The sequence below is a fragment of the Vulpes lagopus genome, chromosome 16 (assembly GCF_018345385.1).
Source record: "Vulpes lagopus strain Blue_001 chromosome 16, ASM1834538v1, whole genome shotgun sequence".
Lineage (NCBI taxonomy): Eukaryota > Metazoa > Chordata > Mammalia > Carnivora > Canidae > Vulpes > Vulpes lagopus.
In genome coordinates, this window is record NC_054839.1 from 33,002,165 (window position 1) to 33,146,343 (window position 144,179).

Below are 144,179 nucleotides of genomic sequence, written 5' to 3' on the forward strand. Positions count from 1 at the left end.
TGGATGGGTATAAGATTGTTAAGTTATTTTTTTCTTAATAGTGATTCCACACTTCCTAGCTTTTAGAGTGGCATACTTTTTATTTTGAAATTGATTTCTCTCTCTAATATTATAGATTTCTCTTAATTCATTAATTTTACAGATTTTGCCACAATATTCTGTATTTTATCATAAATCAGATTTTTTTTTAATAAATCAGACCAAGACCTATTGACTTGGTCTATTTTCATTGCAGTTTTTTTTTTTAAATAATTTTGTTCTTTACCTAGCCTCTATTTGTTTATTTCTTTCTGGAACTCTAGTTGCCATATTTCAGGATTCTTAGATATTTTCCACAAATCTTTTAAGTTTTCTAAGATTTCATCACTCTACATTTTGAAATATTTCTTCCACTTTTTCTTTTTGGCTCTGTATCTGGGCTCAAATGTGAGTGTACTTCATCTACTAAATTGTTTAGTAGAGAAATTATGTTTCTTTTTTCGCGCCACAGAAAATCCTTAGTGTTATTTGTTAAGTCGTTGTCTTTCTCCTTGAGGTAGGCAGAATCTAAGACAGCCCCCAAGATTCTCTCCTGGTGTACACACCTAGTGTAACTATCTTGTCTTGGAGTGTAGGAAGGATCAGTGAACGTGATGGAATTAGGTTAGTGTATATCAGAAGGGTGATAAGATAGTGACTCCCAGGAATATGTTACATTATTTTCCTTTTGGCCTTGAAGAAGTAAGCTACCATGTTAAAAGAAGGCGAGGCAGCTCTAGGAGCCAAGAGTGATTCCCAGACAATAGCCACCAAGAAAATGAGAACCTTAGTCATACAACTACAAATGACTGAATTCTGTAGACAACCCAGGTGAGCTTGGTAAAGGACCAAAGGGCTGGATGACTAGGTGCAGAAGTAGGCAGGGTTCCTGTGTCCACAAAGGTACCCAGAGGATACCTACCATTTCCCAAGGTTCTCTCACCTCTTCCCAGCCTCTGGTGGAGAGAACTAATTTCCCAGTTGTGTGACTTCTTGAATTCATGGGGTCCAGGGAGTTTAGTCATATCCAAAAGATTGGTGCCAGCTCTCAGAAAGTCTAAAGAACTGTGAAGGCCAACATCTTTCTTAGAAATAAGGCAGCCAGCTTATCACCCTACAGCTTTTTGATTCTAGGGTCCAGCCTCCTAATAGCTCATGAAGGAGAAAGCTCCATACCAACTCTCTCCCACAGAGCCCAAGATCTTGCATCCATTTTTTCTTTGTCCCAATAACTTTGTCTTAGGAAAGATTAACTTTTGGAGTGGTAGAGCAGCAAGCTTTTATTCCCAGAATTCTCTTACAGAAGTCTCTTCTCTGTGGTCCAAAATGGGGAACTTAACTTTTTGGATGAAACACTGCTATTAGTAAAAGAATGAGACACAGACATAAGATATGTATATTTATATATTTATATTATCCATCAGTTACATGTACTATTGTAATATAGGCAAAACATTAGTGAGGTAGATAGAACGCTTAAGATTGTGGACTCTGGGTTCAGATTGCCTAAATTCTTTAGGCAAGAGTATCTTGCCTAAAGATACTCTTTAGTATCTTTAATTCTATTAAAAGAATTACTGAGTATATGTAATCTACTGAGTATATGACCTTGGTAAATTACATTATATTTCAGTGCCTTGTTTTACATATTGATTCAACGGAGATAATAATAGGGTCTACTTTACAGTAGTTTATTGTGGGGATTAAATGAGTTAACATATGCATAGTACTTAGAACCAAAACTAGCAAATGTATAGGCTCAATAAATATTATAATTATAGAATATACACTAAAGATACTGCAAAAGGTTGAATTAAGTATCAGTCATTAGTTGATTATTAATGTATAAAAACATTGTACTCAAAGACTTCAAATATTAAATTTTAATATTTGAATATGTTAGGATTATCACTACTGTTTCTCTTCATAACATAGCTGATGAAGACCTAGGAGTTGTAATAGAAAAAGTGTCCAGTTTTCCATTTTCTTGGCGTTTGCTTGTGCATGAATTATTAGTGTTGTTTCAGTGCTTGGTGTTTGCAGATGTCTTCATAGCCACTTGTCTGTTTTGTGAAGGTTCATTTGGATCAAAACCTAAATAATCTTATCTGTGCATACAGCAAACTGGGGACAAGAAAACTGCAGTGACGTGCAGACCTCCGAAAGAAGAGCTACCCCTGAGGTACTACTAGCAAACCTTTCATGTTGTAGGGCTGTTGTTATTCCCTCGTAGACCTGGGGTGAGTACCGTGGTCATTTGGCATTACTAACTGTTAGCAAAGTTTTGTTTTTTGGTCATAGATAAAAGTTTATGTAATTTCATGCTCTAATATTTCCTTCTTACTATCCCATAGGGTGTATGCACCTTACTTTTGAAATCACTGGTCTAAAGAACTTCTAAAATAATATTTGATAATCAAATATTTTATTAAGCATCTGTTTGTGCTAGAAGATATACTTATGTGATAAGTAATATATCACAGCATAAACACAGAAACTGAAAACTTATTAAAGGAGTTATCTTTGTTCAGATAAAGTGCAAAGCAATTTAAAATAGTTTTCCTTCAGGCACCTCAGTGGTTGAGCATCTCCCTTTTGCTCAGGTCATGATCCTAAGGTCCTGGGATTGAATCCCGCATCAGGCTTCCCTTGGGGAGCCTGCTTCTCCCTCTGCCTATGTGTCTGCCTCTTTCTCTGTGTCTCTCATGAATACATAAATAAAATCTTAAAAAGTAGTTTTCTTTTGATGAGTATTTTAACAATGTATTTTGCCCTTTTGAGTTATTACAGAGTTATTACAGGTAATTGTACTTAATAAAGTACAATTTATTGAGTATTTATATGCAAACTACATACTAGATGCTTTGAATGCTACCTCATTTAATTCTATTGGAAATATAAGTAGCTGTTTTGATAGTTGTTTCTCCCCTGCTCTGTGTTAATGATAAGAGCACTGATGAACAGAAATGTGCTGAAGCTCACTGATCTAGTAAGTGGCAGAGATGAGATTCAAAGCCACACCTTTCTGGTCTCACATTCTTTCCTCTTAAGTAAGCTAACATTATATCAGTTGGTTTCTATAGTTTTTTTTTTTTTTTAAGATTTGATTTATCTATTCATGAGAGACAGAGAGAGAGAAAGAGAAAGAGAGAGACAGAGACAGAGACAGAGACAGGCAGAGGGAGAAGTAGGCTCCATGCAGGGAGCCCAACATGGGACTCAATCCCGGGTCTCCAGGATCATGCCCTGGGCTGAAGACAGCACTAAACCGCTGAGTCACCGGGGCTGCCTGGTTTCTATAGTTTTAATAGCAAGTGGAAAAAGCTAGACCTAGGTAATAATTATCTTTCTACTCCTATAACTTTGTACAGTGATTGCCCCATAATAAGAATTTGTAAAATGAAACCAGAAGGTAAAAGAGAGGAAAGCAAGTGATTAAACATTAATATGGTTTTGGGTAGAAAACTAGCAGGAATCTTGGCAAGGCATAAAAAATAGTGATACAGATAATCAGGTTGTGGAGGCTGAGAAAAATTAAGGCCATTCCACCTCAAGTTTAGCATTAGCACAAGTATAGCCATCTTAGGCCCCTGTGAGTAAGAGCTGAACTTTACAGGAAAAACTGTACAATGTCCTTGGCAGGGAATCCCATATCAGAAAGACAACAGAGCCCACGCCCGTGGTAGAAAGTGCCATATTAGAATGAGAACAGAGCTCAGTGCCCTTGAAAGCCCCATATCAGAATGTTCTGTAAACAGAACTTGAGAAATTCCTCCACCCCTTCTGAAAATCCCCTAGACCAGCCCATAAAAAACCCAGCTGTAACCCACATCGGGGTCCAAGTCCCTGCTCCGCTGTGTCGGGTATACTTGGACCCAAGCTCGAGCTTGCTAATAAACTCTCATGCACTTGCATCGGTGTCGGCTCCTTGGTGGTTTCTCGGATTCGCAATCTTGGGCACAACAAGGTAATAGTATTATTGGCAATGACTAGCCTCCAATTGAAATGCCTAAGATTGCTGACTTTGTCATTTAAACTTTAACTATTTTTTCCTTCATGATAATTTAGTTTTTCAGTCCTTCACCAAACCTTCTTGAGTCATTTATGTGAGTAGTACGTAGAGGTTATTACAGTACTCTTTTGATTTGTAAACGCTTAGTGTTTGAAAGAGCTTCACCATTATTTTTCTTAAAGAAAATATTACTAATTATATAATCTAGACAGCCTCAAGAACTAGCTAATACCAGGAATAGAGACAAAAACAAACATTTCCACTTTAGAAGTGGAGGATGGTAACAGAAGGGACTATAAATATTCTTCACTCGACAAAAATTTATTAAGCCACTACTGTAAGGCACTTTACTAAGCATAAAAGTTATAGTAGAGCCCCTGCTTTCAGGTAGCACATAATCTCCAAGGAACACAGCTATTAGATTAGAAATTGCAAGTGATAGGAAAGTGCTTGTTTATCAAGAGGGCCACGAAAAAATTTAAAATATGGGGTAGAAGAGTATTCCAGGTGATCAATAAAAGCATGCACAACGATGAAAAAGAATAAGGAATGAACTAGAAGCCCAAAGAAGGCAAATATAAGCATCAGCGGGGAGAAGGCAAAAGATGATGCAGGAGTGATAAGGGAGGCTATTTAACACCTGATAGGGTCTTTTCAGATATTTGACGTTATCCCAAGGAAAATCGGAGAGCATTGTCAAGTTTGAAGTTGAGGATTGACCTGAGCAGGTTACATTTGTTGGGCAGGAAAGTAGAGAATGAACGACAGGCAGTGGGTTGTAGATGGGGGTTCAACTAGAAAACTTTTGCCTTCTACCAGCCAAGAATAAGATTATCTTGAATTAGTATGAGGAAGGGAAGATAATATGAGGAAGTATGAGGAAGGGAAGATAGCCATAATGGATGGCTTCAGGAGACAGAGATGTTTACATTTTATGGAGCAGGAGAGGAAGAAGTTTGATGGTTTCCAGTTTCTGGTTTGAGAATGCTGGTAGAGGGGCTAACTTAGGGGGAGAAGATGATGAGGTCAGCTTACGATGTTTGACAAGAGCTGCCTCTGGAGCATACAAATGGAGAGATAGTGGATGGTTGGAAATATGGGTGTGAAGCTCAATTTGGAGTTTGTCTACATATAGGTATATTTGAAGGTATAAGGATGGACTGAAGAGAGGATGGATTCAGAAGAGAGTTGTGGAGAGGATGAGGCTTCTGATAAGGTAGAGAACGATGAGCTAGGAAAATTAAGGGACACTAAAATCGGAGTAATCCAAGAAGAGAAGAAGGTTAGTTGTATCAGGTTATTTCTGAGCAGTCACAAAAAATGATGGAGAAGTTTTACTGGGTTTAATAGCATGGAGGTCACTGGTGGTCTTAGCAGAAGTGGAATTATGGGGCCCACAGATGAATGGAATATGGGGAAATGGAAGGAATTAAAGTAAAATTTGACTGTGAGGAGGAGATGGAGATGATTATTACATAATAATGATTATAGGAGGCTTTAAATTATGTTAATTTTTTATGGATTGCAAGAGGCTTAAGCATGTGTAGGTTCTAATAAGAAGAAATTAGTAGAGAGGGAAGGTATTGATACAGTAGCCTTCTCTGAGATCACACAGTTATAGATATAGCTGGGATTCACTGTTCTAGTCTGGGGATTCTGAGTACTTTACTGTTCTAGAGTGAAATTATGAACCTGGATTAAATGGAAAAAACGTCATTTTAGAGCATTAGTCTCTTTCTATATGTTGAATTATGGAAAAGGGAGATGCTATAGCAAGAGTTGATGGTCACTTTTGCAGCTGTAAAGTTATTAATGAAGTTACCAGTATATTTGTGTGTCAGCTTGTCTAAAGGATAATGGAGCATATTGGGTTATTGTTTTGTAAGAAGGGATGGATGGAGCTGGTGATATGCACAAAGCATGTGCATTAGTCTGGCTAAGATTTTGACAGGAGACCTAACTTCAGCTATCTTAGTTACTGTTACTGTCATCAATTTTTGCACAATGTTGGGATTTGAAGTGACAGAGACAGGCCAGGCCTACTTCTGACCATCTCCCTGGTAGCTACTGATATCCTAAGAGGAGGAACAATTGCTAATCTAATGGTCAGAGGTCCAGAATATTCTCTGAATCAGTTTCCTAGTGAATGAAAGTTTCTATATTAAATATAAGTAGCCAACCTCATCTCTACCTCTTTTTCTCCATAAAATTTGATGATTGAGAGGTTAGAGAGCCACACTCAGCAGCTGTTACCAATGTCCCTCTTTTCTGCAGCTAACCCAAAATTATCAGGGTCTTACAGCAGTAATCAATGAAATAGTAATTGAATCCATTTGGCTATGGTTCTTTGTGTGATCATTCTTTGAAATACGATAACGGGACAAAAGGAGGTGTAGATGACTTTTACGGTAGAATTTGGACTTTCCTCAGTTTCTCACAGTAATATTTGTGATTCCTTGTCAAGTCCTAGTAAAAAGAGAGGTGGTAGATTCTATTAATATATTTAATTCTTTTAATAAGTATTACTTTTAATAAGTTATTATTTGTAAGAGATTGCAAAAAGTGGCTCAAATCTCTACCCTTTCATCTATGTCATTTGTTATGTGACCTTGCAGCTCCTCACTTCATGAGGTAAAATCTGTCTTTCCACCCTTAAATCAAGATTTACTAGCCAATAAAAATCAGTGGAAGTAATGGTATTACCACACCCAGGCACCCTGAGGCCTTAAGTACTTTGCTTTCTTAGGACCCCCTGTAATGGCTATGTGAACAAACTCAAACTAGTCTGCCACAGTTTGAGAGACTGATCACCAGAGCTGGGTAAGCCCAGTTGTCCCGGACAGGCCCCAGAAATAGAGCCTAGCCAAGGCAGCAAAACCACTGACCCAGCTTGCAGCTGACCACAAGAAATGACTGTGCCATGATCAGAACAGCTCAAATGAGCACAAACTAAATTGATAATACTCTGGATTAGGGGCTAAATAGTTGTCCCCCCCCCCCCCGCCCGAGCAACAAGCTTTGGTATGGTCTGTTACCCAGTAATAGCTAGCCAATATACCATTCTATTCTATTTCTTTATGTTAATCACGTGTATCATCACCCAAGAGATGTCATTGGTAGGAGCAGGGAGTGGGTATTAAGTGGCTACACTCTCATTAGGCTGTGCTGGGCATTATACAACACAATTTTCTCAGATTTTAGCTCCAGTTTTGTTTGTATCTCAGAGATTCTGATTCAAATAAGCAACTAGACTCACTTGAAATTATATTATTTATCACACCAGTTGTTTGCATAAAATATGTTTCTGGGCATAATACAGATTGCCTTCATTATAAACCACTGGGTGTGACCTACAGGAAATAGCACATTTTTTCATGTCTTGTTTTATACTATAATCAGTACATTTAAATCACAGAGTGAATCCAGAATATCAATCTGTTTAGCATGCCTCCCTGTTTAATTCACTAACAACATAAAATATATGTGCATTTGGCAGTTGAAATGAAAAATAATGAGGCACTTAGAGAAATTAGATTACTACATTATATTATAATAAGAATTTAATGGTACAAGTAACATATACTCCTCATACATTTTGGTATATGAGAAGCTGCACAATTATGAACAGTGTGAATTTTTTCCTTTTGGTTGCCAGAAAGTATTCATATGATTTACAATCAGAAGCAATAATGTTGTTCATTGGAATAAAATCTATTATGACATTATATATGACTTTTATTAATTCTGTTCTATTGGATAATTGGAGACTTCCTATGTTTTTTTTTTTTTTAAATGACAGAGTAGAGACCTTAGCTCATATTACACTTTTAATTTCATGCTTGTCTTCGGCTAAATTTTTTCCATAAATTTCAATTCAACAAAAATAGATGTAACACCAAGTTAAAGCTTAATGAATTGGTTAGAATTCATCCAGCAGTCAAAGAAACTAGGTTTGTTTTTTAACTCTAATATTTCCTCTCAATTGATGTGACACTTAGATGAAGAAAACCATGCCTGAATCAACATATCATTAATGACACTGGCTATATATAACATCTTTAATGCTAAGATGTCAAGGCAAATACAAATAGGTTAGGAGTAGTAAATAATGTTAAAATTGGATCTCCTGAAAATTTCAAGATCTTGTGGCATTCTGTCTTCATTCGTCAGCAAATACATGGCAGAGTGGTAGAATTTCATGGATGAGTGATTTTGGTTTATGGCATATAACACTTTGATCTCTTTTTCCAGAGTGGCAGTGACACATACCTATCTCAACAAATTTGCCAAGCTGTTTGACTTAATCTGTTTGGAAAATTCAAGCTCAGCAAATAGGGAAAGAAAAAAAGACAAGGAGGCAAGTCAGCATCGGAGAGATTGGCATGGCATTTCCTAATTTATCAAGATAATATTAACACCTTCTCTTTCTCCATTAAAAGCAATTCAACAGGAGAGCTATCTTGGTATTTCTGAGTGGAACTATCTACCCAAACACATGGCCACCAAAGACTAATATTTAGCTTTGCTGAAGTCAGATGATTTCATTGTTCTCTTTGGGAGACTTTTTTTTTGTTTAGTTGAGTTTACCACTTTAAATGGTTATTTAATTTAGAATTTTTCTAATATAAAAACACACACATTTCTTCTGGACTCTTTTTTTTTTTTTAAGATTTAGTTTATTTATTCATGAGAGACACAGAGAGAGAGAGAGAGAGAGAGAGAGACAGAGACTAAGAGGAGAAGCAGGTTCCATGCAGGGAACCCGATGTGGGACTCAATCCCAGGTCTCCAGGATCATGCCGTGGGCCAAAGGCAGGCGCCAAACCACTGAGCCACCCAGGGATCCCCTCCTGGACTCTTTCAAAATAATTTTTATTTAAAAAACTAAGAGGAAGTTACTCACAAAAAAGGAGCCAACTACTAATAATGTTCGTCTTATGGAATCATCCTTGCTCTTTCATCTAATAGTGTGTCCTAGGACATCTAAATACAAATAAGAGACTTAGGAATTGGAGTTGAATTGCAGTTATCTGACTCAAGCAGCTTAGTATCAGAGGGAAAAATGTGAGGTTTCAAATTTCTTTTTTTTGAGGTGTAGAGTTAGAACAACACAGAGATGGAAGTGGAGATTAGGGCTATTGCACCAAAGAGATCTAGGATAGGTCAGGCCTTGCAGAGTTTAGTCCTAGAAACTCTTTCAGGTACAAGGCAGAAGTGTGAGACTAGTTGTGCTATTTAGCGGCAAAACACACAGAGAAATTAAAATAAGGTCCTAGACACTTCAATCAAACTGGAGCCTCAGGCTCCCAGGCTAAAGTTACTGAAGAATGATTCAAGGCAATGAGCAATCAGGCAGACCAGGGTGTGCATGGGAGAAGAAACTGTGTCAGAAGCTGCTGAAGCTTTCAGAAATAAAAAAAAAAACTATAGTTCAATGTATGCTGAACATTATTGTTCAGGAAAATCACGGCAATTTGACCACTGGGAGGTCACTTTCTTCTCCAACCAGGAGAAAGCTGCTAATATATTTCCACTAAATGGAGGCCAGACTCAGGTTCAAATACACAAAGCCCCAGAGTTAAATGCCAAAGTACATATTGTAAATATATAACCCATGTAACACCTTTTATTTTTCATGCTACTTCTTAGCATCACAATTTGATCTTCTAATCATCTTGTGTGGTATATAGTCCAAGTCCCACTGAGGGAAATCTACTCATATAGAAAGAGAATCAAAGAGTTTTTGTGACTTGTTTATAGTGCTGCTGCTAGTAAGGCACAGAACTGAAACTAGAATCCAAGGCTTCCAATAGCTGGATTTGTCGTCTTTCCTCTTTTCCAGGGCTTAACAAACTGTTTTGGAGAACAATGACTGTTAAGGATTGAATTATGCCACCCCATCCCCCAAATCCACAAGCTAAAGTGCCCACCCCCAGTACCTCAGAATATGACCTCATTTGGAGAAAGAGTCTTTACAGAGATAATTTAAATGAGGTCATTAGGGTGTCCCCTAATCCAATATGATTGGTGTCCTTATAAGGAGAAGAAATTGACATAGATAAGCAGAGGGAAAATGATGTAAAGACACAGGTAGATGGCCATCTGCAAGTCAAACAGAGATGCCTGAAACACATTATTCCCTCATAGCCCTCAGAAGGAATCAGCCCTATGACACTTTAATCTCAAGACTTCTTTTTTTTAATAATAAATTTATTTTTTATTGGTGTTCAATTTGCCAACATACAGATTAACACCCAGTGCTCATCCCGTCAAGTACCCCCCTCAGTGCCCGTCACCCATTCACCCCCACCCCCCATCCTCCTCCCCTTCCACCAACCCTAGTTCGTTTCCCAGAGTTAGGAGTCTTTATGTTCTGTCTCCCTTCCTGATATTTTCCACACATTTCTTCTCCCTTCCCTTATATGCCCTTTCACTATTATTTATATTCCCCAAATGAATGAGAACATATAATGTTTGTCCTTCTCCGATTGACTCATTTCACTCAGCATAATCCCCTCCAGTTCCATCCACATTGAAGCAAATGGTAGGTATTTGTCGTTTCTAATTGCTGAGTAATATTCCATTGTATACATAAACCACATCTTCTTTATCCATTCATCTTTCGATGGACACCGAGGCTCCTTCCACAGTTTGGCTATTGTGGACATTGCTGCTAGAAACATCGGGGTGCAGGTGTCCCGGCGTTTCATTGCATCTGTATCTTTGGGGTAAATCCCCACCAGTGCAATTGCTGGGTCATAGGGCAGGTCTATTTTTAACTCTTTGAGGAACCTCCACACAGTTTTCCAGAGTGGCTGCACCAGTTCACATTCCCACCAACAGTGTAAGAGGGTTCCCTTTCCTCCGCATCCTCTCCGACATTTGTGGTTTCCTGCCTTGTTAATTTTCCCCATTCTCACTGGTGTGAGGTGGTATCTCATTGTGGTTTTGATTTGTATTTCCCTGATGGCAAGTGATGCAGAGCATTTTCTTATGTGCGTGTTGGCCATGTCTATGTCTTCCTCTGTGAGATTTCTGTTCATGTCTTTTGCCCATTTCATGATTGGATTGTTTGTTTCTTTGGTGTTGAGTTTAATAAGTTCTTTATAGATCTTGGAAACTAGCCCTTTATCTGATATGTCATTTACATATATCTTCTCCCATTCTGTAGGTTGTCTTTCAGTTTTGTTGACCGTATCCTTTGCTTCTTATCTTACAAAAGCTTCTTATCTTGATGAAGTCCCAATAGTTCATTTTGCTTTTGTTTCTCTTGCCTTCATGGATGTATCTTGAAATAAGTTACTGTGGCCGAGATCAAAAAGGGTGTTGCCTGTGTTCTCCTCTAGGATTTTGATGGAATCTTGTCTCACATTTAGATCTTTCATCCATTTTGAGTTTATCTTTGTGTATGGTCCAAGAGAGTGGTCTAGTTTCATTCTTCTGCATGGGGATGTCCAATGTTCCCAGCACCATTTATTGAAGAGGCTGTCTTCCAGTGGATAGTCTTTCCTCCTTTATCGAATATTAGTTGACCATAAAGTTGAGGGTCCACTTCTGGATTCTCTATTCTGTTCCATTGGATCTATGTGTCTGTTTTTTGTTTGTTTGCTTGTTTGTTTGTTTTGTTTTTTTATTATCAGAGAGAGAGAGAGAGAGAGGCAGAGACAAAGGCAGAGGGAGAAGCAGGCTCCATGCACCAGGAGCCCGACGTGGGTCTCCAGGATAGCGCCCTGGGCCAAAGGCAGGCGCTAAACTGCTGCACCACCCAGGGATCCCCTATGTGTCTGTTTTTGTGTCAGTACCACACTGTCTTGATGACCACAGCTTTGTAGTACAACCTGAAATCTGGCATTGTGATGCCCCCAGCTATGGTTTTCTTTTTTAAAATTCCCCTGGCTATTCGGGGTCTTTTCTGATTCCACACAAATCTTAAAATAATTTGTTCCAACTCTCTGAAGAAAGTCCATGGTATTTTGATAGGGATTGCATTAAACGTGTAAATTGCCCTGGGTAACATTGACATTTTCACAATATTAATTCTGCCAATCCATGAGCATGGAATATTTTTCCATCTCTTTGTGTCTTCCTCAATTTCTTTCAGAAGTGTTCTATAGTTTTTAGGGTATAGATCCTTCACCTCTTTGGTTAGGTTTATTCCTAGGTATCTTATGCTTTTGGGTGCAATTGTAAATGGGATTGACTCCTTAATTTCTCTTTCTTCAGTCTTATTGTTAGTGTATAGAAATGCCATTGATTTCTGGGCATTGATTTTCATCCTGCCATGCTGCCAAATTGCTATATGAGTTCTAGCAATCTTGGGGAGGAGGCTTTTGGGTTTTCTATGTAGAGTATCATGTCATTGGCGAAGAGGGAGAGTTTGACTTCTTCTTTGCCAATTTGAATGCCTCTAATGTCTTTTTGTTGTCTGATTGCTGAGCCTAGGACTTCCAGTACTATGTTGAATAGCAGTGGTGAGAGTGGACATCCCTGTCTTGTTCCTGATCTTAGGGGAAAGGCTCCCAGTGCTTCCCCATTGAGAATTATATTTGCTGTGGGCTTTTCATAGATAGCTTTTAAGATGTTGAGGAATGTTCCCTCTATCCCTACACTCTGAAGAGTTTTGATCAGGAATCGATGCTGTATTTTGTCAAATGCTTTCTCTGCATCTAATGAGAGGATCATATGGTTCTTGGTTTTTCTCTTGCTGATATGATGAATCATATTGATTGTTTTATGAGTGTTGAACCAGCCTTGTGTCCCGGGGATAAATCCTACCTGGTCATGGTAATTTTCTTAATGTACTGTTGGATCCTATTGGCTAGTATCTTGTTGAGAATTTTTGCATCCATGTTCATCAGGGATATTGGTCTGTAATTCTCCTTTTTGGTGGGGTCTTTGTCTGATTTTGGAATTAAGGTGATGCTGGCCTCATAGAACGAATTTGGAAGTACTCCATCTCTTTCTCTCTTTCCAAACAGCTTGAGGAGAATAGGTATGGTTTCTTCTTTAAACGTTTGATAGAATTCCCCTGGGAAGCCATCTGGCCCTCGACTTTTGTGTCTTGGGAGGTTTTTGATGACTGCTTCAATTTCCTCCCTGGTTATTGGCCTGTTCAGGTTTTCTATTTCTTCCTGTTCCAGTTTTGGTAGTTTGTGGCTTTCCAGAAATGAGTTCCATTTCTTCTAGATTGCCTAATTATTTGGCATATAGTTGTTCATAATATGTTTTTAAAATCGTTTGTATTTCCTTGGTGTTGGTAGTGATCTCTCCTTTCTCATTCATGATTTTATTTTATTTTTTTATTTTTTATTTTTTTCCTTTGGCCATTCATGATTTTATTAATTTGAGTCTTCTCTCTCTTCTTTATAATAAGGCTGGCTAATGGTTTATCTATCTTATTAATTCTTTCAAAGAACCAACTCCTGGTTCTGTTGATCTGTTCCACAGTTCTTTTGGTCTCGATATCATTGAGTTCTGCTCGAATTTTAATTAACTGTCTTCTTCTGCTGGGGGTAGGGTCTATTTGTTGCTTTTTCTCTAGTTCCTTTATGTGTAAGGTGAGCTTTTGAATTTGAGTTCTTTCCAGTTTTTGAATGGATGCTTGTATTGCGATGTATTTCCCCCTCAGGACTGCTTTTGCTGCATCCCAAAGATTTTGAACGGTTGTATCTTCATTCTCATTAGTTTCCATGAATCTTTTTAATTCTTCCTTAATTTCCTGGTTGACCTTTTCATCTTTTAGCAGGATGGTCCTTAACCTCCACGTGTTTGTGGTCCTTCCAAACTTCTTGTTGTGATTTTGTTCTAATTTCAAGGCATTATGGTCTGAGAATATAGAGGGGACTATCCCGATCTTTTGGTATGGGTTCAGACCCGATTTGTGACCCAGTATGTGGTCTATTATGGAGAAAGTTCCATGTGCACTTGAGAAGAATGTGTATTCAGTTGAGTTTGGATGTAAAGTTCTGTAGATATCTGTGAAATCCATCTGGTCCAGTGTATCATTTAAAGCTCTCATTTCTTTGGAGATGTTGTGCTTAGAAGACCTATAGAGTATAGAAAGAGCTAGATTGAAGTCACCAAGTATAAGTGTATTATTATCTAAGTATGTCTTAACTTTGGTTATTAATTGATATATTTGGCAGCTCCCACATTCGGGGCATATATATTGAGGATTATTAAGTCCTCTTTTTGGATAGATCCTTTAAGTATGATATGGTGTCCCTCTTCATCTCTCACTACAGTCTTCAGGATAAACTTTAGTTTATCTGATATAAGGATGGCTACCCCTGCTTTCTTTTGAGGACCATTTGGATGGTAAATGGTTCTCCAACCATTTTTTCAGGCTGTAGGTGTCCTTCTGTCTAAAATGAGTTTCTTGTAGACAGCAAATAGATGGGTCCTGCTTTTTTATCCAGTCTGATACCCTGCGCCTTTTGATGGGGTCATTAAGCCCATTCACGTTCAGAGTTACTATTGAAAGATAGGAGTTTAGTGTCATCATGATATCTATTCAGTCCTTGTTTTTGTGGATTGTTCCACTGGACTTCTTCTTAAAGGGGAGTTTTAAGAGTTCCCTGTAAAATTTCTTGCAGAGCTGGTTTGAAAGTCACATATTCTTTCAGTTCCTGCCTGTCTTGGAAGCTCTTTATTTCTCCTTCCATTTTGAATGAGAGCCTTGCTGGATAAAGTATTCTTGGTTGCATGTTTTTCTCATTTAGGACCCTGAATATATCCTGCCAGCCCTTTCTGGCCTGCCAGGTCTCTGTGGAGAAGTCTGCTGTTACCCTAATTCTCCTCCCCATAAAAGTCAGGGATTTCTTGTCTCTTGCTGCTTTAAGGATCTTCTCTTTATCTTTGGAATTTGCAAGCTTAACTACTAAATGTCGAGGTGTTGAATGGTTTTTATTGATTTTAGGGGGGATCTCTCTATTTCCTGGATCAGAATGCCTGTTTCCCTTCCCAGACTAGGAAAATTTTCAGCTAGGATTTGTTCAAATACATATTCTGGACCTCTGTCCCTTTCAGTGCCCTCAGGAACCCCAATTAAAAGTAAGTTTTTCTTCCTCAGGCTGTCATTTATCTATCAGGCTGTCCCTTAATCTATCCTCATGGTCTTTTCATTGTTTGTCTCTTTTTTCCTCAGTTTCCTCTTTGCCATCAACTTGTCTTCTATGTCACTCACTCTTTCTTCCACCTCGTTCACCCTCGTTGTTAGGACTTCTAGTTTGGATTGCATCTCATTCAATTGATTTTTAATTTCTGCCTGATTAGATCTAAATTCTGCAGTCATGAAGTCTCTTGAGTCCTTTATGCTTTTTTCTAGAGCCACCAGTAGCTTTATAATCGTGCTTCTGAATTGGCTTTCTGACATTGAATTGTAATCCAGATTTTGTAACTCTGTGAGAGAGAAGGCTGTTTCTGATTCTTTCCTTTGAGGTGAGGTTTTCCTTCTAGTGTTTTGCTCAGTGCAGAGTGGCTAAGAACAAGTTGTATTGGGAAAAGGAGAAAAAGAGAGGAGAGAAAGAAGGAAAGAAAAGAGAAAAAGAGAAAAGAAAAAAGAAGAAAAAGAAAGAAAGGGAAAAAACAGGTGGGGGACGCAAACAGTAATCAAAAAGCAAAACAAAACAAAACACGGGGTGTATCCTCTGATTCTGTATACTTTAAGTCCCTGACTTCCCCTGGAACTTGTTCGTCTAGTTGGTCTTCTGGGGGAGGGGCCTGCTGTGCTGATTTTCAGGTGTTAGCACTTGGGGGAGCTGCTCTGCCCTTGCCTGGTGCAGGGCTCCGTGGGGATTGTTTACCCTGTGAGGCCCCGGGAGGAACAACCGCAGTGGCGGGGCCAGCTCTAGGACCCTGGAGTCAGCTCCTGCAGTAACTCCGGGGCTCTCCGTCTGCAGGGCCTGGAGGCTCTGGGGCGGGGCCGCTGATCTGCTCAGCTGGGGCAGGAGCGTCCTTGCTGTCCTGGGCCCTCCCGGCCTCTGCCTGTCCCGGGGGAGGCCGGATTCTGGGCTGTGTCCCGGCGCCCTGTGCTCCGGGGCCTGCGCTGTTGGATTCGCGCTCCCGCCCCGCAGCCTCCTCTGCGCAGAGCCGCCGCCCGAGCCCCTCCGAGCTGCTCCGGGTCCCGCCGTGCGCGCTGCAGCCCTTAGGGAGCTCGGTGCACTCTCCCCGGGGTGCAGGTGTCTGTTAGTGTCCCAGGGAGCCTGGGGCATTCCCGCCCTCCTGGGTCCTGCTCTGAATCCCTGCGAGGCTTTTCTGCGGGGAAGGTTGGTGCAGCTCCTGCTTCTCCGGGAAGGGGTTCTCCTGTCCTGGGGACACTCGCCCCGGCCTCAGCCTGGCTCCTCGTGGGGCCCCACCCCTTGGAGGCCTTTTCTTTATTTCTACACCCCCCCCCCCATCTTCTACCTTGATAGAAGCGTGAATTCTTCTCACTGTAGCATTCCAGGTGTTCTCTCTTTAAATCTCAGGCCGAATTCGTAGATTTTCAGGATGATATGAAGGTTATCTAGGTAATTTGGTGGGGACAGGTGACCTGGGGACCCTACTCTTCTGCCATCTTGCCCCACCTCCTCTAATCTCAAGACTTCTTGCCTAACGAACTGTGAGAAAATAAATTTCTCTTGTTTAAGCCAGTCAGTCTGTACTACTTTAAGGTAGACCTAGCAAATCAATAAGGCCATAAAGTAAACACACTTGGCTTTATGGACCACACAGTCTTTGTCACAATGACTCACCTCTGCTGTTGTAACACAAATGCAACTGTAAACAGTACATAAATGACTGGGGAAGAATGTGTCCCAGTAAAACTTTATTTACAAAAACAGTTGACATAGGCTGTAGTTTGCCACTGCTGTTCTTGTTGCTCTGATAAATAGGTGCTGAAGGCTTGTGAATGGCCAGAATTAAATGTAGGGTTAAAAACCGTATGCCTGGCCAGGAGGCTACAAAACTGGAGAAAAATTAGCAACAATTGTCTTAAATCATTTCCCATCCCCCTTTCTGAATTACTTTCTATCTTGTTTGAGTGACTGCTAAATTTTACATGCAGGGGCGTTATTGTGGATTAAGGATGGCCACAATTTTTTTTCTGCTCTTCCCATCAGGAGGTGGAATCTCTTTATCCTCCCTTTGAATCAGAACTCACTTTGTGAGATGTCTGAACGTAAAGGAATGCCATAGAGATAACCCTGTATCAGTGCCAGGACTAAGCTTTAAAAAGCCTAGAACTTCTGCTTTCACTATCTTGAAGCTCTGAGATATCCTATAAAGAGATACAGCTACCCTGGTGGAAAGATTATATGGAAACAGATGTTCAGTGGGGCCTATATTCCAGTCATCCAGCCGAATAATCAGACATGAATGTGATACCATCTTGGATATTTTAATACTTAGTTGAGCTTCCACTGAATCTAGCTTTTTGAGCAACCCAGCTAACAAAATGTGGAGACAAGCCATTTCTACCCAGCCTGCCCAAATAGCAGAACTGTGAGCAAATAAGTCATTATGGTTTTTAGGTACGAAACTTGGAATTGTTTATTAGGTAGTGATATCTAACTGATGTGGAGGGCATGCTACCCTCCAGTTGTCCAGGATTTCTACTCTTGGCCCATCACAGACAATGGTCAGATAATGTTCAGTGCTCCTAATGCCTTCTTACACACATCAAGACTTACCTGTCCCATGAATATTTCAGGCATGGTAATAGGTGACAGGGACTGAAAGGAGCATTATGGGTTAAAGACCTGTATGCCTGATGTCTTTCACCTAAGTGTCTTGACAAGTTACAAGGGGTTTTTTGATGGAAGAAGATGTGGTAAGGAGAAATATTTTTATCCTAAAATGTAGGATTAAATTATTCTTACCATTATGTTATTGTGCAGAACCAGAGACACAGAATGATCCTGAGACTATTTAGTCCATTCTCAATCCAGTGAAAGTCTTTGTCTCTCGGACCTTCCTGTAGAGGGCACTATCATATACCATTTCATATAAGATTGCTTTCTTTAAAAAAAAAAAAAAAATCTAAAACATGTTCTAAAGCAAGTTCTGTAGTTGGATCATCACTCATGCTTCTTAAGATGCAGACTTAGATTACGTGCCATTTATCAGGAAGTAAATAAATGGGTTACCTTTCCCCAGATTGGAGAAACTATAGACCTGAATCATTTCCTGCAGCTGATATTTTTGAGTTATCATATCAAAGATGATAGAATGGCAAGTTGGGTAAGGTTATATATCTATATATCTGTATCTCAAATAAGGTTATATATAAGATATATATATCTTATATATATATAAGATATATATATAAGATATAAGATATAAAAAGATATAAGATATATAAGGTTATATATCTATATATCTGTATCTCAAATATTTCTTTTCTCAAATAAAAAATAAAAAGTAGCTTATTTTTATAAGGAAAAAATTGAGATAATAGGATGATCTCTGGGACCCTGACTTTGGCAAACACTGTGGGGCTGTCTAGAGTATCTTTATTCCAAATTGCTGATTCTTTTGCTAGTGCTTTTAATACTACCTGAAATATTTCCAACTAGAGATTTTTTAAAAAATATTTTATTTATATATTCATGAGAGAGACAGAGAGAGGCAGAGACATAGACAGAGGGAGAAGTAGGCTTCTTGCAGGGAGCCCGATGTGGGATCCCTGGACTGGGATCATGCCCTGAGCTAAAGGCAGCTCAACCACTGAGCCACCGAGGTGTCTCCCAATTAGAGATTAACTAGGGTTAGTTATCATTCACTGATTAAAGTATATATAATTCTTAAGGTGTTAATGAACTACAAGTCCTTCATACAAGTTTTGGGCTTGTGGTCAGCAGTGGAAAGAGACACCATATACTCAGGAACAAAATAAAAAGAAAGTGAAGTGAGAAAACTTCTAAGACACAATTTGCCTATTTCAAAACTCTTTTGAGGATCATCCCTGCTGTTTGAGATAAAAAAGATTGAGTTTATCATTCTTCTCCCTTTTACCTCTCTGCACAGTTGGGTCTGAAGCTAGGACATAGAACTTTAGGCACTATTTCTATATATGTTAAGATACCGAACTATATTAATAGGTCGATTTTGTGCAATGTTTCAGCAACATGATCCCTATGTATATAAATATAAGGGGAAAAATTTAGTTTGAACAACCAATTTATAGAATTTGGGAATAAAGCCCATTTTAAAACTAATTCCCTACCTATATTTCAGGGTTTGTTGTTTTTATCTCTAAAGAGAGTGGACCAATCTTAAAAATGGACAACCTTTAGAAAGAGCATCTTGTGTCAGCTCTATAAAAAAGAGTCAATTAATGCTTACTGTATAATTTTAATGGAAATTAAATATAGGAGTTCATAAGATAAACACATCCTGGTGACCCTTTAATCCAAGGAGATAAAAAGATATATGGTCAACTTTCCAGAAAAGTATACATACCTTTAGATTTTTTCAGTCCTTCTCAATTCAGTTGGAAGTTAATGTTTAACTGCATGACTTTTCCTCCTAAAGGTCAAGTTTAAATAACATTAGACCCCTTTTATCCTACTTGCAAAGGTAATTCTTGATTATTAATGTTTAAAATTATTTGGGGAGCATTGTCAAATGTGCTTTGCCATTAGGGTATTGACATCACTTCTTTGTCATCTTCTGACTGAAGCTAGACATCCTTAAAAATTTTCCAACTCCTGATTCCCATCTAATCAAAAGATTAGAACTTTTTTTTTTTTTTGGAATCAGAACTTTTTTTTTTTTAAATATTTTATTTATTTATTCATGAGAGACACAGAGAGAGAGGCAGAGACACAGGCAGAGGAAGAAGCAGGCTCCATGCGGGGAGCCTGATTTGGGACTGGATCCCACGTCTCCAGGATCACACCTCGGACTGAAGGCTGCACTTAAACCGCTGAGCCACCGGGGCTGCCCGGAATCAGAGCTTTTTGAGGGCATGTGCTGTATCTTCTTGTTTTATAGCTGAGCAGGTTAGATAGATGATTGATAATGGAGAAACTGTTTCTACTATTTGCACATTTAAATGATTTGAGAAAACTAAGTGAAAAAGCACGATGTATGAGAATTTTAGCACCTGGGCCACACACAATGTGGCAGGAAGCACAATAGACTTTGTGTTAATACAGACATGAGTTTATTTCCTAGCTCTGCTCAACAGGGCTCAAGATTCCTAAATCCTTTGAGTTGCAGTTTAGAAAATCTGGCCCCAAACCAATTATCTAGTTACAGCTTTACTGAAGAATTTATATTCTTCCAAGTTGTCTGCCTCTAAAATCAGGTTAGGATCTTGAATTGATCATCAGCAGCTTTCTCTAAGATGATATAAAAATTACTGCTTTTTTTCAAATTGTATTTTTATTCTGTAGAACTTAATTTGCCTTCAGATTTAGTATTCATTTGCATATAGTAACTTGATTAAAGTGTATACTACTTCAACACATAAAATATATCTTAGTAAAACTTGATAATGTTTTTAGTATTTTTCTGTTCATGCTTAACAATCTTGACTGCCCAATACATGCATGTAGCCCCTGGGTAGATGGAGGCATCCTACAACATGGGCAGCATTCCATATTTTGGACTTTTTTTTTTTTCCTTTTTTGGCTCTATCAAGCATCAAACCATCAGTATGTAAATGCTCTTTGTGATAGTTTTTGAGTTATTTCATGTCTGTCCTTTGACAGGAAAAATAATGGTTTTAATGTAGATACTCATCATCCTAATAAGTAAGAAAACATGGGAATGCAATGTTTTCCTTTTTTTAAAATATATTATTATTAACATTATTTTGACTTTTCTTATCATCAATCATCTTTGATAACCTGACTTTATTCTTTGGCAATACATCTCCCATTCTCATTGAGAAATCCCTTCTGGGAGGCATTAGTTCAGCTTCTGAGGGGCTTTCTCTTTCCTTGTATGGACAATGGCATTGCATAGCCTGCATGATGCCTGTTGTGGACATTGGCTCTTAATGTGAGTAATAATGATAATGAATTGTCCACTTGAATATAATCATATTTCTAAAAGGTTGCCTTTTCAAATAGATAATGAATAGAAGGCAAAAAGTTCAGCCACAACAGGACTATGGGCATGTGTAATCTCTGAATGAAGACATCTTTTCTTTCATTAACAGTCACAGGTGGTCTGAATTCATGCCTTTCGGGCCAGTGACCCTGACTGTACAGGACACTTTACACACTGTCATTTCATGATTTCTGCCTTTCCCATATGGATTAAGACAACAAAGAAATCATGTGTTTTTTCTTTTTTAAGTGCTGGGGGGAAGCTGGTGGGGGACAAACTCAATGGCCAGTATAGTGCTTTTCCATAGGTTATGACTCCCTGGGTGAGCAGCATCTTGGTGATTTCCCATAGAGATGGCGGTTGGCTGGCCAAATCCCTCTCGCTACTTGAATGGTTTACAAAGAGCCCGTGTATGACATGCTGGTGATCCAGGTCATCTATTTCATATGTCTCCTGTGAGATGGAAAAAAATATGTTAAGTCCTCTAGAGAAGCTTGAAATGACTGATGATATTGTCATGTGGTATCACTTGGGCTTGCATATTAAAAATCATGTTTCTCTCTACTGTCTCTTATTCATCCTAGGAAAGAATTTAAAGTCAAGCAGGGTGGCTTATTAGTTAGAAAGCAGAAATAGGAAATTACAGATTAGCTCTAATTTTCATTCTGGGATACATAAGATAAAACCATGAAAATGGGGGCTTACCACCCAGGCTCTCCTTAGTAGGACTCAATTTGAGTCATTCATAGAGTTGGAAAATGGATGTCTTATATTTTGGGTCTCTACCATGTTTTCAATATTACAATGATACTTAATATATTATGCCTCTGTGACACTCAATTATTATGTTCTATGAGTTAATTTATTATTCAAAAACAGTATCAGTCATTTTTACCTAGTTTATAAGTAAAATGGGTTTATAGGGAAAAGAACAGAGCAACAAATTTGCTTGAAAATTTAAAGTTGGGTTGATGTCAAGCTCTGAATGGGTCTGACTGTGCTCTGAGCACTGGGCATTTCTGAGGATTGATGACCAGCGAGGAGGAGTTGATGGTCCTTGGCTGAAACTCGGGCCATTAACTCCAACCAGTCATTAATTGCCTGGAAATGTCCTGGGCTGAGGTCATTATTGCTATTATAAACTGAATTAATGCCCTGTGCCTTAGCCAATAAGATTATTTGAATTATCTTTATTCTTCATTCAATTTATAATTATAAAAATGTACCACAGACAATCAGACCAGATTATAGATTAATCACATGCAAAATTACATTTTAAATGAATTGTTTTTTTGATTCATATAGCTACCCAAAGCACTACAAGAAGTTGATTTCTCAGTGTTGGCATTCATTGAAGTTGATTTGTTACGCTGAACCCCTGATCCCTTAACCCTACCCTGATTCAAATTCAAGTAAATAAGTAAATTGAATGGGATCTTCAATTCATAATGCATGGATTCAATTTTCCAAAAGCTGTAATATTTGATTTTTTTTTTTTTTTGGCACAGGAATTTAGGATAGACAGGCCTGGGATAGTAGAGAGGGTGGTGTGTCAATAGTGTAAATCCATGTAAAAAGCTATATAACACCTAAAGCATATACCCAGTCACACTTTAAGTTTGTGTAGAACTTGCCATTTTACAGTTTTTCCACATTCATTATTTAATTTTGCTCTTTGAGTAACACTTTTAATTAAGCATGGCAGACATTATCATTCCATTATATATGAGAAGACCGCAGTCTAAAGTTAAGTGTCTAGGGATCCCTGGGTGGCGCAGCGGTTTAGCGCCTGCCTTTGGCCCAGGGCGCGATCCTGGAGATCCGGGATCGAATCCCACGTCGGGCTCCCAGTGCATGGAGCCTGCTTCTCCCTCTGCCTGTGTCTCTGCCTTTCTCTCTCTCTCACTGTATGCCTATCATAAATAAATAAAAATTAAAAGATAAATAAATAAAGTTAAGTGTCTAGCAAGCTATCTTCAACCCAAGATTTCTTCAGTGGTAGTATCAAATGTCGTTTTTTTAGTCTGGAATGTTGTTTTATATTTTCATAGTGTGACTCAGTACTACTAATAATTATTGTAATAATTTAAAATCCCATTTTCTAAGAGTTATCAAACAGTATAGCATTTTGATGCTTTATGATAAGAGATCACTTCTCTTGCTTATTGATTCTTAGGTTCTGCTTGACCATTTTTTTCTTTTGTAAGCCATGCATATTTGTATTTATCTATAATCTAATTGGATACTTTTTGTGTCTATGTTCTGTTTCTGTATTGTATGTATTTAAAGTCTCTTACTCAAAGAAACTTGCTATGCCATAAGTAACTGGAGATGTATTGATATGATACAGTAAGGGAGAATCAATACAAGGAAAACCCTAAAAAGACGTCTTTGTTAACAGAATGCATAGGTTTGTATTGGTTATGGACTGGCCTCAGAAGTTCTTAAGTTATGATTTCAGAAGCAGAGTGAGCCTTTGGAATGATTGATTTCTTAAGGTGGGGCATCATTGCAAAGTAGATGACATTCTGAGCTAAGCAGTATTATGCAAGTCATGACATTGTGTGATTATAAGCATAGAGCTGATAAGTGATTGTTCTCAGTCTTGCATATCTGATGGAGGTGACTGTTCCTATTCTTGGTTTCTTCTGAACCCATTTCCTTTGGCCTGCCTTTAGCCAGGATAGAGAGGCAGGCAGAGAAGACTTTTCTTCTTAATTGAAATTTTAGTTAGCATACATTGCAATATTGGTTTCTGGAGCACAATACAGTAATTCACCACTTACATAGGACACCCAGTGCTCATTATAAGTGCCCTCTTTAATACTCATCACTGATCAAACCGATCCCCCACCCATCTCCCTCCAGAAAAGACTCTCATTCCAGATCTACATTGCTCTCATAGTCTCTGGGTGGTATGTTATCTGAGAAACAACAAACAATTGTTTGAACAACATTTTGTCGCTTACCTCCTTTTATCAAGTGAGGAGGAGTTGCTACATCATGTGATGTGAAGTGGCTATGCAGAAGCATTTAAGACCCTGGAGAGCCCATATTTGGCCATTAACAGAAAATGATGAGAGCAAAATGATGATTATAATCCATAGCAAGAAAACACATTACAGAATCCATCTGAGGCTACTTTGAAGAGCCAGGTGAATATCTTCTTAGATATGGACTACTCTATTTGGCCAGTAGTGTTTATCCAAGTGCAGCTGAAGTATAATAGTGACACAGTTACCACACTGACAAGTAATAGAAAATCTAAAGCTATTACTTTGATCTTTACTATTTAGATTATAAAGTGTAGATTTATCTAATGAGCTTCAATAGCTATGGAAGTATAATTTATAATATCAGCTAAGATTCAATTTCTTACCACCCTTTCCAATCGTATAAACACTTCTGTAGGAACTATTTCTTGAATGGTGTACGTACAAAGGTAATTAGTGTTTCTCATCGGCGATCCTCTAGAGTAGATCATGTGACTTCATTTCCTAAATTCCTAGGCACATACTTCTCAGAGACTTACTTCCCAAGGGATTGGTTGTTTGTGGTAACAAGCAAAGGATTGGTCTTACATGATAAAATAGTATCCTAGAGGGCACAGCCTATATAGTAATGTAGGAATCATTTAATATGACAGATATTTGAGGGGAAAGGCAGATTCCCTGGAGTTGAAGAGTCATTAAGGAGAAAAAGTGAACTAAGCAGAAAAAAAAATGACCTCAATATTTATTCTTAACTCATTGTATTTCTGCACTGTGTTCTTTCAGGCTCAAAGTCCATTTTTCCCCCCTCATGACTGGAAGCTGGGGTGAATAGTGTAGGGATATGTTAGGTATCAGAAGGGGCCAATGGAAGGAAAATGAATTTTGACTAGCATAAAGTTATGACTATAAAAATTTTATCCAGAGAATTCAGCAAGTCTGGAAAGTGAGATATAATCATTCTATTAATAGCCCTAGCATCTTGAACTCATCTTAAAGCAGTTAGGAGTAATTCAAGGAATAGTGAAATATATATTACATCCAATTTCTATTGGTATTTATGGTATAGGATAGGACTTAATATTTCCTTTTCAAAAAGTATTGTATAAGCTTTGGAGAAGGGTTGATAAGGTCAGTCTAACTTTTGGTGGGTTTAGTCCCCCAAATCCTACCAATAGGGAATCTGGTACCTCACAGAGATCTTCAATTTATGTCTACTCTAAGCATATGCTTCCCTGTAAGACAGTGTTCAAATTGTCTATAACTTGGAATTCCAAGGAAAAGGCCATATAAGGAACATTAAATTGGAGTTTCCATTACATAATAAATCTCTTGGCTCAGCAAAAATATTCTCCAAAAATGGAGACACAGTGAAGACATTTAGCTTATAGTTGACTTATTTTAAAAGAAGAAAGAAGAGGAAAATGATTCTGAAAGAAAACTCAGATTTAGGAAAAACTGTAAGACAACAGAAAGAGGAGAAAATGAGAGAATCTAAATGATTACTGGGTCAATAAAACAGTAAGAGAGCTTCATGGCATCCAGAATGGGTGTAGCCTTTCCCTTCAGCAGGGCGTGGAATTCCAGAACTGCCAAGTTTCAGGATTTCTGCTGCATTTCACTGCTGGGCTGCATGACTTCTGAACTATGGAAGAGCTCTCCTTACTTTACATTTTGACTGTCAGCATTTTGGGGTGGTTTTGGGAGTTCTCTTTGCTCTCTAATCCTGTCCTGTGTTTTCTGTGCCTTGGGTGATCTTTTTCATCCTTGTTAACCATTCTTGGCCTTTGGAGGGTGGCTCTGGCTGGCCTACACTCTGTGAAAACAGGAATTACCCCTGAGAGATTTCATACAGCTTTCCTGCCCCTTTCTCACTCTTTCTTAACTGAAAACTTGAAGTAATTTCTCTCAACTCTATTTCCTGCCATGATTTTAGGGTATCACCCCCAATAAAGATGTAGGGGAAAGAGTTGGAGAGTGGTGTAGTCTTCCTTTGTGTCTTGGGATCCTCAAGTTATTAATCCAACAGAGAAATTCACCCATAACCCGAAAAGATTTGTTAAAAGGTAGGCTAGTCCTCATTGCCTTTATCAGTGGCAGATTGTTCCCTGTTATTTCAGAGATGACAGCAGCTGCCAATTGTTTTTCTCTTTTGTGAGCTTGTCATTTTCTGGAGTTTGGTTAATTTTTTTTTTTTTTTGTATTCAGTTTTTTAATGGATTTCAAAAATAACTATACTTATAGGTCACCCAGGTTGTTTTGGTTCCTAATTACTTATTTTTGACCCTAATTTACTGATGGCAAAATAAGCTTTGCTATTGTACTTAAAAATCAGGCCTTCTCTGAATGTGATGGTAGTAGTAAATGAAACAGTGATTGTGTTGTTGGAAGTGATTCTGGAGAAAAAAGACCAAGATTTCACACTAGTTTTATAAAGATGTTTAATTTGAGAGTATTGTCTATCATGTGATAATAGGTAAATTGATCATGTACAACTGCTATTGCATGTGGAGGTACAATTGTTATCAAGGGTAAAATTCTATCAATAATGGGTTTCTATGACATAAGAAAATGATTTGGTTCCAGGTTTTTAAAGCTGTAAATTGGGCACTAGACGTGCTTATTGATATTTTTGGAATTTTTAATGATCTTATTGCATGCATACAATGAAGGAAAGCAACACATGTTTCAATGGCAGAAAAGAAAAGTTAGAAGCTTGGAAGACAGTTTCTATAGATTATTTTAACATGTTTTGTGATTAAACAACACTTATCAAGGAAGTGCTCTTGATACTGTACATCTATAAGAATTTATATCAAACACCTTATGAATTTGATGGAATGTTTTGACTTTTATTTTTCATCATAAGATCCTGCATAGGAAATTCATTTCTTTAATAAAATTATATTTATTAAAATTTAATTTTATAGGACAAGTTGTCAGAACTGGTTACTGAAGGATTAAGTGTGAATTTTGAACATAGTCTCACCTGCTCAATTTTAGATAAAAGTTAAGAAATAATACCTTGAACTTGTTGAAAAAGTCTTAAAAATCTCTTCTGTTCTTATCAACATACTTGTGACTCTCGTTTCTCTACTGTGTTTTCATACTAATATAAGAAGAAACAACTTTAGACATATTAACTCTTGCAGGTAGAATTGCTGTCAATCCAACCTAGATTAGATAAATTAGCAATCAAGAATCAAGCTCAATTGTCACATTAAAAACTTTAAATATTGATTGAAAAGGGTTGCACACATTGAAAGTGTGCATATAGGTGCTTAAGATGGAGAACCAATTTCAATCATAATTTTTACCAGACTTATGATGGCAGGATGACATAAAGGAATTTAATAACATTCCTAAATATTTGTTTCCTGTATGTACAATTTCATTGAACAACTTGTATTATTTTTACAATTTTTTCTGTTATATTTATTAAAATACAATTTTATAGCTACATAAACTAATTATAAAAAATCTGGGCTTGAATTTTGTATGTTTTCTTGTCCATTTTATTTTCATTATTGTAATTTACAAAAGTATTGTTTTTTCAGGATTGAAAATTAAAAACAAAACTGATTCTTTATCACAGATAGTTTGGAAACACAATTCTAAAGCACAATTATAGAATTTTAAAATTTAATATCGTACACCATTTTAGCTTCTATTATTCAACTTGTTCAATTGCTCCCTTGATAGTAAGTAATAAATTTTAATGTCTTGCTGTTTGCAAGCTTTGTTTTTAATAATAGCAATTCAGTAAATGTTTCAAAAGCTGAGGTATTCTGACACTTCACTCACTGAATACTTGGACTCAGATTTTTATATAGTTTGAACAAATCCTGGCATTTCGAGGACTCATTTGCAATACCATTCAATTCAATACCATTTTAAGATAATCAATTAAAAAAATAGTTCTCCAGATTCTCAAATACACTAAAATTCAATGGACAGTTGTTCAAAAAAGAGAGAAAGTATATAGTGCCATTGTGAAATATTTATTTGATATTCAAGATCAGCTTGGTAACAAAAATTGCATAGTTTAATTATTTTTGTATCTCTAAAAATAGAAATTTAGATAACTGTGACTTTTACTTGGCAGAATATAAAAAGTAATATAATTTCGATTTATGTGTATACCATGACCAATTGCAAAGTTTTGCTTCATTTTCTTCATTTAATAAAAATATTTTTATAATAATGCTGTCCTCCATAAAATTTGTGTCTGAAATATCATCAAAACATACATTGTTTTATCTTTAATGTTGAATTTTGTAACAAATTTACAATAGCCTTCAGACCCAAGTTGGGTGTTCAGTTGAAAGAATGAACTTTAAAATGAGCCTTACTTGGATTTTATAAACTGGTTGAGAAAATAACATAAAATAACAAAAAATTAACCTGATTATCTATTTGAGGACTTTGATGATACAAAATAAAGCTGGCTTTTATTTAACTAATTTAAAAGTTTTATTTCAGTTAATAGAACTAACATACTATTTATTTATATATGCGTGCTATTTATTTATATATGCATAAGAAAATTTATAACTAAACCTAAGTTAATTTAGAAGTACAGTTACTTCATCTAGTTGAAAAGTTATGCTTCACAAAGATATATGCAAATATCCCTGTGGGTATATAAGTTAAGTCATTTTCTTTAGGTAGATGCATTAAATGGTCAATATAACTACTAGGTTTTGAGGTAGATAATGATAGTGTTTTAGCAGACTTGTGGCTTCAGGTTTTCGCAATTTTTGCTATTAAGATTGCCCCCATGTTGGATGGTAAATATAGACAAATTATTTACCATCAGTTGTCCCAAAAAATGGAAATTCACTAGTTAATTTTCCCTTAAATATGTACTTTTTAAAAAAGGATTTTATTTATTCACGAGAGAGGAAGAGAGAGAAAGAGTGAGAGAGGCAGAGACACAGGCAGAGGGAGAAGCAGGCTCTGATGGGGGCCTCAATCCCAGGCCTCAATCCTGGGCCTCCAGGATCATGCCCTGGGAGGAAGCCAGACGCTAAATCACTGAGCCACCCTGGCATCCCAAACATGTACATTTTATTTCATTGCTGTTGAAAGGGTTTATTGTTAAAGATTAGTACCAAGCAATAAAATGAATAAATTATTAGATATATATTATGTGATAAGTGAGAAAATCACTTTCATGAGAGCATCAGATTACTCTCTAAATTCTAAAGAAGGATTACTCAGTCTTTGTTTAAAGCATACATTTTTCTCATCCTCTAACCTAAAGCTCCTCATGCTTCTCAAAGACCCCTCAAAGTTGGAGGCCTGGTGGTTTGCTGCATCTTTCAGAAATATGGTATGACTGGCTGGGACAAACTTGTTTGGCAATATACCAGAAGGAGTTAGCAAGTTAGGCACTATTACCAAGCTCCCTTGACATGAAGGGGTTAGTTGTGTTTGGAAAGGGTTCTGGCAATGTGTAAATAACTTGAATTGGATCAACATTTTGCCATGTGAGAACACAGAGCCAGGAAATGGGCCCTTACTAGACACCGATTTGCCAGAACCTTGATCTTGAAGCTCTTAGCCTCTAGACCTGTGAGAACTAAATATTTGTTGTTTAAGCACCCAGTCTATGGTATTTTGTTATAGCAGCAGGAATGTACTAAAACACACTCCTCTTGATAATAATTATAGGCTCTAGACAAAAATCAAAAACAACTGTTACAAATACTACTTGATGCCACTGGAAAGCAAACAAAAGCAGGCAGAAGTTGGAGATTATATGACTTTTGAAGAATGGCAAAACAAGTGGAACAAAATCCCTAACTAAAAAGATACACAGAATTAATTCGAGAAGGAGTATGACCCTAAATACAAAAGATAAAACTATAGATTTTCTAGAAAGAAACTGGAAGAATATACTCACAATCTTGGGTTAGAGAATATTTCTTAGATTGGTCTCTAAGAGGAAAAAACTATAAAATGTAGTTTATCAAAATTTAAAATTTCTGTTCATCAAGATACTGGTAAGGAAACTCAAAGACAAGGCATCAGTTGGGAGAAAACATTTGCAATACATAAAACCCTTGTCTCCAGAATATATAAATAACTTTTATAAATTCAAATAAGATAACTTTACACAGGTATACTTTATTTTGGATCTTATTTTTAAGAGGATTAAATTCACTATTCAGATAACTTGGAGTTTAATTTTTCTTCTTTCTCACTGTGGCCTACAAGGTCACTTGGGTGTACACAATGATGTTTGAATCATTAAATTTCTACCTCAGCCAACAAATGAATCTGTGACAAAGATCTTACCTTGAGAAGCCCCTGTAGAGTGACTGTACTGAATTGTGAATAGTCTCTGCAAATGAGTTCCATCTCCTAAGGGGCAATAGCTTTTATCGTGGATGGCTAGAGCGAGAGTTTCTAAAATTTATCTGTGGATCTAGTTTGTATCAAATGGCATAATAATAGCCTTTACCAGGTAGAATTGCCAGTGGAGTGCTTTTCTGGTCCTTTATGAACACTGAAACATTTACTGACCATATTAGTCGTATTAAATAATTGGAGACAGAGACATTGACATATCAGGGAAGCCTACCTGACTCTAAATGTTTCAGTCAGTTTCTGGTCACTGCTGATATAAAGAATTCATGAAGTTTGAATAAGAGAGTTGAAAATTGGTCTGAAGACCCTGGACACAGCCTGGATATCCATGTACAACTGGGAGGAGAGAATGTGACAGGATATAGGTTGTGTTGACTGTCAGGCAAAGACTTGTTGGAATGGCATAAAAAATCACAGAAAGGGGAAAACATATTCAAAGGATATTAAGACTGGTTTTCCTTCCCTATATTCAAGTTTCAAGATAAAAAAAATAAATAAAACTGAAAGGAAGTTAAGCACTTTGGATAGGAAAAGGGTAATAATTTGGATACAATGAAAAATGACTCTACGAATCATTGATTATAAACACATTTGAGAAACTTCCTCTTGGCTAAAACTGTTTTTTTTTCCCCCAGTGTTAAATACTCCAAATTTTATAAAATTTGAGCCAACTTTTTTTTTTTTTTTGAGCCAACTTTTTTTTAATGTTAAATGTCCTTGGTATTAAAAGTAATTCTGGTATTTTCTAGTGTTATCAAATAAAATATAGGATGCTCAGTTAAATTTTAATTTCAAATATACAACAAATGATTTTTAAAATTTGTCCCATGTTGACACATTTTCATATAAAGTAAAGGGATTCTCATTTTAGAGATAAGCAGACAGGAAAATAATTGTTTGTCTGCCATGGAAGTACTGATTTTAGCTGCCAAATGTCAGCCTTAATTCTTGTTTCAAGCAAACACATTCTCACCATGCAGTCTTTTCTCTATGTCCTATGCAATATTTGGAATATACTTACACAAAAATTATTTGTGGTACATCTGGAATTTGCATGTAACTAATATCCTGTTGCTAAATCTTGCAATGTTATTTACAGTATCAAATCTGTCTAGTATGATTTCTATGAATTTGATCTTTGGTTTAAGGTACTATCTATACTTTTAATTTATGAAGCTGTTTAAATGCTTTAATAAATAAAAATAATATGAGAATAAATATGACCTGATTTCTGAGAACTATTTAAATCACTAAAATTTAATTTATAACTGGATTTGCAACCTTCTTTTTCTACTAAGAATCTGCCTTTCTCCCCTATCCACCGTATGTGTATATTTATACACTCACAGATATGATCATCTTTGGTGGCTTTTCCCACTAAAATCTTCAAGAATTTTATATATGAACATGTACTATTCATTTGAAAATAATGAAGGATTGAATGAATAATTTCTAAGCAGTTTCACCCCATTTGATCTCTCTATTCAGTACTTTAACTGAAGTCTCTAATAGCTTAAAATATTTTAATTTTTTGCATTATCTTTGATGTGTTTTTGTTAATCTCTTTGCTATAACCACATTACTTCTCCTTGCTTAATCATAGATAGGGATTTTAAGTAACTAGCCTCAAATCAACCTCAGTAGGAATAAAGAGAAACCCCATTGTTTCTTGGTTTGAGAGGCTGAAGACAAAGACATTTTGTCTGTTAGGAACTGAGGTAGGAGATTTAAAATATGAAGCAAAAGTTCCAGAGCTATTAAACAAAGAGTCTTCTGAAAAGAAGGCAAGAATATATTTGCTTGGAACAAGAATGAATGGTACTCTCTTGGCATTTAGAATTTGTACTTAAATGGCAGACACACAATTACTTATTTTCCTGTCTGTTCTGCTCATCTCTAAAATGAAAACTCCCTTATTTTACATGATTATCTGTCAGCACTTCTAAAGTCCAACTTTATCTTGATTTTCATTTTATGCTATAGTATTTGGCTGTGCTCCTAGAAATTTGTTTTGGACAAATGAAGTATTTTAACAATAACAAGGAACTTTTAAAATCAAGCATCTTTTATTCTTATTTAAGCCCCCAAATTATTAGTTTGTATTAAGTATTTTTGCCTCCACTCAATTATCTCCATCTTTGGAAACCTAAAGTGAGAAGCCTCTGGAATTGGAAAAGAGAACAATAATATTTCTGGAGTGACTCCTCATTTGTAGGAGGGATCTTGCATATGTGGCTGAATTCCTAGCCATTGGCCCTCTGACATTCTTCAAAGGAGGCTAAGAGCAATAGGACAAGAGACCAATAACCGATCACTGACCCAAATTGGACTGCTTTGAGTGAACATGCATAGAGATCCCTGAAGAACTCTGATTTAATGAGGGATGAGACACATCCACCTCCCCAGTTCTTGGGTAAAGTGTTAGGAAATATTCAACTTTCATTCCTATGAGTCCCCTATACTCTATGGAGGAGCAAATGGAGTTAGATGAGGAATTGCTGAAATCCACATGCAAATTAAGGAACCTCAATTTTGCTTTCCCTCTTTTGTTTGGAGCAGATAAAACCAGAACTTAGCTGTTATTCTTTCAATTGGTGTTATCTTTTAACATTAGATATATAAATAATTCAAATGTAAATGTACTTTTGGATGACTTATATCACAGAGAGCAGATAATTTAGTAATTTTCAATAGCATCTTTAATTTTATAATTATATTCAGTTTAGCTATATTCATAGCTATTGAAAATAAACTTAGAATTCACTCAGCAGTAAGAAAGTTCAGAATTAAATGGTTATGTATTTTTTATCATAATATTTAATTGTATATTAAATATGCATCACCTTTCACAGAAACAAAGGGAACTCTAGGGAATAAACACACCAGTCTGTTTCAGTTCTCTTAAAATGAACAAAATTTGAAATTTGCCTTGCATCTCATAGAATTAGATTGCCTTGGTTTTTGGAGGATTGGCTAGTTTTTTTGGGACTCAAGGTTAGTCTTTTCTTGCATAAAAGTAATCATATGGTGGATCCCTGGGTGGCTCAGTGGTTTAATGCCTGCCTTTGGCCCAGGGCGCAATCCTGGAGTACTGGGATCGAGTCCAAATCGGGCTCCCAGCATGGAGCCTGCTTCTCCCTCCTCCTGTGTCTCTGCCTCTCTCTCTATCATAAATAAATCAATCTTTAAAAAAATAAAATTAATCATCTAGTAAGGTGCAGAAGACATTAGCATACTCTAATTGAAAACAGAAGAATATCTACTGACTATGAACTATTGAATAAATGAATAAGTAACATAAAATTTCTGAAGCCATGCACTTTTCTTTAGGTTACTTTTCTGTGAGGCCTGAAAACCCAATGACCCAACAAGTGGTGTGCAGAAGAACAGTATATTTGGTGATGAATTTATCCTTTGGTTCCAGAAGGGCACTTGGTAGAGGAAAGCTGACTGTGGATGGGATGTTGTGTTTCAGTGGTACTCAATTCATTGGTCCCACCGATAACCTCTACAGATTTGGAGAGAAACAGATTTCCAAATAGGGGGTTAAATGGGTGTATTCGGGTTCTCTAGAGAAACAGTAAGAGTAATATATATATATATATATATATATATATAATACATATATATGATTCATATGTGATTCATACTATATGTGTGTGTGTGTGTGTATATATATATATTCTAAGGTACTGACTCACATGATTATGGAGGCTGAGAAGTCCCACTATCTGCCTTCTGCGAACAGGAGGCCCAAGAAGGTTGCCCATGTGTAGTCTGAAGGCCTGGGAACTGCTGGTATAGGCTCTAGTTTGAGTCTAAAGGCCTGAGAACCTGGAGGAACAAGGGTCGGAGACCTATGTCCCAGCTCAAATGATCAGGCAGAGAGAATCAAATCCATCCTTCCTTTGCCTTTTTGTTCTATTCAAGCCTTCCAGAGATTGAGTGATGCCCATCTATGTTAGCAAGGGGCCATCTGCTTTGCTCAGTGTACTGACTCAAATGCTGATCTCTTCCAGAGACACTCTCACAAGTGTGAGGGGAATGCTGTTTAACTGGCTATCTGGGCATCTAGTGGTACAGCGAAATGGACACACAAAATTAACCATCACAGAGGGTAATTTTATTTCTAGTCAGGCAGGATTCTGAATACATTCATATACATTTTCAGTTACAATTAAGCAATTGTGTTAATTGTTTAAAGTAATTAACTATAAGCAACTAAAGTCATTACCTCACTTAGGTAAGTTTAAGGAGTTGAGTAGTAAATGCATAGAGTGTTACAGTACAAAAGTGTTTGTTGAACTTGCCTATGACCTCAACCAAAACAAATTCCTGACATAGCAGTAGTATGCCTTAAGAAAATAAATTTATTTTCCAGTGAAGTGGTTTATATTTTGTTCTTTATAGTTACTTTGAAACTGTCTGTTGTATAGCTGGCCATCAGGTCAGGCATGGATACATGAATTGTATATAACTCAAAGCTCAGTAGGAACAAAAGTCAAGGTAACTGGCACAGATTCTATTGAGCCTCTTCCCTAATGTTAATGAGTGTCGGGGGTGGGCACGTGGGTTAATGAAAGACACAGATGATTTCATTTCTGTAAGTTTGGGCAGAGAATGCTTTTATACATTTAAATCCAAGCTTGTGATTATAGTAATAATACCTCTCGAAAAGAGAATTAGCTTCATTAAGTGAGATGATTTTTCTCCTTTACTGGTATCTGCAGATAAAAAGAAATAATAACAAACAAACAAACAAAAAACCACCCAACACCTAAAATAAAAGTTGTTAATGATGATGAGGTTAACTTAAAGCTCAGTCTTAAGGCAAAACTTCTACTTTATTTACTGTAAACAACAAATCTGCATTGCTTGCTTGGCATACTTTCCAATAAGCTTTGATACCCTAGTGAGATTTTTATTCTGAATAATTATTTATTACTGTCCTAATAAATGAGTGAATGCTGTTAGAGGCCATATTACAAAACTCCTGAGAGTTGCATTTCCCTGCAATAAAAAGCATACAGTGTAGAACTGTTCAATTATGCTGCTAAAGGAGTTTATATTTTCTTTTACATTAAGCCTAGTAGTAAAGAGAGGGCACCTTCAGGGAATATAAACAAAAATAATGGTTTCTTTCTAAGACGTCAGAATTTTGGTGAGCACTAACTTCTCAATAGTTCATCTCTTAAGGTAAGGACATTTCTTCTTTTAGAGGCATATTTGCCATATTGGCCACATAACTTTCTCCTTTTTGGGCCTCAGGGCCTCCTGCATTTCTCCAGATTAGAAGTGATGAGCTTTAGTTAACCAAGAATCCCAGTGGTACAGGGATTTCATTAAGGACTGTGATCAAAACTCAGCTATTTCATTCTTCACTTACTCTATATTCAATGTCAGATCCTTGCTGAAAATCTTTGTTACTTTTATGATTGGATAGCATTCTCAAAGGAGATGGTCATCCATGGAAAGAATTAAATGTGCATTAGCAAGTCTGACCCTTTAGGGTATGTTTACACTAACACTGTTAGTTCTTGGATAAAATCTGTATGGCTCAGAGCAGGAATTAAGATTTCACATATAGGCCTCAGCCACTGAGGGCATTATAAATCGTTAAAACAGTCTTGGGGGCATGCTCAGGAGCTGCAGGACTCCTCCTAATACTTTTTATGGGTGTGGTTTCAAAGGAGATTTTTAGTAAATAAGCTGTGATTTTGAGTGAGGCAAAGTGCTTCTTCAGGGTGCTAAAAGTAACAACATGGAAGTTCTAGAAGTATGTTTAGGCTCATAGTCATGTACTGTAGATTTGAATTGCTTTCATGATTGAGAAAGTAGTAATCATTTGTTCTTATTTCTAAATAAATATTAAAGAAATAGAACTCATTCATAAAATACTGTTAAAACAAGGAATTTTAAAACCATTTTATTCAGGAAAGTAATTTTCTGTTTCCTGAGAATTGTACCCAAAGTTTTATAGAAATAATTTAGTAGTTCATTTTCTTTCTTTTTTAGAAAAACCATTAAATCATGTTTCCTTTCCATTGGAATCTTTGGGACCCTGTGAAGATCAATTGTATCATCTTCCAGCTCCCAAATATTTCTATCAAGATTATATCAAATTAAAATGTTGAAGAAAAACCAGAGGATGAAATTCAGGCTTAGTAGATGTAGTAGGGGTTTATCAATCAAATTTACAGATATGTATGAAATCTAATACCCATCCTTATAAATCTGCAAGTTTGTTTAGTATTGTTGATAGTATTGTATTCTTCTTCCCTACTTGCTCTGGTATAAGATTCCTCTGTCTCCACCCCCATTTCACAATGTGCTATAAGCACTGCCTTTAGCCAAACCCTGAGGATAAATGAGCAAACTCATGAGTAAATTCACAAAGGTCAATGCATATTCCTTACCTACTGTGCCCTCCTCTCAGACATGTGCATTTGTGAATAGAGGAATAGTTCCTTCATATAAAGTAATGGGCCACAGCACAGGGAAATTACACAAGGTGGTTCAGAACCTTGATGGAATTCCAAAGAATGACTTGTTGTACACATTAAAGCCATAGGGATTTTGTTCACTATTTCAATAATGTCTGTCTTAGTCATATGTAGTACAATGCTTGTTTTTTTAGGGTATTAGTATTGTGATAACAATGTTTAAGTCCACACATGTGACTTATAAAGGGATTCCCAAACTAAAGCAAGGAATTCCTGCCCCAAACTTCCCTATATTTGAAAAGCCAAGTGTAAAGTCCCAGTTTGGGACTGGGAGCCGATCCAGTATCAGCTGTGTGGAAGACTACTGAAGAGAATAGATGAAAATAAAGACTATAGCCCCTCAAAATAAAGCACCAAAGTGATTAAATAGATTAACAGTACCAAGAGTTGCTTTTTGAAAGTACAAACATATAGTAAAAGGGAGCAAGGAGGAACAAAGGTTAATGATTAAAGCTGATAACAGGTGTTGGAAAACTGGGCAAACAGAGAAAAGAAGTCTTTGCATCAGAGAGATACAGTTGAGCAGGTAGCTAGAAATTCATTTGCTCTGGGACCAGATAGTTTACTTTAACATAGAAAATTCCTCCTGGAATAGCAGATAATTTTTTCTGCATTTGCTTTCCTTAGAATGTTTTCATTCCAGCTTTGTAAGGGAGTTATGTGGTCTCTATCCAGCAGACATAAGGATGAATCTGGAACCTATTTATGCTAAAGTAAATATAATTATTTATAATTATATTTGGGCAGAGAAGAAGAAAGGACTCAGTCTTACAGCTCCATTTATTATTTTCCCTTTTAGAGCTTGTTCTTGTGTTCATATTCCACCCTTGTTTCATCCAATTATTAAAGTCAAATCCAGAAGTCACTCCTGAGCACTCTCTTCTTGTATGCATATTCATCATTTACCAAACTTAGTCTATTTGTATCTAAGATATTTCACACATCCTTTTTCTCCATCCAAAGTGTTCTAATTCAATTTTTCATGATCTCATCACTATTTCATATCTTCTTAAGTGATCTGACCAAGAGTCCTAACTCAGGCCTCATCTTGTTTCTATGTGTTTTCTTCCTTATAAAATCAACATTTGATCATTACTATTATCCTACTTGAAGCTATTCACTGGATCCTTATGACTTATAAGGTCCAAATGAAGATATTTGAAGAAATCAAAATTCAGGGAGAAGAACTCTAGAATTAGACCTATGGACTGAGAGTAGACAGCATGAAGATGGGGGTTAGAATCAGTTCTGTGTGAAAATTCCAAAGGAGCTCTCATAGAGCAAGAAAACAAAAGAACAAAGAACAGAACCCTAGAGAAGTTATCACTTAAGGAAAGCCCAAAGAGGAATGGATAAAAAAAAAAAATGAAAAGGAATATTCTTAGATATGGGAAGAGCATTGAACTTTACAAAGTAAGGGAATAAGAATGTTTGGTGGAACAGAGGTAACATCCAGGCTAACCCACTGGATTTAACCTTTAGGAACTCATTAGTGATGAAATCGTGCTACTAGTATAGAATGTGAAAGAGTGAGTCAGGCTAGGGCAGATGATAGGTGTGGTGGTTTGTAGGGAAAGGGGAAAAAGATAACAACATGGAGGCATTGATTTAAAAAATATTGTTTTACAAAGATTGAATTATAAAGGTAGAGAGATTATGGGGATTGGTAAAATGGAGACGATCTAGTAGAATGGCAGGGCTTGAAGATACCTTGTAAAGGAGGGAATGGTTGGTAGGTAAGACCCTGAAGAAGAAAAAGGAGATGGAATAGTTAAAATGAAGGTTGGCTTTAAATAAGAAAATACCTCTAAATACCAGAGATGATGAAGGATCTCTGTCTATAGGGGAACAAGTTTGCCAGGGGGCCTCTAGGATGTAAAAATATGCTGTGTGAGTTAACAGTATATGCCCCGAGCCAACCTGCTATGGCTTTGCCACTTATCTGGGTCACCTGGACAAATTGTTTAACCCCAATAGGCTTCAGTTTCTTCTAATGTACAAGTAATGATAGACCCTACCTCATAGGGCAGTGAGGATTAAAATAGTTAATAAATGTATAACTCTTGGCAATAATACGGTAGATGTTGGCTGTTAGCTATTATTATGTGCAAACTAGGAAAGTTAATATGCTTGGGGATCTTAAAGTGGTCATGTCTGTGCTACTTTAGCTTATTCTGGTAAAAACTCTACCCCTGGTGGCGGGGGTGAACACATGGCCAAAGTTAAGATCAGCAGAGTATTCACACCTTTAGTTTGGAGTGACTGGTTCAAAGCAGGCACATGACCCAAGCTAGGACAAGCAGAAACTTTTCTGAGGATTTGTCTACCTCAGTTAAACTGGTAGAGTTTTCTTTTCTCCCTTTGGCAAGGCTATAAAGATATAATCCCAGAGTTGCTGGCATATATATCCTTATAACCCTAGAGTTGCCGGCAAGACTATAAAGATATAACCCCAGAATTCCTGGGTAGAAAAAGACTATAGCCTATGTTGCAGCAGACAATGACACTAATATTTAAAGACAAGTGGAAATAAGCAGTGAAGAGAAAGAGAAATATCTGGGCAATAGTCGAATTTCTGCATTCAGTTATCTTTGGGGCCAAGTTCTGGCCCTTTCCATGGTAGTGATGTAAGCAAAATTCCCTCTTTTTAAGCTAAGAAGCATGATGGTGTTTGTTTTGTTTTTGTCACTTACTTTAAAATATATAGAAAGTTATGTACCATTTATACTCTGAGACCAAATGGAAAACAGGTGTGTGAATTGTCTGTGTCTCGGTTTGTCAAGCAAATATGAACAGAAAGTTAGTATACACTCTATTTTAGTTATTCATTCTACTAGAAAACTGTTCAATGAATCAGAAGTTCTAGATTCCTCAATGTGGTTTCTTTCTCAGATTCCACCCATATGAACTTTGATTTTTTTTTTCCTCCAACAGTGATCTAGAATATGAGCTATACTGTTTTCTTTCTAATGTCCCCTTTCTTCCCTAAGGAAGATGAGAAAGAGGAAAAGGCAAACTGGAATGTTGGTCTGTTGTATTTTCTGTATCCCTGCCTTCAATGGTGACACTCTCTCTATCCCTAAGCAGGTGATGTCCTGCCTGCGTTGTCAAAATTACAAGATCCTCAGATCCTGATTAACTGCAACTGAAAGAGTTGACTTAATAATTGCATAACAGTAGTCAAAGTTATCTCTTTTATATCAAGTCCAAAAAAAGTTAATTTATGTTATAGTGGTACAGGAAGAGACCAGGAGCAATTGTGTGAAATTTATTGTACTGGAGGTTCGAAGGCCCTAGTTTGGGCCCCATTGTTTACTACTAGTTTGTATTCTCTGTCAAATGGCTTTAATTCTCAGGGCCTCTGTTTTCTTGTGTGTGAAAAGAGAGGCTGGACTTGAGAAGGCCTCATACCCAATGATTGTACAGTGTTAACTGGGGTATATACTGTCTAAATTTGTAACTCCTAAATTTCATTCTCTGTGAAATGGGGAGTTATATTGGCATAAACACACTGCAAAACAGAAAATCTTACAAAATAATTTCCAAACAATCTTCTGGTATTGCTGCTCTAGACTGGAGAAAAGTTAAACCCTCTTTAGTTAAAGTCCTTTTCATGAGGTCTAAGCAAAATTGAGGTTTCTCTGAAACTTATCCATCAAAATGCCTGGTTCAACCACAGAACTATAAAGACATTATTATTATTACTGTCAGTAATAATTGCACTTTGGGAAGAAAAACAGTGGGGTGATGGAGCAGAAGTAAATGCTTTGCCTTATAGACTTGGGCAAGACAAAGAAAGCTAAGTTAAATGGCACCCAGGGCTTAGAATTGTATTCCTCTGTGCAGTGGTGAGACAACTAGGTTGGAACATTCTGCTGTGTTGATATTCTTTGACCAAAGGTTTTCCTGGGCAAACTTAAGGCAAATAACTCAGCCTCTGTTGGGGACAGAGATTATGTGACTGCTGTGGCTCTACCATTAATTCTGCATATGTGAATCCAAGAAGGGATGAACAAATACAGGTCAGAACCCCCCCCCCCCACCACCACCACACACACACACACACACAGCTGAGTCAAGTCAACCATTTTTCACTCTTGAAGCCAAAGATAGGTTTTTGTTTGGTCTGATACATAGACATTAACCTTCACAACTGGAAAGTCAACCAAAATGTTCTTCAACACAATAGATTGGGTGGGAAAAAAGCTTGTTGTTGTTGTTGTTGTTTTAGTTTGTTAGAAATCTTTTGAAGTGATCAGAGGAATCAATGAAATCATAACTTCCCAAGCTCATATACTACTTTGTAGACTATACTTTAACCATAATTCAGGGTTCTCCTAACCCAGCTAGCATTTTATAAATATTTAAACCATGTTTTTCATATCAATTTTAATCCCACAGTCTCTGGCCCTAATAGCAGTTGGGATAATACTTAATAAATTTAACTTTCCTGAAAGATGTTGCTCACTCTTTAGTACAAATATATGTATGTTTAATATTTAGCATCTACTGTTTTTAATCTGTTGTTTAAAAAGCCAGAGCAAAATTTAACTGATTAAACTTAACACAGTACAGTGTTGTGATAGATCTTATTAGGTTATTATTTCTGATGAGTTACATATCTTCACGCTTAGAAAAATAACTTTTCTGCTGATTTTTCTAAATATCACATTATACTCAGCTCCTTACAACCAAATATTAGGTGATAGTCTTTGATCAAGAGACATAAACAGTTAAAGTGGGCATTGACTCTTCAGAAATATTTGTTTGCATTGCTTAAGGGCAAATTGGTATACATCTTTTTAAGCTTTGGTTTGTATCCCATTATAAATCAATGTTTTAAAGAGTGATATTAATTTATCATAATATTAAAGACTCCTTCATTTTGTTGATATCAATTATACTGAAAAAATTTTTTCTAAGATAAATTACACAACCTTGTGAATAATCACTGTGATCTTGTAGAACAGCTTATTAGCTGTAAAAGATTAAGTGACAGTTTAAAAATATTGCTTGGGACCATCTGAACTCATCTCATTAGAAGATAAAAGCAGTATATTTTTAACATTGAAGTTGAAGGTTTTGAAATCAGGTGATTATATCTATGGCTATGTGACCTTTTAAAATAGAAGCAATGTGGGAAATTTGATTTTAAATGGTAGAGAATATTAAGCTATCCAGGGAGAATCTGCTGTAAGGTCAAAGAGCAATAGGACTGAGAAAACTCTAATGATTATAGAATAATTAAGCTTGATTTTTTTTCTACCTGAAGACAGAGAGGGCAAAACCATAAAAATATACATCAGCTATGCCTTTATAACTTTTCTCTTGTGGTTATTCTTGAGAATGAAGAGCCACTCAGCTTAAAAATGAAATTTGATTTTTAAAAATGATATCTTAATTTTACTATTTTTATCTTTATAATACAAATTTAAGACATTTTCTTTTACCAAATTCCAGAGCTTCAACTTTTCCATTAATATATTTATGCTCCTTTGTGATATCATTTTTAGAATTGAAAAATTATCATTTTGAATCTTAACTATTTAATTTTTTATATGGAAAGTGCTTCTTATAACTGGTCAACCTTTAAATTTAGCAAACTAAAAGTTATCTAGTCTGAAAGCTTCAGATTACTCCTGTTTCTCACACTCTTCCCTGACACTCTTAACTTTCCTCTAAGGTTATTGTGTAGACTATACAGTCTATATCATGTTGATTTTTCTCTATTATTTTGGGTGTGCAAGAAAATACTGCATGTCACAGAGTCCCCAGGGGAAATAGCATTGATTAACCTTCACACAAACACCCAGGCTGCACATTGCCGCTGGTTTAAAATTGCTTATTGCTATGTCTTTGCTAAAAACTTAAGATAGACCATCCTTATCTGCATAATAAAGTAAAAGAAAATTTTTCACTTGGCATCAAAATGTTCTCAAAATTGGTCCTATAAACTGTAATGATGTCACCGGTCTTCACATTTTTCCCCCAGCAAGGGCATCTAATCACCACACTCCTTTTAGGTTTGATCTCAACCTAGAACTGGTCTCCATACATACATACATAAATAAAATCAATCAATCAATCAATCCATGATCAATGTAATGGATTTGAGATTAAGTCAGGTTTGTACTTGGCCCTTGCCCTGACCATGTGCTTCACTTCAAGTGGCTGAGTGGTTGCCCAAAAATAATTCCAAATCCCCCTGTCCCTTGACACCTAAGCTTTTCCAATTTTCCTTCTAGCTAGGGGTGGGTATGTGACTTTATTCTGGCCAATAAGATGTGAGGCATATCTCTTGGGAGCGTCTTAGAAATATTTTTCCTCCATGGTTAAAAAACAGAGACTCATGGGAACAAGCCATTGAGCTGTTCTCCATTCTTTCACTGTTAGACCACATATGAGTTTGTGTGCATAGAATTTCTAGAGTTTAACCAACCAATTTGAAACTGTAAGACAAAAAAAAAAAAAACAGGTACAAAATCTAATAAGAGGAGGCTCGCAGAGGTGGGGAGATACTCGGGCCTTCATTTCCAAGCCCTCTTTGGCACTGACTATTTCCAGACTTATTGCAAGTACAAAATAAACACCAACATGTTTTAAGTCATTGTTAGGGAACTCTGTCATTTGTGACAAAATACATTAACTGATATACTGAGACTCACCCACCAGCCCCAGATTTCTATCTTTCTTATTCTTTGCTAGGCATCAAAATTCCTTTAACAGTAGAGTCTTTTTATGTATCTTACATCCCTAAAATTTACTGGTGAACTTCCCTGACCTTTACTCAAAGTTTGCTTGTCTGGATCTCTATCTATTGGTTGTGTAACAGTGATGAAGCATTCATTATTTCACTGGCTCTCCTTGATTCTACTTTGCTCATGGGGTGCTCTCTTCATTCTTTCATACCATGATCTTCTCTTGCTCTCTTCATTTCCATTCAAATTGTCCAAGTTATTCACCCTTAGGAGCTCCCAGATATCTAAGACTGTTTGGCAGTAGTGGATCACAAGAAATGACATAGTCTGGGATGGCTCCACATATATAAATAGTTGAATCCTGGATCCTTTCCATTCAATTCCTTGATCTATGTAAAAAAAAAAAAAAACAAAAAAGTTTCCTTTTCTCTAGTTAAGAATCATGTTTATCTGTTCCCTTCTCTCTAAGGTGAGTAACTTTACCCTCCCTTCCTCCAGCCCTAGATTTGCCTTATCTTTAGGAATGAAAATTACTGTTTTACAAATATGTATGTGAGTTTTTCCACCCTAAACTTATGCAGATGCCTTCTTTGAGTCTTTGTTTCTGCTTTGTTGTAGGCTAAGGGAAAATAAATTAGCCTCAGTATATCAGTTAGAAAGCATTGGATAAGAAATATATAGAAATATAGAGACTGTATAACTATTCCTACACTTGCTTCCCTCTTTGTGACCCCATGACAATTCCTTGTATGTAAGGTGTAGGAATTCCTACATGATAGGGCAACTGGAATAACAAAGTTCTGGAGGCCAGATCAGGCCAGTAAAATCTACATGCAAGGCAGTTTGAATAAACATAGGTAAAAGATCTCATTGTTACAGTTTCCAGGTTATAAAAGGGAAGACATTAAGTGTAAAGGTTAGGAGTCATAAGCAAAGGGGAAGATGATTGGTAAAGCTGACCACCAGGGAGGAAAAGAGCGTTCCTAAACAATGGGTGAATAATAGCTGAGACAAAAGTTAGACTAGGACAGGTGTTATGAGTGGGATTTGTCCCTTAAAAACCAATCATACGCTTTCTACAGTTGTGCTTTCCCATATGTTGCAGCTATATTGGCAACTGAAAGCTTGAATAGGGCTAGTCCAAATTAAGATGTACTGCAGGTATAAAATATACATGTTATTTTAAAGACTTAGCTTAAAAATAGAATGTGAATATCTCAATAATTTTTATATTATATGTCAAAATGATAATATTTTGAACATAGTGAGTTAAGTAAAACATGTTATTAAAGTTAAAAACCAGCAATTACATGGATATGTATTCCAAGCATCCACCAGCTTAGAGCAACTACACAGGCTAATAGTGAGATCTTACTGTAGGGAGCTCTGTTACCTGGTGTGAAAGCTTAGAATGTAAGCTCATTGAAGGCCAGGAACCTGTAAATTTCACATCTCCAGATTCTAGAAGTGCCTGGTAAATGGAAAGGCTAAATAAAGTTTGAAATGATTGACTAAGTAATGAATTAATGACCTTATAATGGCCAAGCAAGTTTCTTCTGTTACCTTGAGTTCGGAGCTCAGTTTTGGCTGTGAATCTTCTCATCAAAATTGTTAATGGCTGGCTAGGATAGGTGGGCGGATGGGTGGGTGGGTAGATAGATGAGTGAGTGAATGGATAGACAGAGAGACATATGCTATGGACTCTTTTCAAAACATTGATAAGATTAGGAAATTCTGGGAGAAAACTGGAAATCAAATAGTATCATATTTCCATATACATACAAAATAAAATGAAATGGTTTTCACCTCTCTCCCCTTCAGTTCTTCTAATTTCGATAAGAATTAGAGAAAAGTTGTGTAGGACTCATTTAATAGTTCTCTATTGGTCTCCTAATTAACCTTCCCTGATGACCCTATAAAAATATGTATTTATTTATCCTGGTATTTTTAGTCCACTTTCCTACATGATTTGCCACCATAATTCATTTCACTCTCTATATTTTTCATACTGTATTTTTGTTTGTGTATTTATTGTCTGTTTTCTTTTATTAAGTCCTGGTAAGGCAAGAATTATTTTGTTCAATGTCTACAGTAGAACCTGGCAGGTGGTAGTAATCCTATATTTGTTGAACAAATGGATCGATGAATGATTAAAAAAAAAAAAGGCATGTTCAGCATCTCTGGGAGCAATTCCAGGAATAATTATAAAAAGGAGTTATTCCTTGCCTATGAACACAATTCTAGGCATGGAATGTGACTGGCAAGGAAAAATAAAATTATGTGAAGAAGAGAATAGATAAACTGTAATACCATTAAGAAGATAAGGATAAGAATCCCAAAGAGTCTAGACATAAACTGAGAGAAGACAAAATTAAAAGCTAGGTAACTGGTTGACCTAGACTGGTTTGTAGTGTGGATGGAATTAAACAAATGTTGCAGTATTTTTTACCAGTGTATGTTTAAGGTCATTTCAGAATCTTGCCTATTTACATCTTATTTTTCTCATTTACTTTACTCTAATAACTTTCTTTGAACTTTTGCCCCAAGAGTTTCAATTTTCTGTACAGTTTATAATTTTTGTGAGAACAATGGAGAAAAGATCTGAAGAAGACCTGCCACATTTAGGCAAGAAGATTAAGATATGCGTTAATTCATAAAGCAGTAATTGCCATTCCCAAAGAAGAGGCAAATCTGAGGCTGTAGGAAAGGGGAGGAGAAAGCTACTTACTCTAGGAAGAAGGAGCAGATACAGGATTCCTAGCAATGGGAAGAAAAAGAATATTTATTAAATTATTATTTCATTGTGTAGATCCAGTGCAGAGTGGAAAAAACTTGAAACAGAGCTGTGAAATTCAAGGAAGTTGAGCCAAATAGTTAAAAGTTTGAGTTTATACTGACAAGAGTGTGTGGCATGATAGTGGTAGAAAAAACTAAAGTGAGGGAATTCCAAAGCTGGGAAGAGAGGGAAGGAGGGAGGGAAGGAGGGAGGGAGAGGGTGGAGAAGAGAAAGGGGAATGGAGGGGGGAGAAGGGGAGATTAAGGGAGCAATGGGGGAGGAAGAGGATGAAGGGAGGATAGGAGCAAGGGAGGGAGAGACAGAATGTTTTCATTATTGTATGGATTTTCCCAGAACTCTTTTATTCCAGGAACTTGGAGGCTTGAACACATATTTATTAGACATCTTTCAGGCTCACATGTTCCTGTGATGTGGCATGAATTGAAACAAGGATGAGACTCAGTCCTGACTTTGAACGGGTCTAGTGAGTCCAGGTGATGGAATTTATTTTAATAAAAAAACAGTTTCATCTCAGAAGTTAAGGTCAGAGGACTCACAATAAAGAAAGAATTCTGGCTCATAGTCTGCTTAATGTCATAATAAAACAAACCAAAAAGCCAATTTTCATAAACATCATTGTTAACCACAGACATAGTTCTTTTTTTTTTTTTAAGATTTTATTTATTTATTCATGAGAGACACAGAGAGAGAGAGAGAGAGAGAGAGAGAGAGAGTCAGACACAGGCAGAGGGGGAAGCAGGCCCCATGCAGGGAGCCTGACGTGGGACTTGATCCCAGGTCTCTGGAATCATGCCCTGAGCTGAAGGCAGATGCCCAACTGTTGAGCCACTCAGGTGTCCCACAGACATAGTTCTTAAAATACACTCTGTTACTCTTTCTGCTTCTGCGAATCTGAATTATAAAACCAGCCATAACTTTGTGACAACTGGGATTGTCATGTACTAACAATAAAAACTATTATTTTTCTAGATAAAGGGAAATAGAAAATAGGCAATACAAAAGATAACCTTTAAGAATATAAAGAGTGTGTGTTAATAGAAAGCACTATTAGGCCAAGGATCCAGGTTCCCAATAAATAGTACCAGAGATATGCATACTAATTGGATTTTTTAAAGGAATGAGATAATGATGAGCAAAACAACTGTCCTGTCTTAAAAATGGACAAAGAAGAGAGAAGCTAAGGCTTACACCTGGAACTGTGTATAATGACATAATATGATTACCAAAACTTCATGTTTCTATTCAAAAGTTAAATTTAACTCTGATAACATTACTAAACTCCTGCAACTGTGTGGCATGCTATGGGAACTATAGACTAAGCCAAATAACCAGTCACAATCCAAGAAATTTCTATTCCTGCCATTTATCAAAAAAGACCAGAATTTGAGACTGTATGGGATCATATATCTATATATAGATATATGGGAACTATAGACTAAGACAAATAACCAGTCACAATCTAAGAAATTTCTATTCCTGTCATTTACTTATCAAAAAAGACCAGAATTTGAGGCAATACATATGATGGAAGAATGCTAGAGTGTAAAGTAAAAACAGAACTTTTGTCATATATAAAAAAATTTAATAAGTAATAACTTGAGGTGACATAATGCTTTTATTTTTAAAATATATCTTAAATAACTTATTTAGTGGAGCATAGAGCAGTGTAGTAGAAATGAGGGCAGGTTTTTGAGTTCCAGCTCTATCACTTAATTGGCCTTGGTAAAATTATTTAACATCTTCTGAACATCCTTTTCTTTGCTTGTAAAGGGAGTATAAAATTGAGCATGGTATTTTAATGAAGATTCAAAAGAATAGTTTATGATAAATGCTTAGTACAGAGCATGGTATTAAGTTTCCAGTACATGTCAGATATCATCCTAGTCATCATCGTCATTATCATCCTCATCATTACTGGGCTATTATAGGGATTATAATAGATAAAAAAATAACATTCTTGGCATCGAATGTACTTCAAAAATGGTAAAAATTCCATCTGCACAATACATGTCTTTATTTGTGATCAATAAAGTCCAATGGATAGATAACCTTATCCCTAATTTGCAAATGAGACAACTAAGAGAAATCTAATGGTTTGCCAAAGCCACAGAGAATAATGACCCTGTGAGAATAACACACTGTCATAGCTCGAATTATGGGTTATTAGAGCCAAATTACCTGGATTCAATCCCTGACTCAACCACTTTGTGACTTTGGAAAGGTTACTTACTTTCTGTGCTTCAGTTTTTATTATCTCCCTAACATTAGATTAATAGTCCTATCTACCTCTTAGCATTATTACATACCTGTAGCCTATGCTTTAGATCATTGTGACAGAGATGTTTATTGTTTATCAAATATCTATGTGCTCCCCCACATTTCACAGACCCTTTGCAGTTAGAGTGTCTGAGTGTTTTTGACCAATGGGTTGTAAGACTATTGTCAAGTCTGGGCCAAAGCATTTAAGAATGATGGGATCCTCTTCACCTTTCTTCCCCCATTGAAGTGATCTAGAAATTGTATGTTGGTATCGTGAGTTTGCAAATCAAAACAGCCTTGGATGACTAAGACACTGCATGGAGTACAGCTTCCTTGGGAAGTCATCTGACCTGCATTAGAATTGCCCTGGACAAGAAATAAGACTTTGTTGTGCCAAGTCACAGAGCTTTCGGTTTACTTTTAAGGACAGCATAACCTAGCCTATCCTTACTATACAATCATGATAATAAGTCCAGACTTAGAGCTAACCTACAGTTTATTGGGATATCAGAATAATCAAAGAAGTACCTCCAAGTGAATTGAAGTCCTAAAGCTATTGAAAAGATTGGGGAAAGTTGTATTTGCTTCCTCTTTTCATCGTATTTGACACTAGTCCCCAATTCTTCCCAGACATGGCCCACTGAAATTGCTGGCTATAGTTATCAAATGCAATTAATAGTACAACATCAGCTATTTTTTAACAATCAACTACCCCAGTCATCCCTTTACCCAGAAAACAAGGATTAAAGACTCTGAGACCTTTTAGCAGTCCAAAGCAGGTGGTTCAGTTTGGGAGCAGGGAGAGGAGATTACTTGCTAATTAGGTATGGTTATTCATTTCCATAAAATGGTCCTTGATTAGTTTCAGAACTCAAGTAATTATGGTGCCTTGTACTCAATAAATGTTCAATGGTGACAGCTATGATGTTGGGGGAGCATGGCCCAAAACCACTTAGGAATCTGGAAATGCAAGAGCTTCTTAGAAAATAAGAATAAAAGCAATTAATTAAAATGTTTATTGGACATCAGAGTATTCATTATGTTATTCATTAAGATTTAAAACTCCATTATACTTTGATTTTAATCTGAGTTTCCCAACCTCACAAGAAATTTCCTGTTTATCAAGGGACCATGTTAAGAAACTAAGAATAGGATCCAAGGAGTCCAAAGGACATTACATTATGATTTGCGGAAAACTCCAAATGCAAATTTCTGACTGCCTTTCTTGAATTATGTCAAAACATTCCTTTGGCAGTCTCCAAAAAGGAACAAACTGAATAATATCCAAAGGTTCTGGAATCTGGCACAAGTGCCAGCAAATGCATAGTTGGCTTTACAAGTGCAGAGCTGCCTTTTTCTGTCAGGGCATAGTTAAGTGTGTGACAACATAAATCCATGCTTCAAGTAAGTAAGAACAGCTCTGTTTTAAGCGGAGAAGTTCAGACTAATTCTCGGATGTCTCCTTTGTTTTGTAATAATGGGTGTCCCTGAGGCTCCAATCATCTACTGACTTATTAACCAAATATGTGAATGACAAGGTTAAAGAAGGAAAAAAGCACCGCGAATTTTAAAAGCGGCTTCAGATAAATTATGAAAATGGGTATACATGCAAGAGCAAACAGCTGTTGTTTTCTAATGAGTGTTCTCCATTCTAAAATTGAGTGAAGAGATCCTTTTCCAAAAATAAAAATCAAAATATAATACTATGTGGGTTAAGAATATTCACTTAGCTACCCCCTAAAACATATCCTTAAATTATAGTTTAGCTTCATTTGATATAATTTCCTAAATCTCTTATGGATGATACAGTTTCATTATGTAAATGGTTTTGTTGAAGTATTTATTTTATAAAGCAGCCAGAGGCTAAAATCCCCACTGAGTTTTATTCTTTAGGTTCCCAAAGAGACTCTCTTTCTGTGAAATGCCAGGGCCTGAAAGACTGTTTTGGCTGTAATTTGTATGAGATGGGGTCTGAATATGGAATAAATAAATATTCAATAAGGGATCCAGAGGGAATTGACAAAGCTCTAGCCATGTATCTATTGATTGACAGAACTCAGTGTTGTCTAAGTGATCATTGAGCTGATTTCCTAAGCAAAGAATTTGTTGTTAGAATAATAAATGGATGTTTTGGAGGGGAATGGCCATAGCCACCATTATTCTGAATACTTTGCAGCCATCTCCACCAAGAACCCGTCACTTATGCCTTCCAGGGACCATGTGGGGGGGGGGACATCACTCAGCCAAGAGATGTAGTAGATTTCTAGTTTCAGCCATTGTCTGCACATAGAGAGGCCAGGGAACATAAAGGCAAGTGGGCATAGTCTGATGTCAACATACTGGTTATTTTATATGTGTATCAGTTTGCTGGTAGATTAGGAGATCTGCAACTATATGTCTGATACAGACCATATTTTAAATGTTAAGTACTATGAATCAGCTGGTAACAGTCACTGACTTATTACTCTTTTATGCACCCTCTGCTAAGCTAGCGCAATGGGTACCTTGGTGATGCCTTTCATTAGTGTCCCATAATAGAATATTTATGATGCTACTGCTGACTCATGGAGATATATTTTACATCTCTGCATAGCAAGTTACAATGCAGGATAGAAATAAGTTTCAGGATGGGGAATTAAAAAAGAGGTTTGGTTACAATTACAATAGTGTAATCTTTACAAAGAAAAAGTTAGTTACCAAACCAGGAAGTTCTTACGTCTGTAGAAAAATGCGAGTAAGGGAGTGGTGTTAGAATGTTTCCTTAATCCAATGCATAAGAGATATAAAGTCTCTGACACCCAGAAACAGGTTAAGTAGGACTTTATAGGGGAGCTAGCTGAGAGTGCTGAAAAAAGAGAATCCTTTAAGCTTGTTCCAGTTACTATTTTTCTTCTAGGAAAATGGCTCTGTACATTTATGATTTCACAGATACCATGTGTCATCTTTTTGTTGTCTACAATATTGTGTCTTATGAAAAACACCACCTAGGATGAATTATTTTTATTTTGAAAAATTTAGATCTTTATTTTAAAATTCTGTTATTTCTGGAATGATTTTCCAAGTTTGATTTGGTTTGTTAGGCCAGTTCTACAGCATCATGCACTATTACATTCCATTTAGTTGAAATGGAATTGTCTGTCTCATTTGTATATAACATCTAAATCCCCACTTATGATGGGTATGTTAGTTTGGCATCTGGCCTTAGTCACACTAACATTGCAAAGTAAAGTAATGCTGAAAGAAAGATATTTGATATCCATGGTTAAAAATCAAATTTCATATATAGGTCTGAGTCATTAGTTGGGATGTTATTTATCTGTTATTCCTGAGGCCCTTGACATTAATCTTTAGAAGCTAGAGAATAACTTCTATATTCTCACATATCAAAACTCCCCATTTATTAAGCTGGGATATCAGGCGGTTGAGATTTGTGAGAGCTTCTGACCAAGTTGGACAATGATTGAATTAAATTTCTTAAAATCCAAGCCTTTGCTAATTCTACTGGAAGACTATGTTGGATCATATATCTCACAACTTTACGGCACTTCTTTTTATTGTTTTGTAGTTGAAGTGAGCTACGTGAGATCATTTGGGAATTTTTGGACACTACTATTAATTACAGTTAATAATTAGAAACATATTCTGTGTTTCTCAGGCCACACCCAAAGTTGAATCATACCACTTTTTCATGAACATTATCTCCTGAGTCTTGTCCCTTCTCTGTGGGAAGACACACTCCCTTTGCTATCTCCACATCTCAGGGGTAAAGGGTAAGGGGTTCTCATGTGGAGTCATGAATACCACTCTCAACTGCTACATGATTTACTTGGTCTTCCTTCTTTCCTTCTCCAGTGCTGCCCATTGTAATTGTTTGTGATAAACCCTTTGGCTCCCCCAAATTCCCTTACCAGTGTTGCCTCCACTGGCCCAAGTTGATGGCTGTTGAAGTCATGCATCTCATATCCTACAGCACAAAGTTTCTCATTGTGCAAAAGCCATGTGAGGTGCACAAATATAAAGGATGGTCATGACCTGGGACCCTTGCAGCTTGAATCACAAACAACAACAACTCCCCATCTCCCTTAAGTTGCACAATGAACAACAACATAGGCTTTGGAGGTTAAGTGACTGGGTTCAAGTCCCAGCTTTTCTTCTTACTTGCTGTGTGACCTGGGGCAAGTTTCTTAACCTATGCTGCAATTTATTTAAAATGTTATAAATAAAAAATACTTATCTCGTAAGGTTGTTGAAAGGATTCAGTGACTTAAAATATATGTGGGACACATACATGGCACATAGTAAAAACTCCAAATATCAGCTTACTTGGCTTTTAAAAGACAAATCAGAGCCACCTTGTGTTCCCAAGGCATCAAGATGGTGTTTATGCAAACAGTTCTTTCAATATTTACTTTTAGTGACCCATCCTCACCCCAACCCCATTTCTGTCAGAAATCTGTGGGGTCTGGACCAAAAGTCCATCTGAGTCAGAAGTATCCTTCTTTCTCGTAGCCTCTGCAGACTGTTAAGTGTGATACTCAATAGGACTTACCTGCCTCTTTTGTATTCATTCTTTCTCAAAAGCTAGCCATTGCCCCACACAAATAGTCTCCTTTTGGAAGATCACCTAACAGACTAAAAGACACAACTGAATTATAAGTGAGCAAGTTTGGGCTTAGGCTAGGAACCTTATTCCGCAGGGACATTTTCAGAAGAATGACTCCTTTTAATTACAGTATGTTTCCAGGGCAGATCTCCCAATTATCATTTACTTTGGGTAAATTAAGGCCTCACTCATTTTGAACCAGAAGTTATGTGTATTCAAGCTGTGAGAAATCACATATTTCAACTAGGCAGGTACAAGAGACTATGAATGTTTTGAAAAAGGCAGTATCTTGTCACTACATTCCCTGGCCCCTCTTCTGGTAGTACTTATTTCATGAAGTGGGTAGGCCATGATAACATCATTCAACCTAGAAGAGCTTATCTCATAAAAATTACATAAACTTTTAGCAAAGTTCCTTGCTATTAGCTAGCCTAATCAGCAATATTGTCCATTCATTAAGAAAAAAATTATTCTCACACTTAAAGCAGCATTTATGAAACCCACTATGTCTATTTTCTTTTGTTAATTGCCTATCTCTATTTTCTTCTGCATGTCTTGTTTTATAAAGTTGCTGATATTTAACTGTTCTCCAGCTGAAGACATGGACAGTGGCCATGCTACAATTCAACCAAATTAGAATAGCTCCTCGATTAGAATACTCAGAAAATCCTAGTTATTTATGTACCCTTCAAATTTATCCTTGCTCACCTACCCTTTTCAGAGTATTCTCTCTTGAGTACAATGTATTAACTGTGGACTTGATATTTTAGGTTCTTGGAGCTTGAGCTTACCTCTTTAGACTTTCACTTGTCTTTGTGTCCCGAGCTTGCATCAGGCTGAACTACTTGCAGTTAATGGTGAGTGTCCTGCATTTTAATGGTGCTGCGCCTTTGTGCACACTGCTCTCTCCCTCTGTGATGCCCTCTGCCTCTCCTTCACCTTGTTTGCTTGATTTACTCCCACTCATCCGTCACATCTCATTTTAGGTATCCGCTTTTAAGACCCAGCCAATCTATGTGTGGGATTGACACAGTGCACGGTTTAGACCCCACCATAGCAAATATGACCCTGGAATATAAACAGTTACTTTCTTCTATTCTATTCTTCTATTCTAATAGTTGCTTTCTTCTATTCTCAAGAAAATAAACTTCTTGAGGACAGAAATGGGGTCTTTTATATTTATATTCCCAGTGGCTAAGCCCAGGTTTAGCACATAGTGGCTGCTCGATAAATATTATGTTTAAAAATGAATGAATGAATGAATAGATCTGCTAGTGATCATATGAACAAAGGAATTAATTTGGGTTCTTCTAATGAACAGATATTATGAAGATTTGAGAGAAAAGAGAAATAAGGTAAAGCATGTCCTATTGTATATCTTATACATGCTGGACTGTATGGGAAGGGACGATAAAGAAAATTTGGGTTATATTGACTATTAGTTTCTTTGGATTGAATTTACCTCTAAGTTTATAGAAGTACTAGTTAAATTAGTAGAGTAATCAATTTTTTCTTATTGTATTTTACTATGAACAAACAGTGACCTGATAGTATAGGTATGTTTATTGTGTACATTTGCAGATGGAGAAATTCAATGTCCTGCATGGTAAGGGTCTTGCCCAAAGTTACAAAGTCATAAGTGGTAGAGTCAAAATTCAAACCCTGGTCTTCTGGATCCAAGCTTCAGGACATGTAGGCTCTTTTATAGAACAACAACATGACATTTAGGTCCAAAAAATTGCTCTACTAAAGGGAAGAGGGAATTTGTAAAATGATGCATTAATACACAGGCCTTATCTAAAGGACATGAGGTCTGAGTTTTTGTGTCCACAGTGTGAGTCTGGGAGCAACCCTTTACTAGCTGTATAACCTCTGGAGTCCATTAGCTTCTCCTAGTGTCATTGCCTCCGCATTAAATTACAATTATTAGTACCTGTACTAAGCAGTGCAACTGTGAGATTTAAAAATAATGTGTGTAAAGTTCCTAGCATGCAGTAAGTACTCCAAAAAATGTTATTAATCTTACTAGAGTTGATGCCTTCAAATGTTGGCTGGATAGCTTTGCACTGCATGAGAATCAGAACATAGAGTTACAAACTCAGCACTGAATATTGTGTAAAATCGTATGAAAAATGTTCATATAAATGAGGAATATCTTTTTTTATTCTGTTGCATTTTTGTCCTCCTTGGACAGAGTACATTTTACATTTTGGAGCTTACTAGTTTGTACAAATAGAAAAAAAAACTTTCAAATATGTGAATGCCTAATGACACAACAAAGGGAATTTCACAAGCAAATTTATTACTGTGCATTTTCAGGTAATGTAAGCAAAGAGGTAATCATTTGTCATTCTTTGAATGTGCGCAAGCAGATGAAAACACATTGTAATTTGTGCAGCTATTGGAAAGATCTTCAACATAAGAAGCGTGAGCCTTGATGTTGGCAACCCCCTACAGTGAATACAATAGCCAGTTATGTTTGAAAAATTGGCAAGTTCAGGGCAGCAGATTCCTGCATACTTGAGGCTGCTTGTTGATTTCCTTTCAACTCAAACCCAAGTCAGGCCAGTTCCTCCATTGCAGAACAACAATGTGGCAACCAGGAATGAATTTTTCCCCACCCTTTATCCCCCAATTCCTCCCTTCAGACAAATCATCCTGCCCAGATTTCAAAGAAATCCCGGAGAGGCATACTTGCTGTTACATCTCCAGGACTCCAGCCAGCACAAATCAAGAAAATGGTTTCCAGGTGCAGACTGCCTCCACCCATCTCCCGCCCCTGCCTGCCACCACCCCCCCCCCCCCAACTTTAAATCTGGTGATTGCTCCAAGCTTTAATCTGGAGATGGACGATAGGGGGAACAGGAGGGTAACCTTAGCATTCAAAAGCCCTCAGAAAATTATTTTTCTTTTTTCATTTTAGTGGAGTCATGTCCATTCTCCAAAACATATCAAACAACCCAGCATGATTAATTCTGTCTCTTTTGATAAGCCTCAGACCCCTAATAACTAGGATACATTATCTGAACTATAGAAGGAGCCCTACAGAGTGAGGCTTTCACAAAGGTAGTTCTAATCTAATGCTATTACTATCTCCCAGTCACTAGCCCCATTTTCACACAAAGCGGTAATTGGTGGAAAAATTGCCTACTTTTCGCAATAGTCCTGGATTTTCTAAATTCAAGTAATAGCAGATAATTATCAATAAACAAAACACTATAGAGAAACATCTTTGGGAAACTTTTCCAGACATAATAATATTCACAGTAGTATAACAACAATTAGGAGTGACAACGTTTAGAACAAGTGCCATTGACCCTGTTCATCTCCTTTATTTATAACTGTAGTAATTTCTCCTATGTCCAAATACCAGGATATTCATCATTCTGAACACTATGTATCTCTGTTCATTTTGATTTTCTGAATTCATATATAGAATATTCTTTTACATTGTCAAAATACAAAAATCTTTAGATTCTATTTTATAACTATAAATCTGTATTTTTTTTCTATAAAGTACAAATATTTTATTTTATTTTTTTAAATTTTTATTTATTTATGATAGGCACACAGTGAGAGAGAGAGAGAGAGAGAGAGGCAAGAGACACAGGCAGAGGGAGAAGCAGGCTCCATGCACCGGGAGCCGGACATGGGATTTGATCCCGGGTCTCCAGGATCGCGCCCTGGGCCAAAGGCAGGCGCTAAACCGCTGCGCCACCCAGGGATCCCAAGTACAAATATTTGAAAGCAAATGGTTTCTCATACTATGCCATCATTATATAAGCATTATTCACTGTGGGTGGCGAACTTTAGGACAGTATATTCCTGTGTCTCTAAACTTGTCCCACACAAAGGATAGATTTCAAATACCAAGGTCAACGAGTTTTTGTTGTTCATCTCATCATGTAGATTATAACTTGTTTTATTTTTAGAATATAATCAATTTGTATAGTTATTTTTCCCTTCCTGAAGTTCCCAGTTTTATTGTTATGCTATTTTTCCTATGCTATTTTGTTCCTATGTTACTCTTCTGATGCTTTTTCTTACTGAGAAAATAGAGTGAGAAAGAGAAAGAAAAAATATATAGAGATAAAATATATACTTTTTAACATACATTAGTAAGATTTCTAGCTTCTCAATCAAATAATTGAGTTTAAATCCATTAAAGTATTTTAAAATCTATTTGTTCTATAAACCTCTGAATTTCTGTTTTTCTTTAACTTTAGTAGCAGAAACTGCTAGTGCTTCCAGTATTTGTGTAATCCTGTTCTCCTTTTCTTTGTGCACAACTATTATATTTCCAGGATCCTTGTAGTTAGAAAAACATCCTTAAAGAAGTAATGTGCCCACTTGGGGGACTGGAGCACAAGTATCTCATATATGCAACCCTCTTTCTTTTATCCACCAACTAAATGGAGAAGATTGGAAGACCTCGGAGAGAAAAAAGCAACAGATGGAAGAATCCTGGGTGCCATGAATGACAGAGTGGAACACATATCCCACACACACTGATTCAAATTGGAATATGATATAAGCAAGGAATAAAGGTGTATGGTATTGAGCCACTGGGATTTGGGAACTTTTTATTAGAGCGTATAACCAACACTGACTAATGCAGAAACTGGTACCTTGGTGTGAGCTGATGCAGAAATGCAAATCCTAAAATATGTGACTTCGTGGTTGGGTGTCAGATTGCACAAAATCAAACTGAAGGCTGGGACCCTATAAAGACCTGTTATACAGTGGGAGTAATTATGGTAAACTATTATTTATGAGCACTTTGAAAGAGACCATATGCCAACTGAGCCTGAAACTTTCAGGCAGTGGTTGGGAAGAGTCAGAGTGAACATCTGTGTTGGCTGCTCCTGGCTAAAGTATTAGAAGAATGAGATGAGTTTAGATAAGAATTGGCTAGTTTGCAAGCAGAAATGAAAGAAAATAGAATCCAGAAATTGGACACCACAAAGGAATGGAAAAGCCAACTGTTTTCTAGAATACAAACTGCAGGATATAAGATTGAAAGAGTCTTTGATCCACTGTTGCTCATTAGGATTCAGGTGTTGCCTTCCCACTCCAGCTTGTTGGCCCCAGGGTAGTCAAGAAATCAAGCGTGAAAATTATGTCTAGGAATAAACTTTGAGTTTATTGCATGGTTACTAGTGTCTGAAAATGACTGATAACAAATAGATCAATAGTTTACATATTTTGAAAGAATTTTATTGCCAATGAAATTGCAAACCCCATAGGAAAGACTATTAACCTCCTAAGACAGAGGTTCTAGAAAAGGGACCATGTTGCCTCCCAGGAAACATTTGGAAATGTCTGAATACATTTTTGGTTGTCATTGCTGGGGGATTGTCACTACTAGTGGGTAGAAGCCGGGACTGCTGCTAAATGTCCTAAAATACACAGGACATCTCCCCAAAATAAAGAATTATGCAGCCCAAAAAAATGTAACTTTATCAGTTGAGAGACCCTGGTTTAAAACAACCATCATATGTCCAAACTTGCTTGTAGAGGAAGTGAGCTGCAAAAGCTGAGGGTCCTGTGAGAGGCACAGACCTGACACCCCCTGCAGAACCCCACAGAGGGCCATGAAGAATAATTGACAAAATAAGACCTGCCAGAGGACAGATGAGGGTCCACTGTGTGATTCTTTTTTTTAAATATTTTATTTATTTATTCATGACAGACACAGAGAGAGAGAGAAAGAGAGAGGCAGAGACACAGGCAGAGGGAGAAGCAGGCTCTGCGCAGGGAGCCTGACGTGGGACTTGATCCCCCGTCTCCAGGATCACACCCTGGGCTGAAGGCGGTGCTAAACCGCTGGGCCACCGGGGCTGCCCCCACTGTGATTCTTAATGTTAGCAACAGCTGCCAGTATGTATAGTCCCCAATTATAGTGAAAATTTGGCAGGCCACAGGCAGTATGTCCACCATGTTTGAGACTCTCCTGTTTCTTTCAGCATACACTTGGTTAGTTTGATTGGTATGGAATTAGCAGTTCAAAATAATTTTTAACATCCTGAACACATTGTTTCACTGTCCTCTGACATTCAGTATTGCTGATTTAAATTCTAAAACCCATCTATGATTCTTGTACTTTTGCAAGTGACCTTATTTTCTCTCTAGATGTTTAAGGTTCTTTTTTTTTGTCCCTAGTATTCTGATGTTTTACAAAGATACCTCTAGGTTGGCTTTTTTTTTTTTTCCCCCCACTGATCCCGCTGGGCACTGGTAAGGTTCTATTTGTAGAGTCCTGATTTGCTTCTGCACAGGAAAATCATCATCTATTTCTCCTTTAATCATGTCTCTGTTCTTTTTTCAAGAAGTCTGATTTTGTGGAGATTAAAACTTGTGACAGTGATTCTCTATATCTCTTAATTTTTCTCTATTTTTTTTCTTTTGTATTTTATTCTGCATTTTTGACAAGCCTAGAGGCACCATAGATTTAAATTCCTTCTGCTGCTACTTTATGTTTAGTGTGAGACCTGAACTTCCAGAAGTTTCTCTCAGTATTCCTTCTCCACTGGCAGCTTTCCAGCGGGCCCCTTTCTGTACTACAAGAGAGAATGTCTCTTGGCATTCTTACTCCCTCCTGAAGCAGCCTTCTGGCACTTGGTGCTGGGGTTTTCTCAGTTCCCTGCTCCTGCCTCACGTTAGGCAAGTCCTAGGAGCCTGATCCTCAGTGATGGGGCTCTGTCAGCATTCCTGCTCCAGCCCAGCAGTGAAAGCCTCTATCTTGTATCTGTGCAGGGTAAGTAGGAGTGGTTTCCTGCCCCTTCCTGGGGTCAGAAGGCTTCTTCTGGTGGTGTCAACATGGGGTAGAATGAGTGGGCAGGTTTCCTGATTGTCCCACAGTGGCAGGTGACCATTGCCTTATCCTTGTGCAAAGGATGAAGTGCAAAAGAGTATTATCTCTAGATTCTCCTGTTCCAACCTCATGTGTAGGCAGGTCCTAAATTCCCACACAAGCAAGATGGTCTCCCTCAGGTCTGGTCAGGCCCCATTGTTCCTTCTAGAACTCAGTGGAGGGCTATGTAAAAGCTTCAGCCAAGAGCATGGACTCTTCCTCTGTCTGGAGCTCTGGGAATTCTGAATTGTCCTATTAGCTTATACACAGCCACAAAGAACTTGTTGACATTTTAACCTTCTTTTTTTTCTTACCTGCTTCTATGATGGCCAATTCCACTAGTCTCTTTGTTCTAGTCAAAGGAAAAGAGTTGTGTGTTCCCTCTCTCCTCCAAGGAGCTTCTTGCTGTTTGGATTTCAGTTTGCATGTTGTCTTGTAATCACAGCTCCCTGAAGGGCTAGAAAAAAAATAGGATTTTTTAAGACTACCAGGCTTGCTCTCATTAGGGTGAGAACCACACTCTTGCTGATTTCTATATCCTAAGCAGGAACAGAAGTCCAATGTTTCTTTGTGATTTGTAAGAACACTGTCATTTCTGATGGCTTTTTTTTTGCAGCCTATTATATTTTAGAGATGTAATATATTCTTGGATTTCACTGAATTCATTAATAAGTACTTGTGAAAAGCACTGATCTGTTAATTATTTCTGGAGTAAATTCATCTTGGTCATTCTCTTTGGTGGTATTTATTTTTCTCAAATGTCTGGGAGTTTTGGTTTTCCATCTGTAATAACAAATGAAAGACTACATTGATTAATTATGTAGCTGGTATGTATGGGTTTCCTGTTCCAATAAACCACTTTTCTGAATGAAAAGGATGAATGGATGGGACGGGCCAACTGCAGGCTTCATTTTAGTTAGATAGGTGAACTCTAACTCTACCCATACTCAGCAAATTATTTGTTTTGAGAATTCTTCGAAGGATTTTTCTGGAGGGAGGGACCTCATGCAACAAGCCCAAGGAAAGAGCCTGATTATACAGCTGTTTCTTAAAACAGTCTTTTAACTATTACCTGACTATTACCCTGACTTCTGCCCCAACCTCTTGCTTTCCATACCTAACAGCTCTAGGAATGGAGCCTCTCTATTATGGGCAGAATTCCTTCCAATTCTTTAGCTATGCCCTGTGTGTGTACCAGGCTGAAATTTTTAGATGCTCTCTACTATTCATCTCTATATTCCACAATCAAACCACTCTGTCACTGAGAAACCTATTAACATTCCAATCGTCAAATATATCCCTGTTTGTATTCTTCATTCACGACCTTTGGAGACTATAGCGGGGTAAGCATGTGGTTAATTTCAAATACTTGAACTGGTAGTTCCTCCATCCATTTTGCTTATCCTTAGGTCCCCTTCATTTCTTTTCATGCTTCTCTTTTTTTCCTTTTTTTTTTTCTTGAACCAAACAAAAATTTATCTGCTTGTCTTATGCAAAGGGACTTTTCTTCCCATTCTGAATTCTTGGCATCAGCTGATAGTAGCCACTTGGACCTAAATGCCTCACCAGTTATTTAGCCAAATATTTTTTCCAAAACATACATTTTTTTCATTCCTGCCAAGTAAACATATGTCATCACCTACTAAGATTAATATGTTCTTCCTCACTTCATTATAATATATAGAATCTAAAAATGCCATTTTCATCTTACATATTCCTCAAAATCTTTCCAAGTCCACATTACTTCTGTGATAATGCCATCAATTTTCCTACATCTAACTCTCTTGTCCATTTCCCAATTCTTGCCACTAAGAATTCTCTAAACATGTTTGCATTGTGAACTAGACTCCTAGAACTTTACACCTGTCATTTCCTCACCCTGGAAAGCTTACCTTTACCCTTAAAAAGTTTTACCCACCTTTGAGAGTCATTTGAAATCTCATTTTTTCCACCAGATTTCCTGGACATCCCAACCTGAAGAGGAACCTTATTCTTTATCTACCTTATGTCCCTTTAGGATGACTAATTCACTTGGTACTACTTTACAGTACTGACTGGGTACATCCTCAAGTGCATATAGTACAGCAAAAATTACCCTGAACTTGCCAGTGCAGGATATGTTCTTTATTCACCCTAATTTCTTCCTAGCTATGTGTCATTCTTGCATCACTTAGCCTCCCTGAGTCTCCATTTCTTCATTTATATAAAGAGAAATATCTATTTATTCCATTGAATGGAAATAATAAAACCTAGTTCAGAGGATAGTGAAGATTAAGTGAAATGATTTGTGCATGATGCCAAACTTTGCACCGGTCTCATTGCAGATGGCTAACTAACCTGTCCCCCCCCCCCATCCCCTTCTTCTCTCCTCCTCCCCTCTCTGTTCCCTTCTCCCTCCCTCCCTCCCTCTCCCCCCCCCCCTTTCTCTCTCCCTCTCTGTCACAAAATCTTGTGGGAGGCAAGGCTAAAATGATGCTGACAAATTGTGAAGAATCTTGTGTGAAATGTGAGGTGCTGATGAGTTGATTTTTATGAAAACATTTTTTAGGAAGATAATTCTAGTGCAGGAGGGAAAATAAATAGGAAGAGGAAAACCCTGGCAGTTGAGAGATCAGTTTGGAGGCTATGCCATATTTATATGGGAAATGCTGAGAGCCTGAATGAGGGGAGAAATGGAATTTGTTGATGAATGTGTTCTGAGAGTGGGTGAAAGGGATTGGGTTAAGAGCACAGGTGCAGAGTTTAGTTTGGAGATGATGAGTTTCTTCCTCAGGTTTAAACCCTTTTGCAGATGACTGAACATGGGGGAGCTGGAAGCTATGGAAGTTCATACTGCTCACATCTGTTTTCTCTGTTGAGAAGATGGAATCAACCTTATAGTGACATATATATTCTTAGAGCGACAAAGATTGAACAGCTCCTTTTGAGGAGTAGGAACGTGCAAGGCAAAGGACAAGTGACAACAACAGTGACTGGAAGCTATATATTTCTGGTAGTTATTATTTGCCTGCTGGCATAAATTTTTTACATTTGTATCTTGGTATATTGAACATGGATTAGCCTCAAACACAGGAACCAGTCTCAGCCCTTGAGTACTACCAGATCATCACTTTTGGCCATGCAGATTGCACCATGCCAAACTCCAGGGATCATCATTCACATAGTCCATGATATAACTAGTTCCCATGAGGTTGTTAATATGACAGCACTGAGTGCAGCTAATGATGAAGTTAAAGAGGATTCCTGTCTCAGGATGATGAGGGGCTCTTCTTCAGCTTTCATTCCCCAAAGAAGAGTGGAGGAAGAACCTCTTTAAACCTGCTAAAGCATTAAGTTCCACTGCAAGAAAACACAGAGATTTCTCCCAGCTCATGGTGAATGATGCATTGACTCCTAGGTATAGACAATGGCTTATTTCTCTTGCTTTCTTTCTAAGAAGCTCACCTTTGATCTTGGAGTGGTAGTGGAGGCATATGTAAGCATTCCCAAATCTTTTTCTTTGGAGAAAAAAAAAAAGGAACATACAACCCTGAAAAATGTGCACTGTTGAAACAAAGTGTATTTTCATCCAGATAACCATCCTTGGACACACTTTTCAGGATCTGCTACATTTCTTGGACCTCTTTCTGTTAATTGCACTGCTCTTGCCAAACCCTAGATTTGGCTTAATCGAACTGCTTCAGGAAATGGCAAAGTATAACAGGAAAAAAACAGTTTTATGCCAGAAAAATTCTGATCTTGCTACTTACTGGTTAAGTGTCTTTCTAAGTCTTGGTTTTCATCTGCAAATGGAGTTAATAATATTTTCTTCACGAGCTCAATGTGAAAAATAAAGGATATTTCCAAAGTCTAATAGTGTCAGATAAAAAAAGTTTTAAAATGTTAGCTGCTTTCCTATCCCCACTTGTGGTTGAGTACTTGTGTTGGTCAAGAAAAACCTTGTATGAAATCAGAATGGCTGGGATCCCTGGGTGGCGCAGTGGTTTGACACCTGCCTTTGGCCCAGGGCATAATCCTGGAGTCCAGGGATTGAGTCCTGTGTCAGGCTCCCTGCATGGAGCCTGCTTCTCCCTCTGCCTGTGTCTCTGCCTTTCTCTCTCTCTGTGTGTGTTTCTTATGAATAAATAAATAAAATCTTAAAAAAAAAAAAGAATGGCAGGCCATCTTGTAAACTTTAAGTGAGATTCATCTAGATAATATTGGCAAGAGATGGATAAAGGTAGGGAGTCACCTTTTTCCACTTTCTCCCATAATCCAAATACAAGTCAGCCCCTGGACTCCTGAATTCCCCAACAACATCCCCAACTACTAGAGCAATTGTTGGCTAATCATCTAGCTGATAGGATTTCTTCTTTTTTTCTGCTTTACAGCTTTTATTTTCAGTATAGCTAAAACTTCTTTTTCCATGTAGTTGTCCTTAAAAATATCATTGATAGTTATTAGAAATTTTATAAAATATGTCCACCTAAATTCCTTTAGGGTCTCTTATACTGACATAGCTGCCAGGAAAAATGATGCAAGAGGTACCCAAAACTAACTTTTGGTAAGGTTTAGTTTTTATACAATAGAATCGCACAAATTTTGAATTTTCTTCTACTTTGGGGATTTGATGCCTGAGGCTATTAAAGAAAAAAGTTCAAATTTGTGGGAAGAATCATTAACATATGTTTGGGCTTTCCTACAGAAAGCTTTGAGGAAAACAGAACTCTAATCTATGCTCAGGTTTAGAATCGTACTTTATGTGTCTTTATATCACTGTTTCATGCAGGAACCTTTATTATTTGGGTTCTTGGTAAACCATGTTCTTCAAAATACCCAGAATAATATCTCCATGAGCAATTCAAGAAAAGGTCTCTAGGACAAAGATACTAAGAAACTATACAACAATGGTCCGTGTAACTTTTACCTCTATTATTGTGATAAATCACTATTTTACATGTCAATATTAATAGTGAGCACTCTAAGTGGTATTATCATAAATAGTAACAATTTACAGGGACTATCACAAAATATTGCACTAACATATCCTCAGAAATCATAATGTCCATTCTCCAAAGGGGAATCCTGTGTTCCAAAGAGATAGAGCATCTGTTCTAGTGAGTAAAGGGCAAGAACAGAGCTACTAGCTCTGTATGCTTTCTATGGTGTCATGCCCCACTTTTAGGTATATAGTAACAAAGTCAAATCAAACTGGAAATAGGATTTAAAGTTCATAAGAGGATTGTGCAGTTTCAAATCTATAATAAATACCAAGATCAATTTCATATGTGAGATTTATTTTTCCCCTGTCCTGTTATCTTATGTCATTTCATTGTGGTATAATCATAACTATAGAAACATAGCAAGTCTTCAAAAAATAGTCATGATCCTATGTTTACAGACAAATCTAAAAATTGGATTTAGCTTAAGCTATCTAAATCACACTAATTCCCTTTCTCAAGTTAATGCCCAAGGCCAACATAATATACAGAGCCTACAAGCTAGTTTTAGTGTTATATCTAAGTTGAATTGTTTATTCAAAGTCAAACAGCAACATATTTAGGAAAAAAAAAATAGCTATGTGGAAGTGAAATTTAATTCAATATAACTGAAATACTTCATGAACAATCTAATAATTTTGTCAAACTTTGAAATTTTCCTTTTTATAAAAAAAATTGTACTCACGTTAAAAAGTCCAGCAAGGCAGCTGTTAATATTTGCTTTTCTTGCCGAGTAAATTGTTGCCTTTTCTTTAGATCAAATAAAGCAAATTGAAAATCAACCAAACCAGAAAGTCACACTTACAAAAGTTTAGACACGCTAAACTATGCCACTTCGCATGTGAGGTTTTCTATAAACGTATGTCCAATGCTTTTCTCTGAAGCTATATATTATGGGTCTGTAAAGGAGCTATTCCCAGAGGTGGGGAACTATGACAATAATCAGAATTTTTCCTGAGCATTTTGCTCATTAATGATTGAAAATCCTCACTGAGCTGATGAAATCCCAAGGTCAGGCTTTGAAAATCAGCCTGGGTGTTGCTTTCCCACAATCAACACATACTTAGCCAGCTGCTCTGTAGAGATTTACCCTGCTTGGCAACACAGCAAATCTGCTTCAGGAACTGGAATTGCCTACAATAAGCAACATCTCTAAAGGGGAAATAGAACATCCTCGAATGTGAAGTATGGCTCCAGAAAAGAAAAGTTAAGCACCAGCCTCTGCTTTAGGTTAAGGCAAAGTAATTTAATTTGAGGCACTGTTTACTGAAAAGCTAGGATGCTGGAATCCAATCTGAATCTTTTGGCTTGCTGTATGAAATCTGTCATTGATAGAGGTGCTGGAATTTTTAATGTGTAACTACTGTACTATCTGAATGTATTATGGAACTGAAACTGTCTCAAGGGGCTATAAGCACCTTAGATTATTTGAATATCACTTTGTGCAAGCCTTGAGGATTCAGGTGTAAGGCTTTGGTTTCAATGGGATATAGTACTGCACTGGAAACAGGATGCTTCTCAGCCAAATCAAGAAAAAATGTGTAGAAGCATGTAGTTATTGCAAGCTAAAGGAGCAACAGACATACTGCTTGAGAGCTTTACATTAGGGAAAGAATTCAAAGTGTGAGCAGGCTCATACATTTTCAAAAGGATGGAGATTGGCACTGGGGTCATTACTTGTGCATACAACATGGGTGTATCTTGTTCATATGGTGAGCATGGCTGCAAAGCATTATAAGTAAGGAGAGGGGGGCATAGCCAAAGGGGCCCTCCTCAGGTTGACAGAAATAACCTCTTCTAAGATTTGTTGCTCAAGAGTTAATTGTAATTAGTAAATTTATGGTGGGAAGAGCTAGGTCTTAGAACACTGGTCTGAGTCCGAGCCATAGAAGACAGTGTCCTGTTTCTAGGAGGTGGCAAGGGAGTGGCATGAGTCATGGTCTGATGATGAAGCCTGGGATTTAATACTGGACTTCAGTTTTCTCTAGGGCACTTGAATTCAGTTAAAATCCAATCCCTATGGTCTTAATAGGTAGTGGGCTTACAGTTGTCTGTGGCACTGTGGGCAACCAGGGGCCCAGAAACTAGCCTAGGTTCATTGGAGACTAACCTGAGGGCAGTAGAATTAACTCAAAACCCTGATAGATCTGACCAGATTCATATGTGGCCAACTCTATGCAGCATGGCCCATAGTGGGCACTCAGTCATGATTTCCCTAAACAAAAGTGAGCCTGGTATTTGGAGATGCTGCAGTGTAGCCAGGCCTATAAAATCAAGGCACCAGCAATACATTTTGCAATGTTACATGACAGTACTTTAAAAGAAGATGGCTGTATTTGTGGTGAGCATAGTATAACATGTGGTAAAGTAACATGGTGATCACCTGAAATTAAAGTAGCATGTGTGTCAGCTATACTCAAATTTTTTGAATGTCCTTTTTCTACATTTTACATCTTTTTCAGTATAAACACAAGATGTAGGTAACAGTAGTTTTCTTGTGTCTACTTTAGAAGTGAAAGCAGGAACCAAAAACACGAAATCCAGAGGTTGAACTTCTAGTTCATTGTCATAGTTGAGATGGAGCTATAAAAGATTCCTAATTCTTATGAGTTCTTATTCTTCTTTCTAACCCAGAGCATTTCCCCTAGATCCCTTCTGGTAGTAGGAGCTTTGATACATAGATTCTGGCAAGTATTGTTGGCATCTTCTCTTGGTCCAGCACAAAGCCATATTCTAATCATTCTGGTTCCATGCTGGATTCAGTTGACCTAAAGGATCCCACTCTGATGATATTTTCCTCCTGGTTTACTTTTTTTTTATTCCCCTGTCCATTTTAAAGAATCCAGTTACATCTTTCAAAGCCGAGCTTGAGTCCCAGATGAGTCCTATGGTTCTGATGGTGAGAATCCTAACATTTACCACATGTTGTTCTTGAGTGCTTAACGTTTTTTTGTTCCCAAATTGTTTGGGAATTTATTTTATGTCTTTTAGATTTCCACAGCCTAGAGGAAATAAATATCCATTGATTCAACTGCTCTGCAGCCCTCAATATTAGATAACATTACCTTTGCATTTTCATTGTAGTACTACAATCTAGAGAGGGAACTACTAATCTTGGGAGATATCAGAAATATCTAGTAACATACACATTCCTTGACTGTTACTTTGTATAAAAATTATAAACAAGGTATATAATCCTAGATTATCTACATTACTCTGGGAATTAGAATACATGATCTCTAAGAGCCCTTCCAAATATATGATATATCTGATCATAAGAAGACCTATGCAACAACTCTTTGGAGACCATGCAAAGCTCAGCCTAGATGGTTCTGGGCAAGGACTGCTTCTATTGCTCAGTGACATAGAAGGCCCATGTGGAAAGGTACAATCTAGAGACCAGGCTGAATGTGGGAAGCAGAGCAAGTGATAGGGAGAAACTTGTAGAGCATGAAAAAAGTTACCAATGAGGGAAGGATGGGATCAGGCAGGATGGGTTTTGTGACCTTACAACGTTTAGACAGCAGGTAGAAGATACCTACAAAGAGGCTGGAACTCATGGATAGAAGCCCAATTGTGAGATACTTATGGGGAAGAATAAACGTTGGAGATCATTTAATGAAAAATAGGAGGGATAAATAAATAAATTGTGAATCAGAGCGAAACCTGCAACAATCCTGAACAGAAGCCGAGACAGAGTGCTGTCAGGTTTGGGCTCCTTATATGTCCTCAAGTCCTGGGAGACTTGTCCTCATCGGAGAAACTGATCAAAGTTGAACCTCTAAGATTTCAGTTCTTAAGGTCAGAGGGAAACAGTGACAGGAAATTGAGCAGTTATAAACAGTTACCTGCCTAGAAAAGCAACATAGATTTGAATTTAGTGATTACTTGCTTCTTTGAAGATGAGTTAATATTTATACAAGGAAGACTTTGATAGAACCACTGCTGATTGCAGGAGAGATGGAATATACTCTGAAGGGGGTGAACAGGTCGGATTATGAAAAGAAATCATTTTAATACAAGTTTTTTTTCTAAATCACAGATATTTCTTCTAAGGTGCATTTTATCAGCTGATTCTGTCATAACCTGCAGTTATCTTTCAGCTTTATTGCTTTCTAAACAAAAACAAAACCACCTCACTGTTATTCAGGTGATTTCTTCTGCAATCTTTATACCTTTAAAATCTGTTTTCCTTTTGCCTTTTTTAATGGGAAAATATGTCATTTTTCTGACTAAAATAAAGAGATGTAATAGTTTTTATCTCTAAAACTCATGGAAAGTGAAATCCTGTGTTTTAAATTATTTCTATTTTGTTTCCCATTCTTGTCTTTTGTGGCAGAAACTATTTCTCCTTCTAGTCTTTCCTATATCTCTAAAACCTGTCTTAAACATTCTTCCCAGACAAATGAATACACAATGCTAGTTAAGAATACTTGCATGTGAACTGCATGCATCATGATTTGCTTCTCATATGTTGTGTATGTATGTGTAGGATATACCTACTTGCATATCCTAATGTATTGTCTGGCAAAGGTGACTCACCAGAGCAGTAGGGAGAGTGTGTGTGTGTGTGTGTGTGTGTTTAAGAATAGGGAAGTGGATTTGCAAAAGCTTAAAGAATATACAACAGATTTAGTTAAAGGCAGGAGCTGGAGGGCATCAAACTGAAAAATTGAAACAGGCTACTGAAGTATGGATTGTTTCAGGGACCTGAACCAAAAAGGACAGTACATTAGCCCACAGAACTTCCCAGAACTGTTCTGTTCAAGAAGGAAGATGAGCTCTAGAGCCAATCAGACAGGCCCTCATTTATTTAAAGGCCATGGAACAGAGAAACAAAAGGCTTCTTTGGGGGCAAGCAGCATACATTTTTTACAAGGACCTAGGCATATCTAATTAACTGGAATTTGATTGGCTCTATGATTATATTGATAGCTTTATTGTGCTGCCATGCATAATGATTTAATATTTGTATAGTGAATATACAATGCAGTATTATTAACTGTAGCCACCATGCTGTACTGTATTGCATATTTGAAAGTGGCTATGAGGGGGTCCCTGGGTGGCGCAGCGGTTTGGCGCCTGCCTTTGGCCCGGGGCGCGGTCCTGGAGACCCGGGATCGGGTCCCACGTCGGGCTCCCGGTGCATGGAGCCTGCTTCTTCCTCCGCCTGTGTCTCTGCCTCTCTCTCTCTCTCTGTGACTATCATAGATGAATAAATAAATTTAAAAAAAAAAAAAAAAAAAGAAAGTGGCTATGAGTAATCTTATAGGTCCTCATCACAAGAAAACAATTTAAAACTGTATGATGATGGATGTTAACTAAATTTATTTTGGTAATGGTCTTACAATATATACAAATATCAAATTATTACATTGTATACCTGAAACTAATATGTTATATATATACTGTGCCTCCCAAGAAAAAGGTACTCACTAAATAGTCAAACTTCCAACACTTAATGATCACAAGTGGATCTCCTAATATGTGCAGTATTTTTGAAATTTATTCATACTGGCGGAACCAGAAAGAAGGCAACTCATCGTCCTCTGGAATTAAATGTTCCACTGTAGCCAAATTAAAGATTTTGGTTTTGGATTCTGGTATTGCATATGTATTTGCTTGTTTTTAATAGCTGAAATGATCATCATTGTTACAAGCCTAACATATTTTTTTCAGTTACATTCATAACAGAAATTTGAGGTTTAGAAAACAATTATGCAATTGCCAGGAAAAATCCAAAAATTTTTTTTCTGAGACAAATATAGGTCCCCTATATATGTTACTTTTATGGATAATGTCCAGATTGAATGGTAGGAGCCATTCCGATCAAATAAATCCATTCTCATCAATTGTGACAGTTTTTCCTTCTTATTCCAGATATATCAGGAAGGTAGGTAGGTAGGTACATATATAGATCAATAGATCGATATATCACCCACCAGAGTATATTTAAAATAGTTCATATTTAAAAGAGATTATCTAACAAGCTATTTAATTATTTTGATATCATAATTGCTCTAAAGTATATACTTTGAGATCCTTATATCATAACTTTGTATCTTTTTATATCAGAAAATAAGAGAAGCAAAGAAAAGTTATTTGCTCCAATTTTTTTGTATTTTACAAAACCATGCTTGAAAATAACATCCACTTTGATTTATAGGTTCTCTTGCACAAAGACCTACAGGAAAATTTCAGTTTGAGTTTAGGTTAAAAAGAGACCATTCACAGAGCATATGCCATACATATGATCTTCCCATCGCCTTTATATGCTCAAAACCCTTAAGAAATTCAAAGTCTGGGCGGAAAGGAGTTTCCCTCAAGAAATCAGTGACGTCAGTTTCCTTCAAACTTTGTATTGTCTCTATTATATTGTGATCCCAAATTACCATGTTTTGTGTTATAATCATTCATATATGTCTTCTTAAATCCTTTCAGAAATAGTTCATAAGCAACATGAAAGCAAATACTAACCTCCTAATTCCCTAATGTAGCACCTAGTACGAAGATGGGCTCTATATTTACTGAATAAATTAATAAAAATATTAACATATATTACATGGAATATATAGCCAGATTTCTCACACTGTGATAAAAGTTCTTTATTCTCAAACTTAATGAGTGTAGTAAATGTTTTACATGATTCTCTGTGGGGGAGTCCTGAGGAAGGAATGGAATCAAGGGAGTGAGTTGCATTTGGAATTTCTTTGAAGGAATTCCCCACCCCAACCCTGGCCCTTTTTAAAAATACTATAGTAAATAGCAGTGAGCAGGTCACTACATGGGTGTGGCAGATAGAGTAAGTCTTCAGTTGGGAGTATGTTTGCATTTTATCCTATTAAGTAATTTGCCTTGCTCTACAGAATTGAACACACTGACCCCTGTGTGGCAGGTCAGTTAATGGGCTTGAGAAAAGTCAGGGCCAGCTGGCCTAGAGAGTTGCCACAGCAGCAGAGATCTTTGCTAAAGATGAAGCTATTTCTGACCTTGTTTTCTTCATCTTATAATACATAAAGCTTAGGTCTCAACAGTATGATTACCAAATAACTTTTTTCTTTTTTTTTTAATTGTCTGATTGCTGGAAATTGCTCCTCCTCCCCCTGCAAAATCTTCCCAAAGCTATTTCTAGCAATCCAATGGTATCATTTCATGCATGTTTGGGCTCAGTCTTTCTGGTTCATCCTCTGTTCACCATGCTACATTTGCCATGGTTGACCCTTGCAATGTTGCTGCTTTGTTAAGCCAAGCCTCAATCTGATGCTTTTCATTCCCCACTAGCCAACTTGCCCAACACATGTGCACACAGTCTGAGGAAGAACACCACATCCCATTCTAAGTTTGTCATTCTTCGGCTGTTCACAGCAACTGATTTTACTGCAGCGTGGAAGACAAAATTTTGTAGATGATCAGTTAAATCTACTATTAAAGATAGCTACACTTAAAGTCTAAGCCAACATCACAATTCCTTACTAGGTTAGCCCCTTGACCAGCTCCTGGAGTGCTTCTGTGTGGCAGAAGGTAGCTCACCACCAAGAACCTGCCAGAGCAATATCTTGTTTTAGTTTCCAGAACCAGTTAACACCTGGACCCAGAGCAGGGAGCAAGGAAGACTTTCCTTCCTCCAATCAGGCCTACCTCATTATTAAGACTTTCCTATATCGGTTTACAATGGGAATATCCATGCAAGTGAAATCCCACCTTCCACATGCATAAGTTTAATCTGGCCATCAAACAGCCTCAATAGTAGAAGAGTACATTACCCTGTAAACTGGTTTATTCCATCCAAAATAAACACCAACAATCCCACTCAAGTTTTGCAGTACAAAACCTCATTTAATTCCTCTCACTCTCCTTTCCCTAGTGTACCAGGGGAGATGTTAAGGTGTGAATCAGGTTACCCTTCCTAAGCTCTTTTTTTTTTTTAAAGATTTTATTTATTCATTCGATGAGAGAGAGAGAAAGAGAGAGAGAGAGAGAGAAAGAGAGAGAGAGAGAGAGACAAGCAGAGGGAGAAGCAGGCTCCATGCAGGGAGCCTGACGTGGGACTCGATCCTGGGTCTCCAGGATCACGCCCTGGGCCAAAGGCGATGCTAAACCGCTGAGCCACCCGGGCTGCCCCCTTCCTAAACTCTTATCAAATATTTTATTGTACATTGACCTAGCAACCAAGAATGAACCATAACATTTAAGGTACATGGTGCACAAACAGATTGAGAACGGAAAAACTCTTCTAACTCTTAGGAGCACACATTTACTGAGTAGATGCTTACTGTCTCAGCCTAATCAGCTGTTTGGGGAAAATTCACAGAACTCATGGCTTCCCAAGGAACTTGCCCTTAGATATGCTCCACTAAATGCTCATTTAAGTAGTTTTTCCAAAAGAAAGTTAAACTCCACCCTAGGAGGAAAAAAATGCACATTACTTTAAAAATGATAGTTTTAATTGTTTAAGTTTTAAAAATGTTAAGATCAAATATTTCTAAGGCATCCCTCTCTCTGCCTCCTACCACTCTGTTCTAGTATCATGAAGATATAAATGTTTATCTAAATTTTGTTGACTTCCCTTAGACTTACACAGTTATCTCCATTTTTATGCTTTAAAATTTTTCTAAAGTAAATAGACATTTCTTATGTAGCAGAAAGAAAATAGTCAACCCTAAGGGGTACATATAGAAATGTGCAAGATGTGGAGTTGGGATATTGTGAAACAGGCAATGCAATCAGACCTGGCACTGAGTCTTTGCTCTGTCTTTTGCTAACTTACTATTTTCAGAAAGCTGTTTAATCTTCCTCAATCTCCTGTAAAACACAGATAATGGAAATTTCCTCATAAAATTTCTAGAAGGAATATCTGAGATAATTCATGTCAAATGCCTAGCTCAATGCAAATCTATTATTACCATTATCATTATTAATTTCATGTTAAATTCCAATTTTTAAACCATAAGAATTTCACTCTGATACTAACTTAATATTTCTATGGAAGTCTTCCTATTATTTGTGACAGTCTTATTTAACTGATACATTAATTGAAGGCTAGTTTTTGGGTTTTACAGTGGCCAAAATTTAGGTAATTACAGGAGATCAAAGACTAAGCACAGATACAAAACCTTTATAGAGGCTTAGAAAAAAAAATCTAATTTGATATGACAATATTCAGGGCATAAAGCCATGAATAACCGGTAGAGAGGAAGAGCTCTGTCAGGTACTCTCATACTTACCATAAAGAAATTGTGAGCTATATACCCCCAAATTAATCAGATTGAAAGTTCCTTATATGCCGAGTTGGTCTTTCAGTTGAGCATGTATGGGACTCAACATACATTAGGTAAACATTGTATGTTTGTCAATTTAATTGGAGTGTTCAAGGTTTAGGTTTGTGATCAGGAAATGTGTGCTTGTGTCCCTTTGATTATTTTTTCTGAATTTGAAGAGCTGATGGTAATTCTTGAGTAGAATAGGTGTATTTTAAGTGAATAATTAAACACATAGTATTTTGTTAATGTATATGCCCAAGCTAAATAAAATGTAGAGTAGAAGCTTGATTGAGGGGTATATGTTGGTGTTAAGGAAAAAAGCTAGTGACATTCAAGCTTAAAATAGGATCCCAAGCCCACTTTATTAGGGCCAATCTGTACTCAAACTATCATCTTTAAAGAGAGGGAAAATGCTCATATATACTTGGCCTTGTTGATCCTGAGTTTAAGTACAATTCATTTTTTAGGTTCTGAAGTTCACTCCAGCAAAGGGACACTTCGAGTATTTGAGAATGGTATTGGTGGTTTTTTTCCAACATTAAACAAATTTTCCAAAAGCACATTTTGTAGGATTATATTTAATTGAACTAGACATACATGAATTAAATTTACTTGAAACAGTGGTGTTAAATTATGAGGCTAAAGAACTTAATGATGTGTTTCAGATTTGGACATCACAAACCATAGCTTTTAAACATCGGAGTGGGTGAGTTCTGTAACAAATGCAAAAACATTCTAGAGATCCTTTTCCCTGAGATATGTACTGGATCAGGAGTCAGTAAATTTTCTGTAAAGGGCTAGATAGCAAATTTTTTAGACTATGTAGGCCATATAACCTCTGTGGCAACTACTCAACTCTGTCATTGTAGTATGAAAGCAGCTGTAGACAGAACATAAGTAAGTGTAGCTGTGTTCCACTTAAACTTTATTTGTAAAATAGGCTATAGGCTGGGTTGCCTCATGGGCATTAGTTTGCTTTAGATAAAGAGCATTTCTATTAGGAAAAAGAAATGTACCCTGAGAAGATTCTTGCATCAGTGTCAGCTCTTCATGGCTGAGCTCCAGAACATCTCAGGATGACCCAAAAGCAGCTCTAAATTACTACTGTGGAATATGTTTTGTACCCTATCTCTCTCCTCTTACCCTTAATAGTTGTTTTGTTGTAAAAGTAACAAATGCTAAGTCTAGAAAAGTTAGAAAGTACAATTGAACACAAAGAAGAAAATAGAACATTCTTAATCTCATTCCTCAGAAAAAAATATTTATTTATATATTTCATATAATTTATTATGTAAAGAATATGTATTTGTAAAAAATACTACATAATTTTATTTAAAAATCCATTATGCTATATATATGTATGTGTACATGTGTGTCTATATTATTTTTTTGTTGTTGTTAACCCATTTGGTAGACACCTAATGAGTTTCATTAGCCTCTATGAACCATTATTTGACCAGTCATGTGGCAATGGACTTTCCTGTATTTTCTATTATCCAGTGTCAGGGGAAAAACTATAGGTTTTGTTTGCTATGTTGGAATATAGGGATAAAAATAATAGTCCCTCTAGGGATCTTAAATTCTAATTTGAATTGAAAGCAACTTCGTGTTCCTGGTGTACTATATTTTTCAATAATTTTCAAGTGCACAAATACATTTTTAAAATGTATATATTTTTTTCTAAATTTTTTTTTTAATTTTTTATTTATTTATGATAGGCACACAGTGAGAGAGAGAGAGAGGCAGAGACATAGGCAGAGGGAGAAGCAGGCTCCATGCACTGGGAGCCCGACGTGGGATTCGATCCCGGGTCTCCAGGATCGCGCCCTGGGCCAAAGGCAGGCGCCAAACCGCTGCGCCACCCAGGGATCCCTTTATATTTTTTTCTACCAAATCATTTCTGGGTGTTAGATTTGTACTTTTTTGGAAGATTTTATTTATTTATTTATTTATTTGGAGGTGGGGGAGGGTCAGGGAGAGAGGGAGAGAATCCCAAGCAAGACTCAGAGCTGAGCACAGAGCCGAGCACAGAGCCCAAAACAAGGTGCCATCCTACCACCCTGAGATCACAACCTGAGCTGAAACCAAGAGTTGGACACTTAACCCACGGGGCCACCCCAGATTTGTACTTTTTGTGAAAGGAATGACCAGTTGTTTTCAGGTTAGTTCTTTTCAAAATGTTTCCAAATTTGGGAGCTAGTACAAGGCTCCTATTTGAAATTCTTTTTTAAAAAACATTTTGTTTATTTATTCATGAGAGACACGTAGAGAGGCAGAGAGACATTGGCAGAGGGAGAAGCAGGCTCCCCATGGGGAGCCAAATACAGAACTCGATCCCAGGACCCCAGAACTATGTCCTGAGCCGAAGGCAGATTGCTTAACCACTGAGCCACCCAGTGCCTGCCCCCCACCATTGAAATTCTTGATCTTATTGACTATTTGGTGAAAAATCTAAATTTTGATGTAATTGTTTTGTTGTTGTTTGAGGGGGAAAAGGGCGATCCAATTTTGAAACTTGCTTATGAAGACTTCTTAACTCTGTTCCAAGAATCTAAATACAGAACAAATCCTTAATATCTGTTTAAAAATCAAGGGAATGGAGATGCCTCAGCTGGAAGGATATGGGCAGAAAATAGCCTCCAGTGGCCTCCTCCATTTAATCACAGCTCTCCATCTAGGGGTTCCAAATGTACAGTGGGGCCACTTTTATTTTTTATTTTCCACTTTGAACAAGCAGGTGTTTCTTTCATGAGGCCCATATGTTCTTTCACTAGCTTTATCCAAAGCACCTACAGTATAGCCTATGGTAATGTGGCCCACAGCCAATTTCCTTACAAGACCTTCCTTTTTATTCCAAGGAGAGTATGTGAAAAGTGAAAGAGAGAGGGAGAAAGGTGTGTGTGTGTGTGTGTGTGTGTGTGTGTGTGTGTGTGTGTGTTGAAGAGAATGAACAAGAGAACAATAGCATCTCTTTGAGCTGGTGGAACCTTGCTCAAAATACCAAAAAACTACAGTGAAGATGAGCTCTCAGTGAGGCTTGAGGTCCAAACTGACCTCACGCCAAACTCTTGTTTGTGGCATATTTCCCAGCAGGCTGCAGCATGACTGTGGCAGACCCCATGAACAGCTGTCTCTGCCTGGCAAACAGGCAATAGTCCTGACCAGGTGGTCTTCTCAAGTTAAAAATAACTAATTGTAAAGAAAGAAGAGCACCACTCAAAGCTGACTAATCCTTATTAAATCAGGATCATCAAGAACTCAAGGGTGAGGGGTAGTGTGAAGCAGGAGAAGTCTGTGGAGGTAAGAAAATGAATTGGCCTCTATTGTAACTGTGGAGAAGTAGGAAATACCTGGAAGCTCAAGTGAAACTGGTCAAGACATGCGCTGGGAATAATTCTCTGTGAAAACCTATGTTTATGGTCTTTATTAAAGTGTGGTTTGCTGTGGGAAATGCACGTGATGTTTATAAAAGGGAAAAACTTGCACTCTGGAACAGATGACTGCCAGTTCTTACAAGCACAGCAGACAATCTAGAGAAAAAGGTATATGTGCCATTTACTCTTGCAAGCTTGAGAAGGAATCTGCCCTCTCTATCCCATAATTCACCTTTGTTCCCATGTTAACATGGAAGTGAAAAAGTATGATCCCCTTTATTCTACATGGATCAGAAATGCAAACTTCTGTAACCATCAATATACACTACAAAAATTCTTGAAAGTTGGATGGTTAATAAATACAAACTGAAGCACACCAGCAAATACAGAAATTGCAACAATCTGTAAGAGGAAAATCAGTGGCAGTGTTCTGATGTTTGGACATCAGTGTTTCTTTTAATAACTTTATTTTCAGTTAAAGAAGATGAGCAGGACAGAATAATTACCTATAAATTATTTTATTTTTGGTTTTCTTTCTTTGCCTTCTAGTGACTTGCCATCCAAAAGTGTGGTTTGTGGATTGGCAGCACTGGCAACAGTTAGAAATGAAGAGTCTCTCACTCCATTCCAGAACTACTTGTTTCCTTTTTTTTTTTTTTTAAGGATTTTCTTTATTTGAGAGAGAGACAGAGAGAGAGAAAGAGAGAGAGAGAGAGAGAATGTGAGCAAGGGGAGGGGCAGAGGGAGAGAGAGAGAGAGAGAGAAAGAATCCCAAGTAGACTTTGCAGTGAGCCAAGAGCGTGACACAGGGCTTGATCTCACAACCGTGAGATCATGACCGGAATTGAAACCAAGAGTCAGATGCTCAACCAACTGAGACACCCAGGTGCCCCCACTCCAGACCCCATTTAGAATCTACATTTTAACCAGATCTTCAGGTAAATAGTACACAGGTTAAAATTTGAAAAACTGTCTTGTTACCATCAAGAAAACTTAAGTTCTATAGTTAGTTACACCTCATGTTTACCTCAGGCAATACTGATTATAATATTTACCAGGGGCTGCTGGGTAATCAAGCCATCTGTCACTGTTTTAACCTACATGAGGATTCTGAAGGAAAAGTTTAAAACCTTCTGAGTATTTTTGGCTGAAATGGGTATTACTGGAATAATTGCACTTATAAGAATAATAAATGTGCATTTACACATTTGGAATCATTGTAATTTAGATGTGTTTGTTCTAATCACATTAGATACTATAGGACATTTATTTCAAAGAAATGATGACATTATGAAGTATCTGTTAAAGATATTGATTAGCTATCATAAGGTCAGCTCAAAAAGATATTCAGTGCCAATTAAATTGAAGCCATATGTCTCCAATAAAATTGTATTTGCTAATCTTAAGTTTAGTCTTAGATAAATAGATGATTAGGTTAACTTAGTCTATTAGAAAAGATTGATAACTTAAATACTGTCTGTTAAATACAACTGAAAACAAAAAAGTACAATTATCTCCCTAGATTGTAACAGTCTTTTCAGAGTGACTCAAACTTCAACTTGGTGATGTGACAGCATGAGATTATAAGAAAGCCTCATGACTCGGATAAGGAAATCAGGAGAGCAGCATACAATGAAGCAGGATGTATGGAAGAACTCGGGTGGTAGGAGGGGCGACACAATCTCTGCCTAGATAATCTGAGACTGCATCCTGCCATTGACCTATTCTTTGAATTTCACCTAATTCCAATGGAAATCCTGTATGTGAAACAATGACAGGATGTCTCTGGACAAGTTATAAAAAAGTCAGGTTCAAAACACATTGTTTATAAACTCATAGGATCTTTACATGCTGTCCACCAAATAAAAGATATTTCTAAAACACCTAAGGAAATTCCTCACTTCTAAAGTTTAATAGGCTTTAAAAGGAGAAAGCAGTTTTAGCTGAGTTGTAAATAAAGGTTTTGAAACCTAGACATTCTTAGGAAATCTTTTAATGAACTAATGCAATGATTTTCAAATTTCAGCGTACAATAGTCATCTTGTTAAAATACAACATTTCTGGGTCCTACCCAGATTCAGTAGTCTGAAATGGGGCCCAGGATATGTATCTGTTTTTTGTTGTTGCTTATTTATTATTTATTTAAATTCAGTTAATTAACATATATTATATTATTAGTCTCAGGGATGGAGTTCATTGATTCATCAGTTGTATATAATATCCAGTGCTCATCACATCACATGCCGCCTTTGTCCATCACCCAGTTACCCCACCCCCAAAAACCCTCAGTTTGTTTCCTATGATTAAGAGTCTCTTACTGTTTTTCTCTCTCTCTGATTTGTATTACTAACAAGTTTTCTGATCATGGTGATGCTGGTCCAAGGACCACACTTTGAAAGCCACTGAACTAAAGTAAGATACATTACTAATTAATACCTAGGTTTATATTCATTTCTCCTACAAACATTATTAAGCATTTTCTCTGTGCCTAGGGCAGTGCTAGTTGCTGAAGATGCAAAGATGATCTTGGAGAGCATCTGATGCTCTCCAAGAAGACATAGTCTAATGTTTCATGGCCTTCTCATCTAAGTCTGATGACCTCAAAATAATAAACATTTAGTTGAGAGAAGGAAGTATGGAAGTAAAGAAACAAACATTTTTATTTGACTTATAATTTTTTCTAGGTAAGAATGTTGAATGTTAGCACTGTCTGAAAGTAAATAGGTTCTTAAAATTCTACTAAGCTTTTGAGGAAATTACACTGCCAAAGATACATGTGTTTGAGTATTTGAGGTTTTTAACAGCCTTTATATCTCCAAATTTGCATCAGCAACAAGACGGACACAAGTACTAGAAGTCACTGAAGGGGCCATAATTTTCCATGCTTACTTGAAATGTGGGCAGAGAATAATGAGCATAGGATAATCTCCCAGAAGGCAGAATCAGGGACCAAAGAGAGCAGTGGACAAGGGACTTACTCCCAGAGAACAGGCCAAGGCCTAGTCTAGGAACTATCCCTGTCTCTATACTAGGCGTCTTCTCAATGTCTGATAAGCAGGGTGTTCTCTTTGTCAGGGATAGCTACTATGTATCCCTCATTGCCATTCAGTGGATGTTCCCAAGGGTCTTACCTGTCCCTTTTCTATCATTGTATACTGGTTGAGTATGTATGTTGGGATGAAAGGAGGTTTAGGTAACTTCATTTTTAGTTCATATGTTGTTTTATGGAGCCAATCACAATCTCAATGGAGTGTTGATTAAATCATTCAGAAATCCTGGACTTTGAGCTAATTACAGTAACTAGATTAATTTTGAATTGTCTCTTCTGAGGTAGTGTTTTATATGAAAGATGTATTTTGGTATTTAAGAATTAGATTCTAGATGAGATGATTCATAGCAACCCTTGTGCTACCCTTGTACATTATAGAAATATATTGGGAGATGTCTTCCTAGCTCTTCTTGCATGTAGGTGGATCACCTGAATATATATTGCCAATGAAATCTAACTAATTGCATTGTTACAATGAATGATTGTAAGTAATACATGTCCCTTCCTGACCTAGATGGTTAAATGTCAGTATGCCTTCTTCCACTCATTTTCCTCATCTACCAGCTAAATGTTGATGTCCAGGATGACTATGAGAGTGTTGAAGATGGTAGGGAGGTAGAGATAAAAGATAAGAGACCCTGAATCCCTAATTAGCCCTTTGGAAGAGAGTTACTAGGGCTCTCTCATACTAGATTGTTGAATATCATTTTATTTAACTAAAATACAGTTGTACCTTGAACAATATAGAGGTTAGAAGTGTTGACCCTCCATGCAGTTGAAAATGCACAAGTAATTTTTGACTCCCTCGAAACTTAACTACTAATAGCCTACTGATGACCAGCAGCTTTACTGATAACATAAACAGTTGAATAACACATATTTTATATGTTATATGTATTATATACTGTATTTTTAGAATAGAGTAGGTTAGAGGAAAGAAACGAAAATCATAAGAGAAAATAAATTTATAGTTCTGTGCTGTATCTATTGAGAAAAATCTGTGTATAAGTGGATCCACACAGTTCAAACCTGTGTTGTTTAAGAGTCAACTGTATTTGATAAAATCATTCTAAAATTCTCCTTTAAAATATCCGTAAGAAATATTGTGACTATTTTAATATGCAGAGTTAGCTGGAATATAAAAGATTGAATTTTTCATGGAGCTGAGTGTGACCTTCAAGTTCAAAATTTTTAGGCTTCTTCAGGAGTGAACAATGAGAAGGTGATATGAATTTGTGATAAACCTGTCTCAAAACTTTCTATGTGGCACCAACTAGAAAATTAGTTCCTGCATGCCCTGGTGCTATGACCCATGAGAGGATAAAGGGGCAAGTACTGATCTTCTAAACTGAAGTCATATACTTAGGAAGGATAGCTTTAGTAAGAACTAAAGATCAGAGATTAAAACTTGTTTTTAGTTGACACTCTTGACCCCCATTTCTCATTTAAAAATACCTATATTCCAAAGCATTGCTCCCTGCAATAGATTGAATGTATGTGTCCCTCCCAAATTCCTATGTTAACACCTAATCTCCGGAGTAAGTACAGTATTTGAAAGTGGGCTTTGGGGATGTAATTTGATCATGAGAGCAGAGCCTTCATGAATGGGATTTGTGCTGTTATAAGAGACCATAGAGCTAGCCAGACCTTTCTTTTGTGTGGGAATTCAATGGGAAGCCCTCAGTTTATAAGGCAAGAAGAGAGCCCTTATCAGAACCCAACCATGCTGTCACCCTGGTCCCAGACTTCTAGCTTCCAAAACTATGCAAAAAAAGTTTCTGTTGTGTACAAGCTACTCAGTTTATGGTACTTCATTATAGCAGTACAAAGAGATTAAGATACTTCCTTTATTGCTGGTATGTGCAATTGAGCCCATAATCCCAGTTGAGGTATATAAATCTCATACAAGAAGGCTAAAATATATTACCCACATAGTTCTCATTTATCTAGGCCTAGGTAGAGATTGATGGAGCAACCTGAAGGCAAAATTGTGAAGGGAGTAATATTATTATTCTAGGTGCCTCTGGATGAATAGGCCATTTGGGCATGGCATTACTCACACTGGGCTGTTATACCCGGTATTATTACTAGACAATTGCAACCCCTTGATGTGTTATTCAACAAACCATTTAGAATCGTCTTAAAATGAAGTACGATTTCTAACTCTTCCCTGATACTTTTAGCTAGCACTTACTAGTAAGCTCATGAAAGGACCAAAATCAAAATTTGCAGAAAGATGGCTAGCAGGTTAGAAGAAATGCTGAAGATGAGAGTGAAGAATTTATGACACGCTTTGTCACCAAGACCCTTCATATCCTAGAGCAGTGGTTCTAAGCCCTGAGTGTGTATCAGAATCCCTTAGAGGGTTTGTTAAACACACATTGCTCCACTTCATCCCAGAGTTTCTGTCTTGGTAGATCTGGTATTGGGCCCAAGAATGTGCATTTCTAACAAGTTTCCAGATGGTGCCACTGCTGCTGGTCCAGGGATGACATTTTCAGAACCGGTGTCCTAGAGACTGATCAAAAATAAAAATATGTCTCCATCTACTGGCTCTGAGGGTGGCTTAGCACTGAGTCAGCCTTCAGATTCATTTCTCTGGAACTCTCAAGAAGTTTCTCATTTTCCAGTTTAAAAAAAAAAAAAAAGACTCTTCATCCTTGTCTATGGATTTCTTTCTTTTTCTTCCCCAGCCGTGGCCGTTTCCTCAAATCTGTCATCACAGAAACACTGGTTCTGCAGATACCCTTCAGATCTGAAATTGTATTTGCCCCTTCTTATTTCTCTTTCCATAGTGGTTATTCAGTGTGAATGAGTTACAAAGGAGAGGGGCATCTGGAGAGGCGGGTGAATGGTCCTTTGGGATTAATTTGAGAGAGTTCAATGAGCTGGTAAGAGGATTTAGTGCAAAAGGCACAACAGAAAATAGTATTTTATATTTTTGTGCTGCTGCATGTCCCTGGTTAATCTTAATTTTTATCTTGGGTTTCCCTGCCCCAGAATTGAGGAACTGGAACTCTGTCCAAATCTTCTTCTTCAAATAGTTAATTCCCACATGCTCCCAAAGCAAAGCAATGAATATTCCTCTAGCATATAGCAAGTATAAATTTTACTTTCACAAATCAAATGTTTGCAGACAAGGACTTTGCTTTATTTTGCACCTGACATGCTACCCTCGACTCTTGAGCCACCATCTGCTCAGAGGAAGCTAGTCATGCTTTTCCATTTTATTTAACTCTATGTAATCCAAAAAAAAAAAAAATGAAGTTTACACTAGGCACTGTTATTGAAGGAGTGTTTAATGCAGAGCTGCTGCCTCTAGGTTGCATGGTGCATGGTGTTCTTGCACAATCATACACAGCTATAAGAAGGAGCTTTCAGAGGAAGGGCAAGACCAAAATACACCACTGCCTAGGGTTCTTTTGATGCTCAACTTCTAAGGCCTTGATGGCTGTCTGCCGTCTTGTGCATGGAGCACTCTACTGACTCTTTCATGAGGCACATTGGATACTCCTATAACCTTCAGCTGGGTCTTGTTGGTAGCTAAGTGGAGGAGGTAATCTTGATAAGGCATGGTTGTTTTTTTTTTCCACATTCCCAGTTCTTTCAACCTGCCAACTAGTGAGCTTTCTACCCACCAGAGCTCTTTCATTGGGTCTTCTTATCTTCCTAGGCAGGTTTTTCATTGACAGCAATCAAACTTATGCTCCCAGCTAATACCTTCCTACCTTGTACCCCTTTGCCAACTTCCACCTTGCTCTGTTACTCTATGTTCTTTCTGTTGTGATTCCCTATTTTTCAGCTATTCTGACTGGATCTGCAGTTCTTCTATCATCAAATACCAAGAAAGAAGCAGTCGTATATTCAAAATCATCCTTAAGTTTGGGAGGATGTTCATCCTGTGATGAACTGTTCATCTCTGTTCATCTCTGTCTGTCCTTGAATCTCATTTCCTCTAATTTTCTGGACATGTGTTTATAAGCCATGGAGTGGGAAACGGGCTAATGGTAGTGGTGGATTCATAGAACTGATGTCAAAACATCATAAATAATTTATTTGTTCACTCTGCTTGGGGACCTGAGGTAAATTGTCTGTCTACCAGGAAAAGGTGCTTCATTGAGCTTTAGAATCTGAGTAATATAAACATTTTCCCTTCTCTACATTTTTCCTCTACATAGGAATGGAAGTGACTAGTAGGTAGCCCAAAGAAACAAGAAAGGGGCTTTAAATGATAGTTCATATCATTTGGTTACAAAGTTCATTTTCTGGGGAGCATGAGTTTTCAGGAAACACACTCCTCAACTAAAGGTTCTATCAAATTTACAACCTGAGTGGTTGAGAACCTGCCCTTGAGCCAAAGTGAGTTAATTACAGTAATTCATCAAACCGACTTCATTGAGGACCTCAGAAATCCTACATGTGTGAGGCACTGATCAGATAGTAAATACATGGTTCCATGTAGCAGGAGAATTGAGGCGGAAAAAAGAGAGTCAAGAAATACTTTTTAGAAGAGTGAGTGTCAGAATGTGAAGACCAGCTGGCTAGTATGGCAAAAGGACAGAATGATGCCTTGTATGACCAAAATGTCTTACTTCAATCACTGTAATTATAAGATCTCTTGGTGGGTATTCATGTCCATGTTTGCCACTATTTAAACTATAAGCACCTTGAAGGCAAAGTCTGTGCATTCCTTCTTGCTAAACCCTTACATCACATCTGGCACACATCAGATGCATTATAAGAATTAGTTATTTGTTGGGGCATTATTATTATTAATAAATGCTAAGTAATATTGCAAAAATGATTAAACCTTGAGAATTATTTGATAAAAATAAAATGTAATCATTGTTTAGCTACTAGTATAAAATTGCATTCTTACATCAACCATTCACAGTTGAAATTAAAATGGAATCTCTCATAACAATATTAGAAGAAGAAAATTAATGGTTTTGCATTAATGAGCTTCCTGGTTTATTACTTAATAAATTACTCTTAGTTACAAGCAATATTTTGGAAAAGTTTAACTGTTACACTGCATTCCATGCATATTGATAACGTAAAATTATTTTGACTTTTTATAAATGACAAATGAAAAATAATTTAAAGAATTACAAAGATGCGAAATGCTGGCTCTAGTGACCTGATGTTTTTATGATTGTCGTATACATCATAAATAAATCATGGATGCTGTATTTGTATCTTGTTAAATTGTATGAAGATTTAATTTAAGGCCGATGTTGATAACACTGTAGATAAATGAACCATGTTCTTTGCATGGATGGTTTTATAGCTGAGACTCATAGTAGTTAGTAAGTTAAAACTCTGTTAGAATTTCCATTACAAATTTTCAAAGGCATTCTGCTCTCAGATTGAAACTTGGTAGCAAATCTTAAGACTAGAACTGTCTTACTAGTTAAAAGAAATTATTTTACCTCGGTTAAAAGATGCAGAGTTACAAAAGAAGTTGGTGTGTGTCTTTTTTCCAGCCTTATTAAAAGATAATGTCTTTTACAACATCACGTATTACAAATACGAGTGAGAAATTTTAAAGGTTAGCTTGAGTTAAGCACCAACCAGAAATCTGAACTCCCTGGGTGTCTCTTCTGTACTTGTCAGTGAAATAAGAAATTGAAGAGGAAGATGTGTAAAATCTTTATTATCTATCCGTGATCTGTCAGTTATATTGTATCACCAGTGATTTCCACCTAATGTATTTATACCAATAATAACAGAGTAAACAGAGAACTAAAAAGAAGGTTTTACAGTCCTCCCCACCAAACTACTACCTTTTCTTAAGATCTATTATAGATATGAGACTCCATTCCCTTCTTTAAGGTCACCTGGAAGACCACCCGAAATAGTTCATGTTAAGGATTTTTATATAAACACATCTTTAAAAAGCATTTAAATTGGCAAAATATATAACTTTGTAAATTAGTTACATTATGGTTGTAATACATATATTGTAAATAAAAATTAATGTCTACAGCACCGCAAGGATGTTATATTGTTATACTTTGGTGTAATTTAGACCCCAAAGGATTAATTTGCATAATAGACCATGACCACTTTAGAAAATGACAATACTTACCCAAAGTACTTTATCATAAAAACAGACACATTCACATGGGAGCTAATTTTCTATTTGGCTTCTTTCTGTAAATCAATATCCAAGGAAGCCTAAAGTTTCTTAAGCTAAAAACATAATGAATTGCTTTGGGGAATGAGAGTTCACACCTAACCAATGTTTACCAGCTACAAGATAGGAAAATCTTTATTGTTTATTACAATAACCAAAGACCATATTAAGAGCTTAATTGCAAGTAGTTTGTGTTAAATACTTTATGACAGGACTTAGACCAAAAAACAAACTTGAATAATATGATCATGGCATGCATTTAGCATACCTGACATGTGTTGCACACACATACACATATATACATATAAAATACATAAAATGTGTATATATGTGTATGTATATATATAGTATATTAATCAAAGAGGTAATCGTACTTTATGAATAGAGTGAATTTTTTAAGTTTGGCTGAGACAGGAAGTAATTATAAATATGCTTCTGTAGTTTAAGGCAATTGTCTTTGATTTTTTTTTTTTTTCAAGTGTGGAGCAAGAGTACTGCTTATTGCCATTCTGATAGCCCTTTTTCTATCAGATGACTATTTATCCTAAGTTTTATTTTTCTCAAGCAGTATAAACCTTGTACTTTCTTTCTTTCTTTTTTTCTTTTTTTAAGAATTTATTTATTTATTCATTAGAGGCAGAGAGGCAGAGACACAGGTAGTGAGAGAAGCAAGCTCCTCACAGGGAGCTTCATTAGGGGAGAGTTACTATTACTGGTCCTCATTGCATGGAAACCTTTTTGGCTTTCTCCTAAGAGAAAATGAACTGCTCATTTTATTTCCCCTCTGCTGAGCCCATGACAGTCACCAGGCTAGGTTTGGCTAGTAGAGTGCATTGTTCTACCTAAAAGAGAGAAACTCAGGGGCACCTGGGTGCTACAATTGGTTAAGCATCTGATTCTTGGTTTTGGCTCAGGTTGTGATCTCAGGGTCTTGAGATTGAACCCTGTGTCAGGGTCCACACTCAGTGTGGAGTCTGCTTAAGACTCCCTCTCCCTCTGCCCTTCCTCACTGTGTGCATGCGCTCTCTTTCCTCTCTCAAATAAGTAAATCTTGAAACAAACAAACAAAAACAAATACATGACTGTATTAAAAAAAAAACAACTCTCTGGTGTCCTTTTATTCTAATCCTTCATGGAATAAATATTTCCCAACTTCTAACTGTTCCTTGCATATTATCATTTTGAGACTATCCCTTTCCGGATCCCTCCTTTGGACACATTTTGTTTAGTAAGTGCTATTGGAGGGGCAGTATGGATACAGTGCTTAAAATTTGGCCCAGCCAGCACCAAGCAGCTCTGGGGAGGCAAGTTTGATTAGGTCTGCTCCCATGTGAACAAAGGAAATGCCAAGGAGCAAGGCGGTCTCTGAGATTCTGTTCTGTTCACTACATGGAAACAAAAACCAGGATTGGGGCTAAAGAAGAATTATAAACAAGCTCATCATACAGACTCTTTTCCCTCTAATGATTAGATTATTTTTAACTAAATATCCTAACATAGTTTTTAATTTAAATATTAAAGGGGTGAAATCTGTAACAGTCATGGAAAGAGAGACTCCTGCATAGGAAGGAATCAGGAAGTGCATGACCTCTAAGGTAAATGATTATATTAGAAAAATTATGAGAATATTAACTTAGCAAAAAACATATATTTGTATATATACGCATTTTTCTGTGTGTATAGTATATATTATATATAAATACATATAGTATATATGTATACATATAGAGTATATATGTATATATGTATGTGTATGTATATATATATGTGTGTGTGTATTATAGTCATTTACTTACAGTGCCCAGAACCAAGCTTAATAGAAGAAGAAATAGATGATGAGGATATTTTAAATTATTAACAGATAATTTCCCCCTGTATCTCCATACATTTCCCTATCCCATGGACCTTCCCCCACTCTGGCATTGAAAGCACACCATGTCACAGAAGAATGCAGATGACAAAGGAATAAAATTCCCTGTTTTAAGATCTCCAAAACCTAGGATTCAAGACAAAACAAAAACATTTGGGAGAATACATGATGAAATAGCATCTATTAACTTCTGCTGAAACTAGGTAGAAAATGTTTGGACTGAGGGGAAAGGTAGAGGGGGAGTCATCTGAAAATCAAAGAGTTGAGAAATTGGCAGGCATCACTGTCCCAACCACTGCCTTTGTAAGACAAAGAAACTAGATGGGTTTGGGGATCTGAAAGTATAGATCTATAGCTGTGAAACTACCAATTCCTCAATTCCTATCCTAGTGCTAGGGAAGAGAACGTGTGTTTCATTTGCCTATGCCTGAGTCAGCTTTATAAAATTTTCTAGCATCTAGTAGAACGTTTCTTGTATAACTGAGGGTATTGTAGACCTGACACAGAAAGGTGGAAGACCAGGAGAGGCCTCAAGGGGAACAACCTGGAGATGGAGATCAAGCTGGAAAGAAGATAATTGGTTACACATAGGACCAGATACATGGCAGTGTTGTGTGGAAGTAGTGTTGTGTGGAAGCAGTGTTGTGTGGTTACACTGTCATGCAGGAGCCAATTATGTGCATTTCTTCCCAGCTGTGTGCCTTCAGTGATGGAAAAAGCTATGTGAAATTGGCCTCTGTGGAAGTATTTACACTGTAGAAATTAGCAATCACTGCTAATCATGGCTCTTTTTCTGTTTGTTGGTTTTGATTGGTTGGTGGTTAATTGGTTGGTTGGTTAACCAGCATACCACTGGTTGTACACCTACCCTGATGCCTCAACACTATGTAAAATACTAAGAAATTAGATTAGTTTCCTACCATTCAATGAAGTGGTGTTTCAAAATCGAAATTATTGTATCATAAAATCATGATATATTTCCTGTACACCTGAGTTTGTGGCCTGAGACTCATACTATACCTAGCAAGCTAGGTATTGTAAAATTTAATTTTTAAAAATGTTATAATAAATGATAAGCAGATACTTCTAGCAAGTCATTAAACTTATGTTGGCTATTGCTTTTTTTTAAGAAAAGAACCACCCAGCATATGGCATAGCACCAGAGATATGCCTAGTATTTTCAATATGATAATATACCAGCCTGATAATTATTGCTTGCTGTATGCCTTGGAAATTGCTTAATTAAAAAGTTTTATTTCCTCACTTTCTTATAAAAAGTACCTTTCCTTTTCAATTTTTTCACTTTTGTTACTTGTCTCCAATTCTTGATGTGTAAGTGCAAACATTCCTGGTTTTATCCCACAAGAAAACTGAGTTGTAGAAGAAAATCTAATCATTACATGGACCATTTTGCTGTTGTGATATTCCATGCATTTAATGTTTGCAGATGCCATTAGAGAATTTCCATTTCAGTGGTCATCTTACATCATCTCTATCAAATCTTAACAGCTCAGGTACTACATGTAGATTATGTGGACCCTGACTGACACCCTTCTTCCTTGGCATTTTGCAACCCCTTAGTGATCAGTGTTATTTTTTGATAGACCTGAATCTGTGTTTTATATTACATGTATATGTTTTCATATTACTTTATAATAATGGGCAGGTTCATATAATACTCAGATTTCTACTAACATTATGAGATATAGCAGTATAAAATATTCTTATAATTCTTAGAGTAGAGGGCTATTTAGATTAATGAGCTTTTTTAAACACAGAAAGAGTAGGCTATTATAAGAACTTATAAATCATTGTAGATTTTATACAGAGAAATAACCATTTTTGTAAAGTTTTTAATGAGTATTGTCTGTGATGAAAGTTATATGTTTGGCATTTTCTTCTAAAATGTTTATGAAGGAAAAGGCAGAAGAAAGAAGAAAGCTTTAGAGAATTATTCAAAGCAACCAGAGAGACTTAATTACAGGAAAATAAATCATTCATTTATTTAAAAACTCTGGCAAGAGGTAATGATTACTGAGAAGATATTCTGTTAAACACAGAATGTTGAGTATACACTGAAGTTCAAACTCAACCTGAAATATGGGTTAGAACATTTATCCTCCTCTTGCTTCAAGCAACTCAGCTGTGCAAGGGACAAACCACCATGAATAAACAATAATAGTTTTTTTTTAATGGATAGAAAATAAAACATTTCAAAGAATATCTTTTTCAGGTCCCTGGAGGTGAGGGTATAAGTGAGGAAATAATAAGGTACAGAATAAATTCCAAGACATCTTTTTAAAACAGAAAAGACCCTTATATCATTTACAAACTAATAAACATTTCTGTGGCTACAAAGAAAAAAATATGTAAGTTTACTTTCGGTTACAGGAATCATAAATAAATTGAATAGGTTAGGTACAGTGGAATTTATTCATTAGACTGATATAAAAAGTCAGAAGCATCTCAATGTTAACATGATCAAAGCTATTCAATATATTTTCCTCCTTGAAATTCTACTCAATTTTTTATCACTATGAAAGATACAGGAAGCAGGTAGAGAATCTGTTCTTTTGTGTGACCTTATACACTTAACTTTAAAGAGAACCTGTCACAATATATGGCATTTAATTCTTTGCTTTTACAAGCTTGTCTTTTCTACTAACCCTGAATGCCATCAATGTAGGATACATTTTATTCAGTTTTGTATGACTGGCACCTAATATAGTTCTAGCATATAGCAGGTGTTCAATAAATAATTATGTGCAGTTGATATAACTTGAATATTTAATTCTTATTCTTCCAAATATTCATATCTTATTGCTCTGTGATGATTCTTAAATGCCCTTTGACACTTCTTGCATAATTAGAACTAGCTCACTCCTTTCTTTTCATTCCTATGAAGAAATCCTTGCATAATACTTTTGTCCATGAGTCACCAGTTTAAATATTCCCACCAGAAAAGAAGTTGCATAAATTAAAGAAACTAAAGAAATTGTCCTGCACCAACCTTGTTGCCCCACTGCTCAGTGTTACTGGAATATCTGAACTATACAACAGGAATTTTAACAGAATTTTCTGAACAAAAATTTAAGAATCAGAAAGAAAACATAGCAAATACCATAGGTAATTTCATGTGGAAGCCAAAACCCCCTGTGCCCCTCAAATTTCAATCTACACAAATTCTTCACTCTACCCATGTGACAGAGGAGGGCGGGTAAGGGGAACCCAGTTATCTTCCCTAGAGCTCAAGTTGTAGAACTTTCCCCAGACATTTTCAGAGATGGCAAGGTTTTCATATCTGTGATACAGTTCTTTTTGCTCTTTGGTTTCTTTTTAAACTTTCCCCTCAAACCTTAGGCCCCTGTAATGGAGAAGAAAACAAAAGTGCAGTTTCCTTGTTCTCTTTGATATTATTTTGATTCCTCTGCATCGATAGCCATTTTGCTTCTCTTTTCTTTCCCTATAATCTTTTCAGCCACCTTTTCTGGCTTTGACTTTCCTCATGGTCAGAGTCTCTGCCTGTTACCTTGGGTCTTCTCCTAGTCAGTCCTAAATCAGCCATTTCTACTCCCCTTTCTTCACAAATCTGCCTTGTCTATCTGGAGTCAGCCTTCTGGCTCCTACATCTCTGACCCTGACTGAATGAAGGCAGGAACTCTGTGTCTGTATCAAACTTTCAGAGATCTTCCAATATCTGTCTTCTTCTTTCTCTGGACTTGAACAGTTACCTTCTTCAACCACTTGTGTAGAACTGGGATATTGTCTTCTCTGGGCCCTTTCCTGGTCTTGGCTGGCCTACTCCATCTCAGCCATCTGATACAGGCTGTCAGGTCCATGGTTCTGATCGTATTCCTGCCAAATAAAGCTTTCCTTGGACCCTTTTTGGCAATATGCTCAAGAAGCCAAGAGAATGGAGGCTAACCCAGTCTTTTTGTTCAACAGTCCCAATTCTGAAATTACATATCTGCTCAACAGCATATCTATATGCCTTCACTTTCTTCAAAACCCACCTTTACTCTCTTTCTGTAACTTACCTGATTTATTAGAAGTGATAGTGCAGTCTAAGTAAATCCCAATCTCAGGAAAGGAGGGTACAATTTGGAAGAAGACAGGGGTTTACCAGAGGCTGAAAGGGAAAGCAAATAAGGAAAAAGGTGGAGAAGACAGAGGAGGCACAGCCAGCTGGCCTCCAGCAGTGTGTCTGAAGAGGATATACATGCTTGCTCTCATTCTATAAAGACAGGAGGTGATGGTTAGGCTCCTTGTTGGCTTCCCTCACTTGGACTTTGTAGGTGTTTTTTTGAGAAGAGAAAGAGATGTGACTTACCGTGCTTCCAGACCACTGCACTCAGTCTCCAGCCAGCTGTCAAGGCCAGGATGCAGCTGCCTCCACTATGGCCACTGACAAAGCGACAGCCTGCTTGTGAGAACTGTTTGCTCCTGGACGGTCTAACAGTGCCCACAAAAATGGTGGCTGGCATGGACCAGATCCCAAACATGGCAGGTTTCCAAGCTCCAATTCTGGGGAAACAGCCTGATATTGGCCACTGTGCCTATTTCACATTTGCCTCCTGATTTATCATCCCCCTCCCAAATTCCCTGCAAAGGCTCTGTGCAGACAGCATACCAGATTCTGCAGATCCCCAGAAGGTAGGTTTTCCAAGGTAGAGGTCTAGGCTGCAACTCCCACAGTCCTTCTGTCTCATTTTTATCATCAGGAGAATAGAAAATCAGAAGAAGGAAAAAGGCAGGCCTGTTGGCTGTTTAATGACCCTAAGTATTAATTTTTTTAAGTTTAAACTTTTCTTCCTAATTATAAGAATAAAACCTGCTGATGGTAGAAAAAAAATTTAAAACACTGAAAACAATTAAAAAACCCTCAAATGTGATTTCATACATTCACATTTGTGTAAAATGTAAGAAATATATATTTAAGATTCTATTTATTTATTGGTGTGTGTGACAGAGAAAGAGAGAGAGAGAGAGAATGAGCAGGGGAGGAGCAGAGGAAGAGGGACAAGCAGACTCCCAGCTGAGAGCATAGCTCTACTGAGGCTTGATCCCAGAACCCTGAGATCATGACTGAGCCAAAGTTAGATGCTTAACTGACTGAGCCACCCAGGCACCATTAAATCTAAGATCTATTTGTATAACATACCAAAATAGATAATGCAATTATAATAGAGATTATTTAATTATAAAGTAGATAATTTGCCACATAATACAAACTATAATACAATGTAATATGTAGCATTCAACATAGACCATATAACATGCATCTTATACCAGGTGATATGACCTTGATTCTAAGATCTATGCTTAGCCTCAGTTTAGTTTCTTAAATTGGAGTAACTCATGATCAACATATGGAATAAATTGATGACATATCTTAGATAAGAGGAAATATGAACTCCATGGGTCTGTTAGAATTTTTATAAAAATATTGCATCATGAAAAAAAATATTGCATCATGAATCAACAGTTTTTGTACCCTTAACTGTCTCCCATGCCAATACATATTCTTCTACCTCATGAATTTTTATAGTTGCATTGTAATACATTATATGGATTTACTCTGGTTTATTTAACCTATCTCTGCTTAAGAGCATTTTCATTTTTATCAGACCATATGGCTTTAAGGCCTTTGGAGAGATGTAAGAGACAGAGGCAATCTGTTTACTTTCACAGCCTAGAGAATTTGAACTGGCCCCTCAGAGAACATTACCTTTAAAAAGAAATGCATTCATGCATGGACAGTTTCCATACTAACAGATAACGTGCAGAAGGATTGGCCACCAACCCAGCTCTACCCATTTTATCTTTTAGGAAATAAATATGTGTCTCACACCCATATTTTCAGGGAAAAGAGTCAGCTTTGTTGGTGGGCCACTTCTTCCCAATGATGGTACCCCTTCTCAGTGGAAACTTTGGAAGATGCTATTTTACTAAAAGGCATGTCCTCTCTGGCACTCAAACCTTCTATTTGTAGTTTACACTATACCAGGCTTGGAGTGGCTGCAGGTCCCAAGAGACTCAAGCACCTGAGACCATCATAGACTAGCCTAAATAATTAAGAGGGGATAAGAAGGACGAGAGAGAAAGAAAGTAAAAAAAAAAAAAAAAGACAAATGGCAGGATTATTTAAATAGTTCATAAGATTAGAATAAAGTAACTTTTCAGTTTTATAGTTTTGTTTTATTGAAGGAGGGGAGTAACTTTTACAACATCAATTGTTAATATTTAATTCATCACTGTCCAGTGTTTATTGAATATCTGACAAGGGCATGGTGATAATGGGCAAATTGTGACCAATGGGCAGGGGGTGAGGGTGGAGGAGTGGAGGAAAGAAGGGAGTTATGTGTACATCTTTTATAGCTGAAGAATCAACCCCTGAACATATTCCTCCAACCCAGCATCAATTTGGTAGATTATTAGCTTTCTTGAAGTATGAAATAGTAAAAGGTACTTGACTTTCCTCATCCTTGACTAAACAACTAGTACTTTTACAAAACTGGTCAGTAAGAACTATGTCTGATAATTAACTTTTATACCTTTTATATATGTATATTTTTATCTGGGTTGATACTGGCAGCAGACAGGTTAAATGTAACATAGATGTTTGAAAGTGCTCAATCTCAAGGGCATGGGATAGTGTGATTTAGCAATTGACAACTAGAGCATGAGCTGTAGTCTGTTTCCAAGGTAAGGTTATTAAAAAAACCCTGAAAGTTAATGCTTTTCAACATGCGATTATAGGTTGCGTAGCAAGATAAGCAGAGAATTCACATTAGTTTCAATAATATTAGATATCCTCTGCCCAAAGCCCTTTTTTCCAGGTTTAGCTAGAAATTTTATTTGCTTATAATTACACTAAATCAATATTAATCACAATCTAATTCATTTGGATTATTGTTAATTATGGTTATCAAATATTCTTGAAATACCTTGAAATATGAGAACTGAGAAACTAATCATATGATCAATAAGTATCAGTTATCAGTACTGAAATAAGGTCACAACTATAACTCTTAGGAATGATTTATGACAAAGTATATTATTAAATATACTTCAAATTAGAATGTACTTCTTATTAGGGAATCTAAAGTATCTTTTGATGTGTTGTTGACAACATTAAGGAACAAAGCAGAGATGGACATCATTAATGAAGACAATTACAGTGAGCTATGTTGCTTTGCAATCAAATATTTTAATGGAGTATATAGCATTCTGACCTAAAATTTTTTCAGAACAAATATCCCTATGACTATTAAAATATATTATTCAATCAGCTCAGCTAGGTTAATAAATCATCCTCCAAAGTCCTATAATCATCTTATTTGATTTTTGTTTTGATTCTTTCCCTCTCTCTTTCTTCCCTTTTTCCCCTAATATCACCAATGGCTCTTTTTAATTTCTCAAGAACTATGGAATTTGAATCCTGAGAGGGATTGAAATATTCCTTCAGTCCAACTCCTCAATAAAGAAATAAGAAAATTGAGGCCAAAGAAGCAAAAAAACGTCTGCTAGAGCCACATGGCTAACTAGTAATGAAATATGGGCTAGAATTAATATTCTTTCAACTCCAGGCTCAGTGTTCTTTTCCTATTTTATTTTGTTTAGGCTTTTAAAAAATAAATATGCTCCTCACTCTGAAATGGTAGTTATATCAAATTTATCATATTCGTGAATATTTATTTATTAAATGTTGGTACAGGATAAAATTTACTCTATCCTTTTTTTTTATTATCTCTTTAATCTCCAGGTCACTAAAGTGTATATTCTAATATTTGTGACATAGTCATGCATATTTGAGTTTGGGCACTAACTCCTTAGGGAATGAAGAAGGCTCTGTGTATTTAGAATGAGGAGCACATGGATACTCAATCTCCAGACACAACAATGAGAGACCATTAATGACAAAGTCTGGGCTCTTAATGCCAACACAAGGAGGAAAGAGGAACTTCATACCTCACTGAGAAGACACTATATTGATTTAGGAAAATCAGAATTGTTACCTAGAATTAGTTGAATCTGGCTATAGATTAAAAGAGGACTGAAGACACACATTTGATTATAGAAAAATTAAAATTATAGGTCTTACACTTTTTTTTTTTTTGAGAGAAAGAGAGAGAGCACACAAGTGGTAGGGAGGGGCAGAGGGAAAGAGAAACTTAAGCCAATTCCATGCCCATTGTGGAGCCCCATGCCAAGCTTGATCTGAGATAATAACCTGAGCTGAAATCAAGAATCAGACATTTAAATGACTGAGCCACCAAACATCCCACAGGTCTTATACTCTTGAGTTTTGTAGTTCAAGGTGGGTTTTTTATGCCTATTACACTTGTTTTGCTCTATATTAATATTCTGATATGTATGATTCTATTACCAGACTATAAACTCCTACCTATTAATGACCATAATTTAGTCATCTCTGTACTCTACAAACCTTTGTTACACTGGAAATGATGAGGGATTGTTTCCATATTAGATTGATTGTAAAAGTAGCCCCCAGAACTCCCCACCCTGTACCCATACTCCTTGCTATCAAACTTTATAGCTCTTCCAATTGAGGGGTAGAGTCTATTTTTCTGCCTTTTGAAACTGGGCTGCTTTTTCCCTCTGCTTTGCCTAATGGAGTGAGATGAAAGTAACTGTTCTGTTTCTGAGCCTTGGCCTTACAGGTCTTCTGTATCTCTACTCACTTCCTTGGGATCCAGTCATCACTCTATCAATAAGACTGACTAACCTGCTGGGTGCTAAGAAGCCACGTAGAGGAGAATCTAGTTGTCCCAGTTGACACTATCCTAAACCAACCTATGTTCAATCAGCATTCAAACACAGAAGGGGATCCAAGTATGATTAACAGAGCCATCTACCTAGTCCACAGCATTCTGTAGATGCACCAGTAGACCCAGCTGAGACCATAAGAAACATCCAGCTGATCCAGAAACTCATGAGCAATAATAAATGCTTACTGTTTTAAGCCACTGAGTTTGGGATAAATTGATGAATTGCTCTAAAACAAACATATAATGATAGGTAATACGAAAGTGGTGAAACAGGATTCATGGGCTCAAGGCTTCTTGGCTTTTAGGACTCCTTTCATTTTTTTCCTCCCTAATGCCCTATTCAGCATCAGTATATTTCAAAGAGCAATGATCCAGAAAGCAGGATTATCTATACATTTGCCTCTTTCTGGAAGCATGGATTTAGGCACGTCACTTAGCCATGCTTCAGTTTCCTCTTTTATGGAATAGAGATCGTGATGCTACCTTGTCAGATCCATAGGATTATTGTATTCAATTGGAAAATACTTGGAACAGTGCATTGCAAGCTATTGCATGGCCTGCATGTGCTGAATAAAGGAACACAGCTGCTAGTCCCTTTGGTGAAGCGTGAGAGGAGGCTGAGAGAATGCAGGAGCAATGGGAGAAGTGTGGGAAGATTGATAATCCTGGGGACACCTAGGGTCAAATGGTAACTGTGAAACTACACACATACCTCACTCTTTACTGGCGTTATCAAGTTTGGTGATGGATTTCTTTTCTTGACAAATTGCCGTTGCAGGTTATTTCCTAGATGATATTTCCACAAATGGAAAATCATTCTCCATTGCCGGAATGGCACTAAAGAAAGTTATTATTTCACATCTGATTCCATAGAGCTTGCATTTAGATTTACCAGCAAGAGGGTTAATAAAAACAGAACTATAGCCAATAGCAATTGAAAAATGTCACTTCTCTATCTGGCTACAATGTGTCACCTTATAGGTTGCATCCTCTGAATGATAAAACATAATTTACTGCATCAAAAATAAATCTGAAACCCATTTCTACTTTCTCCATAACATGAGACCTGTTTAAGAAGGTTTTCTATTGACTGAGATAGAAAGCAAGTGGCGAGAGAGAGAAGATTAAAAAATGAACATGTTTGAAGGTAGTCCTTTAATATTTATGTGAAAAGAACTAGTAATATAGTTATAATAGCTTTGTTGACTTATAAATGACTCCTCAATAAAAAATATTTAAGTTAATTTTCAATTTATTTGAAGAAACTATTGGGTTATTACTATATGACCTTAGCTTCTTTAACTGGTATGTAGCTTCATGCCTTTGCTCTCTGATTACTGAGTAAGAAGAAAAGTTTAATAGTGATTTCCTCTACATAACATTTTGATAAAAAGAAAATAATCTGTTCAAAATAAAAAGAGTTATGATTCTCCCTTTTAATAATTGTTTTAGAGATGCACATTTAATGTGACATTTTTAATTTGAAAAATTTCTATGAGAAATTTAAAAATCAATTGTATATTTAAATTTTTGATGGCCAAGTAGCATTAATGAGGGATATGCAATATATAATTCTTTTGGTGTCAGGGCAGTGGCCTCACTCATTCACTCAGTGATTACATGCATATATCCAAAAATATTCCCCAAAATATTTATTTCACACTAAATGTTAGGCGCAGTTTGAAGTATGTGTGAAGACCTGTTATATTCAGTTTCATTTTCTAACATTTGTGTAATTTGGCTTTCCTATTAAATTAAAATGTTTCATTTCTCTTCCTCATCCTCCTCTTCATATTCTATCTTTGTCATCATTGTCATCATATCTTTTATTGATCCTTGTATCCTTTCGGTAGCTAGCAGATATTAGGTAGCCAATAAATTTGTTTAATTAACGTTAACTTAAAAATAACATTATTTTCTTGTGGCAAGGTCAAGTGCTGTGTTATTTGCTTTAAATACAATATTAAGTTATGCCCAACAAGTCTATGAAATAGATACTATTATTCCCAGTTTATGGATAGTAAATTCTAAGCTTGGAGATTTTAACTCACTGGCTCTAAGTCACACAAGTGGTCAGGTAGGGGAGAGCTTGGTATAGACATCACCAAGGGATGCTGTGAGAAAATTATAGAACTTATATTTTTGTTTAAATAGAGTAAAAAGTTTTCATAACATTTAATGAATAGATTAATAATTAATATCTCTCTCTATGCTTTTTATTTCAAAATGTTTACTGATAGGAGTACAACCAAAAATTTTTAAACCTGCTGTTATAAATGAGAATTTCATAAACTGTAGATTGTGACCCACTAGCTAGAAAAATGAATTTAGAAGATTTGGCCCAGGGTTTTACTTGAATGAGATAGGATAGAATGGGAAAAGATGGAAAAGAATGTAAAGAAATGGAGTGGAATGGAATGGAGCATAATGGAATAGAAAATATCAATAAAATTTATATGTTTTAAGTATTGTTTTAAGAACTTTTATTTTAGGTGTACCTATACATATGCTATTGGAATATATTAAAATCCATCTTATTGTGGATCACAATCAAAACAGTTATTCTAAATGACTACGTGCTATAAAAAGCTTCAAGCCAAGGCACTGCAGACATTTTATCTGGCCAGCAAACAAACAAACAAAAATTGAATTCCATTAGTTATGACATCCACACATTCTTTAGGTCCCATCAGATTTTAGTGTCATCTTGCTCAATTAACACACAATTTTACCTGCTTCATTTTTGTAGGCAGCTGAGTTTAGGGGACCCAGATCTCCAATCTCTCATCCATTCATTTCTGTTGTCTCAATAATTGATTTTAAACATATGAAAAATTCTCTGTCTAATAATCTGAACAGATAAATGAGACTTTCTTGTAGACAGATTTATCCCTAACCACTTGTTCCATCTTAGTGCATGATACTACAAAGAGAGCACATGAAAATAAAAGCTGTAGTGTTACATTGATAATAGCTCCTATTTCTGAGAACTTGCTAAATGTCTGGCACTATGCTACATCTTTTATATAATTTTTAATCCTGAAAGTGATTATATAACCAGTTATATTTATAGATGAGGAAATTGGAGCTTAAAGAAGTAAGTTATCCAGTGTTACACAGCCATGTGGCAGAATCAGAAATCATGCTCAGATATGTCCAAGTCAAACTCTTCACCTAATTTCCCATCAATATTAGGTGCATGGCTGGACATTTTATTTTCAAAACCTAGAAGACTTATTCTAGTTTCAAAAACAATGCAATCTGGTTCACCCTTTCTGTAACTACTTTCTGAGGATATATTCTCATGACTTCTCTCTAGGACCATCAAAATAGGTTCTCATTGGCCTCCAACTTTCTCCTTATTCTAATCCAACCTAAATACTGATGACCTTCCTATAACACTTGCCTTGGTTCCCCTTTACCTATGCCACTTGTGATAGGAAGGAGTTCCAAATCCTCAGCAACACCACTTCCATAGTCATCGTCATCATCACAGCATGGGATCTTCTCTTTTGTTGACCTTTGTATCCTTTCAGTGGCTGGCACACAGTAAGTGGTCAGTAAAAGTTTAACTCATATTTTAAAAATCATTACACAGCTCTTAGTGAATAACTAAACTCCTGCTAGAAATTGCTGTCTGCCTTCAGTGCCCTCCACAATAGGCTCCTCTGCCTCTCTTTTTGGACTAAAATCTACTTTGAAGACTCAGATTATCTGGTAGTCCAGTGTGTGGGACTTACAGCATTTTGTGGATAGCCAGTGCTCTTACTTGAAAGGAAAATTAATAGAATATTACAGGAGGCACTTCAGCGTAACCAATAGACCGCACACTTAAAAGAACTGAGAATGTAAGAGATAGAACATTCTTTGTATTGCGGATAGTGTTTTCTAAAGCTAAATATAGTGGTACTAACTGAATGAAAGTTTAGGTTATCTTACCCCTGCTTAAAATGAAAAGCTTTGATCGTAAATACTATTTGCCTTCTTTTTGCTGTGGCAGTGAACCCCCGTCCTGAGACTCACGAAAGCCCTAATTCTTAAAGAGGATGCTAAAGCAATATGTTTTACTTAACAACCAGCACTCTGTTTACATGACTCCTTTTAAAACTTTCCTTAAGCGCTTCTTCCTTTTTACAGAACAGGTTTTTCTCATTAGCTACACGTGTTGAATTTCAGGGTCAGATTCTCAGTGGAGTAGTAAGCAGCATTTAGCCAGAGGGCAAAGGTGCTAAAGCCTGGAAGTGCTCATAAGTTCCTAGTAAATAGAGATCCAGAATCAGAAACGGGTGTGAGAGACGGAGGGTAGACAGTCAAAAGAGAAAAAGAAATGGCAAAATATCTGTTAAGAAATTGCAAGGAGTCAAGAAAAAAAGGCCAAAATCCTTTTAAACAAGATCCAGTCCCAGAACCAGTTTGGCTGGGGAGAAAATGAGCCCATATGGGGGAAGATGGCATAAAAGAAAACCTGATTATGGGATATGATTGGAAACAGCACATTCGCACCCTCCTTATATTAAAAGAAAGGGAAAATGTTACTTTCCTTTTTAATTTCACAGGAACATTAGAACACGGAATTAGGTCATTTTGTTTAATCTCTGATATCAATAGAGGAAAATAAATGCCATCTGAATACAAGTTATTACTTTCCTGTCCTACCTTTTCCAGGGTGAATTGCAAACACACTTATGCACATATGCGTTGTGAATGATGTTGAACATAAATTTAATTGACCTTAATGAACAGAACAGGTAAAACAATCCTTCTGGAATTCCACTACACAGGAGCACTCTTCAGAATATCCCTTTAGAAAAAGCGACAGGGTTTGGGAGTATTTTTAGATACTGCTACCTAGGCAGAATTTTTGGTAGAAATATGGGCAAGAAAACTACTGATGTCTTTGGGATTTGTGTGGATGCTTGGAGGTGATTAGATGGGCTACTAGGATAATCTTTTTGGGACAGGGCATATTTGAAAGATAAAAATGAATGAAAGCAAAGGATTTCTTAGGAATCCTACCTACATTTTGTACTTGGTTTATACTCTTTCCAGCTGTGAAAGACTTAGCCTAGGTAGCCCAAAGCCAGTGCTGTCACTTTGAGATGTGTGAATGTAGCTGAGTTCCAGCTGTTTGCTATCAAGGCTAATATAAGAGGCAGTGTGGTGCCTTTACCTGGCTGAAGACTTTTCAGAAGTATAAAATGTCACACACCTCTTCTTGAAAGTCTGCTTATTCCTCTAATTTCATCACTGTCTGAGTTTTATTGCACTGGGGAGTTCTTATTCCTGTCCTCCATATAAGTAAGCTTTTACTAAATTAACGGAGTGGGTGGGCAGCATGGGAAACTATTGGAGAACAGGGCTAGGGAGAGGGGAGGCATTCTTCTTCCGCCCCCTTCTGTTCTCCCAGCTGCTGGAGGCTATTAAGGCCTTTTAAACCTTGTTTATAAGCTGGGGGTTTTGAGCTCCACATCAGTGCTGGTGGGTGTTTTTATTTGATGTCTGCTGACTCACTTGTGTTTTGAAGTACATTCTCTGTCAATTCTCAAATGTGACTTTTCACAATGAGAGGGAATTACATTTTTAAAGATAAAACTTGCTGTTTCCATAAGCTCGGCTTACCTCACTACCTGCCTGTAATGTTAGTCAGTGTTTAAATGTCAAGAAGAAATTAGCAATGCTGTTTCTCCACCCCTTATTTTTCAGGCTTATTTTTCTGTCTCAGGAGTGTTTGTGTTTTTGTCTTTGTCTTTAGTATAAAGTGCTAGTGCCATTGAATGATCTTTGAGTATGTTATGGTTGTATGTATTATAAATTTCAAAATAATTATTACCTCTGCTTAAGTTGGCATATTTTAATTTTTTGCGTTTTAGAATGAAAAGATTAATATTATTTACCTCATTTATTTTGGAATGTGTGCTTATACTAAGTATGCTAGTCACTGGAATGATGGACAGATGAGATCCATAGAAGTTAGAGTTACTGAATATATATATACAATTCCTATAACAACAAATGCCAGTACTACACAGTGCGTCCATTTATCAGTTAAAAGAAGGCTTGTGTTCTAAGGCAGTGCACCAACACCAGTCCTTTTATGCTATGCATATATCCCACACCTTGCTGTTTTGAATGTTTATATTTGCATATTGCATACTGGCAGACTTCACAAAGTGGGAAAGAAATAGTCCTAAGAATGGGAGTTTAGTTCAACCATAAATAAAAGGCTGCTGGAGTGAATACAGGTTAAACATAAAAAGCAGAGTAACACTCAATCAAAAAGGAAACAAAACGACAGCCTGGAGATTATTTCCTGAATGAATTATAACTGGCCATTTGAAGAAGCCTCAAAAGACAGAGTAGTATCCGAGTATCATTCAACTTGATGTGGCTTTAGGGAAATACAGACAAGGGATAAATTTGCTACTTGATCTAGTCTGGTCCTTCCCCTCCAAGAGCTCAGATAGTAGAAGAGCAGGGACATTTAAATATGTACTGACAGTGTTTCTGAAAACCATGTAGTCAGTGATTTTTAATGACGCTTTAAAAATGTTCTAAGACACTGCCTCTTGAACTTTAATATATATACAAGTTATCCAGTGATATCGTTAAAGTGCCAATTCAGATTCAATGGTTCTGGGCAAGGCCTGGAAGTTTGCATTTCTACCAAACTATGCCACTGGTTCCGGAACTACACTTGAAGTAGCAGGAATCTTAGCAACTGTAAGTATAAATGGCAGCATTCCCAGTGAGCTAGGTGGTGGTGCCAATGGGCATGGCAAGGCTTATAAAGGAGCCCTCTGATAATGCTTTTTCTAGTGACAAATCAAAGCTAAATAGGATACATGGAACTACAAGTTAGTAATTAAAATTCAGAAATACTTAAGAGGCATTAAAACCAGTAGAAATAAAAATAAACTTTATAATAAAAAAATTCATGGAATAGGAAATATTAAGTGGAATTTGAAGTAAATATGCCAAAGATAATAAATACCAGGGGAATACGTTATAAAAGCAGTATTACAAGGATTGATAGGCAAGCAATATTACAAGGATTGGTAGGAATGTGGTTTTAGACCACAAAATCACTCTTTCAGAATAGTGATTGGGAGACTCAGGTACATAGATAAATCATTTATTAAACCATTTTTCTCCAGTAAGCATATCTTGAAATGTAAATTAGTATACATGTATTTAATGATTCATTTAAGTTATAAAATAAAATGTAACTACAGTTATTATGTAGCCTATCAAGTACATTGAACCCCTTTTAGTTCTGTGAATTTGTCATTTGCTCTCCAGGGACTTAGGTTTTTATTTATTTCATGCCATAATATTACTAAATATGTACCCATCACATTATTTTACCACATAGTATGTTACATGGCAATGATGGCTTGTTCATTCTATGGCTTTCTTGAGTGTAATCAATAGTTTAAAATTTTCAAGATCTCCCACTAGATCCTTGAGTGTAAGATGATCTGGCCATTCTGTATGTTATAAAAAAATCTTTTAAGTTGATGATTGATGTCAGAAAAAGTGCTTAAGATTTTAACATATAATGCCTAATAGAAGCAGATCACTTTTATTTTGGTCTTATTACTTGAAAATAGGAAAAATATTGAAAATAATAATCATTGGAATGATGGTGAGAAATTTTGAGATATAGAAAGTCACTAGCCAACTAATTGGTTTCTGTGAAGATACATAATCCAATGTAGTGAGTGTCCATTAAAAGATTCACTTGATGAACTAGAATCTGAGCCAAATTGAACCACGCTGAAGTAGCATCTTATAAATAAAAAAGTACGAAGTTTATAATACTGATTTCTGATTTACATTACCTTCAATTCAATATGTATTAAGTTTTTACTAAATGCCAGGAATTCTGCTGACACAAAACAGAAAGGAATTCTAGAATCAGTGGGTCTTTGTATGGTAAGGTCTGTTAACTCTCCCACCTTAATTTATTGCATCATACCCTCTCTCAAAGCATACACATTCCCTGAGATCAGAGTTACATACAAATATACAAAACTGAGATGGCTTGGAGCTTGCCAAAAGATACAAAACGAGTTATGCAAATAGTATACAATCTGTAACAGAGAATTTATATGAGGTTATTAGAAAAATATTGATGTGATTGAAAGATGCCCTGAATAAGAAAAATAAGTCAATTCTCCTCCAACTCCCATTTTCTTTTCTTTTCTTTTTTTTTCCATTTTCTTTTGAATGAGCTTTAGTCTTTGTATTTAGCACTTAGGTATTAGTAAGGTCAGACATTAATGAATACTCCAGATTTTTTTTCAAGAAATAAAACATATCTGTAATGAATTTAATGCTTATAGTCCTTTAGAAGGTACCTATTAGCACTGTGTGACCATTTAGTTTACTTAATAGGAACCTGTATTTTTTAATTTCTTTAGAAAAATAGAAAGTGCTTTTATCTATCATACTATGACATTCATGGGTGATGGGTGTATGTGTGTGTGGGGGGGGGGTGGGAGAGAGAGAGAGAGAGAGAGAGAGAAAGACTATTTGAGTACATAATGGAGTACCTGAATCCAGGTATTCATAAGGGAGTTGATAAAGTAAAGAGTATCTCTTAAGTAAATAACAACAAATTTGACCTACTCACCCTTCAATTAATGTTATCTTATATCATTTTTAAATTTTCCCTTTCATTATTAGGATTCAAGAGGTCCCCAAATGATGGTAACTTTTTTTTTTTTTGAGAACCATTCCAACAGAATCAGGTTGTTGCCATTCTCATTATTGATGATCCAATTCTTAGACATGATTCTGATCTTATAAAAACCAACACACTAAAATAAAAAATCTAGACATCTGGTAACTAAAGGCAATCCATTTCTCTACTTGTCAAGCCCTATTATCTCTTTTCTCAGCAGCCCTATTTTGTAGGTCTGTTTTCAGCAAAGAACAATGTACCTCTCAGGGTACATGACACGCTCAATCTAGGAAAGTAACATCCTGTTTAAAATATATTAAAAGACTTGGGTTTTGCTTTATTACAGACTGTAGAATGCTACACTTGGTTACATCTTCTGTCTAAATCCCACAGGTTAAGAGGAGCTCAATGGAAACCCGTAGCCTTGTGAAAGAATCATTCCCCAGATATTGACAGAAACCATCTCAGGGACCTGTCCTCTTTGGGGAAGTCTTGCTTCTTTGGGACTTGTTCCAGTAACCCATTCAAAATAAGAGGTTTATTATATACAATGCACTGGAATACTGTGCGTTGTATAAATGTCCATTAGGACATTTATAGCTCTGCGGGATTTTTTGTTTCCTTTTTTTAAATGTAATTTTAGTTTTATAGTATTCTCTCTTATTATACCCCTTTTTCCCCATGAGTCCTTCATTTAATGCACAGCTTAAGCTTATGGCACTTCCTAATTTTTAAGGAACAGTATTTATGGAAATTGAATAACATCTACTTAAAAAAGTTTGTGCCACAGAGGATAGCTTCTAAGTCTCCAACGTATATGTATAATGAAAATATCCTTTCCAGTGTTGGATAAGACACCAGTTAGTTCTCAAGCTGCAGTTGAAGAAACAACTTTTATCTGTTCCCTACTGCTATTCACTTAGTCTTAAAAACAACCAAGCCATAATTTTATTATGTCCATGCAAAATCAAACATTTTATTGCCTCAACATTACTGTTAGGTACCAATCAGTTATTCGTACTCTGGGCTAAGTGGAGCATTCCAGTTACATTTGCAAGATGGTATATTTGCATGTCCTCCAGAAATGGAAGTGGTAGTGTTGGCCCTTTGTTCCTATGCTGTGGGCTAAAACCAAACTGGAGACAGGAACTGCAAGAACTCTTGGTGGCAGCCTGAGATGTGTGAGGAGAAGAGCTATGTATTTAAAGTACACAATTTAAAGCGCATAATTGTTGGCTTCAGGCACCACCGAAAATAAATTTCCCAAATGGCGATCAAAAGTCAGTATAATTGAGGGATGGGGAAAATTATCAGAGGGCATGAACATCCATGGCTATAGATACCTTTTTTTCCCAGTGTACACTTATCATTATACTGTAAGAATTTTTAAAAATATGTCATTAGTGGAAATTCCATTTTCTTCCTCTCTGTGTTGGTAGGGAGTGCCCTCTCTGTGTTGGTAAGGAGTGGGTTGATATGAACCTATGCCTATGAAAAGAATGTAAAGAAAAGGAAGAAAATGAATGTTCCTTCATGTGTGTTAGACATGCCACTAGACACTCATATGCTTCAATGGAGAAGCAAAGGCATTGCTAATTTTTGCTTGCTGATTTGCAATTGTACTACACACTACAGTGGGCAAAGCCTAAAAAATTATTACAAGGATAAACTTATGACTCAAGCAAACTGCAATAACCTCACAGACTTTATTGTTTATGACATTACTATGTATCGCCAATATCATTGGCAAAATTACTCTTCCAAATTCTGTTTAAACAGATTTTGTTAAACCTGTGTACAAAGAGATTGGTTTATAAGCTATGCTCCTAAGCAAGGTTTGTATAGTGAAATTCAAAATTAAATGTCCTAAACTCTTAAGGTTGCTTCTGACTCCCTTTCAAGAATCAGTACTGAGAAAGGTGTTTGATAGACCAAGGTCATGAACTTCCCAGGAAGCTTTCTGAAGGATGTGAAAGAGGATAAATTGCTTCCCTTTCCTGCCAGCTCCAAAGCACTCCTGTGTCTCAGCTCTGGAAATGCATATGGAAACAATTGCTCCTGGACCATTTCCTTTGCCCTCCATGTGGGCTGTGGCCTCTCCACGTCTGGAGTGTTAGCCATGCAGCTCAGCACAGAGGTCAGGGGTTTGCTCAGCCAGCCCTGAACAGACAATACTCCCTCTCTAAACCTTGCTATTCAAAAGAAAGGAGCAAATCTACGCATTGCTGAGTTTAACTCATTTATTATAGCATCTGACTGATCCAACACCATGTTTCTCAAATAAGAAGCTCAGCAAGATTAAAAATATTTACTCAAGGTGAAACTGCTAGCTAAGTAATGAAAGGGGTAGAATTAGAATCCAGGTGTCCTAACTCCAGTCTGATTTGCTCTTCATTTTACCTCCTTTCACGTTTACCTCCTAAGTGGCCTTATAGACCCTCTGGGAGTATAGACTACCAAGTTTAGAAAAGTGAGTCATGAAAGACTTCTATGCATTCCATCAGGGTCTTTTTGAGAGAAAAAGACTTAATCTTGTATTTGCACTGAAAATTGATGACACACTTAGCTTTTACACCCCTTGTTTCTTGTTATAGTTTCTCAATTCAGCACAACGTTTTATGGAGCTGAGGGTGACATTATTTAAAATGTGATATTATTTGAGAATATGTGAATAAGACAGGTATAAAGTCTTTTCCCTTTTCCCCTACCTTTTATTTTTTTAAGATAAAAATACAATTGTAAAGGAGATACCACTATTTACTATAATAAAACAACATTGTTTCCTCTTATATTCCAGTGTGATTTTCTATCCAAGTCTCAGAAAAGTGGCTTCATTAAAATTAAAATGAATTTATTTATCAGTGAAAAGGCCATTAAGTATCTCCCAAGTTGTGTGATGTGATAGAACAACCCATTGGCATTCTTCTTGGTTTAGGTTATGTATTTTGCTTGTTTATAGAATCATTTTGGAGGGGCACTATACTATCATTGTATCCAATTTCCACAATTTACAGATAAAACGTGAAAGTCTACAAGGATTAAAGGATTTGTTGAATGTCATGCCTGTAGTATCTGGGGCAAACTAGTGTTTAGGTCTAAAACAGTATTCTTTTTCATTACACTATGCTATCTACTGGTCTGCATTAATCTGATTTTTTTGTGTGTGGTTTGACATGTTCTAATTAGTTTTAGAGACTTTCTCAAGGCAGCAATGCTAATTTCTCCCATTTTTAAATATATGTGAACTTCGAAAGTTTGGAGTAGCTTTAGCATTATGTTAATGATGCTCATCAACATCTTTTATTAGTATGGTACTTTTGTCACAAAAAATGTATATTGATATGTTATTGTTAATTAGTCTATACTTCATTCAGATTTCCTGAGTTTGTACCTACTGTCCTTTTTGATATCTAGGATCCTATCCAGGATACCACACTACATTTAGTCATGTTTCCTCAAGCTCCTCTCAACCATGAGCTTCTTGGATATGCCTCTTCTTTGATGACCTTGACACTTTTGAGGAGTACTAGTCAGATGTTTAGAAAGCCCCCCAATTGATATTTAACTAATGTTTCCTCATGATTAAACTCGTGTCCATGCCCCCGCCCATGGGGTTATGAGTTATAGGGATGAAGACCACAGAAAAAGTACCATTCTCATCAGATCAATGGTACATCTTATCAACATTACTTATCACTGTTCATGGTACTCATAATCATGTGGCTGAGGTAGTGGTTGTCAGGTTTCTCTACTGCAAAGTTATTCTTTTCTCCTCATTTCCATACTATCTTCTTAGGAAAGCAGTCACTATATACAGTCAACATTTAGGAAGCTGTGCTCCACCTTCTTGAAGAGGACCTATGTAATTATTTGGAATCATCTCCATTGAAGACTTATCTATTTTTTACCATTTATTTCATTCAACTATTTATACCAGTATGAACTCAGATTTTTAGTTTGTGCTTTGGGTTATAAACCAGTACTGCTTTATTTATTTCATAGCTCAAATTGTTCTGGCTTTGGTCACTGGAAACTTTCAGTTGGCTCTTTTGTCCCTTTGACATATCCTTAACATTATTTTCTGTGCTTTTGAGCACTTCCAGATGGTCCAGATTCATCTAGCATACTTCCAACCTTAGCTATATCATCATCTATTTCTCTAAGAAGGCTTAGTTCTTTTTGGAAGAAACCAAGATCTGGGCACTAGGTATGTTTGTTGCTACTGGGGTGTTGTTGTTTCTAGGCCCTCTCATTTGGCAAAGGAAGGGAATATATGTGAGCATACTAGCCTGTGTGTATACATATATGTTTAAGTATTTATGTATCCATCTGCATCTGTATCAAGGTAAATATGAATTTATATTTATGCCTCCAATTATAATCCATTACCATATGGGTCGTTCTAGCCTTCCTTTCTTGCTTACATGTAAACTCTCACTCTAATAGTGAGAAATCCAGCTCCCATGATCTACCATGTATTTACTTGTTTGATTCTAATAGGCTTGTTAGTCTTTCAGAATTAACTTCTTGTGAAAAATAGAAATTTATCAACTATAATACAATTCTTATGTTCAATTACTTTTATCTTTAGTCTTGTAGTCTCTACCCACTTCTAAAGTTACTTAGGGCAACATCTTTTTGCTCAACCTCTTTCAGTGAGATTATTTTGTACAGTTGTTATGCAGATTCTTTTTGTCATGGTCTGCCTTCTGTTCTAGAACTTCCTGATTTTCTGAATATTTTTTTTTAAGATTTTATTTATTTATTAGAGAGAGAGCATCAGTAGGGGAGGGGCAAAGGGAGAAACAGACTCCCTGCCGAGCAGGAAGCCAGATGTGGGACTCCATCCCAGGACTCCAGGATCATGAGCTGAGCCAAAGGCAGATGCTTGATTGACTGAGCCATTCAGGTGCTACTGAATGATTTCTTTCAAAATACATGTACTAAACTTCACATTTATTTATTTATTTACTTACTTACTTATATTTGAAGGAGAGTGAGAGCAAGAGAGAGCACACAGGAAGGGGGAGAAGAACACTCCCCACTGAACAGAGAGCCCAACTCAGGGCTCCATCCCAGGACCCTGGGATCATGACCTGAGCCAAAGATGGACGCTTAACTAACTGAGCCACCCAGGTGTGCCAAGTCCTTATTTTTTTAATTAAAACCTGATTTTTTCAGAGCAATTTTAGACTAAAGTTCAGTCTTTTAAAAAGTTAAGAGTAGTTCTAGGTTCACAGCAGAATTGAGCAGAAGATACAGAGATTTCCCATATACCTCCTCTCCCCAGCCTCCACTGTAAGCAATATCCAACATCAGAGTGGTATATTTATTACAAGTGAGGAGCCTATATTAACAAACTGTAATTACTAAAAATCCATAGGTTACATTATAGTTTAGTCTTGGTGTGGTACATTCTATAGGTTTAGATAAATATATTATGGCATGTCTCCATCATGACGGTATAATAGTGTTTTCATTGCCCTACAATTCTTCTCCACCCTACCTATTCATTCCCTTTGCAAACCCCTGGCACCTACTGACTGGTTTTTTACTGTCTCCATAGTTTTGCCTTTTCCAGAATTTCCAACTATATGAAGTTGGAATCATACAGTATGTAGCCTTTGCAGAGCAGTTTCTTTCATTTAGTAATAAACATTTAATTTTTCTCTATGTTTTTTTTCAGGGCTTGATAGCTCTTTTTTTTTCCTTTAGTTCTGAATAATATTCCATTACCTGGATGGACTAGTTCGTTTATTTATTCATCTACTAAAAGAATGGTTGATTCCAAGTTTTGTCTATTATATACAAAGCTGCTGTAAATATCTTAGTGCAGGCTTTTGTGTGGACATTTTCAATTCTTCAGTAGATATTGAGAAGTGTGATTGCTGGATTGTATGCTATGAGTATGTTTAGTTTTGTAAGAAACTGTCAAGCCACCTTCCCAAGTGGCTGTACCATTTTGCTTTCCTATGAGCAACGTATGAGAGTTTCTGTTGCCCCATATCCTTACTAGCATTTGGTGTTGTCAGGGTCTGAATTTTGGCTGTTCTAATAGGTGTGCTATGGTATCTCATTGTTATTTTAATTTCCATTTCCCTTTTTATATTATGTGGAATATGGTCCACTCTTTGTGCCACAAAGCTCTGTAGGTTTTGACAAATGCACATTTATCTACCCTTACACAACCATACAGGATAGTTTCACTACTCTAAAGAAATACCCTGTACTACTCCTATTCAAATCTCTAACCTCTCCTAAACACTGGCAACAGCTAGCTGGTTGGCCATTTCTATAGCCTTATGAGACTGACTTCTTTATATGGATATACCACAGTTTGTTTATCCATTCACTTATTGAAGAACATTTTTGTTGCCTCCAGATTTTGTGATTATAAATAAAGGTGCTGTAAACATTTGCATGCAGATTTGTGTGCACATACATTTTCAGATTTGTTGGTTAGATACCTAGGAGCATTTTTGTTGGATTGTTGACTACATATAGCTTTTTAAGAAAGTGCAAAATTGTTTTCCAAAGTGGTTTTATCATTTTTTATTCCCAGAAGCAGAATAAGAATTCTTGTTGTTTCACATCATTAGCCATTGATATTATCAGTTGTTTGGACTTTTGCCATTTTTAATAGGTGTATAATGATATCACATTGTTTTAGTTTACCTGACAACAAATAATGTGAGTACCTTTTCATGTGTTTATTTGGGATCCATATTTCTTTTTATGGTGAGATATCTATTCAGCTCCTTTGCTCATTTTTGAAAATTGAATTTTTTTGAAAATTGAATTTTTTTGTTGAGTTTTAAGAGTTCTTTGTGTATTTTAGATATAAGTGATTTTTTTTTATCAGTTACCTGTTTTACAAATATTTTTGTAAATGTTACTGTGGTTACAATGATACAATAACATTTTATTTATACATTAATGAAAATCCTAAATTTACTATAAAAATTGAAGCAGGTAGAGCTGCTTTCATTTGAAATTGATTATTACCCTTAGAAGTATAAGCAACATTGCTTCCTTTCTTTTGATTAATCTCCCAGCAGCAGATGCTATTGCTTAACTACCAGTCATTCTCATATATTTATTGCTAATGGCACTCCTGTTTTATTCTATGCAAATGACAGTATGTCCACCCTTACGAATGAATCATGATTGCCCAAGCCATTCATGGTAATGGCTTTGCCAATGTACACGTAAAAGTAACCCCATGTCAATACAATGTAAAGATGGAGAGGAAAGTGTGGTAGAGCACTTTGGGGAAAGGTTTTTATCCCTTAAAAAGGAGAAGGCCATGTGACAAAAAGATTGCTTTTGACCCTTTCCTTCCCTCCTGCTTTGGATGCTGTTGAGAATGTGAAGTCCAGAGCTTTCCCAGCTATCTTGCAGTCATGAGATGGCAAGCCTGAAGACAAATGGCAACATAATGAGAAGGTGAAATAGTAGAAAGAAATGAGATTAGGTCTTTGATGACACTATGAACCATGGAACCAATTCTGGAAGGCCTACTTCAAAATATCTTGCCTCAGTGAAAATTAAAGTTCTGTTATTAAGCCAATACTTTTAAATCTTTACACACCATGGCTATATATAAAACCATATTTATTTAGTATACTGGAATAAAGAAGTAAGAGTCCTCATGTACAGAGACAAGTAGTATAGGAATTTTGATTACCTTAAGCAGTCCCTTCTGGCCACTATTACAGTGCCTAAGATTACCATCTCAGCCACCTGCCTGCCCCTCCCCCATTCATGGCACACTGTGGCATACTGGCTAAGAAGTTCTGTAATTGGAAACAGAATACATTCTACTTATGATACATAATAAGGGCAGGTTGAGACCCATGCAAAATATTTCTTGCCAGGAAGCCATTCAATCTATCAGATAATGTCTGATGAAAGTAGATTTGCATTTGTATTACTCTGTGATTACCCTAACTTGTGGAAACTTCTTGGTCTTCTAGAATATACTTGAATTGGGTCAGAAAGGGATAAATTATCTTTGTACTCATACCATGCTTTTAATTTAATTGCTTTGACGTATTATGGTAGGCTAGCATCTTCAGAGGAGCCATCTTTGCAGAAAAAAAAGGTTTAAGTGTTGTCTAAGTAACTATTTGAACAGCTGGATCCAATTTATAATATGGATATCACACCAAGCCAACTCAAGTGAAAATGTAACTAAAAACAGGTCCAGTAAACAGAATCTCTGAGAATGCCAGGAAACCTCAGTGTACTCTCATGGCCATCTTTCCAATATACTGAGGAGCACCGGGGTTACTCCAGTACAGAGTTCCCTAATGATGAACTAAGATGACAGTGTTGTACTTATGATGGGTAATTTTTAAAGGGCTTACAAGGTCTTGTTTCCAAATAAGGATTGTGATCCCTAAAGAGACAACATTTCTAAGCATTTCTTATTCATAATTAAATAGGTTTTCTGGCAGCAGACAATGAAATTCACAGGATTTATACTGACTCTGTTTGGGAATAAATTGTAGTCTCTGGATCTCTCTGAATCACATTCTAACCCTCAGATTTTTATTTATTATTACAAGGCTGCTAAAGCATAAATTTCCTGAAAATAAAGTACTTTCTTAGGAAAAATGTGGCAGATATCTAGTTTTTTTTCACCTAATAATTTCAATTTATTCAAAGTATATTATGCATATACACATTAAATACATATATTTGGCATACATTTTGATCCATATTTCCATATGTTGTAGTATATGTTTTACTTTATATCGAGTGTAATATTTTGTTTATATGTAATCCCTTATTTAATTATCTTTTTAGTGGAATAATTTAACTCCTGTGAAACGATATCTGACATGAAGTTGAGTCTTATGGTTTGGATATGATTACTAAGATTTACATGATGTTCACAAAGTATGAAACTACTGGAAACCTTAAATTGGCACATTTCTTGGTGTTAGTGATTTTCAATACCATGTATCCTAATCTCAATGTATGGAAAGCGATAAAGGTCCATGAAATGAGTGTGACTTTGGCCTAGAGTCATGCCAGCTGGAAATACTTTAGTGGTAGTACACCCCAAAGCCAGCAATGCTGTCAAGACTGCCAAGGGTTTAGAGCTTCATCTTCTGTGGCCTTCTGACCAGCTCCAGTTTTATTCATATGTTTTGGCTAATTTCCAGAGTAGGTCAAAGTATTGACTAGCTTTTTTAATGCTATTTTTAGCCTTGTATTAGGAAGGAATCTAATAGACAAGGAAACTCTGGTCAGGTTCTCCTAGACTCCATACAGAAGGTGATAGCTCAGAAAGTAGTTGCATCTAATGAGATCATCTCAGCTGAGAAATGCGGAGTTTTGGATTGTGAGTGCAGGAATATCACTCACTGGCTCTATTAGCATTCAGAAAAACTATTAAAGTACTTTCCCAGATTCTTCCTAGGACATAGGGCTCATTTCATACTCCATTGGGAAAACAGGAGATGAAACTAAATGATATTAAAAAAATAATATGATAATTGCTATAGTTCAAAACATTAAAGTCTATATCCAAGTGACAGTTTCCCAACTACGTCTTGAAATTGGCATCTCTCCGGTGACTTTACTCAGGGAAATAAGTATAATTGTCTTACAGAAACACCTGATTTTACCTAATGACTTTTTCCCCCAAAGGGTCTCATTTCCACATCTTGAAAAATGTCAATCAGTCTATCTTATGAAACCTAGAAGTTTTCAAGTGAGCTTGGAAGATAGCTTGCCTAATCATAACTTCCTAAAGCAAGGAGTTACAAAACCTGAGAAGAAATGGTCAGTGAAATATGACAGTGGAAAACAAGTTTCAAACAAACAAAGAGTATTTTAAGAAGGTAGACAAATATGTTATTAATAAGTTAATATAAAAAAGAAATAGTAAGTTGCCAATAGATTGGATACTTAGGAACAACTCCTCATTTTCTAAGAGTGAGAATCTTACAACAGAATTCAAAAGTCTAAAGCAAAAGGCAAATGATAAGCAGACTATTTTTGGAAAAGTTCAATAAGGGAGTGAGAGAGTAGTGTATTGTGAAGAATATATATGCACCCAGGAGGTTTCTTGTTAGGATGAGAGAAATGTGGGCAGATTAGAAACATAAGGAAAAGTGCAAGTGGGGTTGGAAAGGGGGGAATGAGGAACAAGAGAGAACACTAGATTAAGATTCCTCAGGAGATGGGAATGAATGTTATCAAGGGTAAAGATGGAGGGATTGGCTTTAACAAGGAGAAGCGCCTAACCATTTCCCAGTTTAGAGGAAGGGGACCAGAATGAGAGAGAAAGTATGTGCGGTTGGTGGGGACTAAGGTGATGGGAATGGAGAGTGGATGGAGGTCACCCTTGAGGACTTCATTTTCCTTAGATTAAAGGTATCTTGAAATGAAACAAAATGATAAAAGACAAGGGCATCTCCTGGCTCAGTGTTTGTGTGTCTGCCTTCAGCTCAGGTCATGATCCTGGAATTCTGGGCTCACGTCCCACATTGGGCTTCCCGCAGGGAGCCTGCTTCTCCCTCTGCCTCTCTGTGTGTGTGTTTCTCATGAATAAATAAAAATAAAGTCTTTAAAAAATGATAAAAGACTTCAGGGGAACCCCTCCTCTCCCAAAGAGTTGAAATGCACTTAGATCCTTGTACTTCCAAGAATTTAAAGTATGATATGCAAGATAGAATGACGTTCACAGAGAGCTGTGTGTCCAAACCAATCAACTTCAGGAAACTTTTAATGTGGGAGACTCAAATACAGACCTGTGACATGGACAATGTGGAGATATCATTTTGAAATCAAGACTGTACAGCTCACCAGTTTATTTTATTCTATAAATGCAGTCGACTTGGTGCTTCCCTCCGTGCTCAGCGGCAACATGGCTAGCCCAACAGGGCATGCCCTTAGTATTTTTTAAGAGTTCTTTCATATCCCAAGAAATTTATTCTATAGTCAAGAAAGATACAGGGATTTTTTTTTCTACTTTTTACTTTTCTTGCCCCTATTTCCTTTTTGCCTTTGACCTATGGTCTTTCATCAGGAATGTTATAAATATATAATTTTCCTGTAAGTCTGTAAGTGGGTTCTGAATTATAGGCTTATCAATCCTCTTTTATATGTCTCAGGGAAAAAATAGAATTCAGTCTGAAAACATTGCCCTTGGATGTTTTAGTACAATTATGACCTTGGAGAAAATACAGTAGCTCTTCCCTAGAAATGGTATCTGACTGTCACTGATATCTTATAGATATTTTATATGAGAAAGAATAGAGGGTCATTTCAAACTTCATAAAGTATGTCCTAATAGTCACTTAAATACTAAACTAGATGACCAGGTTAGTAACCCACTTAGGTTGAGTTATAATAAATTTCCAAAGCTGAAAATGGAGAAAATATCAGGCTAGAAATATTGGTCAGGGCCTAACAGGCAGAAAGGTAATATGACCACATTGAATTTTAAGATTTACCATTTATAATAAAAAGAAATGGTAGATTTATTTTTTTTTAAAGATATTGTTTATTTGAGAGAGAGAGTGAGTGAGAGTGAGATAGCATGAGCAGGGGGAGCAGCAGAGGGAAAGGGAGTACCAAGCTCTGGGATGAGCAGGGAGCCCCATCCCAGGACCCCAAGATCACGACCTGAGCCAAAGGTGGACACTTAACCGACTGAGCCACCCAGGTGCCCTGAAAGGATGGGTTTAATGAACGCTTTATATTGAACAAAGATAAAAGAGAATAAATGGGATCTTTTCATTTCATGGAAAACATATTTGCATTTGAATAGAAATGCCTGAAAGAGAAGCATAGGTAGTGCTCCTAGGGCACATTTAGAAAAGGGAGGGGCAAGAGTACCATAGCTAGAATGAGGATAGTCCCTGCAGACTGTGGAGAAACTGGACCACTTTTATCCAGTAGGAGAGAAAACTGTTAATTCTATTGGCCATCTTTGCTGCTCAATTACTTAGCCCACAATAGTAAAGCCGTAAATATTTTTTATATTGGGACTGACTCTTTACATTTTTAAATATAGAAACAAAATGCAGTTTATGTCATTATTTCCAAAGGACCTTTATTTTTGAATTTATCCGTTTACTTAGTAAATGATTTCTTTCTTATTATAACTATTGCTAACTCTCTCTTCAGAAATTTTGTTTCATTGTTATAAATTGAAGGCCTTTTCTGAAAATGTTGAAGTGGACAGTTAGGTTTCAGGAAACTGGAAGTAAGATATTTTTCATTTATCTATATACAACATTCTTCTGCTCTTGATATTTGTAGAATGTTTATGTTTTGTTTTTCATTTTATAGTCCTAATTATTTTTGTGCTTTATTTGGTATTTTATTGTTAGAAAATTAAATTTTATTTAAAGTGCAATCACTTTCCAAGTTCTTAGTTCAGATGTTCCACATGAATATTCATAATTTGATTATCAAATTTTAAAATCATTTATATTTTAGTCTTTTCATTATAGAAAGCAGAATATGTTTAGAGATTCCAGAGTTGCTGTTTTTAATCGTAGAAAATAGTTCTTTATTTATCCATAAAGATGAAAGCTTTTGGAGGTAAGAAAGGACTCAGAATGTAATCCAGAATCTGTTTTCTAGAACAAAACTGCATTAGTGATACAACTGACTTTATAATTAAATTGGGAAGGAATCAGCAACTGTTCCATGCATGGCTCAATAAAGGGCCCCATAAAGAAAACATTTCACCAAGAAGCACAGTGTTTCACACTTCAAAGAACATCATAGTCCACTATTTAGGATTATAGTTACACATAACTATGTGTACAGTGTTTCAGACTCAGCCAAAGAATTCATAAGACCTTATACCAGTTTACTGGGATGGTAGGATGCTTTGAGATGAAACCTTTTATGCTCTTTCCCTTAAATGCCCCCACTACCTTAGAACTTAGGTTGTAGAAACTTGAAATATTTAAGTCTATTCTAGGTCTCATGCATTGTGCAGGAGAGAACTGTAGACCTGATCCGTTCGTTGATGTCTTCCAGATGTTGTGGTTTGGTGTTTTGGTGACTGATGAGTTAATTGTTGTTTTCATAAAAACTCTCCACTTCCATGGCCGCCAGAGTCACTCTACCTTTCAGCCAGGGTTACAAAAAATAATACCAATAAATGAAAGCCAAAGGATATCAGCCACAGCTCTGTAAGAGAAAAAACCCCCCACATTCTACAGTGAAATAAGACACGCATAAAGTATACAAAATAAAAACGAACAGCTCGTTGAATTACTATAAAGCAGACACCCAGGCTAACAGACTGCCAGCACACCACTTTCCTGTGTGCTCCTTCCCCATCCAAATGCCTTGCTCCTCAAAGATAAATGCTGTCCTGACTTTCATAGTAAAGCTTCTCTTGCTTTTTTTTCATTCAAATTACCACCTAAATAGGAATCATTAAGGACTGTAGTTTAATTTAATCTGTTTATGAAAAGAAGCACATTATGTTTTTTTCAGTTTCTGATTTCTTTAGCTGATTATGACTGAAAGAGGCCTCCATGCCCTTTGTAGCTATAATTTGCTCACTTTTATTGCTATTTAGTAATTCCTTTGTACCCAAATTTATTTATTATAGTCACCATTCATGAGCATTAAAGTGGTTTTCATTTTTGAACGTTATTTTATTTTATTTTTTTAAATATTTTATTTATTTATTAATGAGAGACACACACACAGAGAGAGGCAGAGACACTGGCAGAGTGAGAAGCAGGCTCCTGGCAGGGAGCCCGACTTGGGACTCCATCCCGGGTCTCCAGGATCAGGCCGTGGGCTGAAGGTGGCACTAAACTGCTGAGCCGCTGGGCTGCCCCATTTTTTTGGACATTATTAATGCTATTGCTGTGAATATCTTTGTACTTGCTTTGGGTATCCTTATAAGCACCTGGTACACACAAGGATTGGTATACCTATGAGTGAAATTGCTGAGTTGTAGAAAATGCATGTCTTCAAACTTTAGAACTTTTCCTAAGTGATTATGCCAATTTACTGTGTCAGTATCATTTTGGCAGGCCTCCTCATCAACCCTTGGAATCGTCAGTTCTTTTAATTTAGTGATACTTGTGGGATTTTCATTGTGAAAGTAATTTGCATTAATTTCATATAGTATTTGACTTTTAAGTGACTGTTCAAGTCTTCTGCCAGTTTCCTTTTTTGAGTTGTTCTTTTTTTTGTTGACTATATTGATTCTGAATATAAGTCCCTCATCAGTTATCCATGCTATCTTTTCCCAGTCCATGGCTTACTTTTACAGTAATGGTATCTTAATGGTATCTTTTGAAAGAACAGCTCTTACTGATTACTCAAAGTTATTAGTCTTTTACTTATTGTATTTCATACTCTTCCTCTATAAACTAATTTTCAGTAAGTATCAAGAATTCAAAGAAATGATGTAATAAGACAGTAAAATTTTGCTTTAACTTTGATATGTAATTATCCTCGTAAAAAATTAAATTTTAAAAAATAAAAGAAACATTACCAACCCCAAAGAAAATAAGTTATTATATGAATATTTTTTATTATAATACTTTATGTTGGGGATTTTTTTTCTTGTTGCTATTATTGTACTTAGTCAGTATTGTTTTATAATGTACCAGTACCTTACTCACAAAATTTTGTTACAGATTTTTCTACAAAATTACTGATTTCTCAACAAAAGTACAAATAATTTCAGAACAACAACAACAACAAAATCCTGCAACTGTTTATTCAGTAGTTTTCATTATTACCTAACTGTTCAAACTTTGTTTTATTTCATGCTGACATATTTTTTCCAGATTTATTTTCATTCAGCGTAGAACTATTTTTATGTTTAATTGTAATGTCATCTCTTATCCAAGATTATTTTGAACTTCATTTATAATTTTCCATAGTATTGGGATTTTCTAGTTACCTTATTATTAGTTTCTGATTGTGTTTCACAATTTATTGAGACTTAAGGAGTATGCATCAACTTTAATAAAATGAAAAAAAATGTACATTCTATAATTGTTGAAAGTATTCTATTTGGGTAAGTTAGTAGTTAAATTTGTAGTTAATTTTGTAGTTAAAACTGTCTATATATCCTTACTAAATTTTTCAGTTATTGAAAAATCGGTGTCAAAAATGTCCACGTGATTATGAATTTGTCTGTTTTTCCTTTTCTTTTTGCTTTATGTATTTCTTTTTGCTTTATGTATTTTGATGCTATGTTAAGTTTTGCTTTATGTATTTTGATGCTATGTTAAGTTATAAGCAAATTTATTATGGCTGTGGATAACTGATTATCATTATACAATGCTCCTCTTTTTTTTTTTTTACTTTTTTTTAAATGCTCCTCTTTAAATCTCTAGTAATACTTTAAAGTATCCTCTCTTTTATCTTAATGAGAGACAACAAGAAAAAATGACTTTAGCATCATTTAATAAGTTCTAGCATAGTGAAATATGCTGGATTAATACCTTAAAAGTGGTTGTAGGACTCCTTTCAACAAGAAAATATTAATTAGCCTGTCAACAAGTTAAGACAAATATTTGTGGTGAAATGTTGTGTAGGGAATTGTTGGCATATATAATCTTGACATACATAAATGCACAATGGAAGAGGTTATGTTGAGGGAAGATGACTACAAATGTCTTGTTTTACCCTTTTAAAACAAACTGGTATCCAGGAAGGATGGAGTGCTTCAATGATCCTAGTAATTGACAAGAGACTGCTGAAGTATTATTTAGAATGTGCAGTGGGCACCTCTCTAAGTTGATCTCATTTTAAAAATTATGTTTATTTTTAAGGCATCTATTTTTTAAGTTTTAAGAAAAAAATTTAAAAGGTGATTAAAAGTTAAAATTTTAATATGACACTATCTGATTTTTTTTCTCCCTGGGTAACCAATGTTTCAGGAGAAGGATACACACAAGTATATGTGTATGTATGTATATTTACATATATGTGAAGGGAAAACATTTCTTTTAAATTTCTTCAGTAATACTACCACTTGTTAATATCAATTATAGTTTCCATTTAGTTTCTTTAATCAGCATAAAACCCCCATAAACTATCATTATCTGACTTTTAGATGAGGAGTCAGAGTCCAGAGAATATAAATAGATAGCTTAAGACCACACAGTTTATAAGAAACAGAGCCATTATTAAGACGTAAGTCTTTTAGATCTAAAAATCCATGCTCTTTGCACTATTACATGCTGTTAAGAACTACCTGTTTTATGTCAAATGGGAGCATGATGACCAAAAACAGTGTGAATGAAATAATACTCTTAGAACACACTAACGTCAAACCTCAAGAAATGTATAAACAGTTATAAAATGCTGGGGAAATTTTAGCATATAACATGACAGACTTTCTTGGCATGCAGCCCTGAGACCATCCAGATGCAAAATCAATTAGAAAAGGCCAGAGATCAAAGATCAACAGTGTGTACCTTGTTTCATGAATAACATAGATACAAGTGTGTTTGTCATCATCTTTGACTATTTCTAAAATAGATTGCATGATTATAGATCATATGCAGTATTAAAGTGTTTTTCAAAGTACAGCAGTATCTGTGAATAGGGAATGTGATGTATATAAATATATTTTAAGAAAACCTGATCCATAAAAATCTGACCCTTCTGTAGATGAAATAAGAAGCAATGTGTCACTCTATAGAAAGACTTTTAGAGAAATGATTCTGTGGATTTCCTTAAAATCCAAACTCTTCTTGGACTTTTAGAAAATAATTCCATTTACAGTAGTTGGATTTTTGCAATATATCTCAGAAATATATGTGTTGCACAAAGTATCATAAGCCATGTGTTAAGTGTACTTCCATAAATGTAATATTTAGAGAGGATTAAAGAACAAATAATATGGAATAATAAACTCATATGGACAACTCAATGCAAACAAATATTTAGTTTATTTCAGTTGTTTACACTGTAGAATAAGGACAATGTGTGGTTATAATCAAGATTTATAACCCAGGTACATACTCAGCAATTTGAAATTTCAGTTTAGCGTTATTCTGATGCAAAACTCCATGTGAAAGCTGATTTATAAAGTAAATGTGCCCACCACTGGTAAAGAATACATGTGTTGAAAGCATTACCTTGAGGACGTGACCTGAATTGAATGAGTTAAGGTTGTATTTTTATATCAGAATCATATTTCCTTGAGCAGCGTGCTTGAGCAGTGTGAATAGTTCTGCAATCCCTCACAACTACGAATGTGATGATTCATGCTCTATTATGAGCTGAGATATAACCAGGTGCATGTATTAACATACTATTAAACACAGATGGCTTAAATATACAAAGTACATGGTGAGTAAATCAGTTAGCCACATATGTACTCACCATACAACAAAAACTGTATAAAGGCAAGTAATAATACTGTAATAATAATAGTAATAGCAATAATCTAGAGACATAATTTTCCATTTAAGGAAATTAAATATATTTTGAAAAAATTAAGGATGTTTCTCATAGAATATAGCTTAATCTCTAGCTATTCTTGTATTTAGGCATTTCTTTTTTTTTTAAGATTTTATTTATTTATTCATGAGAGACACAGAGAGAGAGGCAGAGACACAGGCAGAGGGAGAAGCAGGCTCCCTGTGGGGAGCCTGATGCCTGACTCAATCCCAGGACCCAGGATCACACCCTGAGCCCAAGGCAGATGTTCAACTGCTGAGCCACCCAGGCACCCCCTATATAGACATTTCTAAAACGTATTATTCTGTATTTCATTCACAGCACTATCTGCAAAAAGAGCTTGCTATTCTTGGAATGGATGGCTCCTTGCTGTTCCAATCTCAGTTCAAATGCCACCTCCTCAGAGGAGTTACTTACTGTAAACTCCTGTCTAAAGTAGCCATTTCTTACCACTACTCTAGTAACTACCTATCAAGATATTTTATTGTATGTAGCACTCATCACAATGTGGAATTATTTTTTGACTTATTAGTTTATTTTGCTTAATTTTTAGTCATACTCCTGAATGGAAGCTTCATAAGAGAACCTTATACCTATACCTAGGGAGTGAATCCCCAGCCTAGGTAGCTAGCACATAGTAGAGATGCTTGGTAAACATTTGTCTAGTGAATAAATGAATAAATAAAGGGATTTAATTGGCATTTTAATTGGCTAAATTTACTTTCATATTTCCTTATATGATTACATTTCCCTAGAGTATAGTTATGATTAAATATAATGATCAAGCACTAAAACAATGTTGATAATTAGTGTAGTATTTTATCCATTTATTCATTTTAAACATAGTTCTTGCCTTTGTGGAAGTAACACAAAGAGAATGTTGGATTAGTATCGTGTTAAGGAAAAGTTCAAGATATAAAGAGAGATCTTAAAGGGGGGAAATAATTGATTCTAGGGTGGGTTCAAAAAAAAAACTCTAGAAAAAAATACCTTTTAAGCTAAGACGAGGGTGACCAAAATAAGTTATTGTCCAAATTGGAACAGATTTGAGGGTAAAACATGACAATAAACATAATTAAACAATTTATTTGGCTGATTCCATCATACTTTATTATGCTGGTGAGCTAAACAACTATAAAAGAATTATAAAATATAAATTAGTTCTTTGAGACAGTTTTTTTTTGAGACAGTTTTTTTTAAGATTTTATTTATTTATTCATGAGAGACACAGAGAGAGAGAGGCAGAAACATAAGCAGAGGGAGAAGCAGGCTCCCTGCAGGGAGCCTGATATGGGATTCCATTCTAGGATCCCAGGATCATGACCTGAGCCAAAGGCAAATGCTCAACCACTGAGTCACCCAAGTGCCCTGAAATAGCTTTTTTAAAAAGGAAATATTTTTAATTAAAGGAGGTAAAAAGAGACGTCAGTGACAAGTTGGGTAGCCAGTCTTCAGGGTGACCCTCAAGAAGCCTCACCTCCTGATATTCATACCCTTGTGTAGTCCTAATCTACAATGAATCAGGGTTGGTCTATGTAATTACAGAATATGGCAGAAATGACAGTGTGAGATATTCATGACATCATAAAAGGCATTCTTACTTGTGCCTTGCTGTCTTGAATTGTTCACTCACAAGGAAGGCAGTGGCCACTTAGGTAGCCTCAGGAGAGGCTTGTGTGAAGAGGAAATAAGACCCACCAACCACCAGCACCAATTTGCCAATTTTGTGAGTAAGCCACCTTGGAAGTGAATCCTTCAGCTCCTGTAAAGGCTTAGGAGGAATATAGTGCCATCACAACTTGACTGGAACTTCATGAGAGACTAGGCTAAACTGTTTCAAATTCATGACCTCAGAAACTATAGATAATCAAGGCTTATTGCAGAGGTGCCTGGGTGGCTCAGTTGTTTAAGCCTCTGCCTTTGGCTCAGGTCATCATCAAGCCCTGCATCTGGCTCCCTCCCTGCTCAGTGGGAAGTCTGCCTCTGCCTATGCCCTCGCCCCCCCATTCCCCCCCCCCATGTTCTTTCTCTCTCTCAAATAAAATCTTTTAAAAATAAATATTTATTACATTAAGCCATTCAGTTTTGGGATAACTCATTATGCAGATATTGATAATTAGTACAATAAATAATGCAATATCTGGATCTGACAAAATTACTATATAGATGTTGGATTAGATAAAGACCAAATAGAGGTATTACATTTACTGGTAATGATAACTGTACTGTGGTTTTATTATAAAAGAGTATCTTTACTTTTAGGAAATAAATACCAAGGTATTTAGGAACAGAAGGCAAAAAGTTAGAATATATGCAACTTACTCTCAAAGGTGAGAGAAGAGTTAGGGCTCTTCTAGTCTAGGCATTGTTAGCAATGAGACAAAATGTTAATAGCAGGTGAGTGCAATCAGAGGATATATAGCTATCCTCTGTACATTTTTTTATTCTTCCAACTTTTCTGTGTGTTTGACATTAATCCCTAACAAAAAGTTAAAGCATGTTTTCTAAAAAAAAAATTAAAAACATATAACTTTGTACATTAAAGCAAAATTTAAAATCTTTAATCATATGAGCATTAAAAATAGCATGTGATTAAATACTCAATGGATATTCATATAGTTTAATCAATTTCCTATATAACTATATCTAATACCACAACAGTATTTTTCCAAAGACTATTTTTATTTTGTTCTGTTCTTTTTACAAAATTGCTAGCAGTCTTCTTTAAAATGCACTTCATTGCTGATAAACTAGGAATTATTTACATCTCCTACTGACCCATCTCTATAGAGCATAATAATATTTTTAATAGAGAAAGCACTCTTGGTTATTGATGAAGTACCTGATAAACTCAGAGCTAATTCTACTTAGTAAAAGACATTCTTAATTCTAATTTGTTTTATATTAAGTTGTACAAGTGATTCAACCCTAATATTTTTATAGGTACTATCTTTTTGCCTCCTTTTGAGTAACTTTGTTGATTATATTTTTCATGAGACCAAACTGATCAAATAGGTTTGCTTAATTTGTGAATCCTGAATTTTTATCCAAATTGAGATGTTCAAAATCATAGGCATTCCCAATTCCTTTGCATCCTGAGATGGAATATAAATTAATGCAAAATTAGCTCAATCAAAAGTTGCTTCAGATATTTCAAAGCTGAGCTGTTCATTTTTAAAATGAAATTTTACACAGAGATATGAAAGTTTATGTAGTGTTAGAATATTCAGTATCTTAACCAAGTGGGTAAATACATGGATATACATATATACACATAAGTTTATATAAAATCAGGCTATGAAACAATCATTAGACAATGAAAATATATCAAGATTTACTCTTATGATTAATTTACAACTTTATGTATATTATACCTGAAAAAAAAGTTGTCTCATACCTCCTAACTCACTGTATAATCTACTTCCTTTTTTGCTTTTATAAGTATAAATGTTAATATCTCTGGTTGTAAGATTTAGTTGTAATAATTGCAATTTTTAGAAGTTTGAAAAACAATCTTTTTGACATACCATTGGTTAAACAGCTTTAGAGATATTCAACTGATTTTTAAAATATGCAACCAAAATTTAGGAGGATTATTTAATTTATAAAAAGGTATATTGTCAATGTAGGACACTTAGGCTGACTTCAAAGTAGTCCTTCAGAGGTTAAAACATTTCTAAAATCCGAATGATGCTAAGCAGCAAAGGGAGAAAGCATATAGCTCTGCTGAAGCTTTTTCTAATTAATTCAACATCTGCTTCATCACAGCAATTTTATAGTTCAGTTAGTTTATCTGTGCATATATATAACAATATTGTAAAATGTGACATCTACAGGTTCTATTTTGATTAGTAGACATTGCGATTTGTTTGAATGTAATTATTACTTATATGTATACCACAGTAGATAAAGGAAAATTTCTGCCCCATAAGTTCCTTAATTTAGTAAGAATATTGCTTTTACCAAAATGCTGTGCTCTACCACACATGCATCTTGTTCATATTATCACCACAAAAGTAATTTTTTGTTCCATTTTGAACTTAATCAAGTTTACAATAACATTCACAGTAATATCAGATGTTTCACTTTTAGTTGAATGAACTTCCAAAAGCTTTTCTTTGATTTCATGAACTACATGAAAAACAAAACAAAACAGAAACCCTATTATTGGAATTCACTTATTTTATACCTGAAGCATTTAATGACCCTAATGTTATCCTGGTGCCATTTAACTATCTGTAACTGTCTTTTGATCATAAAGCCATACATTAACCACAGTCACTTCAGGTTTCAAAGGTGTTAAAGAAAACTTAGAATCAAAATAAACATTAATTTAGAATAAAAAACAATTGATTTAGATGAAAAGATATGGTTCATGGATTGATATGTAAACACACCTTCTGTAGATGCTTCTGTATCATCCATCATAGTGAAAAGTAAATGTCAACAAATAATTTTTGCAAGTTACACATCCGTAATCAACTATCTTGAGAAATGGAAATTCAGTATTTAATTTTTCATTAAACGTGCACTCTCATTTTTTAGCTCATTGCTGCCAAAGGATTTACTGCAAAATTTAAAAAAGCATTATAAAACAATAAAAAATAGTAACTGTTGATGTATTATTTATAACCAAAAAAGGACAAAACAACTGTAACAGCAGCTTTCGATTCCTCTATGTAAGCACTATGTACTGTTCAGCTTCTATTTCCTATATGTGTTATTCAGACTGCTGTAACAATATACCATAGTCTGGGTGGCTTAAACAACAGAAATTTATTGTCTTAAAGTTTTACAGCCTAGAAGTCTGAGATCATGTTGGTTACCAGAATGACTGGGTTCTGGTGAGAATTCTCTTCTAAGCTTACAGACAGCCTTCTCACTGTGTCCTCTCAAGGCAGTGAGAGAGATCTCTTCTTATAAGGTCACAGTCCTATCAGATTAGGGCCCCATTCTCAAGACCTCATTTAATCTTAATTACCTCCTAAAGATCTTACCTCCAGACCTAGTCACACTGAGATTTAGAGCTTTAATGTAGGCATTTGGGGATGACACAATTCAGTCTATAGATTCCAACCCTCTCCTCCACAATTCATGTTCTTGTCACATGCAAGATAATACTCATTCCATCCCGACAGCCCCAAAAGTATGATCATTTCATCATAATATCTAAAGTCCTGAGCCTCATTTAAATATCATCCAAATTAGATGTAGATGAGACTCAAGGTATGATTCAGTCTGAGACAAAATTCCTCTCCAGATGTGAACCTGTGACCAGGCAAGTCATGTGCTTCAAAATATAGTGGTAGGGCAGGCATAGGATATACATTCCATTCCCAAAGGGAGGAATCAAAAGGAAGGGTTGACAGGTCCCAAACAAGTCCAAAACCTAGAAAGGCAAATTTTAGTAGATCCCAAGTCTCAAGAATAATCCATTGATTTGACACTCCAAACCCAAAGGGGTGGCAACATCACCCTCACAACTCTGAGGGATGGCCTTACTCTCTAAAACAAAGGAGAAAACATCCTTGCCCCCTGAGCCTGTGGTGGGAGTGGCAGTTCTAATGATTGCCATCAGGATCATTCTTCCCTTTTCTTAATGAATAAAACATTGTATGCTGCTGACTGAGTAGCATTATGGTCCAGTCCTGAAGATTCCAAGGTATCCAAACCTTCTTTCATTCCATCCCACTTTCTTTGTTCCTTTTAGTTCACACTGGTGGTGTATTTGCTGGCATAATCCCATCTCTATTCCTGACTTCTACTGAAATAGCTGATTAAATCCATGAGTCACACCTATGATCTCTTTATCAAATGGTGATTCATCCATATCCTTAGCCACATGCTTCAAAACAAGCTTTGCAATTTTTTGTAATATGGATAAGCTAAGAATTTTCCAATCTTCAAATTCTGGTTACTTTTTGCTTAACATTTTCTTCGTCAATTTCTCTCTCTCTTTTTACTTTTTATTATAAGCAATCAAGAAGGAACCAAGACGCTCCTTCAACACTTTGGTTAGAAATCTCTTCAGCTGAATATGCGATTTCATAGCTGATAGTTCTGCCTTCCACAAAATACCAGGATACAGTTAAGCCAAATTCTTTGCCAGTTTATAACAAGTATTGCCTTGCTTCCAGTTTATAATAACATGTTCCTCATGTCTGAGATCTCACTAGAATCACACTTAGCATCCATATTTCTATCAGGTACTTAAAAACTCTTCCAGCCTCTACCCACTACTTAGTATCAATGTTGCTTCCACATGTTTAAATAATTGTTATAGAAGCACCCCACTTCTTAGTACCAAAATCTGTGTTGGGATTCTTCAGAGAAACAGAACAAAAGACAGCTCTAAATAGATCTAGATATATTAATAAAGAAGGGGTCCCAAGCAAGTCCAAAACCTAGATAGGCAAATTCCATTAGATCTTAAGGGTCAATTATAATCCTTAATAAGGCTCAATATATATCTAGATCTATTTATCATGGGGGAGGGGAGGTCTTATAAAGAATATCTCACATGATTAGGATGAGAAGTCCCAAGATATACAGTTCACAAGCTGGAAACCCTGGAGAGATAGTGGTGTGGCTCCAGTCTAAGTCCAAAGGCCTGAGAACCAGGAGAACCAACTGTGTAACTTCTAGTCCAAAAGCCAGCAGGCTCAAGACCCAAGAAAAGCAATGTTTCAGTTTGAGTTTAAAGACAGAGTGGTGTCCTAGCTCAAACAGCCAGGCAGGAGTTTTCTCTCCCTCAGTGTTTTTCTTCTATTTATTTTTTTAGTTGGATGAAGGAGACTCCCCCACACTGGGGAGAGTAATCTGTTTTACTCAGTCTACTGATTCAAATGTTAATCTCAGTCAGAAACACCCTTGTAGTCTCACCCAGAATTATGTTTGGCCAAATATCTAGGTCCAGTGAAATTGACACATAAAATTATCTATCATATTGCATATGTTCCATGCACACATAGCCTGTAATTATTGCCCATGACCTGACTATGCGGTGACCTGGAAGCTTCATCAACCCATTTGTGTTAACATGAGCCTAGGCCTATGTGTCCAGTGCTCCACAAGTCTAGCACTTGAAAGTTGATACTTAATCATCAACTCCCTCGGGGATCCCTGGGTGGCGCAGCAGTTTAGTGCCTGCCTCCTCTAGGGCGCGATCCCGGAGACCAGGGATCGAGTCCCATGTCGGGCTCCCGGTGCATGGATCCTGCTTCTCTCTCTGCCTCTCTCTCTCTCTCTCTCTCTCACTGTGTGCCTATCATGAATAAATAAAATAAAAAAAAATTTTAAATCATCAACTCCCTCTGTGAGATTGTTTTTTTGCCACAAGGATTTCATACATGATGTTCTTTGTATCTGAAAGATATCCTCTCTTGCACTTTATTTGTATTATTTTTAAAATGAGAGGCAAGAGAAGAAATCGTCATGGAATATCTGGTGTGTGATGCTGAGGATCTAGAATTCTTAAGAACACTGGGATATCACTGAAAGACTTTCTTTTTTTTAATTTTCATTAATTTGTTTATTTTAAGTAATCTCTATGCCCAACATGGGATTTGAACTCACAGCTCAGAGAGATCAGGGGTTGCATGCTCTATGGACTGAGCCAGTCAGGCACCCCTCACTGAGTGACACCATCAGATTGGCATTGTAGAGTTCAATGTAGTAGTAATATGAAGAATGGATTGCAGGGGAATAAAAGTTATGTGCAGACCATAAGGAAACCCAGATTGCCCTGGAAGAAAGTACATTAGCTTTTATTCATGTGACAGAAGTGGGGAGGAAGGAAAAAGACAGATTTGGGAGAGATTTAGGATGTAGACTTAATGGAACTGGAGTTTTCATGAGAAAAGTCTAAACTATGTACCTGTAATTTTGGTAAAAAAAAAAAAAAAAAAGAAAAAAGAAAAGAAATTCCAGATAAGATGACCATTAAGGAGCAGACAAGCATGGTAACAAGATAATCAGAAGAGTATAGTTTTCTGGAAGCAAAAGATATAAGGATTTCAAGAAGGAGGAAAGGCTCAAATGGGGGGAAACTGATAGAAGTAGAGCAAATTGAGAGGGGAGAGTGACATAGTCATTAGTCATATTAGTATGAGATTTTTTTTTTTAAGATTTTATTTATTTATTTGACAGAGAGCACAAGCAAGGGGAGGGGCAGGCAGTGGGAGAGGGAGAAGCAGGCTCCCTGCTGAGCAGAGAGCCCTGGGCTCTATCCCAGGACTCTGGGATCATGACCTGAGCCCAAGGCAGATACTTAACTAACTGTGCCACCAGGTGCCCTAACAAAAGAATTTTTGATGGTGCAATGGGAGCAAAAGTCATATCAGAGTAGAGTACAGATGGAAAGGAAGATGGATATCACAAATGTACAAAAAAATTTTTAAGTTTGGCTTTCATACTTGTTGGAAACAGTATAGTAACTGTAGAGGCCTCTTTTAGGCAACAGTCTTGTGCGATGGAAACTGCATCAGCAACCACTAGGTGAATGCAAACAGGCTCATTAAATGACCCACCTTGAAATAACCATAGGCCCTAAGTTACCAATTACAAGCAAGCACAGTTACAAAGATTACCAAAAAATGGAAAATTCTATACATCCCCATACTCCCTCACTCCACTCTATAATGTGGCCCCTCACTACCACCTTATCACAGAAAGTCTCTCCTTTGCTGTCCTGCCCACTACTCCCTTGCAATGTATTCAGTAAACTTCTCTTTTGTTCTCTCTTGGGTTTTTTTTTTGCATTGCTTTTTTTAAAAAACAAAATGAGAGAAAATAAAAATACATCACACTTAGTAAAGGTAAATATGGTTTTGTGAAATTTTTGCTTCCTTTATATATATATATTTAAAACATACATGTTTGAGTATGTACGTTGGGTCATGACATAAAATGTATTTCTTACTGTGGGTCACTGTAAAGTCTCTGAAAGTATAAGAGAAGAATTTGGCGTTGACCCAGAACCAACAGGTTCTTTCATCACTCGTGCTGCCAGCCTCTGCTTGATCTGAGTGCTCCACATTTGGTGGCCCCCCCCCGTCTAATCAGGATACCCCACAATAACTAGAAAAAGAAAAGGAGATATGAACATTATTTTGAATTAAAATTTATGCATATACAGCCTGACATTTTCTCAATACTTTCCCCCCAAATTATATGTGGAGATAATTTATAAAAACCAACACAAATGGCTAATAAGTCCTCATAAAGTAGTAAGAATTTTTTTCTTTATATTATTTTTAGGTATATTTTAGAGGACTTTAAGATAGATGAGAAACACTGAACTGATTTCTTGAACTGGAAAACTAGGGAGGTTAATACTCAAAATAACTAAAATATAACTTAAAAAACAATAAATATACCCTGGCTGAGTATCAGATGGCTGTACGAATTTGGATGAAAAGTCTTTAGGATTTTGCTTACCTCATACACAGACGAATAGCTCAAAAACAGGGCCTGATTGTCTCCACACATGTGGAACTGGAGCAAGTTTAAGTTCTCGATATTCTAGTGCTTGAATTTATAGCCACAATGAATTCTTATTTCACACCTCCTTGGTGCCAGTAGTGTTCATTGGGTCTGACACCATTTCTACTGTTTATTGGTTTATTTTGTCTTTACTGTTCCATTTAGGAAGTGTTACAATATAAGTTACTATAGAAATGCAGAGTATTATATATATGCTTTATAAGTATAGATTTTGTATAAGTTACATGGTAGCCTCCCAAGGACTAACTTGAGCAGGTAAGCAGCTACATCAAGTTAAATTAATTTAATTAAATTAGTTAAATCTCATTAACAAAGAGAGACTATCTTATTAAATTATATTATAATAACTCATGTTAACCATTGAAGTAGTTGTTTCTGTCTGAATGAGAACTGGTGTTGAATTAGCAACAATGGTTTTTTTTAAGGTTTTAGATACTAAACATTTTTCTCCATTGAAACTAATGGTAATTATGCTTGAGCATTAAAGGAATTCAACCTTTAACTATCATTTTCCATGAAGAAATTCACCTTGTAGGCAAGGGAAAAACTGTCTAAGTTGGAATTTAGAGGGAATAAGAATTTATATAGGATTCAAGTCTTTTTAAAAGTGTAGTTGTTACAGATTACGTGGAGGTCAATAAATAATGTGTTCTAGTGCAGAAACAATAACAAACTGCTTCCTGTAAGAAATTGCTCATTTTATAATGAAGGACATTTTTTATCTGAAAATGTACCATTTGGTGGAATATATACTCTCTCTAGAGCATAAAATGTTCTTCAGGCAAATGAATGTAGTCATTCAGCAAGTGTTACAGCAACCTTTCCGGAGTTCAGTTGAATGTTAAAGCACTTCATGTCACTCATCCTAAATTTAGGGGAACTTGAAGACAGTTGATATTTGGATCCAGATGATAGACATCTAGAATTTTTATTAGGAACCCAATAATGAATGGCCAAAAACAAGCATGTAATGTGGCTGTTTGGGATATTTTTAGATCCTCTGTCAATACTTAAATTCTGGCCCAAACATATACTTTAGTATTCATCAGTAACTTAAGTCAGCAAGACATTTACTGCCAGGTTGTACTAAATAGAAAATAATTGCTACGGATGAGTGAATTCTATAATTTGCTTTTTTCCCCAGTACTATAGAAATGTACTACTGAGATCAGAACTCTAACTGATATTTTGTATTACCCAGAGAAGAAAGTCAATAATAGTGTTAGTTTCTAGATAAAATCACCATCTTCTACTTGGAGTTTCCTTCAGGCTTTATAATGATTCTGATATTCTTGCTTAAATAATAGACCAGAAGGAGACTTTTTCTGCTAATTATAAATCTTATATTTTATAGTAGATTCACTTTAAATTCTTCCGTATTTTGCATTAAAAAGGCAAGACTATAATGTATTTAATTGTAAATTGTGAAATGTAAAACCTTTCATCCCTAAACATTAAGTCCATTAGTAACCTCAAGGTAAGGGCTGTTCCTTATTTCAGAAGATAAACTTGGATGAGTGTTCTTGCAAGTTAATATCGTGAGTGGGAGATTGTGGAAGGGCAGTACATCTCTTAAAATGACACTCCTCTGAAGAGTACATCTCTCAAGACACTCCTCCTTTCCCTAACTCTGCATCTTTGACTCCCTTACCCCCAAACAAATCCAAAGGGTTTATTTCCAAATCCATTTTTTTTTTTTTTACTGCATCAGGGCCTCTGACTCAGATAAAGCTCATTTCATGAAGACATCTTAAGGTATCTATACCATTAAGGTGACAAGGGAGAGTCTATTTCTCCTGAAGGAACAGTTTAATGGGTCAGAATCTCTGAGGGTATTTGTAGGACCTTTATTTAAAAGTTGCCGCCTTTATATTAGCAGAGAAATGCTTTTGCTTAACTCAGATATAAAGGTTTTTATTATCAATATATGAAGGTGGGGAAGCAGGGTGAGATTCAGAACCAGAGGCAGTGGGAGTCTGCATTGTGATCAAATTATTTTATGTAATTCCACAATTAAATTGTTTTAAATTAAAATTAAATTAATTACATTTAGTTGTCACTCAATCCTCCACCCTCCAGATTTTGTCTTTTGTGGGCTAAAATCTGTTTACATTGTATCTTCGGTGCCTAGCACAAGAGCATCAAGCAAAAATATTTGCCAAAACAATAAATTCTCTTTGTAGCCCTTATTTTTTAACTTTTTATTCATTTTTAGCCCTTAGTATAACTATATAGATATAAGGTGTTTCAAAGGGCTTTTAGATTAACTTTATTCATATTGACCACACCGCTCAAGATAATTCTACCAACTGCAATTTTATCTTAAAGAGTTGTGAGAGAAGATATCATGACACTCATAGGGTATTTATTATTACTGATGAATGCATAAGAGATGACACAGTATGACAGTTAAGAATATTCAATATTGGAGTGATTGGTTTCTAATCCTGCTTCCAGGTTTTGTTAACTATACGACCTCGAACAAAATTGATAAACTTTTTGGATCTCATGTTTCTCATATTTACATTAAACATAATAATCATTATTTTACATGGTTGTCATAAAGGTTAAATCAGATCATGTATGTAAAAATAAGCTTCTAGTAAGGATGGTGCCACTTAGTGAGCACACAATAATGATAACTATTTTGAGCTGATTAATATAGTTCCAAGAAATAATTAGAAAAAAAAAATTCTGAACTTAAGATGATTCCTGATTTGGCATAAATGGTCAAGTGGCTTTGAAAGAATAGAGAATCTTAACTTCAAATTTTTGATTAACTGGCACAAGAATCGGCAATATGTCTCTAGTAATTACCTTTTAAATCTTCATTAAAAGTCTGTAAAAAGCACAAATGCCTTGTGTGCACATTTGTTAGTTGTATTGTGAAATTAAAAGAAAAATGTGATAAATTGCACCTCTGGGAGGGTGCATTTATTTTCTATTGCTGCATAACAAATCACCACAAACTTAGCTGCTTAAAACAGCGCCCTTTCATTAGCTTACCCTTCTATTTCAGAAAATCAACTTTGATAACAAACACCCATTTATTAACTCATGGTTCCCAAAGTTAGAAGTCTGGGCAGGTTTGATGGAGTTCTCTCTTTAGGATCTCACAAAGCCAAAATCAAGTTGTCCACTGGGCTGTGTTCTTGCCTGAAAGCTTTGGGGAAGAATCTGCTTCCAACATGCCAGAGTGCTGGCAGCATCTAATTCAAAAGACCTAAAGCCTCTTTCCTTGCAGGCTCTCAGCTGGATGTTAATTTCAGCAACTAGAGGTCACTCTTCAGTCCTGGCATGTCAGCACCCTTCATCTCCAAAGTCAACCACAGTATATTGGATCCTTCTTGTGCTTAGAATCTCTCTCCTTCAGCTATCTTCTGGAGAAAAACTGTCTTAAAATAATTAGGTTAAAGCCACTCCAGTAGTGCCCCTTTTGATTATCTCAAAGTCAACTGACTAGTAACCTTAATTACCTCTGCAACATTACTTTTACCATTTAATGTAACAGAATCATGGGAATAACACCAGGGAACAAAGGTCATGGAGCCATCTTAAAATCCTACCTATGACAGAGAAATGAGAACAGGTCTGGAAGCTAAGACCTAAGGGAGATCAAGAGTCCTTCCTGAGTATAGAGAATCCAGAAGTGGACCCTCAGCTTTATGGTCAACTAATATTCAACAAAGGAGGAAAGACTATCCACTGGAAAAAAGACAGTCTCTTCAATAAATGGTGCTGGGAAAATTGGACATCCACATGCAGAAGAATGAAACTAGACCATTCTCTTACACCAGATACAAAAATAAACTCAAAATGGATGAAAGATCTTAATGTGAGACAAGATTCCATCAAAATCCTAGAGGAGAACACAGGCAACACCCTTTTTGAATTTGGCCACAGTAACTTCTAGCAAGATACATCCATGAAGGCAAGAGAAACAAAAGCAAAATGAACTATTGGGACTTCATCAAGATAAGAAGCTTTTGCACAGCAAAAGAAACAGTCAACAAAACTAAAAGACAACCTACAGAATGGGAGAAGATATTTGCGAATGACGTATCAGATAAAGGACTAGTATCCAAGATCTATAAAGAGCGTATTAAGCTCAACAGCAAAGAAACGAACAATCCAATCATGAAATGGGAAAAAGACATGAAGAGAAATCTCACAGAGGAAGACATGGACATGGCCAACAAGCACATGAGAAAATGCTCTGCATCACTTGCCATCAGGGAAATACAAATCAAAACCACAATGAGATACCACTTCACACCAGTGAGAATGGGGAAAATTAACAAGGTAGGAAACAGCAAATGTTGGAGAGGATGCGGAGAAAGGGTAACCCTCCTGCACTGTTGGTGGGAATGTGAACTGGTGCAGCCACTCTGGAAAACTGTGGAGATTCCTCAGAGTTAAAAATAGACCTGCCCTAAGACCCAGCAATTGCACTGTTGGGGATTTACTCCAAAGATACAGATGCAATGAAACTCCGGGACACCTGCATCCCGATGTTTCTAGCAGCAATGTCCACAGTAGCCAAACTGTGGAAGGAGCCTCGGTGTCCATCGAAAGATGAATGGATAAAGAAGATGTGGTCTATGTTTACAGTGGAATATTACTCAGCCATTAGAAACGACAAATACCCACCATTTGCTTCGACGTGGATGGAACTGGAGGGTATTATGCTGAGTGAAATAAGTCAATCAGAGAAAGACAAACATTATATGGTCTCATTCATTTGGGGAATATAAAAAATAGTGAAAGGGAATAAAAGGGAAAGGAGAAAAATTGATGGGAAATATCAGAAAGGGAGACAGAACATAAGAGACTAACTCTAGGAAACGAACAAGGGGTGGTAGAAAGGGAAGGTGGGCAGGGGGTGGGGGTGACTAGGTGATAGGCACTGAGGGGGGCACTTGATGGGATGAGCACTGTGTGTTATTCTATATGTTGGCAAATTGAACACCAATAAAAAAAATAGGACCTGCCAGAAGCAGGCTGGGGCACAAGATAAGAGCTGTTTAGATCTTTGCCATAATATTCATACTGATGATAATATCAATAATAATATTATAAAACTTAAAAAAAAGAGTCCTTCCTGAATATAGAACCTCAGTGAACAGAACATGAAGACCCAAACAAACTCTAAGGAGACCCACAGAGGGACTTGGCTAACATCTGGCTTAGGTAACCTTTCTATAGACTACTTCAAGATACCAAGCACACTGACATGAGATACATTTTACCACCATCCATCAGCAGTAAGAGGGAAATCCCAGAACTCAACCTCAGGTGGCTCTTACTGAATGTTTCATATGCCCACCAGGAATTTGTGCTTTCATCAGGCTCAAAATCTATGGACATAAATATGTTGTTAATAAAATTGGAGAAATATGTTGCTAGAACCACAAAATTGAGAAACTTACTATGAAATGAGGGAAATAAACCTTAAGATGCTACTCTCAAGGTGTAAAAGTGTTGCAGCTCTTGAGTGTGACTTTTATAATAGCATAAGAGAATGACTATCTAAAGCTGTCACAAAGTGCTCCTTGAAAATAACTGAACTTAGTACATGACTAATGCATGCCAATAAAATCTCAGGGATATATGGCAAAAGTGATACTCAGAAAAATCTCATCTTTTATTGGCCATCCTAGAGGGCTGCTTATCCATGGTTGGGGCAGGAGAAGGGAGAAAATAAGATAATTAAAAAGATAACCTTGGTTAATGAAGCATAACTTATATTGATAAAACTACAGAGATGATAAGTGCACAGCTCAGTTAATTATTACAAAATGAATAGATCAAACTAGCCAGAATCTAAATTAATAAATAGGCTAGGACCTGTACAACAGAAGCTTTCCCCATGTCTCTGTCATGTCCCGAGGTCCAGTCTCCTCCCAAGTGGTATCTCTTACCCTGATTTATAATTTCCTAGATTAGTTTTGCCTGGTTTTCAGTGTTATATGATTGGAGTTACACAATACATAGTGTTTTATGCCTGGATTTTTTTCTTAACGTTATATTATGAAGTGTAGACGTAGTTCTATCTCACTGATGCATAGTATTCAATTGGATGAATTTATCATACTTTATCCATTCTATACTGTGATACACTTGGGTAATTTCTAGAGTTTGGCTATTAAGGGTAGTCCTACTCTAGACATCCACATACACCTTCCTACTCCCCACATTTCTATTTGTTATATGCCTGGGAGGGGAATTATTGGATCAGAGTAAATACACATGGTCAGCATTGGTAGATGATATCAAAGTCTTTGCCCAAGTGGCTATCTCAATATATAGTCTTCCTAACTTTAGCAATTTTTTTAAAAAAAATTTTAACATATTTTTTAAAGATTTATTTATTTATTTATTCATGAGAAATACAGAGAGAGAGAGAGAGAGAGAGAGGGGCAGAGACACAGGCAGAGGGAGAAGCAGACTCCATGCAGGGAGCCTGACGTGGGACTCGATTGAGAGTCCCCAGGATCACACCCTGGGCTGCAGGCGCCGCTAAACTGCTGCGCCACCAGGGCTGCCCTAACTTTAGCAATTTTTGTGTACCTCACTGTGAGGTATTTTTGTGTACCTTACTGAAGTTTTCTTTTGCATTTTCCTGGTGGTAAATTAGGTTATGTAACTTTAATGTATTTATTGGCTTTTTGGATATAGCCAATATAAGAGTATAGCCAATGTAAAGAGTAAAGTGCTGCTTTACTCTTACCCCAATTTCTCTTGATTTTTTGTTATTAATAATTTTGTGAGATTTCTCTATACATTTTGGGTGTGATCTATTTGTTGGTGAGCTATATATTTATATATAGAGAAAATATGTCCTTCTCTGTGGCTTGCTTAGTCATACTCTTAATGGTGTTTACCAACAAACAAACATCTTTTTTTTTTTTAACAACAGAAGTTTTTTTTTTTTTTTAATTTATTTATGATAGTCACAGAGAGAGAGAGAGAGAGAGAGAGAGGCAGAGACATAGGCAGAGGGAGAAGCAGGCTCCATGCACCCGGAGCCCGACATGGGATTCGATCCCGGGTCTCTAGGATCACGCCCTGGGCCAAAGGCAAGCACCAAACCGCTGCACCACCCAGGGATCCCTCAAACAAACATCTTGAATTATAAAGTCCAATATCATTTTTTCTTCTTTCTGGTTAGCATTATTTGTGAGCTGATCATAATATATTTCCTAAGTAGTTCCATTTCCTCTTAGTAACTAGAAATCTTCAAGATAACATTGCCCCTATGCTAACAAAAAGAGAAGCTTGAATGTTTTGAACTCACAAGAGATCTGAGGTTAAAGAAGCAACCAAGTAAACTTAATTTCAGAGTGACAAGCCTCTTTGAAGAAAATAAGGAAATTCAAATTGTTTCAGGTTTGACACTGCAAGAGAGGAAGAGGTAGAAACAAGTAAGAAGACATCATGTGAAATTTTAACAGATTTTTAAATGTTAAACATGAGCTTGCTTATTATTTTAGAGTAAAATTCCATGGTAAAAACAAACAATCCAATTAGGAAAACGGGTAAAAGATATGAAAAGACATTTTGCCAAAAAGAATATGCTGATAGCAAATAAGCACATGAGACTTCATTAGCCATTAGGGGAAAATGCTTTAAAGCCACAATAAAATATCAACACATACTATTAGAATGGCTAAAATAATAAATAGTGACACCACCAAATGTTAGGATGCAGAAAAACTGGCTCACTCATGTATTGTGGGTGAGAATGTAAAATTACACTGCCACTCTAAACAGAACAAAATAAAACTAGACCTGCAACTATTGTACAACCCAGCAATTGCACTCGTGGATGTTTATCCCAGAGAAATGAAAACTTATGTTTACATAAAACCTGGTGCACTAATATTTGCTACAACTTTACTCATAATAGCCCCAAACAGGAAACAACACAGATATCATATAATGGGCGAATGGTGAAATAAACTGTGATACATTTAACCCATGGAGTACAACTCAGCGGTAAAAAAGGAATGATTTATTGATTTGTGCAGCAATCTAGATGACTATCTAGGGAATTATACTAAATATAAAAATACAATTCCAAAATATTGCATGCTATATGTTTCCATTTATATAACATGCTTGAAATAACAACATTGCCAAAATGGAGGAAAGTTGAGTAGTTGCCAGGGTTTAAGAAGAGATTGGGGCATGCAGGAAGCAGATATGAGCTATAAAAGGGCAACACAAACCTTGTGATGAAAACTATTCTATATTTCCACTGTATTAATGTCAATATCCTGGTTGAGATATTATAAGTTAGTTACCATTGGAGAAAACTGGGTTAAGAGTGCACACAGTCTCTCTGTTTTATTTTTTATAACTGCACATGAACCCACTATTATCTCAAAATAAAAAGTATATGGAGAGAAAGTAAGACACAACAGTATCTGAAAAACATAGTGACTTCTAGTTACATTTTGCACTATATGATGAAATGGTATTGTGTTACTAAAAACATTAAAAAAATAAAACCCATATAATTTTAGGTTTCTTTAAATGTCTAGAATATTGAAGTTGGTGGTTTCTATTTTGAGCTAGCCGTTTTAAGTGGCATGATACCAAGTTCTGGGCACTGCATTTTAAGAGGAATTTAAAGGAAATTCAAAGCCAAGATATAAGATGAAGAAGACACTAGAAATCAGGTCATACATGAAATAATGATGAAATAGTGTTTACCCACAACAGAGGAGGTAATGGACATGAGACTGTACTCTTTAATTATCTGAAGAATTACTCCGATGAAGGAATTTGATTTCTCTGTAAAACCCAAAGGAATAAAAATAGGATCAACTGGTAGGAAGGTACAAGAAGAGAGATTTCAGTTTGGTTACCAGGGGCTCGTGGGTAGGAGGAATGAAAGAGGTTGGTTAAAGAGTACAAACTTTCAGTTATATGATGAATAAGTTCTGGGGATCTAAGGTACAGTGGCACGGTAATTATAATTAATACTGTATTATATATATGAAAATTGTGGAAAGAGTAAGTCTTAAATATTCCCACCATAAAAAAGAAATATGTAACCTGATGGATGCCTATTAGCTAATGCTATAGCAATAATCATTTTGAGATATATATATATATATATATATATAACTTATATATTGAGAGAAAGAACAAGAAAGAGAAGGAGGAGGAAGAGGAGGGAGCTGCTATCATTGTTTTTTTTTTTTTAAAGATTTATTTATTCATGAGAAACACAGAGAGGCAGAGACATAGCAGAGGGAGAAGCAGGCTCCCTGCCAGGAGCCTGATGTGGGACATGATCTCAGGACCCCAGGATCATGACCTGAGCCAAAGGCACTCAACCAGAGTCACCAAGGTGCCCCTACTATCATTGTTTAAGTGCATGAATGATCCCCTTAGCTTCTAATCTACCAGTGGCCCAGGTGGTGAGGAGTTCATTGCATGAATTTGGAGAAGGCCCTCGTCCCTACTTCTGTGCTATATACTGTAATCAGGTCCTTAAAGTAGCTCTGCTTTTGCCCATGAGCACACAAAGTCTCTTTAGAAGAACATCATTAGCTTCTGTATGACTTCTTTCCCTGCCTGGCAGACACCATTCCACCTCTCCATTTTTCTTTCCTTTCTGACTTTTCCCTCTATCCAACCTTTCTCCTCTATCCCCATCCTGCCCCCACAGAAGTAAAAGTGGAAATGATTGAAGACAAATAGAAATTGGTATAAGCAGGATGATATTAAAAGTATCTAACAGCTGTGTGGAATGGCATCAGATGATCAAAATGGTTGTGAACACAGTCTTGGAGTTCCCCTTCCATCTGGCATTTAAAGCTGTTGGTTAATGTTTGTTGAATTTGTTATGCATCATTGTAGAGGGCCTGGGCAGGAGAGAATGGCACCTGAGGGCTCAGGGAAGAAGCTAGAAATCAACCAACATAAATTAGTAACAATCTGTATGGCCATCCTGATGTATACATGGAATATGATTCCATGTCTGAGAGAGAGGATGAGTAAGTAAGGGGTAAGGGTATGGGGGAAGGGAGTGATGAAGGTAGCAGTATTAACAAAAGCCAGGCAAAAATGTCTGGTACTTAAATATATATTTGCCTAGGACTCACCCATGGTGAATCTTTAATCTTGTTTGAAGGCCTTTTCCCAAATGTTCTGCTGGTTTCCAGATGAGAATTTTCTCATTTTTCACCTCCGCCACCCCCATTCACATCCATCCACCTAATTCATGTGTCCTTTAAGAATGTGAACTTATTCGAGTTTTAGCCTACCCAAACTATAATTAGGAAGCTTCGTTGCAAATTTGCTGAAGGAAAAGAGCATTACAGAAATTTAGTTTCAAGTGAATTAAAATGTATTTCATTTTCCTCTGCGTGATAAGACCAAAAGATTGTGATGTGGTAAACAGTGAGTGAATAGAAATAGGGTTCGGTTTATCTCATTGTCCTGCCAATCATTTATATGTTACTTGATTTCACTAAACCTTAATTTCCTCCTCTACAGGAAGGGAGTGAGGATAATACTCTAGATTAATAAGTGTTTAAAACACAAAATGGGCAAAAGTAAGAAGACAATAAATTTAATAGCAGGTAAAATTATAGTGGAAAAAAAAGTTAAATGTAAGTTATTTCTTAGTTTTGTAACTTTTGAGAAACCTTATAGCTTTTATTTACATTTATTATACTGAATATATGTCATGACTAAAGTCTGTCATTATCCACTGACATAGCAGGTTGAAAGTAAAGTAACATATAACTAGTTTATTTTATAAATATTTGGTATTCTCATTAGAAACAATTAACATTCAAAGGTAAGGTTAAGAGAAAAGTCAATAAGCCTTAGGATAAATGAAAGTCAAGCACAAGCTATCATTTTACAACCTTCAAATAGAATTTTGCAGCTTAAAAAATCAGTTCATCTTTGTTAACATTGGTTACCG

The 144,179-nt window shown here is 36.4% G+C and overlaps 1 long non-coding RNA gene across 1 annotated transcript; it reads right to left on the reverse strand.

The window, feature by feature from the left end:
* Positions 1–20,553: 20,553 nt before the first annotated feature.
* On the reverse strand, positions 20,554–93,550 carry LOC121476971. The gene is made up of 4 exons (XR_005984065.1): positions 93,453–93,550; positions 93,153–93,346; positions 60,466–60,608; positions 20,554–21,526 (listed from the first exon to the last, which is right to left on the reverse strand). It is a non-coding gene; the product is annotated as an uncharacterized LOC121476971 (long non-coding RNA).
* Positions 93,551–144,179: the final 50,629 nt, after the last annotated feature.